The sequence below is a fragment of the Emydura macquarii genome, unplaced genomic scaffold (genome assembly GCF_026122565.2).
Source record: "Emydura macquarii macquarii isolate MOO-44397 ecotype Brisbane River unplaced genomic scaffold, CSIRO-AGI_Emac_v2 contig_2473, whole genome shotgun sequence".
In the NCBI taxonomy this organism is placed as follows: domain Eukaryota; kingdom Metazoa; phylum Chordata; order Testudines; family Chelidae; genus Emydura; species Emydura macquarii.
This window is the reverse complement of record NW_027132610.1, coordinates 35,052,198-35,196,376: the sequence shown is the minus strand read 5'-3', so window position 1 is coordinate 35,196,376 and position 144,179 is coordinate 35,052,198.

Genomic DNA, 144,179 nt, shown 5'->3' with positions numbered 1-144,179 from the left:
GATCTCTTCTGGAGCCTTTTTAAAAAATTGGCATTACATTAGCTATCCTACAGTCATCTGGTACAGAGGCTGATTTAAGTGACAAGTTACATACCACAATTAATATTTCTGCAATGTCACATCTGAATTCCTTCAGAACCTTTGGGTGAATACCATCTGGTCCTGGTGATTTATTACTGTTTAATTAATCAATTTGTTCCAAAACCTCGTCCACTCATACCTCAAACTGGGCCTATTCCTCAGATATGTCACCTAAATAGAAAGGCTCCAGTTTGAGATTTTCCCTCACATCCTCTGCGATGAAGACCGATGCAGAGAATTCAGTTAGCTTCTCCATAGCAATGAATAAGTATTTATTCATACTGATTTTCTTTCTTGTCTTCCTCGAGTGCTTCTTTAGCACTTTGATCTTCCAGTGGCCCTACTGATTGTTTGGCAGGCTTCCTGTTTCTAATTTACTTAAAAAAATTCTGTTAGTTTTTGTCTTTTGCTAGTTGCTCTTCAAATTCTTTTTTGGCCTGCCTAATTATACTTTTATACTTGATTTGCCAGAGTTTGTTCCTTTTTTTTATTTCCTCAATAGTATTTGAGTTCCAATTTTTAAAGGATGCCTTTTTGCTTCCAACTGCCTCTTTTACTCTGTAGTTTAGACATGATGGCACTTTTTTAGTCCTCTTACTGGTTTTTTTTTATGTTTTTATTTATTTGAGGTATACATCTAATGTTAGCCTCTATTATGGTGCTTTGAAATAATTTCCATGCAGCTTGCATGCATTTCAATTGTGTTCCCTTTAACTTCCATTTTAACTAGCTTCCTTACTTTTGTGTACTTCCCCTTTTTGAAGTTAAATACTACAGTATTAGGTTTCTTTGATGTTCCTCTCTCCATCAAGGATGTTAAATTGAATTACATTCAACTATATTCACCTCTTGGATCAGATCCTGTGTGCCATTTAGGACTAAATCAAGAATTGCCTCTCCCCTTCTGGGTTCCAGGACTAGCTACTCCAAGAAGCAGTCAGTTATGGCATCTAGAAAGTTTATTTCTGCATCCTGTCCTGAGATAACATGTATCCAGTCATTATGGAAATAGTTGATATCCCCAATTATTACTAGGTTTTCTATTTTTGTAGTCTCTCTGATCTCCCTTAGGATTTCACTGTCACCATCACTATCTGGTCAGGTGGTTGGTAGTATATTCCTATTTCTATACTCCTATTATTCAAGCATGGAATTTCTATTCTATGGTGCTGTTTGATTCATTTAAGGTTTTTATTGTATTTGACTCCATGCTTTCTTTCACATATAGTGCTCATGATCTTTATAGTCCTTTCTCATTATGGGTGAAACATCTAAGGTCTTCCCTGATACGCCACCATGTCCGTCTGCTCCACTGGTTCAATTCACATTGAATTTGAAATGCAGCGAAGAATACATCCATGTCATCCCCTTCTCTGAAGTGGGGAAATAATTTGGAGCATATACCATCTCTCAGATCCAGGAATATGGGGTCTGGCTCCACCTAACAGAATAGTGTCAGGCTTGTTTCTGTTTGACCTTCTCTTCCTGCTCATTCTGGCACTTCTGTTGCTCATGCTGATGGTTCTTATTTTTGTGCTGGAGCTCCTTTTCTCGATCTTCCAGTCCCTGTCACTTCATCTGTCACAGAGAATGAAATTGTTCCTTCTGAAAATCCAATGTCTCTAACTGCAGCCTCTTCTGCATTGGGTCACTCATCCTCTATTTATCTGCTGGACTGCTTGGGGAACCACTGGGAGCACCATCTTCTTAGTTTCCTGCAGACGCTGTTGGTGGAAAAAGGCCCTTTTGGTCCATGTTTGAAGCAAGAGCCCCACATTGGTCTGAGTTACAGAAGCGCAATATGGCCACCAAACTCGATTTCTTCTGATCAGCAGACAGCCCCTTTCTGCCTCCATGTTCAGAAGCTGAGCTTTCTTCAGCTGTTCATAACTTATTTTCGTCTCTCTATTTTGGCTATTCTTTTCCCAAAAAATCTATGAGTCACTTTTCTTTCTGTGTTTTTTTATTTCTACCATACTTGCTTTCACAGTTCTTGGACTTTATTGGCAATTTCACACTATCATAGATCCTGCACACTGCCATGTGTATGGGAGTGGGTTATGCAGCCTTAAAAACCCTGGTCAGGAGGGAGAGAAACACAGGTCTTCACTCAAGAGAGATGATTTCTGGGAGCCTTAAGGAGGTACCCTTGAGGAACTACACAGTGGGAAATACAAGTGAAACATGAAACTATGGTAGTGTTAACTAACACATTCTAACATACACAGTCTAGACCAGGTCTCCATGGTTAATCACCTCATGTTAACTTACATGTTTTCTAAACACTCCTAATTTTCCCAGTTTAAACCAACAGCACATTCCACACATGATGATGGTATGATGTGGAGCAAGTATCAGAATGGACTCAGAAACCACTATTTAATAATAATAATGGATAATAAAAAACTATTTTAAATGAGAATTCAAGCAATATGTTTGGTGGTTAAAGTCTCCATTAGACTAATATGTTTTAAAGATGTTTTTCTCTCATTGAAGTTACCCCATTTCTAGGGCAAATGATTTGGATTTAATTTTCACATTTTAGCATACAAGACTGATAGATACATTCTTTGTAGAACTGATGCCCTAATAGAGATCCAAATGAGTAGACTTCTTCCATTAGGGGGACAGAATCAGGGCCTATTACACTTTGATTGTAGAAGCTGTTGTCACAAATATAATTTTTCATCCATAATATTTTTGTGTCCTCTAATTTATTCATACGTATTTTCTTTGGCAATTTTCTTAGATCAGCTGTGTACAGGGCATATAAAACACATGTGTTTGTTTATTTTATAGAGTTCTACAACTTGGATAGAGGGTCTACAACTTTTCAAAATTCATGAATCCCTATTTTGAAAGACATAATTGAAGAATTGCCATTTTTTAGCTAAAATGTAGACCTTTAAAAGGGCAGGTGTACTGAACTGACTGGTCTGTTCCTGAAATTCTTATATCCTGTGACTTGTTTGCTTGAAATTAAGCTGGTAAGGAAAAAAGCTCCTTGAGTCAACCTTGGAAATACCTCACAAACAAAAGGCTGTTGAAAGAGGGAGACTTTTCAAGGGAATCAAATCTATTTTTAACCTTATAGAATCTCACCACTTTAGCACTTGGTGAGCACATCGCACCATACTTGCTGTGTCACCTTGTAGCCCCCTTGTTAACTTTCCCTCTTTCAGGTGTTCTAGGAAGACTTTTTAACTGCTTGAACATCAGTAAAGCTGCTTCTAAAAGTACTGACAAGTATAACAAATGCATTTAAGTGCACCTTAGGTCAGCTGTGTACAGGGCATAGAAATGTAATGACAACCTAGCCTTCAAAATCACTTTTCCTCTTGATCGTACAATGTATGCTTGTGGCTTGTTGGGAATGCACTTGGTTGTTATATTAGTGAGCCAGCCTTTAATCTTGGCCACATGGGCTATATGAGACCCATGCAACATGCCTCCCCCACCCCACCAGACATTTCATAGCATTGTTCTGCTTTTATACATGGTTTACTATCATAATATTAATCCTATTTCATCTGGAGATATTTAATGGGCAAAATTTAAAAGCAGAAACAAAGGATTAGAGCTAGATTAAAAAAAAATCCATGTGCCTTGCAGCTGCAGTTATAAAATGTTTTCAGATGATACTGAATCAATGCCTTTGTCTATTTTTCTGAAGATTAATATACAACCATTAAATAGTCTCCACACAGGTAAAACACAGGTAAAACAGCTTGAAGGTTTTGAGCACTCGGTTTTCACAGTGCTCACAGAACAAATCCTACAGCGTGCCTCTTCTAAATTATGATTCACTGTGAAAATCGAGAATATTCAATAACTTTAAATTTACACACCACACAGGTGGAAGTATTTTAAGGCTAAACTTTCAGTCTACATGGAGATTTAACCAGAAGACTCCCATTATGAATAATATGAGTTGCTAGCAATGGGTGGAAAGCTCTAGGGATTGATTAGATAAAACACTGAAAGTAGGAATACTGGAATCTTTTTTTTTTTTTTTAAATTATTATTGTGTCTTCTCTGCAGTTAACCAAATGATCACCGGGTCAGAGCTCTTCCTGCAGCATGAACATCCAACTGGACCTTGGCATTCTGTTGTTGACTTTCTCCCTCGATACTTCTGATACTTCAGTGTACTACTGCTCTCCACAATCTGACCCTAGGTTCTTGTCACCTTTCGTGACTCCCCAGATGCTCCTTTTCCTCCCCTGACTGCTCCACTAATATGCTCTGAGAATTCCTATGCCCTCTTTGTGCCTTCAGCAACCCCTTTATGTGGAGCAGTACCTAATCTTTTAATAGTCCCACTGATCTTAATAGGTCTACTCAAGGAGTCAGGTGTAGCAGTCAGCATATGTAGAAGTGGCAAGATTCAATCATTAAAGACTATGAGTAAAACATTACTTGAAAACGTTTCCATCCCATATAATGAATTACAAAGTTTTCAAAAATAAAGGTTATAAGTAAAATCGTGGAATAATAACCACACTGAAGTAAAATTATGCTAATAAAAGACCAGATCCTGCAAAGTACTTTGCACATACTTAACTTGAGGCTTAAGAGTACATTTTTGCAGACAATGGGACTACATATGTGTGAAGTTATCCTGTGCTTCCAGGATCCAGGGCAAAGACTGTAATTCTGTCTTCCCTTTATTATTTCTCTATTTTAATTAGATTCCAATGGCATCTATAATGTAGGGTAGGTAATTCCCAAACACATAAGAAGATGCACTCTCTGCCCTGGAGATCTTCAAATCTGAAAGGAAAAAATAGATAAAAGATGGGACAAGGGATGCAACATACTAGTAGACTAGCCAGGGTGATGGCTAGTATATATTTTGTTAGATTCATAAACTATCTTCAGGTGCTGGTCAAACCTCATATAAGTGGGTGGTGGCATGTTCTGAGAGCTTGGGAAGAGGATGGTGGGAGTGGCTGTGGGAGAACAGGATGAATGAAGCAAAAAAAGGGGTTAGGGAGTTGGGCATATTGAGACGAGGTCAGATAAATAGGCAGGGGCATGTAGATGCACGACCTTGAAAGTGGTGATAAGAAGCTTAAACTTGGTGCATCAGAGAAAGGCGAGCCAATGGAGGATGCCACTGAAGATATGGTCAGATTGAATTAGGAAGATGATACTGGCAGCTATATTTTGTATGGTTTGTGGTGGTGTGAGTGCATTGTGGATGTCAAGGAAGCCAGAGAAGAGGCAATGACAAGGACAATACTAGGATGTTCCATGAGCACCAGAGGAGGAGATGGCGTTGTAGTGGGAGGAGTCCTTGAGAGAAAAGAAAAGGTGGAAGAAATTAGAGGAATAGCTAACTAGTTTTGGCTGTGTTGCATTTAAATTGATAAAAAAAAAAACATCAGGAGGAGATGTTAAGACAGGTTAGGAATGGAGAGGTCTATCTGAGTCATCAGTGTAATGGTTGGAAGTCAAAGCCATGTGCATAGAGAAGCTTCCCCTTCAGAAAGAGTATAAAGGGAGAAGAGAAGGGACAGAAGGACAGAACTTTTGTCTCCTTTCATCATCTGGTTATTTATTTCAAATGTAAATAATTTAGACTACAACTGTTAACTGAAGTCATATTTTCCTCTATAGTGTAATTAGTTTCATAATTCAGTAAATTTCAACATCCAACAGATAGCTGTCTTATGAAAATGTACACATGATTATTCATGTACTAGCTACAACATATGTAATTACAGATTAAGTTTGTGATCTCCCAATAATACCACTACACAGTATGACATAATTTTCTTTCTAATTACCCGAGTACGTTACTGTGTTCACCTACACTGATTTTCAGTTCAGCTTTGCTTATTGTTTTCCCTTAAACCTGATAAAATCATCATTAGAGAGAGTTGACTAAATGAGGACATTTCATTTTTTTGATGGAAATATATCACATTTTGATGTGGATTTTAAGACAAGCAATATAATAGCAACCCACCATAATGTTCTGTAGGCAGCTGTTTCTTTTTTCAGAGCCTTCCACTACCTTCAGAATTAAATAGAAGATGCATTTCTTCCCTTCTTACCCTTCAATTTATCATTTTAGAATGTCTTTGGTTTATTTCTGGTCCCCTTTTGGCTGTAAGGACTGTATTATTCTTGTTACTACTGCACAGCAACCCATCTCTTCACTGCTACAATAACATTGGATGGTAAGAGATGTAGCACAATATTGCTCTTGATGTATTAATGGTGAAATCCTGTCCTCCTTACTCAGTGAAAACTCCCTTTGACTTCAGGATTTTTGCCATAAACAAAGAAGCAAAATTAACTCCAGCTTCCAGAAATTGCTCAAGAAGGATTTCCACGCCCCATATTAGTTTACTGTTGGTGTAAAAAATGACATGAAATCTCTGAGATTTCTTTAGCCATCACTAAATATAACTTTTTGGCTGACTTTCTGAATAGAAACCACCTACAGAACTTATTGTACATAAAAGGCTTCATTTTCCTCTCACACCTGGTTTATGCCAGTTTAATTGTACTGAGCTCAAAGGATTTACTCCTGTTTTACATCAGTGTGAGAGAAGAATCAGGCTGAGGTGTCAGTTGGTCAAGGAAAGATAAAATGTTTCAAAATCCTGAAGACTGGTGTCGGCCTGAATGTTACAAATAATAACAAGCATACCTGGTGCCTTTCTTTCAAAAGTGCCTTTTGAAAGGAAGGCATCACTCAAGACCTTACAGTATGTATTCGTTCTGCTCAAGTCTCTGTCCTATCAGTGTTACTAAGCTGGTATATGGTCTCTACAGAGAACTGACACACAGTTCATCATAATAACCAAAACATATTTTTGTAGTAGGGATGAAAGAGAAAGATCAAAACCCTTCCCCTGAACTGTATAATTTCTCACAAAACAATATATACTAAATCTCCCATATTAACAGTAGTACCACATGAAAAAAACAGTAAATTGAATAAACAATCTCAGTGTCTTAATAGTCAGTGTAAGTTATTTAGTACTTTGTTTATTGGTTAGTTCTATTAACAATTGACCTATATTTATTCATATGAAGTGGTTTTCATGATACAGCTTGATTCTGATCTCACTTAGTTTGATATATACCAGAAAGATCTTCACTGTAGACCATGTACATATGCTATTCCACAGTTGACATAGAATCAGAATCAGGTCACCTGCTGTAATTTTTTTCCATTGTGTCTTGATACAGCAAGTTATAATGGTCTTCAGATATTTTTCCCTACTTGTACAGGGCTAGATTATGTTTTTGTGGTATGTGGCCATACAACAGAGGTGAAAGGAAGAAAGAAACAATTCCCCTTGGAAGGATCCTACTCACTTGCTCCCACAGGGTTGGATTTAGGGGCAGGTGACCCAGGCAACCACCTGGGGTGCAGGGCTTGTGGGGCATTGGACACAGTCGAGTAAAGAGGCCAACATGAGGCAAAAAGCCTTGCAAACCCGATCACTGACTTCAAATTTCTGGTTTCTGGTGTAGTTTGGCATGATATCCTAATCCAAGTAAATGTTGTAAGCGAGGCATTGCAAACTCAGTCAATGGACATTGCGAACACTACTGCTTTGATGAGAAACTGCCTTGATTTTGTTGTTGTCTACAGAGACAACAGATTTGAGGATGCCATCACTATGACCAAAGAAATGACAGAAAACTTAGGAATTTAGCCTGTCTTCAAGGAAACCCGTATTCATCAGAAGGAGAGACAGTTTGGTTATGAGGGCAGAGATGAGGTGATGGGAAGCTCGGAAGAAAAATTCAAGAGGGAGTTTTTTTGCTTGCTTGTTGACACTGCTAAAGTGTCCATTGAAGAAAGGTTCAGACAAATAAAGCACCACAAAAAGACCTGATGGGTTTTGTATGACCTTAATAAACTGCCAGCGGACAGGAAAACACTCTTGAACAATTGTACAGACCCTCACTGGATGCTGACACAAGGGGAATGTTCGGCCATCAACGATAAAGACCTTTATGTTGAATTGGACAACATCCATCACATTTTTCACATGAATCACTTTCCTCTCCAAGTTCTCCAGTTCATTCATGATGCAGAGCTGAAGGACACTTTTCCTAATGTGTTTATAGGTTTAAGGATTCTGCTCATGCTGCCAGTCACAGTCGTGAATGCTGAGCTCAGCTTTTCAAAGCTCAGGCTCATTAAAACATATCTTCGATCGATGATGGCACATGACATTGCTTGCTATTTTATTCCTTTAAAATGCCATTGGCCAGTCTTTGGATCTCTCTGACACTGTGCTTCAGTCCATGAGGGCAAAGGCAAGAAAAGCGACCTTTTAAACTAAAGGACTAGGGTTAATATTCTAAGGCTGTCACCTACTGCAACACTATTTAATACTGCTCTACCCAATGTTGGTGCACAGTTCAATTTTTGATGTTAGTACATTTCAGTTATTCTTAAAATTAAAAAGTTTCTATAAGCTTAGAGGAAATTATTTTTTTTGTTTGCTTTTATATGGCATGAATAAATACAGATGTACAGTTCCTAACATGCAAATATATCATCTTGTATGACAGGGATAAATCATGCATGCAAATCTTGCATCAAAGTCATGAAATGGGCTACAAATGCAATAAAAATAAGGTATTCAAAATTTTAACAAATGGAGTGGGGCGCTAAAGATGATCCTCGCCTAGGGCATCATTTGATCTACTCTATTATCTATGAGTTCCAGAGGGGTAGCCATGTTAGTCTGTTTTTAGAAAAACTGTGAGAGTCCTGTGGCACCTTAAAGACTAATACATTTATCTGGGCATAAGCTTTCGTGAGCAGAAAGCCACTTCATCAGATGCACATCCGACGAAGTGGGTTTCTGCCCATGAAAGCTTATACCCAAATAAATTTGTTAATTCTTAAGGTGCCACAGGACTCTCACTGTTCTACTATCTATGCACTAGTCAGTACTTAGCCTTTTTTAATTTTCTCATTGCTTCTTACCTTCTTGAATTTCAGGGAGCTAGTCTGAGTAAATAGGTTTAGCTTCCCTGAATTAGTGGGAAACATATAGAAGACAGACAATATTGGTCCCAAAGAGGCCTCCAAAGAGCACCTCGCATCCACATAATGTTCCTGAATTATACTATTTACATTGGGATCATTGTGTGATTAGCATATTGCATTCGGTAAATCATACATAAAAAAGTGTGTGTGAAAGCACGTATTTCCATCCATATCCCTGGTGCCTTTATATATGATGAGACTTCTGCATGTCAGCTATTCTGTTTAATGACTGGAATAACTTTATCACCTGAAAAAGCCAATTGAGTGGTGCTTTCTTTGGATAATTCATTTGGGAGCCTGTTAGCCTAAACGCAGAAGAGGAACAGTTCCATCTTAATTAAAGTGGTATTTGGAGTGCTTGATAACACCTGGATTCCCAGTGAAATAGATCAAAACTCTTTTTTTAAGCTACCTACCTAAAGTCCATGCTGCAGGTCAGACATAGCCTTGGCCTATCGGGGTGCAATAAGTCAGTTCAGGAAGAGAATGCCAAAAAGTAGGTGGACTCAAGTGTAAGCCATAGGTTCTGTAGATGAGAAGCCCTGATCCCACAACTGAAGCAATGAAGACTCCATGACCTCAGGAAACAGAAAGGCCTTGCTCTCTCCCTTCTGCCCATCTGTTTATTTATCTGCCACACTTTGTTTCATATACAGCATGCAGCAGAAGGTAGCATTGTGGCCAATAACACACCAGTATCTGGCTTTATTTAAAAAGTTAAGTTACTGTAACTCAGGTGAACAGCACTTACACAGACAGTTACCCAAGCTGAAACTGACCTTGGTGGCATTAAACAGGGCAATTTTTCCATAAGAATAAACTGTTCTTGAACAATTTCTCCAATCTATTAGACACAAACAGACTTTTTGTCAACATCAGGAATGCATGTTTGTCTTCCTGTTTTTTTCCTTGCAGAAATATTTATTGAGGACAATGCTGATGAAATTCCGCTCTCTATTTTTGTCTGAGTTCTCTCATATCTCTCTCCTACAATATTTAAACTCAGTCAGGCAGTACCAGATCTTGTTCCAAATCCATATCTTTTTCAAATTCCTGTTTAAGCCTCTAGTGCCATAGAGAAACTATTAGCATTTATTGACCTTCAGCACCAGTAATTTAATCTGTTGGGCACCAAAAGTGATTATTCTCAGCTAGGCATAAGACGAACTAGAGTGAATTCTTTCCCCAAGAGTGTGCACTGGGCAACAGCAGCACTTAGGACATCCAAAGCATCTGAATCAGGTGAATAGGATGCATTCAGACAACTTCCCATACTAAACTGTAGCTTCATCTCCCAGGTACTGCGCATGGCTGATATCTGCCGATGATGCTGAATGCTGTGTAAAGTGTTTCTTTATCCTTTAGGCCGAAGACTGTTCTCAAACCACACATGCACAGTTCCCACTGAACCATAGCTGAGAGCAGAATTTGGCCCTCTGTATGATCAAGGAAGACTATCAACCTTTTAAATCTGTTAAAAAGAATATGTACTTGGTTATAAACAGAGGATAAACTGGGAGAAGGTTTGAAGTTTAAGGGTTTTAACTTTTTCTTCCAATGACCTTGTGAGATAACAGGGTTAGGGAGCAGTCAGAGAGTGGTCTTATTTGGGTTCTGGGAAGAAGGCGGGCGCAAGCTCACCCACTGCTAATGCCCCTCCCTCCCAGCCTAAGGGGAGGAGTCACTGGGCCTGGGACTCAACTAATTATGGGGACAACTGATGAGAAAAATGGAACAAATGTGGGGGTAAAAGGGTCAAAGTAGGGAACTGGAAGGGGACACCGGAAAAGGGGTTGCAGTCTGGTACACATGAGGTAAATGTGCGCCAAGGACTCCCTCACACTGCAGAAGGGGCAGGTGTCAGGGCGAGGGGTGAACCATGCCGAGTACACACCCGTTCTCATGGCTGCATGAAGGAGCCACCAACTGATGTCCCTGGCAGGTCGTGGGGTCAAGATGGAATAGAGACTGATCCACTGGGGGTCCTCACCCTCCACAGGTGGTATCAGATCCTGCCACTTGGTGTCTGAGAGGGACATGAGGGCGAGGAAATGGAAGGTGTGGAGCACGAAAGTGTACAGATGGTCCCTCAGCCTGGTTCGGAAATGAACTGGCTGCATGTCTCGCAGCTGGCTCGCTACATGGGGAGTGGATGGCCGGGATGGCTCATGGGGCTAGCACCCAATGGAAAGATCCGGAGGGCTAGGACTGAGGGGCAGGATCAGAGAGTGGTATACTATTTGTAATCTAGGAAGTGGGTGGGCTAAAAGCTGCTAAAGGCTCTGCCACCAGCCTAAGGGAGGAGTCACTGGACCCAGGACACAACTGAGTTCGTGGGACAACTAATGAAAAAATGGGAACAGGCATAGGAGTCACAGGGTCAAACGAAGGGAACCAGAAGAGGACACCAAGCAGAGAACCTCAGACAGGCCCACTGCTCCTGGAAGGTATCTAGGGAGCCAGTGGATGCTGCCCAGAGGAACTCTGCTCAGATGCATGAATGGATGGCTTCTTTGCATTCATCTGACTTGTCTTCCATGTTTTTGATGATTTTCCATTCACATCTTTCCCAGGTGAGTAACAGCTATTCATGTTCACTTATTCCTATGTCCAAAGGCCCCAGTCAGGATCAAGACCCCACTGGGCTATAGGAATCCTGCTCTGAAGAGCTTGCAATCAAAGATTCAGGAAGTATTTCTGTAGAAGTGTCATTTTCACTAATGTCAGCAGTAGGCATATGTATAAATGTCTGCAGAAACAGGACATAAATAATAGGAGGCAATACTGAAATTATATTTCTCAACCTCATAGAGGTGTTATGAGGATAAATACAGTAAAGATTGTGAGGGGTTCAGATATTATGGTAATGGGGGCCATAAAAGTATAGACAGGAGGTAAAAATAAAACGGAACTGTTAAGATAACTATTGCATGGTTCAGTAGTTCAGCTAAGAGCCTATAACTGAGGGCAGGGATGGGACACAGAAATGTGCAAGATGAGACCAGCTCTCTTCTCCCTCCTCACTCAGTTACAAGAGAAAACAACTATTTTTAGCCAAGTAGTACTTAAAAAGAAACTGGGGAAAAAGAATTTCAGCAGAAATCAGCACATTTTTAAGCACTTTCTTTAAATTTCTTTAATGAGACCCAGGTTAACTCTTTACCCAACTGAAGTTTCAGCACAAGGAACATTGCTCAAGGTTTAAGTGAAACATGCATTTCTCTCCCTTTAGCCTCCCCTTTAGCCTTAGCTTCCCTCTTGAATGTGATTTACAGAAATTTTTTTTTTTGCAAAAAGCTGTTTCGGGAAACAAAAATTGCTTTTCACACATGGCAAAATCTGTGACATTACATCAAACAAAATATTTATTTTGCCTTTTCCTAAATATATCTGTAAGCAATTCGGGTTCCGTGGGAGGCCACGGTGGCTTCCTACATGGGGAATAGCTTGCTCTTGGCGAGAGATCAGTCTTGGTAATTCGCCCTCAGGCCGGGCAAGTGAGCAAGAGTCTATCGCTCCAACCCCTAGCAGGGTGAGCAGGCGGATCGCTCAGGCCCTCAGACAGGGCGAGCGAGCAGGAGTCTATTGCTCTGACCCCTAGCAGGGTGAGCAGAGGCAGATCGCTCAGGCCTCAGGCAAGGCGAGCGAACCAGGAGTCTATTGCTCCAACCCCTAGGCAGGGTGAGCAGGTGGATCGCTCAGGCCCTCAGGCAGGGCGAGCGAACCAGGAGTCTATTGCTCCAACCCCTAGGCAGGGTGAGCAGGCGGATCGCTCAGGCCCTCAGGCAGGGCGAGCGAGCAGGAGTCTATTGCTCTAACCCCTAGGCAGGGTGAGCAGAGGCAGATCGCTCAGGCCCTCGGGCAAGGTGAGCGAACCAGGAGTCTAGTGCTCCAACCCCTAGGCAGGGTGAGCAGAGGCAGATAACAGCTTCAGGCGGGGTCAGGAGAGCAATTCTCCTGGGGTGGCTAGGGAACGGGGGAAGGGGAGGGGGACGCAGGCCCACCCGTCTCCACTGCGTCCCAGCCCAGGGCCCTAGCAGTGGCAGAAGCGGCTGCCACTGTGCCGGTGGGGCTCCCGCCGCAACACACCGGCAATAGGGCGGCTTCAGCCACAGGTCGTGGCTGTCCCTGGGCTACTTCCTCCCCACTGACCCTAGTACCTGTTGCCTCCGTGTCCCAAGGATAGTCCACCTTTGTTAGCGCTGCTAGTCCTTCCTCATCAACCGGGGGTAAGGCAGGAAACTCCTCTTCAGGGGGCAGCTCCTCCAGGTCGTTGTAGGTTGGAGCAAGCGGCTCGGCCTCGGGCAGCTCCTCCAAGTCCTGCCCCGCTGTGGGGAGGGGCTCGGCGGCCGGCAGTTCCTCCAAATCCGGTCCGGCCTCCGGGGGTGCCCGCCACTTGGGCGGCTCTGGGATCTCGGCCCAGTCTGGCAATTCCCGAGCACGGCCCCGGGCTCGAGGTCGGGGTAACTCGGCCCAGTCGTCCTGGCCGGGTTGCCTAGTCCAGCTCCTTGAGGGCCCTATCCAATCCCCGGGCCCAGGTGGGGCCGGGGTTTGTCGGCGGCGGTTAGGCTCTGGCCTAGGCCTTTGCTGGCGGGGCAGCACGTCTGCCTCTGGCAGCACTCTGGGCCCTACTGAGCTCAGGGGCCAGGCTTTTATCCTTCCCCTTCCTGTTGGGGCTCCGCCCCGCGGCTGCCAATTGGCCTGGCCGGGTGGCCCTATCACGGCCCGGGTCTCCTGTTGCCGGGCAGACTCTGGGGCCGGGTGTGAGTTGGGCCAATCAGAGCTCTTGGGTCCTTCCCCAGGCTCTGGCTCCGTGGGAGGCCACGGTGGCTTCCTACAATATCAAAAAGGCAAATTTTAAAAGTTATTAATAATATATATATATATATATTTCCTTTCTATGATGAGGTGACTGGCTCTGTGGATGTAGGGAAGGCGGTGGATGTGATATACCTTGACTTTAGCAAAGCTTTTGATACTGTCTCTCACAGTATTCTTATCGGCAAGTTAAAGAAGTATGGGTTGGATGAATGGACTATAAAATGGATAGACAAAGCCCTGGCTGGGATGATATAGCTGAAGTTAGTCCTGCTTTGAGCAGGGGGTTGGACTAGATGACCTCCTGAAGTCCCTTCCAACTCTAATATTCTATGATTCTCTGATTCATGTAGGATTGTTTTATGAGTAAAACATTTTTAAAGGTGAAAGTCAAGTGCTCAAAAGTTAGGAAATGCCAGAATTGAGGATGCCTGTCAACCTTAATTTGCCTTCTTGTGCACATGCATAATGATAGTCTTGTTTTACATGATCACACGCTCTTTCTTCCAGTCCTGCATGAAACTGATGTAAGATTAGATATAAACTCTATTTAACTGTCATGAGACTGATTCTTCTCTCACTTATACCAGGTGTGCACCAGTGTAATTGTATTGGCTTCAGTGGAAGTACTTTTTCTTTACACTGGTGTAAGTAAAAGCAGAATGAGTCTTATGATTGTGTCGTTGAAGCTGGGCCCAATATTTGCATACAGATGTAGTACTCTGAATCTGTATCAGCTGTGCATTAAAATGGCTACTCAAATACTTTGGCATATGAACAGAAAAGCCAGAATTTCTGGACACAATGGGTACAAAAGCAGTTTTGCAAGTGAAGTTTAAAAGAAAAAAAACAGATGTGGTTTCAATGTTTCCCATGGGACAGATACATTGGGTGCTTTTAGCACTAAAAGCAAAAATGCAAGCAGCCTGCTTGGATGTACATAACACATGGCTTGATCTTGTAATCCTACAAGGCCTGTGTAGAAACTGCAGGCTCAGAATACTAGAAAGAGGAATGTGGTTAGAATGGGTTAAATTTAAATGATCAGCAGCTAAGGTATAAAGTATTATCTTTTCTCACCTATTTATGTAGCATAAGTATGTTTTAGTGTCTAATGAAGAGCTCATGTATGTTAGTGGCAAGGAATAATGCCAGTTATATAAAATGCAATACATACACTTAGAGAATAAAACTGTCACCCTGGCAAAATTCCAGTAGAAAGTGAGACAGTCTGGAAGAAACAGAAAACTGAGACTACAGGCTACTATGACAGATAGCAAAATTTGGCCTCCTCTGCATAAAGAGGGTTGAAGATAGCAGCCACGGTAGCATAGACTGACAAACCTATTGTGTTCAGTGGATTTATTGGGATATCGGCAGAGGTTTCTTGTGGGGACTGAAGAGACCAGGTACCTTGCAAAGGCATATATAGCCATTATAAACCCTTTAAAAATGAAGTTCATTAACTAGTTCTCTGGTTTCTCCAAACTATTTTGCTCATCCCCTTTGCTGTAAGTTTTAGACACTGCCCTTTTCCTAGAAAAGGTTTCAGGCTTGATAGATGAATATCTAACAGTGTGATCATTTGCATGTTACTGGTATTAAAAATGAGCTTTTAACACATATCTTTTCAGTCTGTCAGAGAAAGTATTCCTAGGATTTATACAGTAGTCACAACTCGATATGGCTAATAAACATGGAAAGGAGGTGACAATCATCTACCCAATAAACCTACATATATAGAGCCTGATTCTCCTCTCCCTTGCCAATGTAGAGTGTATGTAAAATGATACTATGCTGTTTTACTGCCACTTTGCCTAAGTGTAATTTACTACACCAGGTGCAAGACTAGAGAACCAAACCCCTAAGATGGAGCAAAGCTGCGCATGTCAGAAGCTTATACTGTGTGTGATGATGACATATCGTTAGCCTCAGTACATATCTATATACTTATATTGGGTTCACTGGAGGTACTTTTAGAAGCTGCTGTGCTTGGTAAATTCACTAATTTTGTTTTTCAAGAAGAAAGTCTTGTGAAATTACAAAGGCTTTCCCATGTATTTTTTAACGTTTGTAAAATGACACATGCTCAGGAAATGGATAGATTCCTTTGACATCACATATAAATGTGGAAGAGAAACTTCTGAACTTGTCACTGCTCAGAATAGTTACCAGTGCTAATATTCTTGGTTTTGATTAGTAAGTAATAGACATGTTTTCCCCTGGATGTACAATGCTTTTTAACTTTATTCTTCATGTTGTTGATCCCATCAACTTCTAAGTTTCTGTAGAGAGATGATAACAAAGGTAGTTAGCTTCTCTCTTTCCATTTGACTTGTGTGCACCTACATGCACACAGGGAAACTTGTTTGTAATTAAAATTCTATGGTGCTCATTTCATAGCTGTTCTGTACAATAAAAAAATTGCATAGTAGGAAAAAGCTTCATTGATGGGAAGTGAAATCCCTAAAAAAATAAGCAATGCCTTTTTTTGTTTTAAGATTTAGAAAGTTATCTGCTAAGTTGGGTACTGGTGCTAAGTCAAGTATTACATGTAATTGTCATTCTTGTGAATAAAGGACATTTCAAATAAGGCCACCAGAAAAATTGGATACTCCCAGTATTATTGCCTCTCCAGGCTCAAAGATTCCCACTCTGGAGGTTGGGGGAGGAGTCTGGAGAAAATCAGTCCCACTCCAGAGAGTTTTTATTTCTCATGTGGTTTTTATTTTTCAATATTTACAAGATGGGCCTCAGGGTAAGTCCAAAGAGTACTCTTCAGCCAAACCAAAGAAACCAATCCATAACAGAAAAAGGTTATACCTTTCCCTGTCCCCTTTGTGGGGTGTTGCCTTGTTATGCTGGCTCCCAGGTGCCAGTCCTTTCCCAAAGTCTGCTAATGTGATTGCTTCCCCTATAGGGAGGAGAGCAGCCTTCCACCCAGGAGAAGCCTTTTCTCCCTGTTGCCACTAGGCCTGCTGCAGACTGTCTCTCCTCCGTCTCTCTCACTAGAAGAGAGGCTTTTTTTAAAGGTCTCAGGCATCACTTATTTGGACTTAGATGTCCCTGGTTGACCTGAACTAACTTCTTTTCAGCTCATGGGGAAAAGAGCCTCTACCATTCTGGGGCTGACATTCCTGTCTTCCACCATTCTCTTACAGATGTCCAGTCTGACTTTGTAACACTGTTTAGGCACTAACAATGTGTTTGGTGCTTTACAAGACAGAAAAAGATAGGGTTCCTGCCCTGCTGCTAGTGAAAATAACTCTCAAATTAATAAGCGTGCCCACTGTAAATAATTTACATGATATGTTTTTACTGACTGAATTATTTTTTGTAATTGATAAATTCTAGCAAATCCACAAAAGTGGACATTTATTGGCCTGTTTGTTACCTTTATGGATATAAAGAATACATTTTAACATTAAGATAATATGTTATATCCAAGATCTGTTGCAAAACAAGGAAAAGCTACCTTCCAAATGTCTCTGTATAATTTCAGCTCCTAATAATAATTATGAGCTCTTTTCATTCATAGATCTACAGTACTTTAAAGAGTGTCATAATCCCTTGTTTTCAAATGGGACACAGAAAGGTGAAGTGATTTCGGCTAGTTCACACAACACATCAGTGGGGAATAGAACCTTAGATCTCTTGACCTTGACTCCCAGACCAGTGTGCTAACTTCTGAACCACATTGCCTTGTTAATTATATATAATAGAATGTGTATGTTCAACCGTTCCTACATTCAGAATGCCCACAATTTATATCTGTGATGAGGTAGGAGTCTTACTCTTGAGCCACAAGTAAGTTAGGTGGGTCATCCAAAATAAGTGTTGCTGAAATCTTTGTAACCACATGATCATGTGCTCTGCATACCCCACTGTTTACATTAAAAATGATTTTAGGAATGTTGTATAGGGCTTTTAGAAATAGTATTCTGACTATGTCCTGTATCTTTCTGCATGTCTAGCTGGATCCTTAGTTGTCATTGGTTTAACTATGCAGATTTGGTGGCAGCAAGAAATTAAAATCAATGGTCCAGATCCTTATCTGGTGCAAACTGATGTAGCTCCATTTACTTCTATTTACCTTGCAGAGGAACTGACATAATAAATTGTAAAACATCTATAAAGATGCTATACATAGCTTTCATATTAATATATAATAGTCAATATTATGATTTTTGAATGTAATAGACTATCTTGGTACCTTCCAAAACTAAAACAAGTGTTTTGCCAATGGAATCTCTTCCTTCCAGTGCTATAAATCTGCTATTTGTTGCCTTCAAGAGAATGGATTTCTGTCTATAAATCTATAATTAGTAAAGTACTTAATATTGTCCATCCTGCAGCTTGGGCTAGTGTAAATCAGGAGTGAAATTTCACATCTGAAGAAAGAGGTAAACATTTTTGTAGCAGATGGATTTAAGAAGAAAAAAGTGTGCTTTGGAAGTTGGGATGTTAAAATAAGTCCTGCTGGAGAAGGGTTAGTCAGCAGAGTGCAGGCAAGGTAGTAAAAATGCATGATTAATGGCGTGTATAATATGGCTCTGAAAATTTAAACCTCAACTATCACATCACATATTTCATCTTTCTACTGCCACCCTTTTGGTGCCAGAGCTTTCAGACAAGATTGCAATGTGGTTTTTTTTATGAGGAGGAAAATATATTTTCCCCTCTATTCTCAAAAATGGCTTAAGTTTTGTTCAAACTTCCCAAAACATTTCATATTCAGCCAGAAACTAAGGCCTGAAATATTCAGCTCAGACGTTTTTAGAAAACTGATTTATGGAAAAGAGATTAGAACGGAAGCATCCATAAGTGAGGATCAATACCCCTTCTTCCTCCTCTGCCCCCTCCAAAAGTGTGTATGTATAAGTAATGATTCATGAACAGAATAATACTCCTTAGCAATATATCATGTATGGCCCATCCAGTCAGAAATCAAGTGGGAAAAAGTGGACATTACCTTGAATTTTCAAATAATTCTGAATCTTATTTCTTTTAATAATGCAGGGTTAGTCATAAATTTTGCATTATCCGTGAGCATATATAGGCATGCCATGAAAATCTCATTAGACAATCTCATGATCATGTTACACTGTTTTTGAAAATGGGCCTAACCAGAAGAATTACATAAATATTTTATTAAGACATGACATCGTGCTTCTAAAAGACTAGAAAAAGAATAAAGTAGTAGTAGATGCAAAATTGTAATGGAAGTAAATTGGCCAGAAAGTATTCAAATATCTGTATATTGGTATCAAAATCCCAGGACTGGGTTGGGAGAGTGGGGGATGGAATCGAAAGGTCTGATTCTGAGATGGTGTAAATTGGTATGGTTTTGTTAACTTTCAAGAGAGCATCTTCAATTTACAGCAGCTGAGGATCTGGCCCTAAGCATGGATTTAGATACAGGGCTTACCTAAGAGTTGTTTTTAGGACTGTTCTTCAAAGATAAAAAGCCAAAATGTGGCTAGTGGTTTGAATATGAGTCTCAGAGCCAGAACTCCTAATTAGGTCTGACTTTGCCTGCCTCTGTAGCCTCTGGTAAGTCATTTTAACCTCTTTTCCTTAATTTCCCCACCTGTAAAACGGTTACAGAAATGGATGTTGTGAGAATTAATTAGTTGATGTTTTTTAAAAAACAAACAAAACACCCACCAAAAACTTTTAAATTAAAAATCACTATTTAATTAAAGAAATAGTAAACATCTAATGTATGACAAAATATTAAGAACTAATTATAAAGATCCCCTTTTTGTACACATATAATGGCAAATGATGAAAGATCAATTAAACCCTCTGATGTATTAAATTTACCAGCCAGATGCATTGTTCAGGCACAATATAGCATCTGTAGGAAATTGGCACAGCTGACATAATGCTGTGGATCCAGACCATTCAGTGGAAAGCCAGCAAGAATTCCACAATTCTAAACTTTGCCCATTGAGGGGTAAATCTATAGTGAAGATTCAAATTCTGCATAATTCCTAAGGATGGCAATTTTAAGGTTGGATATAATGGTAATGCCCTGAATGACAGTGGAGAAGTAATTGCTTTCGCTGCTGGGAGCTATGAGGTGGATGCTCAGCCAGGAGGATCAGCCAGAGGGAGAGGAAAGAGAACTTCCCTCCTTCCTAGCATCATGCCTTCTCAAAGCCTGCTTCAGGTGGTGGACAGGAGGAACCAGCTAACACATTTTCCTTCCAACCTCGGGGGAAGAAAGGTATATTGAGGGAAAGAGGATAGAAAAGATGCAGAGAGTGCCTGGTATAGTGGTCAAAATGGGGAAACCTGCTGTGGGGGGAGGGGAAAAAGGTGTATGTGACAGATTTGAGGACCACTGTATTCGATTTATGAATAGTTTATGTATGTGTGCTACTCCACAGGGGAAGGTTGCCACAACTCCTCCAGGAACTAAAAAGTGTGTGTGTGTGTGTGTGTGTATGTGTGAGAGAGAGAGAGAGAGAGAGAGAGGGGGGATGGCTAAGGTAAATCACTGAGATTGTAAACCCCTCCAGATTTGTACACCTACCTGAGGTGGTTTGCATATATTGATTCAAGCTGTGTTTTCCAGAGACTAGGAAACATCGGTCAGAAGACCTTTCTTTGGTAGGAGGGGCAACTCTTGCAGAAGGGTCGGAAAGACTTGGCCTATGAGGGTTCCCCATAAGACTGATGGTAAGTTTTTAGCATGCATATTTAGTTGTTGGTTTTATTTTCTCTCTGTAATGCTTTTGCCTTAAGAATAAATGTAGTTTGTTTTGTCAAGCTGCTTTGCTGATTGGTAACATACATATGGTTGTAACCCCTAGAGAAAAGTTACCCATAGTTGCTGGATCGCTGCCAGATCTTTTGCAGAAATCACAGCAAAGTGCAGAGGGACTGCAAGCCTAAACCCCTGTTCTGGAGGTAGAGAGATACGTCTCTGCCCAAGAGATGTGATGGGCAGGAAGACTGAAACCTTTAATTGAGTGCCCTCCAGGAGAACCAGATGGGGTGTCAAAGGTGCAATTAAGCTTGAAACTGTGACCTATCTGGTGGTAGTGAGCATGATCGATTACAGTGGGCAATTGCTAGTAAAGTGCCAACAGCTGTGAAAGCAAGTATTGTAGAAGAGAAAGCAATGGACAAGCACTGGCCATGAGGCAGACTGGCTTGCTGGGGATATCACAGTATATGGCAGGGACTGTTCAGCCTTAAAAATCCCCCGGTCAGAAAGGAATGGGAAAAGGAACCCTACCCAGAGACATGTGATGGCTGGAGGCCTGAGGCTTGACTGGGCACTTCTGCAGTGTACCATGGAGGGGGGAAAACAGGTGTGGTTCCCTTGAAACTGTGAAAGGGGCACTCAGAGATCATGGAATGAGGGGAAATGTAGAAATGGAGTGCATGGACGGAAGTGGAAAGGAGGGTTCACAGAGAGCTGTTGTCATGGGGGAGAGAATGGAGACCCTTGAAAGGAGGAAGGGGAAATGGGGGCAAAACCCCCCTTCCAGTACCTGTTTTTTCCATTCCTTCTTAACCCTTGAGTCGCTAAGGGTCCATGACCACAAGGTTTAAGAGGAGCTTTCATGGGCTCATGGGAATGAGCCCATGTGGGTTCAAGGGCCTTTTAACTTTTATCCCCTTTTTGTTTTCCTTCATGCCTCACAGTCACGGGCCTGCGATTTTGAAACGTGGTTCTATTAGAGTTCTCTGAAGCATACATGGTGCTGTTACACAATTTTATAGATTCAATAGCAAAAAAATGCTTTTAACAATCTGTTTTCTTTCCTGGAGGTTTAGAGCAAAAGAAAGTGCTAACCCAGATCACCATTTAATCTTCAATACTGCTTGAAGATATTTTTAAAAGAGCGTTTTCCTTTTCTCTTATTCAAAAAAGACTAGTCTATTTTATAAGGCCTGGTGGCAATAGATACCATATTTGCATAATGGGGAGAAAGGAAGTCATGCAGGTGACCAAGAGCAAATAGAAAGCATTTGTATGGTAGGTTACCAGTATGTCTTAAAAGCACTCAGATCTAATGGAAACATAGAGGCATTTAACAATGTGCTAGGGGGATAACTTGTGCTTCTAATGCAATTTAATTTGAATCTGTAATAATCACACAACCAGACTTTAGTGTGCAGAACTCCCATGGAAGAGGAATGTTTAAATTAAAATCCGTGACTAACAGCAGAAAATAAAATATTTTGTCAGGGGTGCAGCCAGCCAGTCTGGCTTTGGTTCAAGTCCTGCTGTTGACTGAAACTCTATATTTCTCAATTATCAGTGTACTTATTGACCTCAATATTTTTTTTTTAACTCAGAAAAGGCCTTTGTGTGCAAAAGGCTACGTGCACCAAACAAAGGCTCCTTATAAACTTCAATGAGTAATTTAGCTGCCTGAAGTAACTTGTCTATGGTTCTAGAGGATATGCTATTGAAGGGGAAGAAGGAGGTTGTTGAGGAAAAATAACTCGGTTTAAAGAAAATAACTTCCCCAAATTATTGTAATTGTCAAGTTCCTTATTATCTTCCTTTTATAGTCAATGGAAAATTGGCTTAGAAATGTCCGTGTTCTAGACTGTAAGTGTAAACCCAGTGGCCTGAAGCTCTAGTCTCTAGAAGGTAAGGAGCTCTCTCCTCCCCTCTGTTGGTGATGAGGCTGAAGAATGGCTGCATAGCTGCTTCATCTGCGTAGGCTATTTATCCAAACTCCAGATGAACTGACGCTCTAAAGGGGAAGGAATTCTCTGTCACCGTGTGTTTATGCATAGGGGAAAGCACAGTTACAGGAAGAGCTGCATATGCATAAGTTTTCTACCCAGAATTCTTCCAGTGCCATAATTGTACACACAGTCAGGATTGGCTGGGAGTGGAACTGAACTGAGAGAAGGGAAAAAAGGATTCTACCTTGTGGCAAGGAGTGCATCCCCAGTGCACGGACTCTGTTCAATGGTGCTATATGCTACTGGTTGCCCATCATTGAGGATCCCGTGCTGTTGGGAGGACTTTTCATATTGAGGACTTCACTGCAAGAGCTGCCATGGAGGACTTTGTGAGGAGAGAAGACATAAAAACAGCTTCTCAGCAGAGGACAGCTCAGAGGGAATACTTTGCTGATGCCACAGAATCCAGGAGTAGAGCTGAGTGAACTCTGTTGGGTCCCCTCCTACGCAGCTGTAACAGTTTACAGCAACTGCACTTGCATTTCCCCTCAGTGGTCCAGCAAGGGCACCCACTTGCAGGCTTCTAGCTCCTCAGTTGATTTCTTTCTGTGTGAATATCTGCATCACTCTCCCTTCTGACCAAGGTATTTCCAGGTTGCACAGTTCCCTGCATTCACTGTGGGATTCCTAGCACAGACCGGTTACCCCAGGACACCTGCTGGCTTTCACTTCAGAGACAATTAACACGTGTAATGGCTACAGTTCTATGGTAGCACACAAGCCTACTTTATTTTCAAGGTAAAAAGCATTACAGAGAAAACACTAAAAACAGTAAATGATCCTACATTCATGCTAATAAGCTTATCAGAATTCACCCCACCCTTAAACATGGCTTCTGGCAGGAGTTTTTTAAATCCCCACTCAAGATTCCTTGTGGTTACAAGTTCATCAGAGTGTCAGTGCAGAACACACACTGAGTCTTGTAGAGTGTCAGTATAGGCCCAGCTTTTCCAAAAGGGAACAGAACAGAAAAACAGAAATAAATAAATAAATCGCACAAGTTCCTTTGAAATGGAGTATCTGTTCTCTCCTCTTCCCCCCTGCTCTAGTGGAAGTTACTATAGTTGGGTTAGGTAATGGAGCCTCAAGAGAGGATCAGCAGAGCTCCCCTTAGGCCTGGACACAGGCCAGTTCAAATGTAGTCCTGGGATTTGGGTCCCAAATTTATCCACTGACATCAAACTGTGACTGGGGTGGGGGAAGTGACTTAGTAAACTGATATTTGCCTATTGGACGTGTACACTGGTAGGAGAGGGACTTCATTACCGGCTTGCCACCTACTGCCAAAGATCCTGTGAGGGTGGGTATTTTATTTATCTTCATTTATGTATATCGTTGCTAGGGTCACCTCCTTTCCCCCAACTATAACGTTTTCCTTGTTTCTTCCACAGACTCAGTGCTTGTGAGTGGAGAAATAGTGCCTTTTGGGGATCCCAGGGACAATATTTAGTGGTTCCAGAAATTATGTATGGAGGGTTGAGCTGGTGGTTTGTGTTAATTTTAAGAGGGACCCCTAAGTATGTGAATCCTGCCCTCGTTGCTATCAATATCGCCTGGAAGAAGGTTATAAACATGTGAGAAGTAGCTTCTGTCCCAGACTGTCAAGTAGCCCCTCATTGCTGAGAAGTGCATAGTGAAACTGGGCTGCTCCCATGGCATAAGTTGTAGCAATCAAAGGGCTACACTAGTTTCTTTGCTGGCAGCCGGAAGGGTGTTTTGTCAGAATTGTTGTGCGGGCTCTATGCCACCAAAAGATGCCCTTACACTAAGATCGTCCTTCCATGGCTGATGAAGGTAGCTTTAGAGCTGCTTTGCACTGGCAGTTTTGGACAAGTACAGCTGTGAATGTGAGCCGTTGTTCCTTGGTGTGCATATCCTGACTGGATGATAGTCCCTTCTACTGTGGTCACTCATGTCATGTTGAAACACAGTAAAGCAAAAGCTGATTTAAAAAACTCATATGTCTAAGGGTCTATTTGGTTCCTTAGAAACACCTAGAGTTTATGAGTCTGTGCACTTCCATTAAACCACTTGGCATATATCTAATATAAAGGAACCTTCTTTAACCATTTCTCTTGTCCCTTCCTAGTCCACATTTAAGCAAACTAAATTGCTTCAGAAAAAGTAACAGCCAGATCTAAAGTAAATGTTAAACTATGAATTACCTTATCTTTCCTAACCCTTCAGCCAAAACTTAAGGTTTGTTGTACTTCTTTTTTTTTTTTTTTTTTTTTGCCTTTCAGCCACATTGCTAATTTGTCTAAGGTATCTTATTGATACAGTGCGAGGGAAAGCATAATTCAATAGCAAACTTGGGGATATGTCTGTCTCATTTTAAGAATCAAAATGGATTTTCCCCAGGGTGTCTGACATCTGGAAATGAATTTTGAGGTTCTGTGGGTGGATTCCTTTTAAATGTACTAACATTTCCATGCTCCCAAGGTCCTGCTCTAAAATAATGTTTGGGGGCACTATGCCTGCAATAAAATCAGTCTTGACTATTTCATTTTCTTACAGATAAAACCATGCTTGATAGCAGAGTGTCACCCAATATACATGTGACATTCTGTATAATGTGCACTAAAGCTGCACTGAAATAAATCTTTTTACATGAGTGACTGTGCCAATCAGAAAAGAAGGAATTCAGAAATGGGCGATGATAATAGTTAGGTCATGGAAAAACTGTCATATGAAAAACGATTGAAAAAACTGGTTTTATTTCCCTTAGAAAAGAGATGAATAATTGGGGATATAAGGAAAATATACAAAATGATGAATAGTACAGAGAAGGTAGATGAGGCATTTTCTCCCTATCTCACAACACAAAAAAAAGGGGACAAGAATGTCTGTAGTTCTTATAGTTAATTCTAAAAAATATTGTGGAAGGAATATACAACATCATATTTCAGGGTTAAGGACAATTCTAACAATTAGAATCTAACATAAGATCAGAATATGATCTTTATGGGGGTTGGTAGGACAGATCTGCTGACTTTGGCAGGATAGAGAGGATACTGGTCATAACCATAGGTTGGATTCAATGTGAAAATTCCTATGGGAAGGGAGACTGGCGATCCAATCCTCTGGTATTTGTTGGAATAGTAGAAGAAACTTACCATATTAGGGAAGCCCCAGGTATTCCTGAAATATACTCTGATTCTTATATCAGTTCTATATGGATCACTTCATTGTACATGGGTTTGTGGCTCTTCTCTGGGTAGGGACCACATACTAACTCAGGTGGCCTCCTTATTACCTTAGGTATCTATGGACTCTTACATCTCATTTTAATTCAGTTCCTTAAATATAGACATTTTTTTTAATTTTCCAGGATGGTTAATTGTTGCTTTTTTCCCCCAAATATTATCAAATCCATATTAGTTACATTTAAACAGAGTATTACGTAAGTAATAGAAGAGACATTAAAATGTTTCTGTGGGAAATGCAAAAAGTGTTTGTAATATCAGTTATAAGTCCTAAAATTTCAAAGGCTATAAATTGGTAAATTGGTACATGTTAAAGGCAGTCCATACCTTTTTTCAGTCCACAGCTTTCTCCAAAGCAGGATATTTTGGGTTCCCTTTGTCCCTCACTTATCCCATAATTTTACAACAATACCCTTTCGTGTCTCACTTCTGTCAATAATATAAAATGTGAGACAAAGATCTAAAGGAAGAATGTGATCCAAGTCTATCAGTTAACATATAATATTTGTCAGATACTCCATATTTTAGCTATCACAGCTATCTGACTACCATTTTTCCCTTTGATTTGAGGAAAACAAATGAAACACATGTTTACTGTATGCTAGAAGAATAGTACAATTTTCATATATGTTTCAAACACAGTGAAAATTAAAGAAGTTATAAGGTTCACTTGACTGTGATCTTTATTTGATTGATTTCCTATCTTTATTTCACATCTTGAATATCAATGTCAAAAGATTTTTTTTAATTGATATTTCATAAACAGCTTGTGAATCAACAGTGCTGACTGAAAACAAAAAGAAACACATACAGCATAATTAACTTAACATAAATGAAATGAAATTGGATTTACCTTATTGAATTTACGTAAAGTAGTTAAATTTACCAAAATCTTGGTAGTTACAACATGGCACATTTTGAAGAGCAGAAATTAAATCTGCTCCCCAGATGCCACTTATTTTTGATTTTGCATATTCCTTTATCTGCTAATCTGCTCTTTTGAACTACTGTGTTTCACAGAGCTGATTACATGCAGTTTGGAACCAGTTTATGAAAAATAAATTCCCATACAATGGAGGTGATTTTCATTCTACTGAATTTTCAGAGGGGAGCCATGTTGTACCTTGTGCACTTGATACTGAAATTAAATAAAATAATCAAATAACTCAATTCAGCGAGGTAGCAAAATGATGATAACATTTGGTATAGGGTCCAGTTTGTACATAAAAGCCAAACCACTTATACTGATAATCAACGTTGCCTTCAGAATATCCAGATTTGGTACAATGCACAGGAAGACAAAGTTAAAGCTCACGTCTTATAAGATATTGTGAACAATACACTGGACTCTGCAAATGTCAGAAATATGAGGCTTGAGAGTAGATGAAAAGTGTTGAATCTGTGATCCATGCAGAAGAAACTTAGCTCATATATTATAGGCATGTCCAAAAATTTATGTTCACTGGGCTAAAGGATTGTATACAATTTAATTTAATTTGGAATTTTGATTTGCCTAGGAATGCACAGTTAATCCTTCTGTATGAATATTTCTTAATGGCACCTACTGCAGTGGGACTTTACAAATAGTTACTGACAAATCTGTCTTGTGCAAGGAGCTCTTTGCTGTGCAAATGGAAACATAATCCCATGCTGTGCCAAAAATTCAGGACTGGTATAGTTCATGGAATTAGCTAATTCTGAATGTTTAGAAAGATGATCTTGTAAAATAAAAAGTGAACTACACCATACAATGTGGTGGGGGAATTTCTTGGCTCATATTAAAAGTGACTTGATTGTGAGACAAAATTCTGAAGACCTTATTTGGGCCCCAATTCTGCTACCTTCTCTAATTTTGAATAGCCCCTTACTATGTAAATTGCCCTATTGACTTCAATGGGCTAGAATCTGGTTGGTCCTTCCATGGGAATAAAGCATTTAGGGAGTAGAGCTGGGGGAAATTTTTTGGACAAATAGTTTTATTCATCAAAAAGTGCAATTTTGGTCAACTCAAAATATTCACAGTTTTGGTCTTTGACTATTTATTGTAGTTCATAATGGGCAAGAGAGTGAAAGTGAGAATAACTCCATGGTTTGGTGGATGGGGCACTCATCTAGAATGTGGGTGAGTCAAATTCAAATCACTGTTCCACTGACTATTTATACAAAATGGTATAGTTTCAGCAGAAGAGACTGAAAAAAACACACCCCAGAATACCTGATAGAGCAGTGGCTAGGTCACTGTCCTGTAACATGGGAGACCCAAATTTAAATCCCTTCCCTACATCAAGTAGAGGGAGGAAACTGAATTGGGGTCTGCTGTGATCATAGGGCCTATAAATTTACCTTACTCATGAGCTCTGTAGTAAAAAGTGAGTGAAAGTTTATGAAGTATCATAATAACTTGTAACAATAAATGTTGATTGGAAAAGGTACAAAAGGGAATAAAAAAATTGAAATAGTGTAAACAAAAAGGCTTACTGATGTAATTCAAGGACTGTATTGAGATCATACCTGGTAAACAACAGAAGTGTGGCACTGGAAACTAATAAAGCAAAATTGGTTTATTGGAAAGTAGGCCTACTTGGTGGACAAAATAAGGGGATGAGCTATTCTGTCCATTACCCTCTTTTGTGGTCCTCAGAAAGAGACTTGATGGAAAAAAGCTGGCTATCGTAATGCTGACTGTCTAAAAGAGAAGAGAAGGAGAAGAAGTGAGCTTAGCCATCAAGGCTGCCACCCCCATTGTCTTTAGGGACTGCAGACATCCTTCCTAATCCTAAGAGATGTCCTGACCAGACCAAGCAAAAGAGAGGGAGACAGATGATATTGCCACCTCCAATGATGAGGCCTAAATCCCAAACACCACTTGTGTGTCCCTTTTCTTCCCCATCTTATTTCTTCTTTCCTATCCCTCTTTTTTCTCCTTTTGTCTAATAAGAGTCTGGTTTAGCCAGCCAAAAGTGTATATTTTGCAACGTTGTTCTAACCCTGGGACCAAAAAGAGGCAACTAAATGCAATGCCCTAAATAGCCTGATGCTGGTACAAGTTGACAGGTCTTGGAGTGAATCATAAGAACATGTCCTGTGTTTCTTCAGCAGTGAAGATGTAAGTGAGCACCAGAGATAGAAGCAGCATTTCCATCCTTGCTATTCTTTTTTCTCCCCTTTTGTGTCTTGTTTTGTCTTCTAGAAAACAGAATCAGAGGGTGTCCACACTACAGAGTACTTACTTAAAGTCAACTTTCACCCCCAGATTTTTAGAAGTTGCTGGAGCGTGTACACACTACGCTCTTTGCGCCGGGCTCATGTGTCCACACTCGCCACGCTTGTGTCAACATTCAAAGAAGTGCACTGTGGGTTGTTATCCCACAGTGCAACTAGCTGCGGTGGCTGTTGGGACGAGTTTCATCGTCCCATGATGCAATGCTTCTTCCTCCTCCCTTCTTCCCCCAAATAAACAGGAAACCGATTTTTTTGCTGTTTGTTCATGCCGCGTGCACACCATTTCTATAGAGACATGGAGCCAGCTCAACTCTGCACTGTTATTGTGAGCGTCACAAATACATTGCGGCTTATCTTTGAGTATTTTCGAAGTAGAGCAAGAAGCCGAAGCACAGGCAACTACGATGCTATTGAGGCTGCCCTGCTACAAGCCATCGAGCAGAACAATTTCCAATTGCTTTAGGCCATAACGCATCATCTGCAATCCGTGAAGCGCTGGTTCTGGTCCTGGGAAACATGCACAGACTGGTGGGACTGCATCGTTATGCAGCTGTGGGATGATGACCAGTGGCTGCAGAACTTTTGTATGCGAAAGGCCACTTCCCTTGAACTTTGCTCAGAGCTGGCCCCGTCCCTGTAGCGCATGAATACTTGCTTGAGACAAGATCTGACAGGGAAGAAGAGAGTCGCCATCGCTCTGTGGAAGCCGGCAACCCCTGACTGTTACCGCTCAGTTGGGAATCAATTCTGAGTCGGTAAATCTACAGTGGGCGCTGCCATGATTTAAGTGTGCAGGGCCATCAATAAACTTCTGCTACGAAGGCTAGTGACTTTGGGAAATGTGCAGGACATAGTGGACGGGTTTGCCGCGATGGGGTTCCCAAACTGCGGGGGGGCCATTGATGTGACGCACATCCCTATCTTAGCGCCTGCCCACTTAGCAACCAAGTACATAAACCAAAAGGGATACTTTTCAATGGTCCTGCAGGGCCTTGTGGATCACAGGGGTCGTTTCACTGACATCTATGTGGGGTGGTCTGGGAAGGTGCATGACGCGCGCATATTTCAGAATTTGGGGCTGTTCTCTAACATGCAGGCAGGCACTTTCTTCCCTGATTGAAAAATTCACATCGGGGATGTGGAAATGCCAATAGTGATCCTGGGGGATCCTGCTTACCCCTTGGTTCATTAGCTAATGAAGCTGTACACCGGGCACCTTGACAGGGACAAGGAGTGTTTAAAAACAGGTTAAGCACTTGCAGAATGGTTGCTGAATGTGTGTTTGGGCGTTTAAAGGCCAGATGGAGGATTCTGCTCACTAGGCTGGACATGAGTGAAAAGAACCTCCCATCAGTGATATCTGCGTGCTGTTCTCTTCATAATGTGTGTGAAGCAAAGGGGGAGAGGTTCCCCCAGGGTTGGCTGTGGAGGCAGAAAGACTGGCCGCCAATTATGAGCAGCCCGATGCCAGCAATATGCTGAGAGCTAATCGTGGAGTGCTTTGCATTTGGGAAGCATTGAAAACCAGGTTCTGCAATGAGATGCAGGACTGATTTCTGTTCCTATCTGTTATTTGCCTTTGCTCAACATCCCCCACACCATCAATATCAGTACCCTCCAAATCCCTCCCAAACAAAATACGATTTAATAAAAAAACGTGTTGAAATGATGGAAACTTTTATTTATGAACGTTCAAGTTGATGGGGGGGGGCAGTGTTCATTCACAATCTCAAAGGTAACGTGATTTCTTGCAGGACAACTGTCAGCGGGGCTGCCGCTGCTTTCTGCTCACCTCCACCGGGATGGAGTGCATCACGTACTGCAGCCTAGCCATTCTTCTCCGAGACCTCTTGGGAGTGGGGGAGAGGCAGGGCAGCAAAAGCCATAGGTGGAGGAGTATTATGGAGGGGCTGCAGCAGGACTCTGTCTGGCCCCTGCTTCTTCTGAAGCTCCATAAGCCACCGGAGCATGTCTGCCTGGTCGCGCATGATTCGCAGCATCTCCTGCGTGGTACTGTGATCATGCTCCTGCATTTCTCTGTGACTCTCCCTGTCCATGTCCATATTCTGAGACAAGTTCAGCCGCCACGCTCTGAGCTCTGTCTCTGCGGCCGCGAAGGCATTCATGAGCTCGCCAAACATGTCGTCTCTTGATTTTTTTCCTCTTTCTAATTTGTGGTAGTCTTTCCGCAGCATTTCTAGAGGGTTGGGCCAAGGCCGAGGTGTCTACAGAACGAAAATAAATGCACAAGGTTGCCATTGTTAGAAAATGAAACAACTGCAACACTGTATAAAATACACCCCTTGCAGTGCACAAGGCAAACCAAGACCCTCATTCTATTCCTAACATCCCAAAAGGGTTGGCTCGCTGTGCCATTTCAGAGATGATAAGCCAGGGGCACTTTACTCTGCTATAAAGGGGCTTAATTATCTCTAAAAAGCTCAGTTCAAAGTCCTGTGTTAGAGGGGTGCCTGGGCAACATGGTTTATTTGGATGAATGTTTTGTCAGGAGGCGGTCACAGGGGATCTGAGAAGAGCGCGGGGGGTTAATAATCTCTTCTGAAACGAAATCAAAATAATTAAAATGACTTGGTAGGACACTACAATGGGGAATACAGAGATACAGGGTATCTGCTGTACAGTTCAGGTATTTTAAACATGCGCCGTCTTCCCTAGGTGACCATGAGCGATATGAGTCGCCTGAGGGTAACGCATGAGGAAAGGAAAGATTTGCTGCATGCAGCGCGGTACCAGCCTGGCCCTTATTCGGCTATGCTGTGTTCCTCCATGGTGCCGGCTTCCTTGATTGCAGCGTGTCACGGCAAAGTATCTTACTGGGAAGGAAGGAACAAGGCTGCCCTCCCCTGAAACCTTGTGCAAAGGATAACAGATGACCTACATGAAAGTTTCCTTGAGATATCAATGGATGATTCTCGGAGGATATCTCTGCACATAAATAATCAGTTCCGGGGGTAACCCCAGTAAAGTCCGCTAAATGCCTAAAATCCCCTTCCTGGCCCCGCCCCCTTTTAAAAGGACAGAACTGCTAAGAAGAAAAAAAACCTCACCAGATGTGCCTTCCCCGGTATCATTATTGCTGTCCTGTGTGCTGCTGGACTGCTCTGGGATAGGAATAGGTCCTGACTGTCTGGGAGAATGGACACCCCACTCTCCTGCACCCTGCTCTCCTCAGCCTCCTCCTCCTCCTCATCCACAGAGTCCTCATCATTGTCCATGGATTGTGATCTAGCAGAGGTATCGATACTGCGGGGCACCACTGTGGTGGGGTCACCGCTGAGAATTGCATGCAGCTCCTCGTAGAAGTGGCATGTTTTTGATGAGGAGCCAGAACGGCTGTTAGCTTCTCTGACTTTCTGGTATGATTGCCGCAGCTCCTTGATCTTCACACAGCACTGCTGCGCATCCCTGTTGTGTCACTTCTCCAGCATGCCCTGGGATATCTTCCTGTAAATGTCCAAATTTCTTTTGCTGGCTCTGAGCTGAGCCATAACGGACTCCTCGCCCCACAGACAGATTAGATCTAAGACCTCTGGTCAACTCCATAATGGAGCGTGTTTGGGCCTTGCAGTAGACATGAGGAATCCAGTGACAAAGCCGGCTGCACAGGAAATGAAAATTCAAATTTTCCCAGGGCATGAGGGGAGGGGCCATTTCCGAGTAGCGTGACCATGTAACAGCAGAGTGCGAATGTCCAGAGTGGTCACAACAGGGCATTGTGGGATACCTCCCAGAGGCCATTAACATCCAATTACATTACACTCTGTCTACACTGACGCAAAATCAACCCAATAAAATCAATTTAGACGCTATGCCACTTGTGGAGGTGGTTTTATTACGTCGACTTTTGCCGCGGTTTAAGTCAACGCAACTGCCATACCAGTGAAGATTCAGGCTTTCGGAGATTGACGTAAGTGACGTTACATCGACCTCCATTTCCAGTGTAGACCAGGCCAGACTTTAACAAGAACTCCAGCCCTTCACAACTAACTGTTTCTCTTTTCCCCAAAAGCACAGCTATCGCTATCTTTAATACCATCTAAAAGACAATCAGATAAAGGGGTTTTCGATAAAAACTCTTGATACCTAAAGGGAAAGGGAACATGGTTGAAATGAAAGCTTTATCTAATACTTCACATTTCAAATGCTTTAACTCTTTTTCCTTTTCTGTATCATTAATAAAAGATTCAAGTACATTTTAATGGTATGTTTGCCATGGTAGTAAGCTGGCTGAGGTTTCTATGTACCAAACCCCAAACCTTGTTTAACACTGTTTGATTTTAGACAGTGACATAGTCAAGGGAACACCTTTCACTCTTTGGGTCCATTTAAATTAATACAACAAGTATTCCACATCATAGGGGAGCGTTCTATCTATGGGGCTATGGTAAAACGGACTTCTCTACCTTTCTTTTGTTTGACCTGAAATGGATTTTTTTTATTTGTTGAAATTTTTCATGATTTTTTGATTGTTTGACCTGAATTCGCTTCTTTTCTCCTCCCCCCCCCCCCAATGGCCAGTGAACCAAATCATTATTTATTTGCCCAATTCTGATGTAAAGCCTCTCTGTCTTGTGCAGTGAACAAAAACGCTAGCAAGAACTGCAATTCTGTGCTTAAGGGAGAGCAATGATGCTACTGAGGTGCTTCCCATGAGGTGTTTGCCAAGGGAGCGGACAATAGGTGGAGCAACCCATTTGCCCCCTATATATTATGTTAGGGTAGAGCAACTACATGGAAAGGGAATATGCTGCACTGATTAAGGAGATGTTCAGACCTTGTTGTGCTGAATACCTATCTCAAGATACTGGTTAACACATAAGCTCTTCGGGGCAAGACTATCTATAAGGAAAGGAGATCTGCATATTTTGGGCACTAATGTAGTATAAAGGATATCTACTCAAATTGTCATAAATCTGGCTAATATATTAACAGGTCTGCCACAATATATTTTACAATCATTTTGTGTTATATTTTATCCTTTAAAAATCATGATAAAATGTATTCAATGTAACTACAGCTTTGTTAAAATAAATATTTAAAAATCATCTGGTCAAATTAATTTCCATACATTTAATCAGAGGAGAATTTGGTACATTTTGTATACAATGTACTTATTGCACCTACATATTGTAAATAACATGAAAAATGGCCTAGTTTGTAATATTTAAAATAAATAATGGAAAGTCATATTTGTATCACACCCATGTAATTTGAGCACATATCTGTAAAAATACATTTTGGTATAGAATTTTAGAGATCTGGCCCATCCTAAATAGTTAGTCAAGGAAACAACATTAAAGTTGGGCACAAATTTACAAAGTTAGGAGCAAGAAAATTGGGAAGCCTCAGAACTGTTTCCTCCCCCCCTCCCCCCCCCCCCCCCCCAGTCATAGATTCCAAGGCCAGAAGGGAAGACTGTTGTCATTGACACTGACTTCCTGTGTAACATAGGTCATAGAACTTCCCCCAAAATACATTGCACTGAGAACCTGTGTTCAGCTGATTATCCACCATGACTCCCAAATTATTTTCAGAATCACTGTTTTGCAGAATACAGTCTCCCATCATATAAATGTAGCCTGGATTCTTTGTTCCTAGATGTATACGTTTACATCTAGCCATACTAAAATGCATGTTGTTTTTGTGTGCCTAGCTTACTAAGTGATCCAATTCCTCCATATCAGTGTCCTGTTCTCTTCACTATTTAGCATTTCCCTAATTTTTGTTCTGGAGGGGTATCCATGTTAGTCTGTATACAGCAAAAACAAGAGTTTTGTAGCACTTTAAAGACTAACAAATTTAATTTCAGCAGGCATAAGCTTTCGTGGGCTTCAGCCCACTACCTCAGATGTAGTTGGTAGAAATAATACAGCAAATATTGGCAACATATATAGGAGGCAACTTACACCTTACAGTAGACTAAGTAAATTACATCAACACTATTATCTTTATTAACCAAATTTGTAATCTCATAAAAAATCAAGTTAGTTTGACAGGACCTATTTTCCACAAATCCATGTTGATTGACATTAATTATTTTACCCTCCTTTAATTATTTATTAATCCAGTTCCATATCAACTGCTACATTATCTTGCCTGGGATTGATGTCAGACTCACAGGCCTATAATTACTTAAGTCATCCCATTTACGCTTTTTGAATATGGGCACAAAATTCTTCCAGTCTATTAAAATTTTCTTTGGTGTTCCAAGACTTATTACAAATCGACATTAACAACCCAGATAGTTCCACAGCCAACTCTTTTAAAATTCTTGGATGCAAGTTATCTGGACCTGCTGGTTTTAAAATGTTTAACTTTAGTAGCTGCTGTTTAACTTCCTCTTGGAATACTAGTGGAATGGAAAGAGTGTAATCACATGATATGACAATATCTATTATTTCCCAAATACAGATCAGAAGTCTCTATTGAACTCTTCTGCCTTTTCTGCATTATTATTATTGATAATTCTACCATTTCATCCAGTAATGGACTAATACCATTGTTAGGATTCTTTTTCTTCTTTATATATTTTGAAAAACTCCTTCTTATTGTCCTTAACGCTGCTGGCCAAAGATTTTTCTTTGTGACCCTTGGCTTCCCTTATCTATTTCCTACAGTTCCTAGCTTCTGAATTATATTCATTACTATAACTTCCCCTTTCTTCCATTTATTTTATTTTATTTTATTTTATTTTAAACTGTCTTCACTTCCCCTCTAAACTACGTCATTTTTAAACCAATAAAGTCATCTTCCTTAACTGTGGCTTTTTGGGGATCCAGTAAAATGTTCCTAAATATTTCCCAATTATTATTTACATGTTTCTGATTACATTAATCTTTCCAGCTGGTTTGGCTCATAATTGTTTTTGGCTTTGTGAAATTGGCCCTTTTAAAGTACCAAGTATCTATATCACTAATCTAGACTTTATTCTATTCATATGTTATAAATGTGATCAAGTCATGTTCACTTGTACCTAAATGACCATTACTTTTTAGCTGTTTGATCAATTCCTCTTTATCTGTCAGGACCAGGTCTATTACAGAATTCCTTGTAGTGGATGCAGCATTTCTTAAATTAGGAAATTATCATCTATAATATTTAGAATTCCAAGGAAGTTTTAGTATTTGCAGCATGAGACTGCTAGCATATTTTTCACAAATTGAAGTCCCACGTGGTCACACAGGTTTTTTTTCCTACATGTTATAGATAGGTACACAAAGACTTGGTCATTCTGTTCCCTAGTCTTTGTCCTTAAATTCAGAACTATAAACTAATGACTGTCATCTTCTGGTTTGTGTAATGAACTCCTGATCGTTACAAATCATCTGGCATGTCTTTGTCTATATGGGGGTATCTGTAGCCACTGTTCTCGGATTTTTTTTTTTTAAAGAATTTGACTGTTAAAGATGTATAATGACTTCAGATAATGTTCAGCTTATTAGAACAACAGGAACCCATTTTATATTCCATTTTAGAAAATGGTAAGTGAAGTGCTTGACATTGAAAGGATGACATTCATTACAGCCAATTATTAAAATCTATATCTGGAATTTTTTTCACAAAAGAATATACTGTAATGTATGTATATACTGCATGTACTGTACATAACTTTAAATGTTAAATATTGATAATGTGGACATATGTAATGATCTTTATCCCTTTCGGTTTACAGTGTTAGAATAACATGAATTTCAAATAATCTTTGACAAAGAAATATGCTGTTAAACGATATAACTGCCATCAGAATGAGAAAAGAGGCAAACATGTGGACATGCTGATAGTGACTTCCCACAGCCTGATCCTTTAGGGATGAACTAGTTCTATTCCAGACTGATTACTCTGTCATTCACTAGAGCCTATCTTGTCTGGTGCTGTCATGCTTGGTCTTTGACATTAACAGTAAGATTAGCACCAGCACTGACTGTCACAATGCCAGCCAGAGCCTAGAAAGATATCAGAAAGCTTGCTTTGATACAATTAAATTTAAGACAGACCTTTAAATCTGTGCCTCTAGGCAATGATTCTCAAGCCAGACCTAGAGAAGAATATTGAATTCCAGCTGGAATGTGGAACATAAATGTCATATAGGAAGCCCCCAGCTTAAATCCTTGAGATGCATAGATAAATTGTATGATCTGTTCATTATATTATGAGATTATATACCATCATTGATATATAAGTAAATATATAAGAATTAAGGCATATTTTGCATAAAATAGACATTGTTATTCTTCAGTTTAGTCAATGCATATTTCTTCCATTTTGTGATAATTTATATGAATGCTCAGATCCCGTTGTACATGATGAAACTGACAGATAATGAATATCTGCCATTTATAGTACATTATCCTGCTTCACGTGTGTCTCTCCTGTAGGAGGTCAATGTGAAGAAAATGCACATGAAACAGAGTTATAAGAAAAACTGGCTGCTTCCCTGGAAGTTTTAGGAGGTTGTGGTGTTGTTGAAGACTTAACAGCTGTGGCAATGGGCTTTTTTTACTGGGGGAGGAATGACAAATGTGGCATTAAAATAATCTCTTCTCCATAATTCCAGGTCTGACAACCCTTTCATTATTAATCCTATTGCAAACATTTTATAATCTGATTTTAAAATGCTATGCGCTTTCCCTTGTCATATGTAGGATTTCAACCTTATCCAATGAGAAGCAATTTGTCCCCTAAACAAACAGAGATTAAGTATATATTTTAAAACAATACACCTCTGTTTCTTTATGGCTAATATTTGGGTGAACATTTGCGTGAACGGTTAGGAGGTTAAGGTTTAATCTAGTACCAGGGGGAAAAAAATTAGCTTGAACCTTTTCTCAGGGTATACCTACACTGCAACAAAAATCCTTGTGGCAGCAAGTCTAAGTCTAGGTCAACTGAGTCAGGCTCACAGGGATAAGCTATGGGGCTTAAAATAGCTGTGTAGATGTTCTTGCTTGGGCTGAAGTCTGGGCTCTGAGGCCATTGTCTGGTTGGGCTCCAATCTGAGAGGGAATGTCTGTGCTGCTATTTTTAGCCTTATAGTGGGAGCTCATGGGCCGGACTCAGTTGACCCAGGCTATGAGACTAACTACTGTGGGTTTTTTTGCAGTGTAGACACACCCCCAGTCTCCAACTGACTTGAATAAACACTCCTACATCTCCAGACTTCCTCATGGTCATTTATATCATTTTCCTCTCCCAAAACTCTGTTTCTTGCTTTACTTAACTTTTTCTTTAAAAAACACTCAAACCAGTTGCTGCTAAGAAGGCTGAAGATCAAAGAAAAAAGAAGAGAGCAGGTTTTAAATGTGCCAAAATACACTGCAGTAAAGGTTACAATTTCCTTTGCTTTCTTAGTAGAGATTGTAACTTCAACCGAGGACCTCATGTAAGTTTTACCAGTTAATAGCAACAATTATTTTTCTCACAGAACTCGCTACCTTGGCCGGCTGTGACAGCAGAACTTCTGCATTCAGTGAACTCTAGCACTTGGTCTTGCAGAATTTGACCTTTCCAGAGAAGGTTAGACTAGATGATCAAATGGTCCCTCCAGGCCTTAAAATATATAAAGCTATTAAATACTTTGTCCCTCTTTTGAAGATCTTTCATAGACATCCTAGTATGAGAGTTTTCTAATTTTGGTTTGAGTGGTCAAAAGCTTCAAAAAAGAACATTTTTTCCAAGCCCTTCAAATCGAAGATAAAGTTAACTCCCACTCTTCCAAAATTTCTGCTTTACTGTAAACACAAGAATGCAGCACAGAGATTTATTTAAAAAGTTAGAGGGTTTGGGAGCAGGTGGAGGTTAAAATGTTAATAGCAGAAACTCTGTCACTTTCTTAACTCTGGAGTCATTATTACTATGGTCTATGGAAATTAAATATTTTACTCCCAAATGTATTGCTGTGACAGATGCGATGCTATGAAAACATATTCAAAGCCTATAATGTTCACCTTATCAATGTTATCTTAGATGTATCTTTATGGGCTGGCTACTGACTGTATTGGGGGAGCTCAGTAGGTGAGCTGAAGGAACTAAAGACACTGAGGGTAATTAATGCAAATCCCCAATGCAGGTAACAAGACTGCTGAAATTTCTACTTTTCCACTCCTCTAGGGAAATGGCACCGAGATTCATGTGACCTTGTTCAAAGGTTTTAACAGACAAAGGACTTGAAACTGTGTAAAATGTCAGCCCTGGCCAGGGGAGGTGGCTATTCACACTTGATCCCAGAGGTGGTGCTAGCCCATTGGGAACCCTAAACAGGAATATTTTTGGGCCTCCCCTACTCTAACACATAATAAAAAATCAATAGGAGGTCCCCTTGAGCTTCTCAGGGCCCTAAGCAATTACTTAGTCTGCTTATGCTGGCTCCGCTTGATCCAAGGATTGATAGGAAACTGTGAACAGAGATGGGCCCTTTGGAGGATCTGAAGTACTTTAAAACCTACCAGTCTCCATGTGGAAGAAGGGTAACCATCTGGTAAGCCAGGCATGCATATAGGCTGGTTGTTATTTCTAAGGTATGTTTTCTGTGAAAAGCTTTTTTTCTGAGTAAATATTTTTTTAGGGAGAGCTGGTTGATTAATTCATTGCCACTGAGAGAACAGAAATGCACTGGGTCAGAGATCCAATTCATTGAGGAACTGTGACAATCATATGTTGGGAGAATGTGAAGAAAATAAGGTGAAAGACTAAATATAATCTTGCTTTTGGCCTTGCTTTTAACCCAAATAGACTAGGATGCCAATGAAAAGGAATGTGAGTCAAAGCACAATGTTAATCTCGCACCAACAGAGAGTGAAAGTTCTGCCTTTCTTTAATGAGAGGAGATAAGGAAACAGATTCAAGCTAATCATGCAGCTGGGAGGGAGAAAGGGAGAAAGACCATGACACTACCAACAGCGACCCTGACTGAATGTAACCCCACTTCTGCCTCCCTGTCCCTCCCATGAGGTGCAAAGGAGGCAGTGTCAAAGACCCCAGATTTACAATCCCCCAAAATGGAACATGACCATATATTGGAGGGGGTGATACCGGAGGGGAGCTTTACAGGTATAATTAAACCTATGAAGAAGAAGGAGGAGGAGGGGGTTTCATCGATGTATGGAACCATGGTCAGGGAAAGAGGGAGTTCTATGAGCATAGAACTATGAAGGGGGGGGGGTGGAGGGAACTCTATCAGCATATACAGAAATAAGCCCAACTGGTGTGAAGGGCTTTGAGGTATGGTTATGGTTTTAAGCTTGTCAGTGTAACCCCCAATAAACCCATCAGGAAGTGCCTGCAGATTGGACTCTGGATTATTGCTTTCTAGCGAACTGTGTCTGGGAAATGAGAGGGAAGGGGTGGGGGAGTCCGAGACTAATCCAAGTCAGGGCACCAAGGTGTTTGGGCTCCCTCCCCCTTCCCTCTCAGCTCCCAGACACAGTATGCCGTAAAGCAACAGTCCAGAGTCCCCTTTGAATATGTATTGCAGACTATATGGTCTTATTCTTCTGTCGTTTTTATTGTCAATAAAATGTGTCTTCCATTATCTCACCTCGTGCCCCTCCCCACAACCACCTGTTTCTAATTGTTGCTCTTTGAGCCATGTCTTAAGTAATAACCTGTTCGAAACATGCTGAGTGCCACCAATTCCCATTGCAGTCTATATGAGTGGAATGTACTGAGCACCTCCGTCTCTGAATCATGACTTTGGTCTGTAAACTCTCAGGGTCAGGGAGCACGTCTTTCATTTGTGCAAAGCCATGCACATTTATGGAACTATATAAATAAAACAGAAATAAGAAGATACAGTACAGTCCATTATTCTATTGTCTCAAAAACCTGCAGTATAATGTGGCGAGGGAGGCCTATTTGGCCCTGTGGGTCTGCGCTCCCTTTGGCTACGTCAGTGGTGTGGCTAGGTGGGAGCAGGGCGGGGTGGGCCCGGTCCCACCCTCTACCCCGGGCCCTGACTCAGGGACCCTGTGAGGAGTAGCCTCAAACGGCTTAGTTCATGAGCTACTACCTTACCTGCGTCGCTTGTCTGTGGTCCCCCTGCTTGCGGTCCACTTAATGGAATCGGGTAAGCGGGTTTCCCCCTTCCTCACTTGAGTCTCTCTGTCCAGTTGTTTGAGTGGCGCTGGTTCTCCTTCAGGCCTTTGGGGCCTGCGTGCCCCTGCCCTGCCTGGATGGGCTTCTCCCTAACTCCTGTGGTTTTGTGCTGTGGCAGCAACAACACTAGCTCCAAGCCTTGTAGCAGCTCTACTCCACTCTGCTCCTCTCTTCACCCAACTCCCTCTCTGTTGCCCCTGTCTGCCTGAAACAGAGGCTTTTACCTGCTCTGGCAAGCTCCATAATTAGCTTCAGGTAACACAATTGACCTGGAGTAACCCTGGCTGTATTACCCAGGGAGTAGGGATTTTTAAAGCCTGGGGCTGATATATATGCCTTCCAGCACCCTCTTATAGCCATCAGGTCTGGCCCTGTCACAATAAATACTATGAAATAAAGTAAGAGCAGAGACTGTGAGTATGTCTACACTGCAGAGTGAAGTTGACTTACTTAAAATCGACTTTCACCCGCCGATTTTTAAAAGTCACAGGAGCGTGTCCACACCACGTGCCTTGTGCCGGGCTCGTGCGTCCAAACTCGCCTTGCTTGGGCAGACATTCAAAGCAGTGCAATGTGGGTGGCTATCCCACAGTGCAACTAGCCACGGGAGCTGTTGGGAAGAGTTTAATTGTCCCATGATGCAACGCTCCTTCCCCCTCCCTTCTTGCCCCTAACAAACAGGAAACCTGTTTTTGCGCTGTTTGTTTATGCCGTGCGCTCGCCATTGCTGCAGAGACATGAAGCCAGCTCAACTCTGCACTATTATTGTGAGCATCACAAATACATTACGCCTTATCCTGGATTATTTTCAAAGGCGAACGAGAACCCGAAGTACAGACAACAGCGATGTCACCAAGGCTGCCCTGCTGCAAGCCATCGAGTGGAACAATTCCCAATTGCTGTAGGCTGTTACCCTTCACCTGCAGTTGGTGGAGCACCAGTTCTGGTCTCAGGAAACAAGCACAGACTGGTGGGACCACATCTTTATGCAGCTGTAGGATGATAACCAGTGGCTGCAGAACTTTTGTATGCGAAAGGCCACTTCCCTTGAACTTTGCATTGAGCTGTCGCCGTCCCTGAAGCGCGTGAATATTTGCTTGAGACAAACTCTGATGGTGGAGAAGCGAGTGGTCATCACTCTGTGGAAGCTGGCAACCCCCGACTGTTACCTCTCGGTTGGGAATCAATTCGGAATCGGTAAATCTACAGTGGGAGTTGCTGTGATTCAAGTGTGCAGGGCCATCAATAGACTGCTTCTACGAAGGGTAGTGACTTTGGTAAACTTGCAGGACATAGTGGAGGGGTTTGCCATGATGAGGTTCCCAAACTTCGGGGGGGGCTATTGATGGCACGGACATCCCTATCTTAGCGCCTGAGCACCTAGCAACAGAGTACATAAACCGCAAGGGGTACTTTTCAATGGAGTTTAAGGACCTTATGGATCACAGGGGTTGTTTCACCGACATCTATGTGGGGTGGTCTGGAAAGGTGCATGAAGCGCGCATATTTAGGAACTCAGGGCTGTTCTTGAACATGCTGGAGGGCAATTTCTTCTGAGACCAAACAATTAACATCAGGGATGTGGAAATGCCAATAGTGATCCTGGGGGATCCAGCATACCCTTTGTTCCCTTTGCTAATGAAGCCATACACTGGGCACCTCAACAGTGACAAGGAGTGTTTTAATAACAGGCTAAGCACTTGCAGAATAGTGTTGGAATGTGCATTTGGGCGTTTAAAGGCCAGATGTAGATGTCTCCTTACTAGGTTGGACATGAGTGAAAAAAACGTCCCACCAGTTATATCTACATGCTGTGTTCTTCATAATGTGTGTGAAGCGAAGGGGGAAAGGTTCCCCCTGGATTGGGCTGTGGAGGCAGAAAGACTGGCCGCTAATTTTGAGCAGCCAGATGGCAGCAATACACTCAGAGCCAACTGCGGAGCGCTTTGCCTTTGGGAAGCATTTAAAAACAGGTTCTGCAATGACACGCGGTAATGTTTTCTGTATGTTTTGTGCCGTTCCTTACCATCCCCCCCACCATCGAAATCAGTACCCTCCAAATCCCTCCCCAAACAAGCTATTAATTAATAAAGAGTCATGTATTGAAATGCTGCAAAGTTTTATTTATGAACATTCTGGTTGACAGGGATGGGGGGCGAGTGAATTCACAGTATCAAGGGGTAGAATGGTTGCTTGCATGAAAATTCTCAGTGGGGCTGCCGCATCTTTCTGCTTGCCTCCACCAGGGTGGGATGCACCACATACTGCAGCCTGGCCAGTCTCTTCTGAGACTGCTTGGGGGTGGGGGAGGGCAGCAAACTGATAGGTGGAGGAGCGTTCTGGAGGGGCTGCAGAGGGACTCTGTCTGGCCACTGTTCCTCCTGTAGCTCCACAAGGATCCTGAGCATGTATGCCTGATCCCTCATGATTCGCAGCATCACCTGATGCGTACTGCGATCCTGCTCCTACATTGATCTTCTATTCTCCATGTCCATGTCCAGTTTCTGGGACAAGGACAACCTCCACACTCAGAGCTCTGTCTCAGCGGCCAGGAAGGCGTTCATGAGCTCGCCAAACATGTCGTCCAATGATTTTTCTCCTCTTTCTGATCTGAAATAGTTTTTCTGCAGCACTTCTAAAGGGGGCGGGGGCAAGGCCGAGGTGTCTACAAAAAGAAAAGAAATGCACAACGTTGCCATTGTTAGCAGACCCAGAAAACTAAAGCAACTGCAACAATGTAAAAAACACTCCCCTTAGTGTGCATAAGGCTAAGCCAGACCCGCATTCCATTCCGAGCATCTCAGAAGGGTCGGCTCACTCTGCCGTTACAGAGATGGTAAGCCAGGGGCACTTTACTCTGCTATAGAGAGGCTTAATTATCTCTAAAAAGCTCAGTTCAAAAGTCCTGTATGAGAGGGGTGACCGGGAGCCACGGTTTAATTAAGATGACCGTTTTGGGACGAGGTGGGCACACTTGATCTGAGGACACCACGGGTTAAAAGTCAGATACCTTTGGACAATTATTAAACTGACTCAGTATGACAATAGAAAGGGGACTAGAGAAGTACAGGATATCATTGTATAGCTTGGGTACTTTAAACATGCGCTGTCTTCCCTAGGTGACCATGAGCGATATCAGTCTCCTGAGAATAACGCAGGAGGAAAGGGAAGATTTGCTGCACTCAGCGGGGTACTGGCTTGGCCCTTATGCTGCTATGCTGTGTTTCGCCATGATTCTGGCTCACTTGATTGTAGCGTGGTGCGGTAAAGTATCCTACCATGGTGGAAGAAACAAGGCTGCTCTCCCCCAAAACCTTGTGCAAAGGGAAACAGATTACCTACATGAAAGTTTCCTTGAGATATCAACGGATGATTCTTGGAGCATACCTCTGCACATAAATAATCTGTTCCAGGAATAACTCTCCAGTAAAGTCTGCTAAGACCCTGAAATCCCCTTCCCCCCCGCCATTAAAAAGGCCTTTCAGACATTGTATCAAGGACATAACTGCTAAGAAGAAAAAAAACCTCACCAGATGTGCCTTCCCTGGGGTCATTATTGCTGTCCTGTGTGTTGCTGGGGTCAGGAATAAGTCCTGGCTGTCTGGGAGAACGGACACCCCGCTCTCCTGCACCCTGCTCTCCTCAGCCTCCTCCTCCTCCTCGTCCACAGAGTCCTCTTCATTTTCCCGGGACTGGGATGGAGTGGAGGTATCGATGCTGTGTGGGGGCACCGTGGTGGGGTCGCCGCCGAGAATGGCATGCAGCTCCTCATAGAAGTGGCATGTTTTGGGCGAGGAGCCAGAATGGCTGTTAGCTTCCCTAGCTTTTTGATATACCTGCTGTTGCTTCTTGATCTTCAATTGACACTGCTGTGCGTCCCTGTTGTGCCCCTTCCCCAATATGCCCTGGAATATCTTTCCGTAAATGTCCAAATTTCTTTTGCTGTCTCTGAGCTGAGCCAAAACATACTTCTCACCCCACAGACCAATGAGATCCAAGACCTCTGGTTGACTCCGTGCTGGAGCGCGTTTGAGCCTTTCAGTCGCCATGACGAGTTCAGCTACAAAGCTCTGTCCACGCTGGTTGCACAGGAAATGAAAATTCAAATTTTCCCAGGACATGAGGGGAGGGGCCATTTCCTGTTTGCGTGGCCACATAACAGCAGAGCGCGAATGTCCAGAGCGGTCACAACAGGGCATGATGGGTTAGCTCCCAAAGGCCATTAACGTTCAATTACGTTAGGCTCTGTCTACACTGACACAAATTCGACCCATGAAATTTGAATTATGCACTATGCCATTTGCGGAGGTGGTTTTATTAAGTCGACTTTTGCTGTGCTTTATGTCAATGGAACTAACATACCAGTGTAGACACAGGCTTTCAGAGATCGATGTAAATCAGGCCTGTAGCTCAAAATTTTTTTCTCTTTGTTGTCTGACTTAGTACATTTCTGAATATTGATATGGAGTCTGTTATGAAGAAACAAAGGGATTCTTGTGAATAGAAACTCCTTCTCTTTTACATCAGACATTAACCTTGGGCCTTGTCTACACTGGGTTTACTGGCCAATGGTGTAACTGCCAGTTCAACTGCACAGATGCAAAGCCCTAAAGTAGACACACTGCAGTGGTCTAACCCATGAATTATTTTATACAAAGCAGAATGGCTTCAACAGAAAAGATTGGAATATTCTAATGTGGGGATCTCTTACAGTCTAGTAGTTAAAACACTCTCCTGAGGAATGGGAAACTCCTATTCAAATCACTTCTCGTTCCAGAAAGGTGAGGAATTAAACCTGCGTCACCCACATCCCAAATGAGTTCCCTAATCATTGGACTAAACGTTATAAGGGAAGCTGCTATCATACCTTCCCCCCACCAGCCATTTGTTGCAGAAGTAGGCATTTTCTCAGAGTAATGCCTATCTTCACCTGGTTTGAGGATTGCACTGGTGTTTAGGTGGCCAGGTACCTGCCTGAGGCAGTGGTGTGTATGCCCAGAGGTAGAAATGTATATGCTTCTGGAACTTTTATAGTGTGAATTTAGTTGCTGAATAAGTTTAAGTTTAAGGCTTAGGCGGCAGCTGAGCAGGCTTTTGTGGATCTCAGTGACTCCTAAAATCTAGTATGTAGGTGCCTAAATCTGGGTTTTGGGCACCTAAATCCCTTTATAGATCCAGGCTTAAGTCAGCCATTTCAAAAGATGGTTTGAAAGTTCAGAAAGATTCAGGCAACATCCTTTAATCTTCAAATAAATTGGTACTAAGATACTTCTGTTTGCAAATCTGATCATCTTTTCCCAAATAACTTCCTAGACCCAGTTCCTGTCCTTAGAACTTTGTGACATTGGATTGCCAATGTTTTGGAAAGATTTCCACCTGCTAATCAAATGTACCTATGTCTTACTCTTACAACCATATTCTCATTTATTGGTTTTAGAGTAGAGTCTGTTTTGACTGAAATGTCTAGATTTAATTGTACAGGTTTAATTTACTTTCTGGAAGCAATCAAATAATATATGAGAACAGGGCAACAAAGGAGAAAAAAAACATAATGAAAGAGTAACAGGACAGCAATTTTCAGTCTCTATTCTTTTTTCAAGTGAAAGTTTAAAGTCTTAAAGGAATATTTCTTATTAAGAGATGTTTTAATTTATTCTCAGTAATAAGAAAAAAATTAAGATTTAGCTATAGATGAACCTTTGAACTTAACACAGTATTATGTGTTGAGAAATGGAATAATTATATTTTAACTGAGATGTTTTTGAAAGCTATATGCTTTCAAATCCCACAGGTGATATCTCATTTACAATCTGGTATCTACTAATTAAAATATCTCTTGTCTTAAGGAACTTAACCTTCTTGAAACAAGGAAATCTGGGCTTCAAAGAAAGGAAAAAAACCCGAAGTCTTTAAACATGAAAAGTCAATAGTAAAGGCTTTTAAAAAACAAATATTTAGGTGAAGGAAGTAAAAATACAGTGAGTCTGCTAGGGGCCCAGAATATTATTGCTCCTTCTTCTTAAGCCAGTGTCTCCCTCTGCCAAATGGTAGCGGATGTGTAGGTGTCCAAGGCCTTGTATTTTAGCTTTCTAGTGATGTGTCACAGTTCTGGGCAACTGTACTTGTATTTTCCTCTTGTGGTCCACCAAGGGCATCCATTCTTAGGCTCCAGCTGTCCCCTCTCTTGGGCAGAGATCCCTGTCTCTGTCCCTCCTGACCGAGGTTTCTCCAGACTTCACTGTTCTGGGCCTATACTGTTTTATTCCCAGCAAGCCAGACAGTCTAAGCAGGCAAGCCTCTGTGCTTTGCTTTCTCTTCAGAGGCTATAAACAGTGTAATTGCTCAGAGTTACAAGTTCCCACACAGCTCTTTTTAAGCAAGCACATTTATTCTTAAAATGCAAGCATTGCAGAGACAGCAAAACTATTTAAAAAAATAAAAGAAGCTTCACACAGGCTAATAAGCTTACCAGACCCCAACTCCAACAAGGGCTCTGATAGGAGTCAGTCCTTCAGACCCCACACAGGGGTTTTCTGTGGTTACAAGTTCATAACAGCTTTTTCTCAGAACAAGCACAGTCACGAATAGGTCATTCTTTCATCCTTTGACTTTGATCTTGTCCTCATGTAACAGTTGATCAGCAGGGCATAGCTTCAAAAGGCTACGTTTTTGCGTAGCTGGAGGTGGTACATTTGTGTTCACCTCCTCCTAGAGATTTTCCGGGAAACTCATTTAACTTTGTTTATCTCCAAAGTTCATTCCTGTCCAGCACATTGTTTCAGAAAGTCTAGTCGCCTGTGCACTGTAATACTTTGGTCTAATTTTGGTTGTTAGGACTAGTGTGCTGGTGCTGGGTGGCGTAGATGGCTTGTGATATACAAAGGGAGGCAGACTAGATGATGTGGTGGTCCCTCCTGGCCTTTAACTTATTCTGTGATACTCATAACACTTCCCAGGGTTGATGTTGGTCCTCTGTCCTCTCCCCACCCACAGAAGTCACATACAATTCCACTACAGTACATAAACTTTTCATTTTTAATACATTGGACTCCTAAACTACTTAAATTTAACTCAATTAGATTTTTCAGGGATATTACAGGAAATTGCCATATGTGTCATGACATGGAATCGAAGGGAAGAGATTTTCAATCTGTGCATGTAGTTGTGACTCCACTGAAGTGAAAGAAACCATCACAATTTACATCATAGCTGAGTCTCTAGCCCTGTGTGTGTTCTAAGTGAAGCTATGTTTCATTTATACACATGCACCAGTTCTGGAACAGAGATGGCAGTCCTTTTTTCCCAAGAATCTTGGCCTAGCACTGATGTCTGGATCTCAGAGAGTTCAATGGGGCTCTGTGTGGGCAGGAGGGTTGATCCACATGCAGTTCACTGTAGAATCAGGGCCTAATTATGCCACCCTTACTCATATTGGTGAGCACTTTGAGTAGTCCCATTGATTTTAGGGGGACTACTTGCATAAGTAGTCACCATGGTTATAAAGGGGTGCTCAGTCTAGCCCAAAATACCTACCGGAGTGGTGAGACAATAAGCAGCTGGGGTTCATAAAGAACAACATTGGGGGGAAAAATGAACATACTTATTGGATGAAGGAAGTTCATCACGTTTCTATATTTATTTATAATGGTGATTTAAAAACATGTAGCTTTTTGTAATCAGCTCTTTGCAGTGTACCTTGAATATCAATGATCCTCAACTAATTTGAACAATGGATGAAAAATTATAATGGCTCATACCCCATACAAAAAAAGGCCTGCTGCCCGGCCCATCTCTTAAAGTGAGGACTTAATTCTTTTTCCATAACTGTTTCTTCTGGTACTGTGAATCATGATGCTAAAGGATGCTGGATGGATGAGGAATATAAGGGATGAACTTACATAATATTCGTTGAATATGATTTGATAAATTTTACAGAATTTCAGTGCATTTTATAAATATAATATTTGCAAATAATTTGTCTTCATTATTTGCCAAGACTAGAAAATTTTAAGAGTTGCATAACAATTGTGTACTCTTTAAGAAGATGTGCATACATTTGTGCACCATTTTTCTAAAGAAGGATGTGAAAAATAAAAGGCTGAAAAAGCGAGAGGAGGTGAGTGAGGTTAGCCTGGATTTAGAAGAAATAGCTTCTTCCTGAGTGATCCCTTTAATTTAGCGTTCTCAAATGTTTTATGATACTACCAAAATGTGTGCAGCAATAGAATAATTAAATAGATCTACAACGCATGAATGAATATAAATCAGATTTCATTCAGTCCAATGGAATTTATACACCATGAGTGTTCACTTAAGCATTACAGAAATTGACCATTTGTAGTGTATACTTTCTGTTTCAGAATATGCAATATATGTGTTAATCTACACATCTAACTTACCATAAATAATACAACAATTTAGTCACTAGATCAGTACAGTCACATAAAAGTGTAAAATGAAGTCATGTTATATCCAATGTAATCATTTAAAAAATGGTTAATATTTTAAAAATATAAGTAGTTACATCAAATTGCTTAAAGTAAGTTTGATCAGTAGCTGGACAAGAAACCTTCAGGGAGAATACAGATACTACAGAAGGTAATATTATAGATTTAGAAGGTAAAACTCTTTCCTCTGCGTTAATAGGAACTGTGTTACCTGCATTCCTGCATGTATATCCAAAAAGCAGAATTTGGTCCTAGCTGTCAAATTTTCAAGACTGGGATGTAGATTGTGCCTGTGCAGTTTGCAAGTGCATCTCTTGAATTTTCAAGTCCTACATTTGTACAGGCAATACTAGAGGCTGAAGCTACACAAATTCAGGTTAGAAATAAGGCACAAATTTTTAACAATGATGGTAATAAGCTATTGGAACAATTTATTTAAGAATGTGATTGAAGCTCCAATTGTGTCACCAGGAGATCAGACTAGATCTGACAGTGGTCTCTTCTGGCCTTAATAGCTATGAAAGATGGATAACTGAATGACCAGAGACACAATTTTCACATTCAGTTATCTGATTTTCACTTACAAATGTCTATGCCTTTATAAACATGGTATATGTCTGTGCAATGGGTACATATGACAACTTGTGGGCACAACTTATGGTCCAGACTCAAAAATGTCTCCCTCAGTATTCATTCTGAATTTATTGTAGGTTTTAACATACTGTGTGTCTATACCACTAGTATATAAATATACTATATATATATATATATATATATATATTATATAGTATATAAATATACTAGTATATAAATTTCCACTAGTAATATAAATAATTCATACATCTTCTATGTCCACACATCCCATAAATCACTTTACATCCACTTTTTCCATAGTGTACAATCTCTATAATTTATCAAAGATGTATTTATCCAGTTGAAACTAGGAAATGGGGCTTCTGGTACACCACCATTTTTTTATATTGCATCAGTTCTATCTATTTATATATCATCCATCATTGACTCCCAATCTCAAGGAGCACTCAATTTCCTTGCCTGACTCTTTAACATGTATTTATGTAGCTGCAAAACACATAAGAAGAGAGAGGATGTGGAGTTTGACAGATGTGAGATCTTGGAAGCATGGAAACTTCAAAAGATTATTATATTGGGATGTAACAGATGCTATAGGCTCAAGAATTAGTCATATATATTTTTATCTATAAATGTTTTATGTATCTTTGTGAGCTAGGGCTTGTAATCCAGCCCCTTGGGTCTAAAATCAATGGGGAATAACTACTGCAGATCCCAGGAAAGTGAGGCCATGTCATGGGCGGTGGTTATAATAGGCTGGGGGAGGCTTAGCCTCCCCAACCAGCCACCAGCACAATCTGCTCTGCCTCTCTGGCCTGCCCATACTCTGCCCCTGATCTCCACATGCTGTTATAGGAGGAGTCGGCCAGCTGCCTCAGGCAGCCACTTCTCTGTGTGGCAGACCCAGCCCGGGATGGGCCCGGTGCCACAGAGAATGCAGCGTGGGGCCCGGTGCAGGCAGGGCCCATGCTTTGGTCTGGAAAACAAAGGGTGCCAGCCCTCCCTGCCTTTTGGTGTGGAGCCCAGCCAGCACAAGGGGTCCATGTGGGCCCTGCTTCCACTTAACAGCCTCCCACAAGGCTCTGATGCTTGCACCTCTTTGCCCCCTTCCCTGAGAGGCCGAGTGGTAGCAGGGCCAGGCTGGACCCCCCCACAACGGCTGGGCTCAACGCCATCAGGCAGGGAGGGCAGGCACCCTATGCATTTCCAGGGGCTCAGGCCAGACCCCACCCACACTAGGCCCAATGCTGAGCTCCCTGCAGTGCTGGAGGGCAGTAGCTGTTGCATCAGATCTGTCCAAGGTTGCATCTGATGACTCTGTTGCATGCAGATTATAAGTGGCCACTGAGGGTGGGGCAAGCTGACTCCTCTCACGGCAGTATATGGAGGCTTTGGGTAGAGCATGGGTGAGATCTCCGGGGAGGGAGTGGGGCCATGGGGGAGGGCTGGTTTCCCCGCCCAGCCTCCTCAAAGGCAGGAATCATGTGCCACCCATAGGTCACATCTACTCTAGAAAGCTTACTGCAACACAGCTGTACTTATGCAGATGTGTCGCCATAAGATCTCTTATGACCTCTTGCATCAACATAATTAAGCCAGCCCCAATGAGTGGTGGTAGCTATGTCAGCAGGAAAAGTTCTCCTGCCAATATAGCGCTGTCCACACCAATGATTCTGTCAGTGTAACTTATGTAGCTCAGGGGTGTGTTTTTTTCACACCCATGACTGACATAGCATCATAGAGTTGTAGGACTGGAAGGAACCTCAAGTGGTCATCTAGTCCAGTCCTCATCACTTATGTAAGGACTAAGTATTATCTAGACCACCCCTGACAGATGTTTGTCTAACCGCCTCTTTAAAATCTCCAATTATGCAGATTCCACAACCTCCCTAGGCAATTTATTCCAGTGTTTAACTACTCTGATGTCCAACCTAAACCACCCTTCCTGCAATTTAAGCCCATTGCTTCTTGTCCTCTCTTCAGATGTTAATGAGAACAATTTTTCTCCCTCCTTCCTGTAACAATCTTTTATATACTTGAAAACAGTTATCATGTCCCCTCTCAGTCGTCTCTTTTCCAAACTAAACAAACCCAATTTTTTCAATCTTCCCTCATAGGTCATGTTTTCTAGTCTTTGAATCATTTTTGTTTTTCTTCTCTGAAGTTTCTCAAATTTTTCCACCTCTTTCCTGAAATGTGGCACCCAGAACTGGACACAATACTCCAGTTGAGGCCTAAATCAGCGTGGAGTAGAGCGGAAGAATTACTTCTTGTGTCTTTCTTACAACATTCCTGCTAATACATCCCAGAATGATGGTTGCTCTTTTTGCAACAGTGTTACAATGTTGACTCCTGTTTAGCTTGTGATCCACTATGACCCTTAGTTTCCTTTCCTCAATACTGTTTCCTAGCGAGTCATTTCCCATTTTGTATGTGTGCAACGGATTGTTCCTTGCTAAGTGGAGTGCTTTGCATTTGTCCATATTGAATTTTATCCTATTTACTTCAGACCATTTCTCCAGTTTGTCCAGATCATTTTAAATTTTAATTGTATCCTCCAAAGCACTTGCAACCCCTCCCAGCTTGGTATAGTCCGGAAACTTTATAAATCTACTCTCTTTGCCATTATCTAAATCATTGATGAAGATATTGAATAAAACCAGACCCAGAACTGATTCCTACAGGACCCTTCTAGATATGTCCTTCCAACTTGACTGTGAACCACTGATGATTACTCTCTGGGAATGCTTTTCCAACCAATTATTCACCCCCTTATAATAGCTCCATCTATGTTGTATTTCCCTAGTTTGTTTATGAGAGGTCATGTGAAACAGTTTCAAAAGCCTTACTAAAGTAAAGATATACCACATCTATCACTTCCCCTATCCACGCGGTATTTTTTTCCTGTCAAAGAAAGCTATCAGGCTGGTTTGACATAATTTGCTGACGGTTACCTATCACCTTATTATCTTCTAGGTATTTGCAAATTGATTGCTTTATTATTTGCTCCATTATTTTTCCCAGTGCTGAAGTTAAAACTGACTGGTCTGTAATTCCATGGATGGTCCTTATTTCCCTTTTTATAAATTGGCACTATATTTGCCCATTTCCAGTACTGTGGAATCTCTCCTGTCTTCCATGACTTCTCTAAGATAATCACTAATGGCTCAGATATCTCCTTAGCCAGTATTCTAGTATGTATTTCATCAGGCCCTGGTGACTTGAAAATATCTAACTTGCCATTACTGGATCATAAATAAAGAGGAGCTGAGCATCAGTGTCTGTAAACAAGGCTTGAATTCCAAACAGTCATAAGGAAATAAGCTTCCTGTTCCTAAGGTTTTTCCATTTGAAAAAAATGATAATTTAATTAATATTTTAAAGGTTACAATGTGTTTTTATTGAGCTTCACAACTAATACTGAACACCAAATGTTTTATTAAACTCCATTAGTGAAATCCTGTCTCCACTGCAGTCAATAGCAAAACTCCCATTGACTTAATAGGATGAGGAGTTCATCCCATGTATTTAAAACATCCATTGTACTCTCTTCATGCTCTAATTTGATCATACTCTCAAAAAGGCAAATATGTATCATGATTTTTTTAAAAAGCCATGCTGCCTATCATTGTTAATTCCCCTATTCTTCTCTGGATTTTTGCTTAACTTCCCTCTTAATGTTTGTTCCATTATTTTACTAAGGATTTGAAGTTGATTTTACTACTTGGTAATGACCAGGATCACTCTTCTGTCTTTTTCTGAAGAAAAAGTCTGTTACCTCCTCTTCACAGTGCCAGGTGGCTATTAGCTTTAATGTGCTAATCAGCTGCTAAATGGAAGAGGGTTTTATCACTTGGCTATTTTTACAAGGACTTAATTCTGCACAGTGTTGCAGTGTTGAATACAAAAATAGAATAGTTATGCAGTGTTGTAGCCATGTTGCTCCCAGCATATTAGTGTGACAAAGTTGGTGAGATAACATCTCCTATTAGACCAACTTCTATTGGTGTGAGAAACTAGCTTTTGAGCTTACACAGAGCTCTTTTTCAAGTCTGGGACAGGTACTCAGATAAATACAAGGTGAATAGACTGTTTAGCATAAGTAGTTAACACACATTTTAAGGAACCCTTCAAATTGTAGTGGCCTGTTAACATATCTTCAGCTCTGTGTAGATCAAAAGCTTGTCTCTCTCACCAACAGAAGTTGGTCCAGTAAAACATATTTTCTTACCCACCTTGTCAAAATTATGAGCATTGCAGGAAATACAGGAGAAACCAATCTCGTGTTAATGAGTGCTGCTGATACACTTATTTGCTATTTGTATAGCACTGGCTTTTATGAGCTCCAGTCATGGATCAGGTCCCAGTTGTGCGAGGCGGTGTGCAAACACAAAACAAAAAATATTGTCCCTGCACCAAAGAGCTTACAACCTAAATGTAAGAGACAACAGATGGATCCATACAGATGGGGAACACAAAGGAACAATATGACAAAATTGGTCAGTGTGATAGGCATAACGGTTTACCAGCTGCCTCACTCTTGTCAAGATTTTTTTAAATTATTGCCTCAAAGGAGAGTTGTAAGGAGAAATTTGAAGGGTAGATAATGATGTGAATGATTGTGAGGGGCAACATTGAAGAAAGCCAAAGGTGCTCGTTTGAAATAAGCACATCATTTGGATGCTGAGGCTATGGGCCAGATTTTCAAAAATGTACATAGGCACCTAGTGTGATTTACAAAAGAGCCTGTGTGAAATAGGTGAATAAATTACATTGACATTTAATGGAAGTTAGGTGCCCAATCTGTTTACATATCTTTGAAAATCCCACTAGGTGACTAACTGCATCTTTAGGCACCTAAATACATTTGTAAATCTGACCCTACATCTAAATCCATGTTTCCGTGCATTTTTTGCCCGAGCTCTGTTTCTCTTTGTACGATGTGTCCATAAAAGTAATGTGGTAAGCATTCAGGACCTGGAAACATTCTTTGACTCGATACAAAGAAGTATGCCTAATGCCTATCCTTACTTATGCCAATCATAATGGTGTCTATGCCCACTTGCACATGACCTTACACTTCCTAGGACTGAGAAGGTTAAATAGTAACTGATTACAGTCTATTAGTATCAACATGGGGAAATAATATTTAATAATGGCTTCTTCAATCTAGCAGAGAAAGGTATAACAGAACAATGGTCAGAATTTTAAACTAGACAACTTCAGACTGGAAATAAAGTGTAAATTTTTAATGGTCAGCGGAATTAACCATTGGAACAATTTACCAAAGACCATTGTGCTTATTCCATCACCCATAATTTTAAAATCAGGATTGGATGAAAAAAGAGGTGCTCTAGGAATTATTTTGGGGAAGTTCTAAGGTCTGTGTTATACATGAGGCCAGACTAGATGATCACAGTAGTTCTTTTTAGTCTTGGAATCTATGATAATCATTTATGATAGAGAGAGCCTAGTGCAACCGCAGTTCTGAGGGCTTTATGTAGTCTTTGTGGATCTCAAGTCCCTCCAGTTCTGGTGGCTGATTTAAATTTTGCCTGGCTGCCTATATGCATAACTGTCCTGTCTAGCAGATTGGAATTGCTGGAGTTCAATGGCAATCCATAGAGGATCAAGGTCTTAAAGGTTTCTTATGAGGGACCATTTCAAGTCTAAGTAAATTATATCTATTGGTTTCTCTTTATCCATTATTCCATAAACTCCCTTAAAGAATTCTAATAAGTATAATTCACCTTTACAAAATCATTACTAGTTTGTCCCTGATGTATTGGGTTAATCTAGATACTTTATGACTCCAACATTAATGGATTTTTTTTTTTTTTATAATTGTTTCTCATAATGCCAGGGTAAAGCTCATCAGACTATAATTCCTTGGATCATCCTTGGCACCTTTTTAAAAGGAAGTACAAATTTGGCCACACTCCAAGTCTCTGGTATAATAGCTTTTTAATGATGAAGGGGCTAATCCTGCTTCTCTTGTCAATGGCAAAATTCCCTTTAAATTCAATGGGAGCAGAATCTGGTCTTAATTGCATAATTTCATTAGTAGCACAGCTCATTGATTTTTTGGCTCCTTCAGAACTTTTGGATGACTGCCATCTGCTCTTGGTGACTTATTGCAACTTAGTTTTTCAAGTTGTGCCATTTCTTTCAACTAGCTTATAATGTATACATTTTTCCCCAACAAAGGATCATATTTTCAAATGTGCCTGGGCACAAAATACGGTGTGGGTGATGCTTCTAGTCTAGACCACATTCAAACGTTCTACAATACTGATGGATTTTATTGTCCTTTTTTTGTTTTGTTTTGTTTTACCTTTGAGAGCACTTTAAAGGCCTTCAAATTAAAATAATGTAAGAAGTATCACAGCACACATACAAATGTTTCTGTGGTATATGTTATGTGAGGAAAAACAGATGAATAGAGGGTCAATCACTAAATACAATCTCAAAAAGGAGGAGCAACTCATACTTCATTAGTTATTGAAATGAGGTTATTTGTTTTTTTAAAAAAAAAGGAGGATTAAAAGCCTGTTAGGTGCAGAGAAACCACTAAGGTCACTAGAGAGCAGCGAATCTATTTCCTAGGGAAGGTGTCCAGTACCTGATATGGAGGAATCAGTTGTTCGAAGAAAGGCTATCAAGGGTTACTCAAAGGCTACTCAAGGGCAGTCATCTTGGAAGGACAGTCACAGGCAAATGCCAATGACTGGTAACAATGAAGTGGTATTAGTCTTGCTTATTAGTGTTTCGAATTGGATCGTGAAACTGAGGAAAGAGTAGCCTGAAGTGGTCAGTGAGATCAGAAAAAATGTCATCCTTGGATTAGGATCAGAATATTCTAGAACCCTTTGAAGTGCACCTATCTCTATTTTACAGGGAATTCTGAATTTAAAGAACAGTTTCATGGTTCTCTACCTTCAGACCACATGGGCAATTATGTATAAACAAATCTGTATACAGGTATAAATTCTTGGCTCACGGAGCAGAGTGTTCTCCACAATGGTTCCTGACTATAGAACAATCTGAGGCGATCAGACTTGGGGAAAGCCTGACCATTTCCAAGGCTTGATGAAAAATGTATCTGTTTACAGAAACCTCCCCACAGTAGTGAAAGAAAAAGGACAGCACTAAGAAGGAGGAGTAAAAATCTGAGTAAAACCAGCTAAGCCTAGGAGAGGTCAAGAGCAGAAAGTTCTTCTGGAAAAACTTAATGCAAGTACATCTTTGTGTATATATCCCTGTGGTGCTCCATCACAAGATGTGCCAGTGTACTTTCTGTCAAAACCAGAGTCCGCAGGTCTGCGGTAGCACAGAGCTGCACTTATTGTTCCCAGACAAGGGACTATAAAGAGGCCTGGATCCACTGCCACTCAGTTAGTTCCTTCTCAACTGCTTGCAGCTTGAGACACAGATTGTTGTTGTTCATTGTTTCAACTTCCTGCCTTGCCTCAGATGATTGTTATACCTCTATGTAATCCTCTGCTCCTGGATTGTGCCAGAGCAAGCAAGTGCTCACCTCTTGCCTGCGTGCCCATTGTTCTTGAGGATAATGGAGATCCTGGCGAGATCCCAGCAGTGCTATTGGACAGGTGGGAATTTTCTATCCACCCATTTGCAAAAGTGCTCTACTCATAGGAAGAATGCCAGCGTGCAGTGCCTCCACCTGGATATGTACTATATACCTCTGTTGGCCTGCCTTGGTAGCTTCCAGCAACAATTCCAGCCTAAACCACGCAATAGGCCTAGCAGATAAGAACAAATAATACTTCTTGCTCTAAGGAAAGCACTGAACACACAAATAGGGGCCAGGAACAGCTTTACTTAAAAGCAATAAAGCAAAATACAATGACGTATACTGCACTGTAATGATTGTGATAAGTCAATAGGTGGCATCACAGCAGTTCAACTGATGTTGACAACTTATGAACATGAAAATAAACTTAACCACTACTCATTGCAACTTAAGAAGCTTATGTTAAAAAAATTACACAAAAATATTCACCCTTACTATTACTATACAAACTATTACTTACTATTACTATACTGTTATTATACAAACTCAACCCCTCTTTGGAATGGGGACTGCCCTGTAGTTTTAGAATCCCAAACACTTTCTTGTGATGGCATGCTTGACAAACAGGAGTTCAAGTACAGCACTACGTATTTCTGAATCAGCAGAGGCAATCCAGGTAATAGAAGTTGAGATACATTTGTATGGAGAAGGTTAAAATTGACACAGGTAGCTTAACAGTGAGTCTCCTAGATCTTTAGTTCTAAGCATAGGGAACTGTCACTAGTTCTTATCCCCCAAATGGACATTTAATCCTGGTAAAGTAGCACAGTTGGCTCCAGGCCTAGCTTCCCCTTCTCATGAAATTCTGGACCCTCCTTTTCCTCAGCCTCCTGTCACCTCCAGCTTTCCCAAGGCTCAGAGATTGAAAGGTAGAGGCTGGCTGTCAATGCAGCCCCTATAGGATCTCCAGATTTTCCATTTCTGTCCAGATATAGGATCACAGAGCTAAGTCCAATGTGTACACCAAGGGAGCCAAAAACTTCACCATGGCATGTGTAGTCCTCAGTGTCTAACCCTACAATCTAATTGTAAGTAATTGTAGTCCTTTGGAATCAGTACACATTAGACAGTACATACAGGCCTAATGAAAACACAACAAGGTTCAGAAATCCCCATTAAGAGATATGTCTACATTAATTTATTCTTTTATTTAGTTAAGTTTTGATTTTATTTACTATTTTCTTTGGATTTAGCAAAACTCTGTGCTTTGAAGGGGAGTCTTCCCCACTTTCAAAATTTTATTTAGCCCCTTGGCACTTCCCTGGGTTATGACTAAGACTTTAGAGTTCATGCCCTAATAAACCTGCCACTGGTTTTTTGCCCTTTGCTACACGCACTCTAGCTATCTCATGTACCTTGGAGACACTCACATGCCATCGAAATGTAAACGTTGCAGGGGGTTCAAAGGCGGGTCTCGAAAAGATCAAGAGGCTCCAGAGGGGTCTACTTCTTCTCCCATGCATTGGACTCCAGGGATGAAGAGCTCTAAAAAGACGAAAACCCCATTCTCTTCCTGGGTCTTTAAGAAAAAGGGTAGGTTATCTCATAAATCTGGCTTTTGGGAGACCTTGCATCCTACAAAGGGTACTCCTGAGGCTCTAGCTCAAGTCAATAATGAGGTGTCAGTGCCATCTAAGAAGCCCCAAACAGAGAGGTATTCAGCTAAGCAGAATAAAGAAGCACATATCTTGGTACCAACCAACACCTCTCAGCACCATCCAACACCTCTCAGCTCCAAGATGCATCTAAATCTCCCTCACATACTCTGGAACCATCATCATGTAGGAGACATAGAGACTTCCTGGATGGTATAAGGCTTTCTCATTGCTACTACCTTCACAACATAAGTGCTCTGAGCTCAGAGACATCACCTCACCAACCTCTCCAGTACTCTCCACCTCAGAAATGATCTCCATTTCAAACTCCAGTACCAACTCAGGCTATGACTACCAGCTACCATAGCCCTTCAGATTTCTTTCCCCAAAGGACCTCATCATGTCAAAGGAACCAGAGTTCCCCCTCCTGAGAAGTGCTCTTTCCCATGGTTCTGCTTTGTTATATGCAGACTGAATCCTCTTAGATTGCACTGGGAGCAGATCCTGTGCCTCCAACACCAGCACCCATGTCTGAGGTCCCTTCATTTAGTTAGGGGGATGAGATATCCTCAGACTCTGGGGTCCCTATCCAGAGCTCAATTTGACACCATACCACCGCACTCCTCTAATCTCCTATCCCTAGGAGAACCTCCTGAAGTCCAGTTGATATCCCGTGAAGCCCCTTGGGTACCCTTCCTTTATCCACCTGCTCAATGGATTTTCTAGAACCTTTGGGCAAATTATGGCAACCACTTTTGTAGGATACCAGCCTAAAAGAAACACCAGCACCCAACAATACCTGAAGGGACCCAAGAGGAGCAGGACCCACAGAATGAAGAAACCTCAGCTTCTTCAACTAATTTCTCCTTCTGCCTGGATGAGGCAGAAATGCCACCACCACCTACCTATTCTGATGACTTAAGGGCCTTCTAGGACTTAGTGAAATGTATGTCAAAGTCCCTCCAGATTCTGTTAGAGGAGGTCCAGGAGTCTCAACATTCCCTACTGGACATTTTAAATATTCCCCACCCCCAGCTTCCCCCTCGGTAAATTTGCCCTTCCGATTAACAAGACACTGTTATTGGCTGATAGCAGCATGGCAAACACCTGCTACTGTCACTTGTAAATGGGTTGATTAAAAAGTATTACATTCCAGTCAAGGGAATCCCACTCTCAGCTCTCTGATGGCAGATGCAGTTTTTAAAAGGAATGATCAAGCACATTTCAGAACTTCTACTTTCACCAAGGAGTCCAAATGTCTAGACCTGATGGGAAGGAAGAGCTATTTGTCATTGGCTCTTCAATTTTGGGTCACAAATTATCAGGCCTTGATGGCAAAATAGAATTTTAACAATTATGCAAAGTTCATACATTTTACTGAACACGTGCCACAAGACCAAAAGGACAAATTTCAGGCCCTCATGTCAGGGTGGTCAGTTCATCACCAGAGCTTCCTTGCAAATCACCCTTGACACGCTGACACAGCAGTGATTATGAGGTGAGTATCCTAATGGAGGTGCAAAATGTTGGCCAAAATCTTGTTTTTGAAATATATGTAAGAACAGAGCCACAAACACCCCCCCCCTTCCTACCAAAAGGCACATCAGTCTGAATCAAAAGCTAAAACCTCAAACTGACTCTTACTGTTCTACCCTTTTAAATGTTAATTCAAGTCTGTCTGCATTTTGTATAATTTTAAGATTGTTTGTAAATGTCTGTGCTATGTCCACTGGCCAGTTTATCTGTTAATTTTACCTGCTTCCAATATATTTGTAAAAATCCTATTCTAAGTACAAAAGCCACACTACAATGTAATGTATCTATCTAATTGTGAAAGACACTGTCAAAAATGAAATAAGGTTTGCTCTAAAAAATAATATGTAAGTTCTTCAGCTAGGAGTTGGCCCTGAGTGACTGAAGTGTGAATGGCTGAGCAATTGAGTTGGGTGTAGACAAAAAGAGTGATTGAACAATTGGTCTGAGTAAGGGATATCGAAACAGACATGAAGAAAACACCAGCCTCACCTAAAACGCTTGAGGGAAGAAGAAAGAAGCAAAGATGATCAAATGGCTGAAGAGGAGCCCACCCTGATAACTTTGGAGCCAGCCCATTTCAAAGGACAAAATCGGATCAGGCTTGCAACAATGTGGGTGATTGAGGATCACACCAAGAATGCAGTTGCAGCATGACAATGCAAAACCCATAGACTTACATGGGGTCCTTTCCCTATAAAATGGGACAAGAAGATGAAGGCTGGAGGTTCGGGTCTACAACATCACACCAGCCAGGAGTACCGATGCTCATCGGCAGAACCTTGCTCCTCATCCTCATGCTCTAGTCACCTGGCCAGTGACTATCATGAGCACCAAGAAGCTGGTAACTATGACATCTGGAAGACCCCTATGTATGTTTGTCTGTCTCTATCTGTGTGTGCCTGTCAGTGTGTGTGAATGTGAATGAAAGCATCAATTGAAACATGTCTCTGTAATTTGTAGTATTGATATAATGTTAATACTGTTTTCCTAGTGTTTACATTATTATTAATGCTATTTCACTAAGTAGAGCACAATATTAATGTTATTACAGTGTTGATACTTTTCTTTTCTTTAATACTATCTACAGAAGTTTCTGTGTTCACAATAAATGCGGCTTGTTGCCTTATCCCCTAATAAGATCCTGTAATATTTGTTATTTGGGTAACAAAAACACCATGAATGACTTCCCTTTTGAAGGGTCAAAGCTCATCAGTGGAGTCACTCCTCCTTTCACTCCTTTTAATAATCAAAGTTAATGTTAAAGTCACTGGGATATATATGTCTGCCACAAAGAGACATTTTAGTAGATCACATACTGCATAATGTTCTAGAGGCTTTTCTTACAACAGAAATTTCCCACATCTTCGGAATCCTTGAGGAGATGATTCAGACCTCACAAAAGAGGAGTATCACACTAAATGACCCCACAATCTTTACCCCTCTATGAGACCATTTTGACAGAATAGTCGAGGGCCTCAGATGACCCCTCCTTCCAGATACTTTGCTGCATGACTCTTCCCACTTCTTACCTGCCTGGGACTACATCACCATAGACAAGTGGATACCAATGTAGGATATTCTATTTATTTACATTCTATCCCCCCCAATCCTCTATTCCTCTCACCGACCATCCCCATCCCTCTTCAGGAGCCCCTCTCACAAAGATTTCTTGGAGCAGGAAGTCCAATCTCTTCTGCACTTGGGGGCAATTCCTGAGTTTGTCGGAAGAGGATTCTATTCCACATATTTCATGGTTCCTAAAAGAGGTGGCAGCTGGAGAATGATTCTAGATCTCAGTAACCTGAATATCTACTGTCACAGCCAGGTCATGGGCAGCCAGACTTTGTAGTCAGAGCAGGAGTCCACAGTCATGAGACAGGAGTCAAGTCAGCTGGGTTACAATACCGGGAGATCAGCAGCAGGAGACAAATGAGATCAGAACCACAAGTCAGACACCAAGAGTCAAGCTGGGTCTGGATGCCAGGAAGTCAAGCCAGGAAAGCAGAAGCAGGAGGCAGAGGAGGAGCAGGGTGGATCCCAGTTGTTCAGACAGCTTTCTGTTCCTGTTGCTGGCTTAAGTAGGGTCAGCAGGCCAATCAGTTACTCTGGGACTGTGCCAGTATGATCTCCAGGGCAGAGCCTCAAGCTGGGAATGGGATTCATGGCTCCTGGGTAAGGAGTTGTCAGCAGGCTGCCAAGTGGAGGATCTAGGGTCATAAGCATCTCTATGCTGGCCAGTTCATCCTTGATTTCTTCCTGCAAACCCTACTGGAACTGGTACAAATGCACTACTTCCACACTGTATCCACAGTGAGGAGGCAAAAGTGTGCCACATAGGAGGCCACTGTAACTTGCTTCTACAGGAGTCGCCTTAGAGTGGCCTCAACCATTTGAGCTGGAGGTCATCAAAGATGGTTGTTATTGACTGGAGAAAGGCATCCCAATTCAACAGCACTGAGGTATGGCCTTCAAATGGGGGAAGACCCAGTCTAACACATTTTATGTCAGCAGGCTGATTGCCAAAGCTATCTTGGACTGGTCAGATGCATAGATTCTGGGATGCAGCGGGAACAGAAGGTGACATTGGTTCATGAAGCCACCAGCAGTTCCCATCAAACTGTGTGTGCAAGGGTATCGCAGTCCCCTGTCTGGGACAAGGCACTACAGGTGGTACTTGCAGCACAGCATTCTCAGCACTGACCTGCCTCACTCACTGATGCAACTGCTGGTTTTCCCTGATCAGTTGCACAAATTGGGCCCGCAATGCTTGATAATCTGTGTGGAGCATAGAGCCCATCTGGGCAAGTCCAATGCTTTTGGTGCCTATGGTAGTGCACCTGGATCCATCCTGTTGCACTGTGCTCAGTCCTGTAGGATTATTGTGGTCTGAACAAGCTGTCATGATGGGTCGTGGGCAACCAGATTTAGTGATCAGAGCTGGAGTCCATGGTTACGAGACAGGTCAAGTGTCAGAATATCAGGTCAGAATACCAGGAGATTAGAACCATGAGTCAGATGCCAGGAATCAAGCCAGGTCGGGATGCCTGGAAGTCGAGCAAGGAGAGCAGAAGCAGGAAACACAAGGCACACATCCCAGAGCAGGATGGATCTCAGTTGTTCAGGCAGCTTTCTGTTCCTGCTGCTTGCTTAAGTAGGGCCAGTGAGCCAATCAGCTGCTCTGAGACTACACCAGTAGGACCTCAGGGGTGAAGATTCGGGCTGGGCTTCATGGGTCATGAGTACACAGTTGTCAGCAGGCTGCCAAATGGAGGGTTGGAGGAAGGCTGTTTCTGTGGACCTGGGTTCGAGGCCTGTGGGTCATGACACCTACATCCTTTTGCAGCACTTCAGGATGGTGACCTTAGCTCCAAAATTCCACCCCTAGATCCAGGGAGATGATTTGTCGCACTTGACCTCCAGGATGCCTACTTTCATATGACTATTCACCCCTCCCACAAGTGCTTCCTGTGTTTTGTAATAGGCTCAGATCTTTTCTAGTACTCGTTTTACTTTTTTACTTTTTACTGTAAACCAATCCAGTGCTTTGATTAAAATAGAGTCTTGCTTAAGTCCAGTAAAATGGTAATCTGCTAACATACTACAGCTGTTCTTAGTCATTTTGTTTAGGCCGCTGTCTGACTATCCTCCGTATTGGGCTTCCTTCTTTATGCCCTGGTAGGCGCCCTTTTGAGTGCCAGTGTTTAACTGGTTCATAGATTTTCCAAGATGCTTAGTGATAGTTATAATCTGCTTGTAACCCAAGAGACAGGAAACATCATGTGATCTAAATGTGTAATCTGCCTACTAACAGAAAATGCATATAAGGACTGAGTGCATGGTTCTCCCTGCTGTCGGTCATAGTGGCAGCCAGTACGCATCACCATCTCAGCCCATCGGCTAAAGACACAAAAGAAGACTTACCTTTTCCACAAGATCTCCAGTTGGCTTGTCGTCAGCTCCTGACCAGTGGTTCCTATCATCATTCCTGTGTTCCTGGTTCCAGTTCCAATAGAAGAGTTCCAGTCCTGGTTCCTGGTGTGGCCACTGTTTCTGTTATCCTGTGCAGGTATAAGGTGGAAGAAATCATTATTCTTAAATTGTAGTGGCTCTTGTGTTTATAATTTGGAACTAGGATTTAAACCTTGTGCGGTTAACCTGAGCATACTGTGTGCTATAAGAGTCCTGGTGTTATGACAGACGTGTGTTAATAAATGTTTTCTTGTTTATACCTTACTGCTGTGATAAGATTATTACCTATAGTAAAGCATTTTAAGGTTCTGTTAAAGGTGGCGGTTATTGGGTAATTTACCTGCAGATGATAGATGCTGAATTAACGGTATGAAATAAAGAGAAAAGATATCTAACTTGTCTTGCTCACCTGTTATTTCAGTAACAGTATCTTTTCTTTAAAGGGAATAGCAAACTTAATAACTTCCGTAAGTGTACCAAGAGAAGGCTGGACACTTCAGGACAGACAATGTTGGGGAAATTTGGGACTGGGAAAGTATTTGGTATCATTGCAGCATAAGGTAACGAGGTGATAGACACTAGAGTGAGGCTGTTGTGTTGTAGGCAGTTGCTGGGGTCAAACAAATCAGAGCTGAAAAGCATGTAGACACTCAGTGCATTCTTGTCTGCTGGTTGTCAGTATTCAGGCTATGAACCACAACAACATAGACTTTAAGGCACCCAGTGCTACAGGACCTGCAGAGATGCAACCCATCACTGGTCTGGATTGCACCCCAGAACTTCACAGAACTTAAGAGTTGGCATAGGAGAAAGTATAAAGTTCTGCTTGGAAAATTTGGCACATTTAGCGTTGCTGGTGGGCCAATAATTCAATACAGTATATGAGTTAAGATGATAGACAGAGCAGAGATAGGACATGAAAGACCTTAGAGGTGAAGACAAGTAACTTTGACTTAATATGGCAAAAAGGGGATTCAATGAAAGAATGCAAAGAGAGATAATGTTGTTGAAAGCAATGAATCAGAAAGATGATTTCTGCATCAACATTTTGAATGGATTCCTGGAAGCCAAGATGACATTTACGCAGACCAGAAAGGAGGAGGATGCAGTAGTCATCATGTCCAGTAATCAAGGATGTGGAGAATGATTTAGTACTTGGACTGAGATGTATAGGAAAAAACTATAAGATTTAGACATAGCCTGGATGTTGGATTTAGATAGAGAGGGGATGAGTCAAAGAAGAAGCTGAGATCACAGGCTTTAGTACATGGGAAGATGCAGGGTGGTGTTGTCTATTAAAAGCTAACATAGGCAGAAAGGCTTGGAGTGGGAGAGATCAAAATCTGAGTTTTGTCCATGTTGATGTCTGACCATCAGAAAAAAGTATGGGACTGGTTTAGGATGCTGGTAGTGGTCTGGTTTTTTTTCCTTGCAAATGCTTGTGTCTGCTGGTGAAGCAAAGATGTCTTTCAAACTGTCAGAAAGAGAGACAAGAGTTTAGTTTAGATGGATTAATGCTTTTGAGAATTGCTAAAATTCTAATCTGCAGTCTAGTAAGCAAATATAATTAACACATTACAGGAAATGGATAGTCTTCTTTATTTCAAAACAAGACCTCTTAACTTCTACCAACTGTTAACTCATTGATAAATGAATACTTCTACATACAAATTTGGCATTTTATTTATTTCTGTGTACAGGTATTTATAAGAGAAAGCACGTGCAGAACTCACTGCAGTTTTAAAGCAGCAGGATAATCAGCACTGGATTAAATTTGTATATTTTTTCCCTTTTTGAAACAGTGTCAGTACAGCGGATTATAATCTTATCCATGATAAATAATGTAGCAAATAATTGTATTGAAAATACTATTAGGTAAATTCTCTCCTACTCCCTTCACTAAAGGAACACAAATTACAAATGACACATACCACCCATTTCAAAGCCCCTGTATGCTATTAGAGTGATGCCATGGGGCCTGCTTCAAATGAGAATTGTGCCCAAAGTCATTATTTGCTTCATTCTCTGCAATTGTCTTTTGGAAACGTTCCAGCTACACCCAATATAAACCAATCCTCCCCAAACTGAAAGTTGAAACAAATGGTTGCTCTTGTGTGTTAATCAGACCAAAGTCAGAATAAAATACCCACTCTGGAATGATACTTAGATTGCCTGGTTTCTGCTTTCCCAATAACATCTGACTTGGTATGACAAACAAATAAAAAACTCAAAGTGACTTACTAAGATGTTTTTGGTGTTTGATGCCTTCTGAAGAATTATTTATCCCGTTACAAACAATAAAACAAAATTGGCTTCTTTAACCCATCTCAGCTAGACTTCTTTAATTTCAGCGTCACCTAATTTGCATATATTATTTTTATCTTTTATAAACAGCCAAGTTGCAGCACTATGCCAGTCAATCCAGAAGCCTTTTATTATATTACAATTTAATTTCTCATTTACTATGCTTGCTAAATTATATTTTTGAACAAAACTGTCAACTAGTCTCTCAGATGACCTGAGTCATGCATTTTGAATGATCCAAGATGAAAGCAGCTGGAAGCCATTGTTTTTAACATCACCTTAACTTTGTTTGTATGAAACATAAATGCTTATGAAGACTGCTAACTGAGCAAGACTGACGACTGTAGGCTATAACAAGATAGTCACATTCACACCCTGAAATCATAAGGCGGAGGAAGCCAAGTAAGATTCCTTTATCTAGAGATTTTGCTTCAGGAAGGAGAAGCTTTACTGTATATTTAGAGTGTTCTGTTTTGTGCAGTGTACTGACAGTCTGACTCCAGTTTTGGAGAATTGAAAAAATGGCATTATCAGGAGGAAGAATTTCACTTTGAAATTCATTTTCCCTATTCCTAAGACAAAGTCCAAGTGTTTTCACTTTGGCGGCACATTATGCAAAGCCCTGCTCATCATTTAGGCTTTTACCTGGGAGGTGGATTGATGGGGCTTGTAGAATACAATTCAGGAATTTGAACTTAAATTCTAGAATGATGATAACATAATAAGTTAGTAATAACTCTGAATCTCCAGTACACGCAGGTTGATGATGATCTCAACATTTTTAAAGAAATATATAGAAATGAATGCTGCGAGAAATATCCTCTTTGGTCGGCATTCTGTGCTACCACCAGGTACCCCACATGTTCAGGGGGATTTATCTGCTTTCCCTACCTTTTCAGCATGCAACAAGATTTCTGTTCCTAAGCCTCACTTTCTTTTCTGCTACCACTGTATATTTTCAAATATACATTTGTATCGAAAAATGAATCGACTGCTGTGCTCCTTAGATAGCTTAGTCTCTTTTAATTTGCCAAATCCAGGGTCTTGCTGGTGGCTCGACTGCTGAGGTAGCTGCTATTGTTATAGCAATTTCTGGAACCATGCAATCTCCTCCATCCAAGTTTGCAAAACAAACATGAAAAGAAGGCCAAAAAGCAAAGAAAAAAAAAAGAGCAAGCTTTTAGTGTACACTTAAATTCCTCACTTTAAAATGCATTTTCACTAATTAAATATTGCGTATGTACTGTGGGGGATGATGCACCTTGTTTCTAATATAGAAAAAGATGAGAGAGACAACACATAGAAAAAATGCTTTGATGGTGACTTTTTTTTAACTAGGAGATGGATTATCATGAGAGAAAATGCAGACATCCCGCATGTCATTTAGTTTTCATTAATTTCTAATCTTTAGGGTAAACTAAATCTAGTGAGATTCCCTCAAAAGTCAAAGTATTTCCCCTTTGGCATCTTTTATCTATGAGCAAATTCCTCTTCCTCTAGTTTGAAATTACTTTGATTTCTTTTTGACATCTGTTTATCTGATTCTGAATGGCTCTTTATTGTTAAGCACCTGTGTTTTTTAGTGTACATAATATATACAAGCAATATCCAGTGTTAATTAACCTATCCCAATTTTCTTTCAATCTTCCCCTTTGCTCCACACTTACAGAATAAGACACTGACAAATGTACTCATGAGGGAAAAGCTGATAATACACAAATTAACAGAAAGTCACACCCTTGAAGACATCCCTAAGTACAGTATTTCTTGTATAGTTAGTACTTTCATTTCAATTGGCCATCAGTCATTGTTTTCTTCTACAGAAAATAAAATATTAAAAATGTGTCCACATTATAAACAGTGAAGTACTGTAATTTAAACTAGTGAAATTCAATTTGCAGCTCTTTATAGAGGTGTAGTGAAGAGCACAGCATCACAAAGGAAGTAGATAGCAGTGCATACAAACTTGCAAAATGGCCACAATTACACTGCAATCACCTCTATTTAAGGTATTTCTAATGTGTTTATCTCAGTTTTAGGTGCCAAATAGATGCAAATTGTTTCATGTTTAAAAGTGTCCTGGGAAGCGGGACCCCACAGCAAGAAAGTTTTACATTTATCACTCTACATTCACAGTTTATGCACAGAGAAATAAGGTAAAACCATAAATATCCTTGATGGAAGTTGCAATGTAACACTACTTTATTTCTTAAAATTCAGACACACAAGAACCCAAAAACAGTTATAGGGAGAAAACAAGATGCTCCCTAAGGCAGCGAGGAAAAACTCATCCCATCTGCCTTAAACTGATGGTTGTCAAAACAAACCCAAAACTCTAAAACCAAGTCACGCTTTTAACAACTAACCATAAGAACCAAGAATATATTTCCTCCCTTCCCCCCGCCCCGGCATATACACCCTTTGCCAAACCAAATCATCCATGGTAATGCACAGGCCCCAAGGGGTTGACTGGACAAGAACCACGCCACACACACCCACAAGAACATAAATGGACTGTATGGATCAAACTGTCTACCAGTCCCAGGCGCAGCAGAGAACTGCCAGTGACACCGATCAAGAATAGCCTAACCCCCAGTTGCTGGAGGACAACAACTTTGGGCATGGATGGGTGACTCCAAGAGCCAGCAAGACAGGCATGATATCTGTGGTGGCTGGCTGCTTAGATCCCTTAGTGTTAGCTGGGATACAAAGGCTTGGGAATGTGGGGTGTGTGTGCTACAAATCCACTCTGTCTTCTGTCTTACAATCCTTCCCAACTTTCCTCTGCAGCCAAAATCTTCTTGCTGCCACTGGTGCAACCAGGGTGCCACATTTTGGGCAGCATGGTGTTTAGCATAGTGGTGGCATGGTCCCTGGATCACACATTTTACTCCAGAGCTCCCTAGCCAGCACACAGGACCAGGACTCAAACCCCTCACCTCACAACACATTCTTAAAGTAATAGTTTGCCCTTCCAACATAGTCCTCAATGCACCAGAATCACAGTCAGTGCTGAAACTGGAAAAAATATTAATTCACCTGGGCTGGTAGGGAGCTGGGTTTTTTTCTGTTTGTATAGACTCTTACAAACCTTATTCATTTCTGACTTAGGTGGTTTCACACACCTTGAGTTTTTCGTAAAGTTTTGGATTCATGAGAACTATAAATGGGTCAGTCAGAACTCAAGGTGAAACTGGCAAATAATGTATTAAGCTTTATGCAATGCAAATGAGTTTGTTAGAATTGTCGGATGACTTTGGTTCATTAGGGGTTTGCATGTAGGATTAAAAGAAGATGCTTATAGTGAGAGCAGAGAAGAGAGGGAAAGAGATTTTTTTTCTCCTCCGTTCAGATTTAACTTTTACACAAATACATGGAGCAGAATTAGATGTTTCCTCTCTTGGGTTTTCTTTCTTCATGGTTTGTAGATTTGCAAGTTCTCTTGGTTTTAATTAATTGTTGAATGGCATTTCGGTAGGCATGAGGAAGAGGAGAAAGATGAAAAGAGGAGAAGAAAGAGAAAGGAGGAAATGTTAATAAACAGGAGACTGTAACAGGTGGAGTACCTACCCTTGATGCACTCCAGAGCAGAGAAAGATATTGGTATGAGTGAACTATATGTGGTTATGATGACAGTCAATTTGACACATGCATCCATGAAAAAGGCTAGATGGATACTCAGTAAATGGCTATAATAAATTGCCTTTTGTGTTTATTTAATCCAAAAATATGTTGAGCCTTTATTTCCTCTAGGAACTTTAACACATCTCTAGGGATCACAGTTCTTGAGAGTTACAAAAGAAAGTGGATGTTAATGTCTTAACAGTGATTGTCTAGCTAATTATTTAGAAGAGTTAAAATAGAGATGATCTCTCTCCCATGCTAGGGATAATTGATTTAATGGTTGAGTGACTTTACTACGAAGGTTCGGCAAGTGCAGTGGCCCTCAGGCTGGAATTCTTGCAGACTGAAGTGGCCCAAATAAGATTTATGTGCTGGTAGCTCAGGGTGACTACAAAGAGATCCTGTTAAATGCTATTTGGGACAAGAAAGGAAATTAAGGGAAACAACCTTCCAGTCTGGTTTCTGTGAATATATATGTCTACTGGAAGTTTAACAAATCTGATTTAGTCACAGTTTGACTAGCTCATTATATTTGCTTCACTACCAACTTTTGATTTACATAATTGTTCACTACAATTTTAATTGCATTTTCCTTCATGTTACATTTTATTGCTGCAATCTATGACTGTAATTGAAAGGGACTTAATTTTTAAACAGAGAGATTTTATGTGTAAAAATATGTATCATTTTAATGTGACAAAAATTTACTGTATTGAATAGAGTTACTGATATGAAAATGCAGAGATGGTAATGGCAATATATTAGCCTGGTGAATATATATATATATATATATATATATATATATATATATATATATATATATATAATTTTCTTGGCTTTATAAAGTAAATGTTTGTTAAAAAATCTTTAATCCTAAATTTTTAAACTGAAAATAACGTAAGTGCTCTGGTATTCAAGCAATTACAGCAATATTTAAATTTGTGTGTTACATAGCTTGATTATTTAAAGGATCAGTCCTGCACGTTATTGAGCTCCCTGAAGTCAGAAGGGACAGAGCAAATGCTGTGATATAATACAACACAAATGCAGCTGTTGAGCTAAATTGCTAATGAAATAGCATGGCTGGAATAGCCACATAGTACCATTTGTTCTTACACTGTTGGTATCCCAGTAGTTCATTTATCAGTACTCTTTCATTGTAGCCACAGCACCACTTACTACATGACACTGGAAGCTTCATAACTTTTAACAAGAAACTTGACTCTCTACCCCAGTGATTCCCCAAACTGTGGGACACAGAAGAATGTTTGGGGGCATAGCAGGACCCGGGCCAGCCCCCGCGTGGAACAGGGAGAAAGCACCACTCAGCCCCACTCTGCCCCTGGCTCCAGCTTTGGCCTCCAGCTCCCAGTTGTGGCTCCAGGCTCCACTCCCAGCTCTGTCCACAGTTCCACAGCATTGCTCCCTGCTCCCGGGAGTGTGTGGGGGCGCAGGCCAAAAAAGTTTGGGGACTACTGCTTTACCCATTTCTATGTAACGTATCCAAGAATGTTCAGCATTTGGCAGCTCCTGTATAATATATTATAATTTATTGTCTGTATTATCACAGCACTTAGCTGTCCCAGTCATGGACCCATTACGCTAGGTGCCGTACAAACGCAGAACAACAAAAAGGCAGTCCTTTCCCCCAAAAGCTTAAAATCTAAGTAAATACATGATCCTTTACATACAAGGGTATTTGCTCTACACCATCTTTGCTTCTCTGTTGTAGATGTACAATATTTTCTCAATGTATTTATATTCATTGCATTAGCCTGATGAAGAATGTATGACTCTTGAACGTTTGCCTATTTAATTGTATTTCTCATAAGTTCAATAGAATGAATCAACTACAGTGCTTCAATGTTGTTTTTTATATATATTCATAGCATATTTGCAAGAGAGATATTTGCTATTTCATCGAAGACTGAGGAAAACATTTTTAAAAAAGATCCTTATGAAGTAATAAAGAAGCTGGGAGTAACTTTAAGCAGAGATGTTTTAATAGAAAAATGTTTTCTTGCTAGCTGGTAATGGTACATACATTTTAGTTAGTGACATCAGAATGCCGTCACAAACATCTCATCCTTATTTCTAATGGTCATATAAGATATGTCTCTATTGCAATTAAAAACCCACAGCGGGCCCATGCCAGCTGGCTTGGGCTCATGAGATTCAGACTATGGGGAGGTGTAATTGTGGTGTAGACATTTGGGCTCAGGCTAGAGCCTGGACTCTAGGACGCTGTGAGGTGGGAGGGTCCCAGATCTTGGGCTGCAGCTCATGCCCAAACATCACAATTAAACAGCCCCTTAGCCTGAGTCAGCTAGCATGGACCAGCTGCAGGTGTCTAGACATACCTATGCAGTTTATTTAGCAGGCTGTAGAGGAGCAGCAATGAAGACTTTTGCAGTAGAGATGCACAGACAGAGTGGATTTTGAAGTCTTTTGATCTACTCTTTGGTTTCAGAAGAGTAGTTTTAGTTTATGATCCTTGTTTCCTGTGAAGTCGTTGCACAGTAGGGCTTCTGGACTCCTTGGATGCTGTGGAGGGATGCTCTGCACTGGTCCAATGTGGGTATGTACCAGGAGAAGTAATTACTGGATACATGCTTACCCAGAGCAAATAGTTAAAAAACCCTCCATAGATGACCCAACTAGCATATAGGTTGGAATAAAAGTCATAGAGGAACCTGCCTGTATTTATTGGGATCAGCTCCTTCCCCTGTCTTTCTCAGCTTTTATGTGGGGAGAGGTGAGTTTCACCCTAAAGGTTATGAGGCATGCTCTTATCTAATAAGACATGAGTTATATTCATCATATAGAAATATAAAATGAGGGGAAGCAAGATTCACCAATTTCTGCTCCTAGCAAACTGAGAAAATTGACTGTGTATCATACTCCTGCCTAGCACAGTGGTCTAGAGGAAGATCAAAAATAACTTTTATAAATGGGCCAACTTTATTTTCAGATACTGAGCACCCAACCTTCAGACTTTCAGGTGTCCGATCATATAAGTTGCTCATGAAGGCAGCAGGACTATAGACTATAGTCCATCTTTTCCAGGCTATTCTGTAACAAAGAAGCATCAAAGTTTTTACAGACAAAAAGAGTTGATTATAATATGGAGATACAGTTTTTTTGGTGTCTGTTAGTGGTGTCCAACCTTTTCAGCCTAACCATATTATTTCAAAAATATAAAGTGACCATCATCAATACTCTCAGACAGATTCTTTGGCCTGCCCTGATCCATCTGCACCACTCTGGCAGAGCAAAGGCAGCAGACACTGCCCCCGGGTCACCACCTCATGTGAGTCAGTCTCCATTGGGTGTACTGCCAACGTACTTAGCTCCTACCATTCCATCACCACAGCCCCTGGTCTACAGAGCATATCAGACTGAAAAGTAATGTACTAAGGGTGGATAGAAGGGGAAAGGCTGGTACAAACTGCACTCTAGCTATGTCCAGTTGGCGTAGTCTTTTGGGAATGCTATGGTCTAAATGCTTGCACTAGACACGAGAAAATAGACACCGAAGAATGATTCTGTGACTGAGGAGATCTGGGTCCAATTTCCACATCTGCCACAATCTTGCTGGGTAACCTTGGGAAAATCACTTTATCACTTTCTGAAAATCAGTTTCTGATCTGTAAAATGGATATAAGTACTTTTTCTATCCTACCAGGGTGTTTCAAGGCTTAATTATTTGTTTCTGAGGTGCTCAGATACCATGGTGATGGTGGCTTTATAAGAATCTGGAGAGATACTTTTCACTCTTCAGCTTTTATTCTGAGACAGCCAATTATGGAAAAAGTTTGTGAATTGTGCTTCTGTTTACTAGGAACTAAATGGAGACTATGAACTTACATTATGCTACTGAACAATGATAATCTTTGGTTTTTTTTGAGATGGCATACTCATGAGAAAATATGGTCTATATGAATATGCTCCTGTATTTATTCATTATAGTTGTGCATGCACGTTTGTTACTCTTTTTGCTGTTGAGATTTTGTCAGATTCATCACAGACTATACAAATCTTTGTCTTCCTTTCTGCTTCTTGTCTTAAAGGGATTTTAATGAGAGGAGAAAGAGTCCATTAATTTATTAAATCTTAGTTTAAAAGGTTCTTTCCTAATTTAAAGGTAATGTTCCTTTGTCATGTATTGATTTAAAGAGTTACTTTTTAAAATCACATCAGGTCATATGCATAATAGTCTAATTTATTGCCTCAGTACCAATCCCTACTTCTTAGTGCACCTTCCTTTTGCCTTTGCAAGATCTGAAGTGTAATTTGTTTCTAATAATTGAATATGCCATTAAAGTATTATTTTAGCTTCATCCCCTTCAATTTCTTTAAGGATGGACATTGTTCGGTTAGTCACCAAAGGCACTGGAAGGTTTCTGTAAATCTCTTCAATTTATAGTCATCTTTTGACTTTATAAAGAAAGAAATATCAGCTGTCAGAAAATCAAGGATGTTTTACTCATAGGGACAATTAATATGCAGCCAAGTAAAAGGAAGTTTTAGCTGCAATTCATTAGTATATTGTTAAGTAATTATTTTTTAAAAAAACAATGACCTATGTACAGGCGTGACAGCATCAGTTTCTGACAGCTGGTCCCTATATGCTTTCTGTAAACAGAGATGGAAGCAGCATCCCACACATTCTCCCTGAAAGAGTATTTTTTCAGAGATTTATGCAAATAGCCTGACCCTCTATCTGCTGCACATTCTTCAAACAGACACCTACCTTCAAAAGTGACAGCAAGCAATAATGTGACAAATGAGCATGTGATCTGCACATGTGCAACATACTTTACCTAGAATATTCGGATGTGATCGAATTAAAATGACCTCTGCAACAAGGACGCTGTAATCAAAGGAGCCAGAAAGGGGAGAAAACAACTTTGGCAGGTGCTATGTTCTAATTTAATGGCCTTTTAGGTTGGGCCACCTCTTAATCATTCTGTCCACTGTGTTTGTTATATCTCTTGTCTTGTACAGCTCCATTGTCTTGACTGAATGGACACTAAATTTATTTTATGTTGCTCAACATGGGGGGGAAAAGGTGAAAAAAATTTCAGATTGTAGCATGATTAGTCTGTGGATAGACTGTATAAAACTTTAATGAATATTGATATTGGAATTAAAGATGCTTTTGCTTAGTGTTTGCCTTAGCATACCATAAAGTTTAGCCTTGCTTAGTAATTGATTTTTTTCTTTTTAAAGTAAGAAGATAAATTGTGCACCTCTGATGTTTTTTATTGATGAGAGAATTATGCAGGGAAAGTATAATCAAATCTTTCCAACTGTCTTAGCGTAACAGGTAGCGTATAAATGAGTTGTTTCCTGTATGCTCCACATATGAATGCAACAAACACCCTGTGAGAACTTTTATGGTTTCTTAATTGCAGCAATCAAATTTAAGAAAGCACCAAAGGGTACTTTTTCAATCTGTCCTGGCAGGCTTTTGGCAAAATATCTTTGAACACACACAAAAAAAATCAATATGAGCGCAAGCTGAGATCAAAACCACCAACTGTTATGGACATTAGAACTTAACAAATATACATTTAGTAGTTAGCCTTTATAAATAAAAAAAAAGAATAGAAAAAAGAACAAAAAAGAAGATAGTGAATAACATTAGTTTCCCATGTACCCACCCAGTCTTAAAAATGATAGAATAATTCAGTTATTGCACACTTAGGGCTGGTTCACACTGACGCGATTCGGTGGCAGTTGATGGGAGTTACGCAAACTACACAGAGTAGTTTGCATAACTGACGTCGACTACTCAGCTTCCCTTCTGCACACTGTTCACACTGCGCTGAGCCGTTCCCATCGACTCAGCGCTACGCTACTCAAGGGGGTGGACTTACTCAGTCGACTTCCTGATCGATTGAGCGGGTCTCAGTGACCGCTCAATCAATCCTGAAAGATCCATCTGGCAGCGGCAATTTTGCCGCTGTCAGTGTAAACATAGCCTAAGATAGTTCTTTGTGCCAAAAATGTTCAAAATAAATGTTGGCAATAAGAATAAGAGATGATATGTAACATAGGTAAATGGTTAATATGTAGCTCAGCTAGACTTGTCATGATGGTCAAGATACAAGAATGGAAGTCAGACTACTCAAGTTGTATTTCAGGTTCTAACACCTTCCTGTGTGACTTCGGAAAATCTCTGTGGGCCTTATTCAATTGTGAGAGGCCATGCACAATTTCATACCTAATTTGCTTACACAGTTGCAGCAGTTAAGTGTATAAATAAGGTGTTTGTACTTGTGCATAGATAAGCAAGTAAACAATCGGCCATTTATATGGTAAAATAAAGACTTGTTGGTGCATTTGTAGTACAAATAGGAGAAGAAACTAATGGATATTTACCAAATCTTCAGTATGTGAAATATTCTAGACATTTAAAATAGGAAACACCAGTAATACTGTGGTAAATGTAATTTTAGCAAGTCGAATAGTTCCATTTTCAATTGCATCCAGTGAATGATCCTTAGACGCAGTATAAGTGAAATTATAATTATTAGGGGCCTGATTCCCAGTTATTCATTCCAAACTGACATGCTTTTCATTTGGTTTACATACATGAAAACTATAAAACAATGGGACAACCCTTAAAAAAATAGGACATAATATGTTCTATGAACTCGGATATGCTGGTGTTCTAAACCCGTGAAAGTGCAATACTTACCCATTTTGTCCATCTCAAATATCTGATACCTCTATCTGACACAGCTCATTAGAGCCTGTTTACATGGATTCTTATTCAGTCCTGATTCCATCTACCTCTTCATTCACTCACTCTCCTCCCTCACATCATCATTTTATATCACTTTGAGGGTATGTGTGAGAGAGAAAAATGCAAAATTGAGGGAGTGAGAACAAGTGAGTGAGGAAAGGGAAAAAGTGGGTGTGGGGAGCTGTGCTTGTACAGTATGTATCCTTCACCCTCCCCTGCCCTCAGTAAGAACAGCAGCTGTGGGAGGAGGCGAAGCTCCTGAAAATTCTTCTGAATGGCATGTGCTGCTTAGATTTCCAGTATTGACACTCTCCAACATTTCAGCAGCATGAGTCAGCCCCCCAAAATCAAGAAATTGGCTTAAAAATTGTGAGATTAAAAAACAAGCCAAAACAAAAAATGGGATTCCTTTTCTTTTCCTTCTGGTTTCTAAGTTTTAGGGTGCCCTGGACTCTTATTGTCACCAAGCTATTTTTGTAACCATGGGAGCTAGGCATTTAGGGGTTATTTTTAATAAAAGATGATGTTTTCAGATAATCACTTGACTCCAGGCCCTGGGACTTGAAGAAAAACACCAAATATAACAAGAATCTCAGTAAAGTTATGAGAGTTGGTAATATTGAAACAAACTACTCATGAATGAGCTACAGGCTAAGAATTAGCAATGACATTTCAAAGTATGAAAATTTGACAATTCATGAGCTATTCATGGTCCACAATAAATTGATTCGTTCACATCTATAATTATTAATAGCATGGGAAAATAAATATTTGTAACAGAACTAACTAAAATGATGTTTTGTTATAAACTCATTTAGGTTTCATGATTCAATTTACTCTAGAATAGACATGCTGCAAACTGACTAGTAGATGGATCGGTGTGTTTTTTTGTTTTTTTAATTTGCAGATAAGAATTGTCAGAAAATCATTTTGCTGATAGTGGGCCCAATCCTGCTCCAACTGACATGTCCCAATAACAAAAGTTAATGCTACCTAACTTAAATGTGACACTTTTTTTGGAGGGAAGCAGATAAAACAGCTGCAGAAATATTTAGAAGACAATTTCATTCTAGGTGGGCTTCTGAAACTCTTGTTTCTATTCAGTTCATTACATTTAGCGTTTCACATTAGCAACCATTACATGCCTACCATGTGTTAGAGAATTTGGATTTAATTTAATCCAAATGTTAGCCATTCTGTAGTAGTTAAATAAACATACAAGTCTACTTTAAGCAACATTGTGTGGTGGACATAAATCACAGAAGTATGATTGCATTAAATACATTGTAATATAGATCAACATAGCAAGGTATTGAGCGAGGCATTGCATTCTATGACTCAGCTGTGACAAAATGTACACCCTTATGGTGTGATTGTGTTTCATGCATGTTCACTTGAATAGCGTAACTGTATTGTTTAATGCAAAGTGTATCATGTAAGGTGTTCTTGGAATGACATGCTGAACATTGTTGTTATAGTAGTATGTTTCTTGCAATGTCATATGTGTGGTTATGAAGCTTTGCTATGTAATATTCCTAAATATATGTCTCACATGTTTAAGACTGATCTAGGCAAACACTAAAAGCAGCAGAGAGGTAGTTCATGCCTCACTAAGACATGCATAAAACAATGCAGCTCTTCCACGAACAATGGACTAACCTAAGCATCTGATAAGGTGATGATCCTTGACTCTGGATGTGGAGAAGACCAGGCAGGAATACTGTTGGTCACCTGACCTGAAGAGGGTGGCGGGGGGTTGAGGCACCAGAGAGGGGCATGGAGACATTTAAAATAGGGAGGACATTTTGCTCCCAGCAGCTCTCTCTTGCAATATGTCCACAAGACAACAACAAGACCGTCCACGGGGGACAGCCTGGTTAGAAGCTGACCAACTAGCCTATGGTGAGAACCATCTAAAGACTGTAAAGCTACTGAAGTGTTATGTTTAGTTTAGAATGTGATTTGCTTTTATTTCCTCCTGATCAAATCTGACCTATATTCCTCTGGCTTATAATCACTTAAAATCTTTCTGTACTTAATAAATGTATTTATTTGTTTTATCTAAAGCAGTGCATGTGGTTTGGGTGTATGTAGATACTTAATTTAGAGTGACAGAGCTGGTGCATATCAATTTCTTTGATAAATTGATGGAGATATATGAGTTTGCAGACTACAGTGGACAGCACTGAACTCTGTAAGATGGCAGTTCCTAGGGTTGCATCTGGTACTGGAGACATTGGCTGGGGGTCAAAACATTGCATAACTCCAGGAGTGGCTATCTAGAGGCACTCACTCACTGAGTCAGGGGGGCAACCTGCTTGCTGGTGGCTGTGCGTGAGCTGCCCAGGGATGAGTGTTCACACAGCAAAACAGAGTGAGACACGTTCCAGGAGTGAGGGATTGGGGTGAGACTGCGATATACCAGTCCAGATTGCAGATGGGAACGTTACATCATCTGTTAGATATTTTTATTAAATTAAATAAATTACAGGAGATTAAGGGAGTTAAATTTTGCTGCAGATATACGCAGTAGTTTAGCACTTAAAACAACAAGTCTCCTTCTTGTTTCTTTTGGTGTAATAAAATCTACCACAGCACATTTCACTCCCAGCTGTTGGAGTCCATGTTGCCAAGGAGAATAGCCCCACCCAGGAAATGATTTGGGGGGGAAGTACCAGCTCCTAGGTACTTCAAGAGTTGAGGCAGGGAATCTATCATTTTCAGTTTTATTGGCTTTGTTGTCAATTTATAGGAATAGTTATTCTGATGTCAGGGCTGTTTGAAGGATGAAAACATTTAGTGTAAGATTGTTGCTTCTCCTTGATGGAGTCTTTCCTTTTTATTTGAGTATGGAGCAAATTTTTCCTGCAACTTAACTTACTGAATATAGATAGTATGCATTTGTACCTGTGGCAGGACCTGTCTGTTAATTATATTGATATTGGTTTTGAATGTTTACTGTTGCCATCACAATTGTCTCACAAGTCTCATGATATTTGGTGTGCGTTTTTTTTTAAAGGCCCAGCTTCTGGAGTAATTTGATTATATAAGAGTCTCACATTTATTTTTTAAATGAAAATTAAGTTTCTAGCCTTCATCATTGCAGAGAAGGCTTGAAAACACAAACCCTAAAGGCTCAAATGCATAGGATATAACTAGAATCCAACATTGATTGTTAAACCTCCTGATGTTTTTTAATTCTTTGATTTGGCTGTAAAATAGTAGCTATTTCATAAGATATGATGGTATAACCTGTAGGTAGAGGCCCTGAACACATGGGGATTTAAGTGCCTAAATCCCAGATTTAGACCCTATTGTAATCCACAAAAGACTGTTGCTGTTTAGGACTAACTTTGCAAGCACCTAAATTTCCACTATAAAAGTCCTCTAGGTCCCAAAGTTTCTTCCTCTGGGCATGCATACTGCTGCCTCAGGCAGGCATCTGGGCAACTATCTCATGCCTAAAACCAGGTGTCATCCTTAAACCAAGTTAAGATAGGTGTTCCCCTTAGGGTGATCACCCGATCTGAATTGGGCAGGACAGTTCCAACATGCAGAGTTCAAATCCTGATCCTGAATGACTCCAGGACAGCACTTGCCCTGGATTCCCTGTGGCACTGCTCCGCTCCTGCCTGAGGCTCAGGGATGGTGCCAACCTCTTCCCAGTGGTGGGGGCTGAGGTGGGGCTTAGCCCCCTATTGCCATAAGGCCCCACCCCCTGCCACTCCTCTCCCCACTGAGGCCCTGCCTCCTGGCCAGGCTAGGAGCAGGAGCCAGGCCATGATAAAAGCTGCCTAAAGAGCCTGTGCTTCTGTGGGGAGCTCCAGTCCCTCCATCTGCCCTGGGCGATGGACCCTGGGGATACAGAGTGAAGGCTGCTTTCAGGCACCCCATTCCCCTGTTCAGGGCAGATGGAGGATCTAGGGTTCCACACAGTGGCCTGGGCTCCCTGGAGGCTTTTACCATGGCCTGTCTCCAGCTTCTGGCCTGGCTAAAGGCCCGGGCCTTGGGGTGGGGGAAGAGAAGGGGTTGGGGGTAGTGTCTTGGAATGAGAACGAGCAGGGGGTAGGGTCTTAGATGAAGAGGAAGGGCAGAAGGTGGATCTTCAGAGTAAGAGGAGGGGAAGGGGTGGGGCCACAGAGGGGGAAGGGCTTGTGCATGATCCCGCTTTTGCCTTTTGAAAAGTTGTTTTCCCTAGTTCCCGTGCCTATCTCATCTCTAGGGGTTGATTCAGTAGGCATGCTGTAAGCATGATTAACTCCACACAAAATAGCCAGGAAGGGATTCTTATGTGAAATGTGAAAGATTGAGGTTCAGTTTCCCCACTAGTGCCACTTGAATAGCTTGGATGTGCTTCTGCTGCTGGAGAATGAATGGTTCCCTATAATCTGATCCTCATCTGAGGACCTGAACTCAAATTCCCATATAGAAGTGAAGTGTTTTCAATACAAAAGTATCTTCACTCCAGAAGTAGGTACATTATAGTTTAGAAATAAACAGGTCTCTCTACTCTCTTGTTCAAAGTGGATACATATGTGGGGAGAGGGGAATGGCTAGTTTTGTTTGAAATTTTTTTGTATATTAATGGAATTTAGAGTAAAAGATCTTTTTTATATCTGTAATAAAATGTGCACATCTACATCTCTTCAACATTTATTATGTTTTGCATTTTGCATCTGCAAAAGGAACCTCTCATTCATTGTAGGAAATGATACAAGGTTCATGTGAATGAGAAGGATCACTCTAAACTTATTTTTGTAGGGAGGAATGAGAAGTGAACAAAATATAGATAAAATATTTGGATTACTCTGACGCTACTTCAGGTCCCAGATTCAACCTTTAATGGCCAGATTTTGAAAACAACGAAGACATCAGTCCATATGCAATTGCATATTTATATTTGTGCATGTAAATTGAGTAATTGCATGTTCACATTAGACAATTGAGCAGACACTGGATATTTAGGTATTATATACTCATCTGTGACTTAAATTATAGCAGTTGTGTGCAAATTCAGGCACACAACTTCACATATGTTTGTACATACTGGCCCTTGTCTCAGAATTTCAAAAGGTCAGGTTCAGTGGATTGCTTGAACTTGTTTGAAACTTTTACAGAATTCTGTATATAACATATAAATTCTGTTGTACGAATAAACATCCATCCTAGAGAATCAAGTCAACTGATACCATCTATAAAGTCCTTATATACTTTTTCAAATTTCTAGGTAACATAAAAAATCAAGTAAAGACTACACGTTACACCATTCCTGTAGGAGAGAAATTTGTGTGTATCACTATTATATCTTCCAGCTCCTGTTCTATTAATCTATTGATGTTTCTCTGATAGCACCCATCATCTGCTGAGTATCTGAAGCCTACGCCATCCACATGTAACACTAGTTACAATCCTTTATAATTTCACAGCAAAATATTCCCTTTTGGCAATCCTGTAAATTGCAAACTTAGATTTCACAATTTAAAAAGCTTTTTACACATCCTTCGCAACACTGGCCAGCTTAAGTGCAGAACTGTGACTCATAACATGATAAATATATTTATACCATTAAAGTGTTGAGAAATACAGTACATTAATTAGAAATAAATCATTTTAAACTATGTATCTTCCTACACTTTAGAGCTTGATTACTTTTTAATTTGTAGATGTACTCTTCAACAAGTCTTGATTCCTTATTAGTATGTTCACATTCTGTTTTTTTCTTTATAGGGCATCTATGCAATTTATTTAGAACTAGATCATAAATTTGAGCAAATTAGATTCTATGTTCATTAAATGTGAACTCTATATATCCAGCAAATACATGCTAAACTTTTTGACTTTAAATGGGGCATAAACTAAAATCCAACAAACGAGGGGTTTATGAATGTGCTTTTGACATTATGAATCTGTTAGTGTATCAGAAACAGATTTTTTTTAATGTTTATTAATTAATACTGGTATTAAGTGAAGTGCTGATCTTTACATGCTTGCCAGGACACATGCAAAAGCTAATTCACTCTGTTCAAATGACGGTACTAGGAGAGTAAATTCCCAGTTTGATGCACGTTGCTTCTGTCATGCAGTTCCCATTAATATGAAAAGAGATGAGCATAGGAACACAACATTTCAATTCCTCATGTACATCTACTCTGTGTGTAAAGTGGCCAAAAGAAAGTAAATCAGAAGAGCATGACTGAGAGAGGTTCATGCATCACGTGGAGGCTGCTGAATATGCAGTGAAAGTTATATTGTTCTATTAAAAGTACAATTTAGTTCTCCCTCCCACCAATAAAGGGAATAGAAAATAAAACTTACATTTCATATTTGAAAAATCTTAGCAAATGTGTCAATAAACATTTTGATTTTGTATTTTGTACATCATGTCTGTACACACAAGGTGAAATTTACCCTACAGCACAGACACACAAGGACCTATACATCACTTAATCTATTAGCATGAAATTTAAGAGGTGCATACATTCCTCAGAACACTATACACTGAGTGAGTTTCACCTGCAGTGCATCATCTAAGTGGCAATGTTTTTGCCAGAATGAAAGGAGATTTTTTGGTTAGATTATGGCATGTTTTTTTTAAGGGAGGCAATATCAGGTTTGTATTCCTTCTATCAGGAGATGGCAATTGTCCCACAATTCCTCTCAAGTACATTAGTAATGAATTAATAGCAATTATACATGCATTAATCAGCCTGCACACGTGTGTAGTGTCCTTTGATAACCCCTTTTTGTCTGATTTACTTATAGTCACTTTTGATTTTTTAAGTGATTTATTCAGTGTAATAAGTCATGTTAATTCAAAGTTTCAAAGAAACTATTTTTCTAAAGGATTTTGCTGAGCATTTGGAATTAAGGATCTATAACTGTATATATGCTGAATGCATATTAAGTATATTACATAAAACACAGCTAAACCATTAAGATGATCAGAGCAATGTTATGAATCCTTAGTAGCTCAGCTTTGGTTTTTGACACCAGGCATGATTTTCTTGCATAATGCACTGATGGTGTGGGTGATGGATTGCTACAAGAGAAGGGAATTTCTTTAGATCTTGGAACACAGCTGGATCTGTTTGCTTCAATTTCTGCAATAGGACCAACAGCTAGGTAAGAAGGCACGATCAAGCCAGTTCTGCCACCGAATCACTGTGTTACCTTGGGTAAATCATTTAACTTCTGTCTCTTTATTCCTCATCTGTAAAATGAGGTTAATAATACTTACTCACCTTCTGTAAAGTGCTCCTAAATCTATGAATAAAAATTGGTTGCTGTTGTTACCCAATAGAACAGAGGATAAAAAGAATGATCAAGGCTTCAGAAGGAAGTCAATCTCTTTGTAGATCCAGGGTACTTTCTAATCCAGGAATTGAGGGAAAGCAAGCTGAAGGAATTTTATTCAACATTAAAGATTCTGGCATGGATACTCAGCTGTGTTTCAAATGTGTACCAGAATTCTCCCCCAGTTTAAAGCAGAGCAACCGGAGAGCTGCTCTACATTTTATCAGCTGCTAATCCCTCAAAAGGGTTGATACAACAGCGCAGGATCAGCAAGGCAGAGAGAAAGTTCACAGATCCTTTCCCTTGACCATGTCCCCTTTGTTGGCTGTAGAGAGAGAAAGGTTTCCTAAAACCCTAGATGGGGGTAGTCCTTCCATGGCTTGTGAGATGCTTTTAACTGACTAACTGGTGCAAAGTGACTATGTGAAGTCCAGGTTCTAAACTTGTCTGCAAATCCTTTAATTAATATTTTTTATTACTGTGATGCTGGCAGATCCGGTGCCAGCTTATGCCAAGGTGCCCATGCCTCAACTGAACACTGAAAAATCCATAGTTAGAATCAGTCTGGCTCACCTGTGTGTTAATATTGTTAAAATTGGTATTAGGATTACAAAAATGCATTTAGTGTTTAGACTTAGTTGAATGGTTGTAAGTTGTTGCATGCATTAATCTCATTTATAGCATCATATCTCATATTGTAAGGTAATGTATAAGCATTTGTATTGTGAGTCTCTGGGACAGTGTAAATCACCAGACAGGAGAAAGACATTAACTAGTGTAAAGTGTTGGTCTCCAGCAGAAGGTGTTATGACTTAGTCAACAAAAAAGGTCCATTGACACCTGCTGGATTATTGTGGAACATTGAAGAGAACAAAAGACTTTGTTGTTCTGCTCTTACTCCCCCAAAAGATGAGTTATGCAAGGAAATTCCTCCCATCAGCTGAATTTGCAGCTCAGAGAGCAAGGAGGGAATGTAATAAAAATTTAAGAAGGAACTGGATCTTTGTGCTGCTTGGACTCTGGGAGAGAAGGTTTCCTAGACATAAGCAAGGGATCCACAGCTGCTTAGCCTGAGTTAGCCCTAAGCTACATATAGAGCTTGCTTGTTATAGAAACTTCTGTTCCCTTTTGAAACTTAAGATTGTAACTCATTTGTGTATATATATGTTTACCTGCTTTAATCTTGTAAGTAACTCTTTTGTTTCCTTTTCCTACATAATAAATCTTTGGATAGTTTATTATAGGCTTGGGTACAAGTGTTTTCTTTGGGGTGAGAGCTAAGGTCCAACTGACCTGGGTAAGAGCCTGGTCTATTGGGGCTGGAAGTAACCTGAATATAGCTATGATTCTTGATGTAAGGGACCATTTAACACAAAGGTAGGTGCACCCAGGTGGCAAGATAGATCAGAGTGCCCTAGGGGACTGTTTTTGATTCCATGTTAAGGCTGTTATATTGCCTGAGGAGATTACACATGATAATTGGCCGGTGAAATCTAACCGTAGAATTTACAGCCAATTTGGGTTTTGTGCTCTGGTTCTTATCATTCTGCCCTGAGACTGGTACTCACACTCTTGAGCCACTGCAGGACAGATTGACAATTGTTATTTCTATATGTTTTTTGCTTGTTTTTAAATAAAAGCTTGTACACATAGCTCTAGGAAGCATCCTGACAATTAATCATTTCTTTTACAGATCTCACTCGAGAAAACAAATTCCTTTTCTATCTGTTTTGTTTCAATTGTGGTTATTAGAAACCATTTACTTTTGTATTTGACTTTGGCCAAATAGGGCCCAGTTTAATATGGAAGATTGTTCGAATGTAGGTCAGTCACTTCCTGCAACAAATTGCTCTTACTATTGCAATCACCTCGGATTTATACCACAAAGGATATTTTTTTCTGAAAAAGTGACAGGAGCCTAGAATTACTGTTGGCTTATTTGTAGGGAGGCAGATAGGGTATCAGTGTCAATAATATCCACTTCAGTTGCAGTAGCTAAAAATGATGGGCCATTGTATCTGGGAAGGCCAAGAATCCTTGTGTATCCCTTCTGAATACAAACATTAGCAACCAACTTATATGGGTGAATCACAGAGAAATTAAACTAGCTATTGTATTATTCTGCTGAGCAAACTTTGCAAAAGTCCCAAGAGCAATGGCTATATGTCTGGATTGTACTGTGCAGTACAAAAGAGAACTGGTGAAAGGAAAAGCTTCTTGTACATACAACCCCCTCACCCACTATTGACAGGAGAGATTTAATATAAGTTAAATTAATATACTTTGCACTGCTCTTTTGTAGACCTCTATGTGCTTTATCATAGAATAGAATAATAGAATATTAGGGTTGGAAGGGACCTCAGGAAGTCATCTAGTCCAACCCCCTGCTCAAAGCAGGACCAACCCCAATTAAAGCAAAGGGGGATGAGCATTTATCTTCATTTTATAGAAGGCATCCTTCAGAAATAGGGACTATTGTTTTACCTAATAGTAATAGTTTAGGAAATACAGCAGGTTGGAGGATATCTAAGATGAAAATAGTACATTTGATCATAGATACCATATATAGACCATCACTAACTACAAGTTCAACCATACTAATCATTCCAGTATGCTTAAAGAAATCACAGACCTTACAGTGCAGCAGTGAATACACAGCAGAAGCTGCATGACATGACTGCAGAGTGATAGAACAGCTTGTGTTTCCTCCCCTGGGTTTACAGCATCTGATGAATGGTTAGAAGAGGATACTGAGAGAGATCCACTTATGAGATATGCAATTCTGAAACAGGACAGGCATTTGGAAAAGATGCTAAGGAGAAATGGGTCAGTGCTGTGTTCACCATGTTTCAAAAGGGAAAGTATAGTTTTAGTAAAACTACCACAGAACACCTGCGTAACTCAGCAAAAATAATGGACGTTATTTAAAAAAACCTCAGTTATGCACTGCAGATCTGAACTGCAATCTTTAGAATGCTGCTGTACAATCTGTAGAGTGAAGTCAATTGAGGCAGACCCCCAGGCATTAAAGAAGGAAAGTATTCACGTGCTCAAGTACTGGAGAAGTGTTGAAAAGGAGTAGTGGTTCCTACACAATATATGCACTCACTAACCCTTTTTTTTTTCCTCTTCCCCTTTTAGATAGATTTTATGCTCATTAAATGTGCAGGATTGACTGCATGGGAAAGTAAAGTCTATCTAAAGAAGAGGTAGGAATGAAAGCCCTGCTACCCAGCTTTACACATGTTTTAACCATGAGGTGCGGGGATCACTTCTGTGGATGAAAGCATAGTTAAGTCTCCAAGCCCATTCAAGTCGCTGAAGCTTCAGAGAGGAAAAGGCAACCAAACTTATGTCAATTGTGATTCTTTCTGTAACATGGGAATTTGTCCTCTAGGAGTCTGTCAAGGCAGGCTGAATTTAAACTAGTATCAGAGGTAAAATGTTCTCTAATCCCATTACAAATCCCCTCTTTTACCCACTCCTTTAAATGTTGGCTGACCCCTTTCAGGTCAGGAATATTAATAGAAGGTGTTTTCTAATATGCAGTATTGATTTTCTTTATAATTCCTTAAGATTGTGCGTTGCTTTGTGTTATGTCACATATATTCTGTCACACAATACAATGGAAATTAGTCTAATTCAAAAGCAATATATAAATACTGTACCTGTTTGGTATTTTACTATTGAGACTGCATGGAACTGTTTTGTTAAAAGTAGACAATTCATTAATTAAAATAGAGCACAGCAGTGTGAGTCTTATGGACAGCTGGTAATTCATAACAGAGTGTGTATCTCTGCTCTGAACTAGAGCTGGAATTTTATCCTAAGGGCATCAAGGTACTGCTGTTATTGAATTTTAATCATCTGCGGGGAGGGTATCCTTCTACAGTACAGCTGTCTCTAAAATAATCTTTCTTTATCTTTCTGCTGGTTTTGTGAATGGGTAAAAAATATCAATTTTCACTTGAAATAATCATGTGAAATTTGACCTAAAAATTACAGAAATGCTTCATTTTACTCTTGCTCACTTTGCACAAATATTTACATCAAGGTATTCCCAGAGGATAAATGAATGCTCTATTTCTGAACACCCCTCTCCTTTCTTAAAATCACCAGTCTCAAACCCAGCTCACACACTTTGGGGAGTAAAAGTTATTGTTATTTAAGAAAACTGATGGCTTTGGGAGTAGCTTTACATCTCTTACCATCTTTCTACTTGATCAATATACTTTTAGCGTCCCACTGCAGGTCTAGAAATCTAAAGAAATCTGATAGTCCTCCAGTAGCTGTAGAGAGGCAAATGCAAGACCTATCTACTCACTTAATTGCCACTAATAGCTCTAGTTTGGAAGTCTCCCAAATAAAGAGTAACTGGGCATCTGTGAGAAATGGAAACAAACAAACAATAAACTTCACCCATTTGCAGGTCAAGTTTGCAAAGTATCCCATTAAAATTGTTATAACACCAGAGAGATCCACGAGAGAACTGCTGACTTTACACTTAAAACACTTATTACTTGTTGAGATAGAGAGCAAATTACATTACTCTGGGCAGATCTACACTGAAAATTTATATCGGCATAGCTGTGTTTCTTAGGGTGTGAAAAATCCACACCCCTGAGACACATAGCTATGCCAACATAAGACTTGGTGTTGATAGTACTAGATCAACAAAATAATTCATCTTTCAACCTACTGCCTCTTGAGGAGGTGGATTATCTATGCTAATAATACCTCCTGTCAGCATAGGCAGTGTCTACACTGAAGTGCTACAGCGGCACAGCAGACAAGCCCTCAAGCTTGGGCTACACTTAAAACATATACCAGCTTAGGTATTTTGTGCCTTGTCTATACCTAAAACTTAGGTTGTCCTACATTTCTCAGGGGTGTGAAAAATGACCTAAGCCACAGAGTAGACACAGATAGGTCGGCAGAAGAATTCTTCTGTTGATATAGCTACCGCCGATCAGAAGGATAGAGTAACTACAGCAATGGAAAACCCTTTCCATTGTTGTAGCAAGTGTCTACACTGTGGTGCTACAGTGGCACAGCTGCAGAACAAAAGTTGTGCCTCTTCAACATCTGTAGTGTACATTTAGCCTTAGTCAGGACTGTGAAAAACCACACCCCCTTTGTGATATAGCTAAGCTGACAAAAACCTTGATGTAGATGCAGTTATGCCAACAGAAGAGTGCTTTTGTCAACATGAGCCTGGCCAACATTACAAACTTAGGTAGATGTAAGTTGACTTGAGTCAACCTAGATGCACATATGTCTATTCTAAAATTTGTCTCCCTCTGACGTACACACCCCATTACAGAAACACAGTAACACAATCTCCCTGTATGTTGCAGAGCCACATTTGACCTACTTCGGTCAACTCAGTGCAAGTCTAGGCATTACATTAGTTGTGTTGATCCCAACAGTCTTCCTGCAGCTGTCTCACTGCCACAATGACTGCTCTGGTCACATTGTTGAACTTTACTGCACAGGGTTCACAGAACCTGGAAGCCACCTGCACTGTCCTTTAAAGCACCCATATGTTTTTGAAACACCTTTTTGTTATGTTTGGATACTTGGAAGTTACTTGCACTCAGAGAGAAACCAGCAGACAGGAATACAGGGAGATGTAAACACACACAGACTGAGTTTATTCTCTTACTCTAAGACCAGACAGAGCTATCCCACTATAGTCTAGCTCTGTTAGCTACAGAAAGCTAGGCAGGACACAAAATACACAACATCTTCCTCCCCCATTAATGAAACATCCATTTAACAGAACAATAACAAAACAAGGGAGTGAGGGTAGACTGCCTCATTTCCTTGCTAAGCCCTGGGGATTATTCTGACCCATAAACTTACGTTTGCCCTAGCTAAAGATTCAACCGTTGAGGAGGCCTTCTCTCTCTAGGTGGATTACAGCGGACTTCTGGTGTTCTTGCACTGGAAGGTGTTATTGGTGTGGGTGCTATATCTGCTGCAGAGGTGGATGGAGGAGGGGAGTCAGGCACGGGTGACTTTTGACTTGAGGGTGATTCTTGTCTCGAGGATATCTCACCTACAATGGTGAAGTCAGGCAGTTCAATGGGAGATGTGTCCTTGGAACTTGTGTGACCTGGCTACAACTGATATACATGTCGCCGCCAGATGAGATCATTTGCAGTCTGGATAGTGTAGGAAACAGGTCCTATCTGGGCGATGTCTATAGCAGGGAGCCATTTAGCTCCAGAAGCATTGTTTCCAACTAGATTCTCTCCAGGCTGTCCAAGACTAAAGGTTTGGTCTTTGTGCAATTTGTACAATTTCTTTTATGTGCACTTTCATGTGCACTATTGTACAGTGATCTGAATGTAGCTGTTCTAATATCTGCTATCTCAGTAATGGTGGAACAATGACACACATCCCCCATAACAACCAGAATGAACTGATAACTCCATCCTCCTGGACATGTAGGGACGAAGGTCGGGTGAGACCTGAGAGTCCTGTAGAGATGTTCCATGCATCACAAGGTCTGTAACTTTGGACAGTATTGGGTCAACACGAGTTGCCTTCTTTACTTGAGTAGCAGTGATGGGTGTGCACTTGTCCTTGTTGAACCTCATCAGATTTCTTTTGGCCCAAGCCTCCAGTTTGTTTAGGTCCTTCTGTATCCTATCCCTACCTTCCAGGGTATCTACCACTTCCCCTAGCTTAGTGTCATCTGCAAACTTGCTGAGGGTGCAATCTACCACATCCTCCAGATCATTAATGAAGATGTTGAACAAAACTGGCCCCAGGACCAACCCCTGGGGCACTCCACTTGTGACCGGCTGCCAGCTAGACATGGAGCCATTTATCACTACTTGTTGAGCTCTATGCTCTAGCCAGTTCTCTATCCGTTTTATAGTCCATTCATCCAACCCATAATTCTTTAACTTGCTGATAAGAATACTGTGAGAGACTGTATCAAAAGCTTTGTTAAAGTCAAGGTATATCACGTCCACCGCTTTCCCCACATCCACAGAGCCAGTCACCTCTTCATAGAAAGCAATCAGGTTGGTCAGGCATGACTTTCCCTTGGTGAGTCCATGTTGACTGTTCCTGATCACCTTCCTCTCTTCCAAGTGCCTTAAAATGGATTCCTTGTGGACCTGCTCCATGATTTTTCCAGGGATTGAGGTGAGGCTGACCGGTCTGTAGTTCCCTGGATCCTCTTTCCTCCATTTTTTGAAGATGGGCACTATATTTGCTTTTTTTCAGTCATCAGGGACCTCCCCCAATTGCCATGATCATTCAAAGATAATAGACAATGGCTCTGAAATCACATCAGCCAACTCCCTCAGCACCCTCGGGTGCACTGCATCTGGCCCCATGGACTTGTGTTTGCCCAATCTTTCTAAATAGTCTTGGACCTGATCCTTCAGCGCTGCGGGGTGTTCACCTCCTTCCCATTCTGTGCCGTCCAGTGCAGTAGTCTGGGAGCTGACCTTGTGTGTGAAGACAGAGGCAAAAAAGGCATTGAGTACCTCAGCTTTCTCCACATCCTCTGTCACTAGGTTACCTTCTGTAAGGGGCCCACACTTTCCCTAATCTTCCTCTTGTTGGTAACATACCTGTAGAAACCCTTCTTGTTCCCCTTCACGTCCCTTGCTAGCTGCAACTCCAATTGTGCTTTGGCCTTCCTGATTTCATTCCTGCATGTTCAAGCAGCATTTTTATAATCCTCCCTAGTCATATGACCAAGTTCCACTTCTTGTAAGCTTCTTTTTTGTGTTTAAATTCACCAAAGACTTCTTTGTTAAGCCAAGCTGGACGCCTACCATATTTGATATTCTTTCTGCACATCGGGATGGTTTGTTCCTGTGCCCTCAATAAGGTTTCTTTAAAATACAGCCAGCTCTCTTGGATTCCTTTCCCCCTCATATTAGCCTCCCCGGGGATCCTGCCCATCAGCTCCCCGAGGGAGTCAAAGTCTGCTTTTCTGAAGTCCATGGTCCATATCCTGCTGTTCTCCTTTCTTCCTTTTGTCAGCATCCTGAACTCGACCATCTGTGGGTAACAGGTACTAGGACTCCATTCTTGACCAGGTGCTCCAGGTCCACCTAAACTTTTGGCCTGGTGGCATATGGCACAGTACTGGCTTTCAGAGATTTTGGTTGGCTGTCAGGCTTAATGTTCAGTTTCACAGTGATTCCCTTCATACTTCCCAGGTCCTCTTCAAAAACAGCAGCATGTTTCTTTTGTACAGCTGTCAGACCTGTTTCTTCCTTAGCCATCATGTGCACTTCTGCTCAATTCAGCTGAATCTTCTTGAGCCATGACCTTCCAATTAAGGCAGGGTAATTGCCTTCCACCACAAACAGTGGCAATTTAGCAGTCTGTCCATTGAGCACCGCTTTAACATCAGTAGTACCCAACATGGGTACAGCTTCTCCAGTGTACGTCTTCAGAACAATTTTTGTCAGATTTAGCAGGAGATGCTTTAGCTTCTTCTTATCCACAGTGTCTGAGATCAGCGAAACTGCTGCTCCTGTGTCCAGTTCCTTGCGTACAGGTTTACCTTCCAACAGTAGGGTTACCAGTATTCATGAGCCAACTGTCATGGACAAGATGTGGAGTGGCACTTCTTCTTCTGACTGGGTGTTACTTTGATCATCCTGATCCTGCTCTACCACATGCAGATTTTCCTTTTTGGTCTGCCAGACAGCTGTCTTGTTTTTCTCCTGCTTGCCTGTTCTGTTTGACTCTTCTTTCTTATGTTTGCAGGCATGCTCATTGTGTCCCTTTTTGCCACATTGTCAACACATTACATCTTTACACCAGCATTCCGATGCATGGTGACGAGGCTTTCCACAGCGGTAACATTCCCGGTTCCCCACTGTTTTATTGTTAGGTTCTTGTGCCACCTTCTGCACCCTGGTTGATGCACTTGGTTGTCGTGCTTCCTTTGCTGCCAGTTCCATGGAAACTGCAATTTCAATGGCTTTCTGCAAGAACTTGGCCTCTGTCAATAGATGCTTCAGTATTGCTTCACTGCGCAGACTATCACGCAGAGTGTCATTTAACACATCATTAAATTCACACTGCTCAGCAAGCTTCTTAAGAGATGCTACAAATTGGGCTATTGTTTCACCTTCTTCTTGATTCCTTTTGTGGAACCTAACTCTCTCTGCAGTTACCATTGGTTTTGGGGAAACGTACCTCCAGGATTTTCACAGTGTCACTTTAAGATTTTGTGCCTGGCTTATCAGGTTGCACTAAGCTGCACAGCAAACTAAAAGTTTTAGTTCCCATAACAGATAAGAAAGTTGCCACCGTCTTATCACCTCCAATTCCATTTGCAACGACAAAAAACACAAAACGCTCAGTGTATGAACTCCATTGCTCTACAGTTTCATCAAAATGTCCCAGGGGCCCAGTAAGTATAGCCATTGCTGCCTTTTCCCCCTTTTCTTTAGTGTCTTTTATTCATGTGTTGGGGGTCGTTCACACAGGTTTACTAGTAATTTCCTGTCACTAGCACGACACTTCCTCCCCTCTTCCAGTCTGTCTGCTTTACTTCTGGTTTCTACCATCAGCAGGAACTGTGGAGCTACCAGAATGGCAAAAGGTTTTCCCTACGTTTTAGTTTTGCTTGTAGCCAGTAGCAGAATAGGCAGAGGTCTGTCGTCCTCATCGCCACTTTATGTTTGGATACTTGGAGTTACTTGGAGACAGGAACACAGGGAGATGTAAACACACACAGACTGAGTTTATTCTCCTACTCTAAGACCAGACAGAACTGGCTGAGCTATCCCATAATAGTCTAGCTCTGTTAGCTACGGCAAAGTAGGCAGGACAGAAAATACACAACAGTTTTTCTATACACCTACCAGCTCACCTTTGCTGCGTGCAACTGACCGTGCCAGCTTCACAAACACAGAGAGCGACTAGATTTGCTTCTGCCTGTAACAGGCAGGAAGTGTTGGAGCTCCTGGGCTGGTGGGGAGAAGAGACTGTGCAAGCACACCTATGGAACAGCTAAAGAAATATTGACTTGTATGAGCAGATTGCATGGGGAATGTTGGCAAAGAGTCACAACAGAGAGGAGCAGCATTGCCATGTGAAAGCAAAGAGCCTTCGTGGCATACCACAAGGTGAGGAAGGCAACAGGAAATCTGGCACTGGTATGCAGAGCTCCTGCTTTTACAATGCCACACTTGTCAGTTGCTCCACCAGCAGCCAACAGACAACTGTGAATTCCTGGGAGGAGTCCAAGACAGAAGTCCCTGCAATGAACAGTGTGGAGTATGAGGATGAGGGAGATGGAGCAAAGGACTCAAACCATGCTGCAAGCCAGGAAGAGTTGGAAATTCCACAGAAGACTAGACATTCCTTCCAAGTAAATGACACTGAGTGCAGATGAGTCTGCTGATGAAGGGAAAGGGAGCTGGGGTAAGTGGATATAGACATCATTCCTTGAAATATTTTTATGTTTTTGTTGTCTTCTCCTTTCCCTGAAACCTCTTCTCCCTCCCTCCCCTACTCCCCTTGACCTGCCTTTGTTTCCCATTTAAAAATACCACCCACACCATCTGCAAGTTCAGTCTTTTAATTGCTTTACTGGTAAAATATTAGAAAATAACACATTAGGGAATACATTCTAAAAAGGGTTGTATGGCTCTCTGGTTACATAATCCTGTGCTCAGGTAGAGATGAAACAAACAGAAGTAATGTCAGCTGTGCCAAATTGGGGGTTCTGTCTGGACCACTTCTCAGTTGTGGAAGATTTTACGAAATGGTATCATGACAGTACTGTGCCATAGAAAGCCTACAGGGAGGTGACTCCACTGTGAACTAAAGGGGCTGTGTCATGTCTCTGCCAGGCCAGACACAATGGTTAGTAATCTGCCCTCAGTGATCATCTATTCAAAGTAAAATGACTTGGGACAAAGGGTTTGCTCTAGCTGGGAGAAGACACTGCCTTCTTTGTCTGACGGAAAGAGAAGATGAGAACAGAGGAAAATTATTGAAAGATAGAACAAAAGGAGCAGGTGATCCCAGCTGCATAAGGTTACAGTATGTCTGGGTTATCCTGGACATAGCCTCTTTTTTGAGTCTCGGTCCTTGTCCGGGTGGATTTTGCAAATACCAGGCAATGTCCAGGGTTTTTGCAGAGCAGACAAGCTGCAGCTCAGAAAGAGCCCTGATTGATCCGCTTCCCAATTGGTTCCTGACCTCATCCGCAGCTGATTGGTCCATTCCTCTGCAAGCCCCAGTTGCTGGATCCCACCCACCCAGGCCCTTGTTCCCAGCCCTGGGGAAGGGGTCCCTCAGAGAGGAGCTGACTGATGGCTATTGCTGCATCCTGGGCTTGCGCCAGCCGCCCTACCACCATGACAGGGAGTGACATTCCCTCCCACCTCCTGTACCCCCAACTCTACCCCCTTCATATCCCCTTTCCCTTCTCCCTTCCTCCCAGTTCCCTCCCCCCCTGCCCCCCCACCAGCAGTGTCCTCTTTTTGGGAATCTGAATATGGTAACTCTATCCCAGCAGGAGTCTATAAAGGGACTCACAGGTGTTAACTGGGAGGGAAGAGCCATCTTGCAGTACAGTAAGTTGAGGTAGGCAGTTGCAGGGGGAGGGTAGGAAGACTTAAACTGTAAACCAGAAATTTCACACCTCTTGGGTGGAGTTCTGGGAGAAAGGTGTGTTCTGCAGGAGGGGTGTGGGAAAGGGGTTTAAGTACTGGGGAATCTGAAGGATCAGCGCTGCATCCAGAAGGGCTAAGTGGCTGGACAGCAGGTTCCAATACTCATAAGAGGGGTACAAGATATAAGGTCTGTACACTGAGAGTGAGCCTAGGCATCCCAAGATTGGGGTGGTGGCTGAACTCTGTTCACACTCCAGAAGCTTAAGCCCCCCATGAATCCAGAGCACAGATGCTTGGATTCCCCTCGCAGTAGTCTTAGTGGATGACCAGGAATGGGCATTCACTACGATCTGTGACATTGGCATCTGCTTTTCATTTCTTTGGTTTTTCAGACTAAGCAGGGTTGGGAGCATGAAAAGTACTTTGTTTATCTGAATAGCTTTGTTTCTTCCACTGAACATCTGATCCTCATCAGGAGGAGAAGGAAGAAGACTAGGGAAAATATGTTTTACAAGTTCTTTCAAGCCACTATTGCCTTGAACCATGAGCAAAGGACTTGGAGGGCCCATCAGCACGTGACCATGGAGAAAGACCAAGAATGATTGTGCAAGAGGCAAAAGGATCAAGAGGCACATTGGGAAATGGGCCAGGCCATAATAGGGTTGGTCAGGCAACAAAATCAAATGTTGCAGAGCATGATTCACCTACATGCTCTAAGGTCTCATACACAAGCAGCCTTTGCACCCCTTGGAGAACTCCACAAGAGCTGCTCTCTAAACCCCCCAACATACTATGCACACCCTGGTGTACATCTTTTACCCCTACCACTCCATGCTGGGGGAAAATAAGGAGAACTTTACCTACACATATACCAACCTCTGAAAACCACAGGTCAGAATATAAGTACCACAATGGACTACACTGAATTACTATTAGATACATGGACATAAAGTTGCCGTTTACTTCTGTTTTCTCTTCAGATTTTAAATTATAGTTCATCTTGTTAACATTGTTGGTTGAAATTTTTTTAATTTGTATTTGTGTGTTTGCTGTGTACTTTTGTTATCTGCTGTTTTGCACCCAATTAAGTTCTATATTTTGGAAAAAACAGGTATCTTTATTAGTTCACACCAAGCATTACAGAATACATAGTGGGAGGCAAAGACCAAGCCATATTTATAAATGCAAACCAAGCAGTACAAAAACCTATAGCACCAGTCAAAGATCCAACCAATCTGTAATCTAAAGTATACAAGCCAGATACTGTGTTTCATGAATACAACAGAGAATACTAATGTGGCTGACTGTTAAAATGTCCTTATAAAGACTCCCTCAGCCGCATAACTCCACATTGGCCCTTCTAATAGCTCTGGTGTCTGGCTGTTCAAATTCAGCAGACAGCCAGTCTGCCTCACTCCTCCACCGTGGCGGCAGCTTTTCCTCCTGCACCTCACAGATATTATGCAATGCACAACGTGCAGCTATAACCACTAGGATTTTTTTTCTTAGTGAGATCCAATCTAGTGAGGAATAATGCCAACATCCCTCCAAGCTACTGAAAGCACATTCAATAGTTGTTCTGCACCCACTGAGGCAGAACTTGTATCTTTCCTTGGTCCTGTTGAGGTGGCCAGTATATGACTTTATGAGCCAGAGGAGCAAGGGGTAGGGTGAGTCCCCCAGAATCACTACTGGCATTTCAGCATCACCAATGGTAATCTTCTGGATGGGGAAGAATGTCCCTGCTTGCTGCTTTTTGAAAACTTCTGTTTATTTAAAGATGTGAGTATTGTGCACCATCCTTGACCAGCCCATGTGGATGTTAGTGAAGCATCCCCTGTGATCCACTAGCTCTTGCATACCCATGTAAAAATATCCCTTTCTGGTGAAGAACTCTGTGGCAAGATGGGGTGGTGTATATCATCTATCACCCCGCCCCCCTCCAAAGGTTCAGGAACCCCATTGCTGGAAATCCCATCCTGTGTAGCAGAAGATGTGTAATGGCCTACTTCTGGATCACAATGCTTCCAGTTTTCCAGCTCCAAACTGATTGCCCACTGACTTGTAGAAATTCAATGTTGCAGCTTTCCAGAGTGTGATTTCCACTCGCTTCTCCACTGTCAGTGCAGTTCTCATTCTGGTGTCCCTGCATGGACTGTCTGGGAGAAGCTTAGCACACAGCTCTAGAAACATGGTGTTTCACATCCAAAAATGCTGATGCCACTGCTCATCATCCTAAACCTGCATTACGATGCAATCCCATCGATCAGTGTTCATTTCTCAGGCCCAGAAGCGGTACTCCACTGTGTTGCTCTGTGAACACAAGTAGCGACTTAGTATTTTTTTCGCTATGTCCATCAGCATTATGTTATTGTGTTGGCACAACTCTACATCTCATTGCAATCCTGATTGTAACAATACTCTCTCAATCTCTGCAAATAAAGGAGAATCGTGTGTCCTGGATCAGCAACACACATAAGAATTGTTCTGCGATCTAAAGAGACCGTGTTTCTATTAGAGACATGGCAGAGTGCAAAAAGCGCCACACAGGACTGTGGGAAATTTACACGAGGCATGAAAAATATGGGATATGGAAAGTACTATGGAATGAAGAAAGTGGCATGGTGGCAACTTGATCCCGAGCTCCCAGAAATCACAGGGCAAATTACTACTGTCCGACAAAGCATGGCATAGATGTCCCAAAAGCCATTGCACTGGATGGTGGGATGGGGCACACTGAGATACCTATCCATGGTGCATTGCATTGCAGTGCTGACCCATTTCATCAAGTATGCATCCATCCGAGCTACAATACACGTTTTGGTGGCTGTATGCTCACCTAACTTGCATCAACTGAACTTACAGTGTAGACACAGCCTCAGTAATGAACCGCTCCCTCCTTTAACTGCCTGATCCACAGCCCATTGAAGTAAATGTTAAGACTCCTACTAACATGGGTTATGAATCAGGCCCCAAGTCATCCAATCAGTGGATGTGATTGGTTCCATAATGAGGGAAGTCCAAACTTTCTCAGACATAAGCAAGGAGTTGGGGGAAAGAAGAGAGGAATAAAAATGGAAAAATAGGGAAAATGAGAAGATTTTTGTTTTTAGCTCTTTTCCACCAAGTACAACGGGTCCTAACGAAGTTGTTTGAGTAGCAAATAAGAAATGTCAGCTTCTTTAGGCACTCGTTGCCACTAGGCATTTTAATGACTCCATTTAGCACTGCAGCTTTTTTTTCCTTAGCACTGACTAATAACATGCTGAGATAGTTACACTCTTTGCCACTGGAGTTTTTATTGAAAAAAGGGAGTATGAATGCCTGGGGATTTTGTTCTTAAAACAGTTAAAGGACACATTTTGGACACAGTTTTTAAGGGGGAACAGGAAATTAAAAAAGAAAGGTTAGTGATGCAGGCTGAGGGTGAAGGAGAGAAACAAGAGGAAAAGCTAATGAAGGAAATTAAATGGATTGAGAATTACTTTGTGGAAAACAGTTGGTGGATAATAAATCTTGGAGCTGTGATGCGCAAAGGCTGAACAATAAAAGCACTAAGGTGATAGAAATGTCACGATGCATTTCTGGTAAACATAAAATTTAATCTACAGTATGTGGAATACTGGAAAGATTGTATTATTTTCAAGTTAAGAGCCCAAAGTATAACTTTGCTTTCACTACTCTCTATTGCAGCATTTTAAAGGTGATTCAGCTACATTAGTGTATCTATCTTGCTGGTTTTAGTTCCCTCAACCTCATTATCTCAACAGCTATATTCGGTAGGCACCACTGTAGATTTTTTCCTAATCTTTGTTTCTGACCATGCCTTGCACTAACTAAATATACACTCATCTTCCTCTGCTAATGTAGCAGTGACATTTCATCAATCCAAAATATACGTTACCAATGTTTATATAGAGATTTTTCAACACCATCTATGTTTGATTTATCCATCTTTTATGTCATTAATGCATTAAAGAGTCCCACATTCCCGAAAAATATTTTGGTATTGCCATCAATAAATGCTACTATCTGATTTTCAAGGGTGCAAAAATATGTTAACCCTTGGATTACTCACTCCTGAATTGTTTTTTCCCCTCAAAGATCTGCTATTTTTTTAGGAGAACGTGAGCATTTAACAGGGCTGTGAAAATATCTGTTCCTCAAAAAAAAAAAAAAGTCAATAGAATAATGTTCTATTATATTCCATTTCCTCTCAGCAAAAAGACTTCAGTTTTCTTGCTGGGGTGTGTGTGAGTGAGAGAGTTTGACTCACTGTTGTACTTGAAGGGTTGTCTGTGCAGCAGCAGCAGCATCTGATTCCCTCTTTATTCTGACACCTGCTAATGGCCTTGCCAACAGATTTGCAAATATGCTGGACATTGTTAATTACTACATAGCTCGCTGGGATATTCTTCTGGGTTTTCTACTATGTGAACTGATTTTTTTAAAACTCTTTTAAAGTTAATTGTGATGGGAAGTTACTGAAGTGCTCAGTTTGTCTAGGCACACGTAGGTATTACTAAAATATCCATAGGTAATTAAAGACTAGTGTTCTGGCATAATAATGCTAGTGCCTGGCATCCCTCTGGTATTTTAAAGTGTTGCAGCCCAGTTTGTTAAGCTCTTTGATATGCTGAAATAGCTCCTTTGCTATTAGGCTGTTGTTTTAGTCATCTTCTAAAATAATCTTAGCTATCAGGAGAAGTCCTCCGGGGAGACTTTCATTTTATTGGGGAGACTACTGGATGATACAATAGCAATCTTGTGATTGGAGGAAACCAAACCCTCATTCCAAGGTATTAAAAAAGTAAAAAGTATCTTGTCCCAAGCATTCCAATCACCCTGTCTCCAACGGCTGTACTGACTCCTGCAGATGGAGAAAGCAATGCTCTTGAGGACTGAGAATAGTCAGAATTAGGCATATTGCTCCCATAATGAAGTTTTTTGGGGCATCAAATGAAGATTGGGTGTTCCTCAGCCTGTAATTGAGATTGTATAGCTCAGAAAACTCCATATTGTGAAGGATTTAGCCCATAGATTGTAAGGAAGAAAATTGACAGTTCTTTTTTGTAAGAAGAGTTTTGAATACATTCAAGCCCACTTAATGTCCCCTTAAATTTACATCATCATTTCTATACATAATCTGGAACCTTCACAAGTAAGCTGACTTTGCCTTCTGATTAAAATGAAATCTCCAAAGAGGAGGCACCTTTTTTTTTTTTTCTTATGCTCAAAAATTAAATCAGTATTCCAGTCTGTCCATGTTATTGTTTCACATAGTTGTATATATAAACCATGCAGCTAGACTGAAAACATAAAGTTAATTGAAAATTATATAATGAAGTTAATTGAAAAGTGGAAAAATTGCCTATAACATATCAATAATTGATAGTAACTTGATATTTGTAAAGACCTTATTTTCAAAAGACTCTTACCCTGATTTCATTTATGAGTACACTTTGCATGTATGAGTGCCTTTAAGAATTCACAACTTTGTGAATATAATTTTTTGTACACTGCAATTTGTATGAGCAAAGATAAAAAGAAACTGCATTTGCCCTCCAGATACATGGACAAGTGTGGTTTTTGTGTGCACATTCTCTGCTTTGTTAGTTCAAATCATAGTGCACAAATTCCTGTGTGAGGTCAAGCAAAGGTCATATTTGGAAACTTGGCCACAAACAAGAAATAGGTTAGTGTTCATTAGTATAATTTGAGCTTAATGCACTGAATTAGTGCCAAATGGTTTGCTGCATGGAGAAAAAAAAATTCCTGTTAAGAAGGATTATCTATTAGCTTGCCTGTAATTGTAATGATTGTATTACCAACATATTAAAGCAAGACTAAGAAAACAAACTTTCTCAACTCTGAGAAGTCAATATCTGTAACTGACTCTCAGACAACATATCTCTACCTTTGCCTGCCCTGCCCACAATTGTGCTAAACCTGTTTCTGGGAAGAATCGCTTTTAAAACACCTGCTTGTACAAAGAGACAATTAGCTATTACTCAGCATTACTGGTGAAAATTCTTTTGCAAAAATGTGATTTTGTTGGGTGGGGGAGGGGGTCTTTGATTCCTATGCCACAATTTAGAGTCTCATTTACTTTTGAGAGCTGAAAATTATTTCCAGTGACTCATGTGAAAAATCTTTTTTTTTTCACACAAACATACGTATTTTACAGATTTTGAAAAAGCCGCAGGAGGAAGAGTTCCCTCAAAAGCAGTAAGTTCTAACAGAATAGGCATCAGGCTGGGAGCCAAGTTGTCCTAAATTCTCACTCCTTTCTGCCACTGATTGGCCTTTATAATACTTTGTGTTTGTACAGCCCTCCACATTGCTTAATATTATTAACCCAAGGAATGCTCATTTAAAAACAAAATACCTAAAATTGTGAAGAAGTTTATGTGAAGTTGAAAAAAGGCACATTTTTTCATAGTTTTTATTACAAATATTTTGCCAAATTTGGCAATAACAAGCAGAAATGACTTCCAAGCTATGTCATTGAAAGTTAATAATCTGGTCAAGGAGACTCACAGAAAAATGAAGGTAGCATGATGATAAAAAAAAGACCATCTCAAAACTCAAATCAGACCTGATTTTATCTTAATAGATCTTGGCTTTGCCTTTACCTCTGTTTTGTAACAGGTTAATTTTGTAATGTGTAATTCTGGTTGAGCATTAAGAGGCTAATATATCAATTGGTGCTTGGTCATATTTTTGATAATTTCGTACCATCAACTGTATATTGTCAACACTTCCCTAATGAATCCATTTCCACTCCTTAAGTCATACCTACATTGACAAAGAAAGACAGAAAAGTCAATTCCTCACTTTTAGTAGCAAATATCCATGAACAGACTATTTGAGTCACATTCAGTTCTCAGAAGGGATGTTGCTTGGTGACTAGGAGGAGGCTATGCCCTCAACCTACAGCTAAAATAGATGAGTTTTTGAAGAGACAAGCAACTATTTAAATAGTGCTTTTCAAAACAGAAACATTTTTCTTTCTGTTTATCTCACTCACTTGAATAAGGCTTCCGGGTGAAACATCACTACAGGGAACTTAATGGGACCTGTGTCACCTGTTCGTGGACAAATATTGCTATTGGTAGTAGTAGCAATATCTATAATTTTTTTTATTAATCATGTGTATTACATCACAAATGGGGTAGACATTTGACAAACAAATACAAGGAACAGGTTCCTGCTCTGTCTACGTCTCCATCATCTGTATAGAAGTTAAGCAATTCAGAGTGAAGATGGAATGCAACAAGAAGCAGGTAAGTGAGCAGTAAAGCACATTATGCATCTTGTTAGAACTACATTTTTTCCTAGTTCATGAACATTTCTGTGACAGGGAAGAATAGGATTTACAGCTGGTGCAGGCCTTTGACAAATATCTAAATGAATGGCTCCTGTAGTCATATTAGACAGCCTAGACATAATAAGATTTGAAATTTGATAAACTATACTTTAAATATATCGTGTAGCTAATCTTTATAATTATAGGACATAATTATTACATTGGAGGTGATCAGATAATTAATCAAAAACATGATTCTGGTTTTCTTCAAATATAGTTTTTTCAACCAGTTAAGTCAACATTTATCAAGGGTTGGATACTTATGACTTATGGTAGAGGAGCCAGTCAAGACCCTGATCTGCAGGAATGTCTACACCGCAACTGGTCGGTGAGATTGCAGCATGTATAGATCAAAGCTAGCTTGAGTAAGAATATCAGTGAAGCTGCAGCTTCAATGGGTTAGTCCTGCCCACCCAGGCCCCTGAGTACATACTTGAGCAGCCTTTGCCTGTGCTGCCAGAACTTCACTGGTACCGTTACTCAGACTAGCTTTGATCTAATTACACATGCTTCAGTCCTGATTGCACCATACGCATATCCTAGGATTCTTTCACACTGAATTGTGGGAGAATTTTCTGATCTTCTGGGCACACAGGAGGAACTGTGGAAGGGTACTGGGAGACATCTGTCAAGAGGTCTTCTAGTTCAGTCCCTTGCATTCATGGCAGGAATAAGTATTATCTAGACCATCTCTGGCAGGGGTTTGTCTAACCTGCTCTTAAAAATCTTCAGCGATGGAGATTTCTAAACCACCCTGGACAATTTATTCCATTGCTTAACTACCCTGATAATTAAGAAGTTTTTTCTAATGTTCAACTTAAACCACCCTTGCAGCAATTTAAACCCATTGCTTCTTGTCCTATCTTCAGATGTTAATGAGAACAATTTTTCTCCCTCCTCCTCGTGAGAACGTTTTATGTACTTGAAAACTGTTATGTTCCCCATCAGTTTTCTCTTCTTCAGACTAAATAAACCCAATGTTTTCAATCTTCCCTCATAGACCATGTTTTCTAGACCTTTTTTTGGTTGCTTGTCTCTGGATTTTCTCCAATTTGACTACATCTTTCCTGAAATATGGCACCCAGAAGTGTACACAGTAGTCCAGCTGAGGCCTAATCAGTGCAGAGTAGAGCAGAAGAATTACTTCCTGTGTCTTGCTTACCATGCATCTGCTAATACATCCCAGAATGACATTTGCTTTTTTTTTCCCAACAGGGTTACACTGTTGACTCCTATTTAGCTTGTGATCCACTATAACCCCCAGATCCCTTTCTGTAGTACTCCTTCCTAAGGAGTCATTTCCCATTTTGTATTTGTGCAACTAATAGTTTCTTGCTACATGGAGTAATTTGCACTTGTCCTTATTGAATTATATCCTATTTACTTCAGACCATTTCCCTAGTTTTTACCAAACATTTTGAATTTTAATCCTATCCTTTGAAACACTTGTAACTCCTGTGAGCTTGGTATCATCCACAAATTTCTTAATGTACTCTAAAAACAACGCGAGTCCTGTAGCACCTTAAAGGCTAACAAATTTCTGCGGGCATAAGCTTTTGTGGGCTGCAACCCACTTCATCAGATGCATGAAGTGGAAACCACAGAAAGGAGGTATATATATACATCCAAGGGTGAGAAACATAACGATGGGAAGGGCAAGTGCTAACAAAGTCAGTTCAGTTAGGGTAGATGAGGCCTATTCACAAACGTTGGTTAGAAGGTGAGAATGTGTGAACAGTGACAATTACTTCTTGTAATGAGATAACCATTCCAAGTCCCTATTCAGACCCAGTGTGATTGTGTCAAGTTTGCATATGAGTTCAGGCTCTGCAGTTTCTTGCTGAAGTCTGGTTTTGAAGTTTTTTTGTTGAAGTATGGCAACTTTCAAGTCAGCTACAGCGTGTCCTGGGAGACTGAAGTGCTCTCCTACTGGCTTATGGATGTTACCATTTTTTATGTCTGATTTGTGTCCATTTATTCTTTTGTGTAATGACAGTCCGGTTTGGTCAATGTACATGGCAAGGGGCATTGCTGGAATATGATGGCATATATTACATTAGTAGATGTGCAGGTGAATGAGCTCCTGATGGTGTGGCTGATGTGGTTAGGACCTGTGATGGTGTCACTAGAGTTGATGTGCGGGCAGAGTTGGCAACGGGGTTTGTTGCAGGGATAGGTTCCTGGGTGTGTGTTCTTGTTGTATGGTGTACAGTTGCTGATGAGTATTTGCTTCAGGTTGGGGGGCTATCTGTAAGCAAGGATAGGCCTGCCACCCCCGGCTTGAGTGAATGAAGGATCATCTTCTAGGATAGGCTGTAAATTCTTAATGATGTGTTGGAGAGATTTTAGCTGGGGGCTGTAGGTGATGACCAGTGGTGTTCTATTATTTTCTTTGTTAGGTCTGTCCTGTAGTAGGTGACTTCTGGGTACCCGTCTGGCTCTCTCAATTTGTTACTTCACGTCCCCAGGCGGGTACTCTAGTTTTAAGAATGCTTTATGGAGATCCTGTAGGTGTTTGTCTCTGTCTGAGGGATCAGAGTAAATCCGGTTGTATCTTAGGGCTTGGCTGTAAACAATGGATCGTGTAATGTGCCCAGGGTGGAAGCTGGAGGCATGAAGGTATGTATTGTGGTCAGCTGGTCTTCTGTATAGGGTGGTATTAATGTGACCATCCCTTATTTATATTGTAGTGTCCAGGAATTGGATTTCTTGTGTGGACTGGTCCAGGCTGAGGTCGATGGTGGAGTGGAAATTATTGAAATCCCAGTGAAATTCTTCGAGGGATTCTTTCCCCCCCTACCATTCCTTAGAATGATGAACTCTATCATTTCATGATCACTTTCATCCAAGCTGCCTTCCAGTTTCTCAAGCAGTTCCTCCCTATTTGTCAAAATCAAATCTACAACAGACTCTCCACAAGTAGCTTTCTCCACCTTCTGAAATAAAAAATTGTCTCCAATATATTCCAACAACGTGTTGGATAATTTGTTCCCTGCTGTGTTATTTTCCCAACTGTTGTCAGGGTAGTTTAAGTACCCCATCACCACCAAGTCCTGGGCCTTGGATGATTTTGTTAGTTGTTTTAAAGAAGCCTCATCCACCTTTTATTCCTGTTTAGGTGTTCAGTATTAGACCCCTACCATAACATCACCTTTATGTTTTACCACTTTTATCCTTACCCAGAGACTTGCAACAAGTCCATCTCCAATTTCCATCTCAATCTCATTCCAGGTGTATACATTTCTGATATATAAAATGACACCTCCTCACTTTTTTTCCTGCCTGTCCTTCATGAGCAAGCTGTATCCTTCTATACCAATATCATAGTTTTGTTTATTAACTAGCATTTCCAGTTCTTTCTGTTTATTCTCTTTTCTTCTCACTTAGAATACAAATATATAGATAATATACCTGTGCTTCAGTTCATCTTACTTGTGTGGTTAAAACACAGGATAGTTGTTAGGAAACATGGTTTATTCTCAACTCTGCTACAGACATGCTCTGTGTCCTTGGGTAAGTCACTTAATCTTTCTTTGTCTCATGTGATGATCTGTAAAACTGTAAAAAAATAATAATTCTTACCTGCCTCTGCATGAGTGATATAAGGCTTAATTTATTAATGTCTGTAATGTGCTTTGCAATCCTCAGATGGAAAGTGCTGAAAAAATTCAAAATATGTGCAAGAGACAGTAATTCAAGAAATGACATGTCACCATCAAGATGTGGTATAACTACTTTGGGAGCTAATAATGCGAATAGTAAGGTTTATGGGCTAGCTTACATTGATGAGCTGTGAGGAGTTCCCTCTGAGTGCGTAGGCATCCATATACACAGGCATCTGAATTTCTGCATCATCTCTGCTTTTAAATGTTTTAAATTTCATTTTAGTAAATAACAGAAATAATTTGTTGTGTAGATGGATCTGAAATTAGATAGCAAAGAAAGAAAACTCTCTGGCATGATGGGAAAACTGTTTATTTCTTAAGGAAAATAACTTGCACAAATAAGTTTGACCTTTTTAAATTTCAGGTTTTAGGAAAAATCACCACTTTAAATTATATGTTTGCACATCAAATTGTTCCACATTTCTCAGTCTCAGGTTCTCTGTCTTTTTCACTTCCCTACAGGGATGCTTAGGTTAATACTGCAGTCTTCAATGCTTTATCTTACTGTTGGGGAAAAGAGAAACAGACAACAAAAGGCTTTCTATAGCAGCACTTTAAAACACTTTTGTGGCTTCAGCTCCAAGAGCTTCTTTGTGTTCTGTTACTTTAAAAAATAAAGTGCACACAAACACTTCTTTCTATAACTTTTATTTACAACTATTCAGAGAAATGATTGACAACTAATAGCCTTAATTCATCCATAATTTTCTACTATAGTAAATGTCAGTCCAGTCCAGCCGATCACAGTATAGTTCCTACTCTTTTCTTTAATCAGTTTGTTAATGCTAGGCTTGGAACATTATATCAGCACTAGAATGTTTGATGCTGCTGCTCATGGTTGTCGTTATTTTAATTCATTCATCTATGTTCCTGCCCCTTTTGTGCTCTATGAACATTCATGTGATTAAGTTTCAGTTGCAAACACAAGTTTTGTAGAAAACTAATTTTAAATTTGTTCATGAAAGTACTAGCTTCAGTACAGAACTCTTCCATTCAGGAAACCATGTGATTTATACGTAATCACAATGAGGAAAGACAGCTTGAGGAGAAATATGGAACACTTGCAGAGAACTGTTTGCTAGCACGCCATGATTTTAAATAAAAATTGGAAAAAAAAAGAAGAAAAATCAAGGAATTTTGAATAACAACTTTGTGAGATTTCACAATCTGTCAGTGGATGTTCTTCTCACAGAAAAAGAGGCTAAATTCATTGGATAAATTATTTGTTGCAAATTAAGACCTACCTGCTTTGATGTGGCTGCCTGTCCCGAGTGCAGAGAAAGTGGGGAAGGTTGAGCTCAAGACTAACCACCTTGCCTCTTAAACCCGGCAACCATTCCAATAAAAACAACTGTTCAGCAGAAAATATTGCCAACCCCTCATGCTGCATGAAGATTCCTGGCGAAAGTCAATCTCTGAAAGCCAGGACCCCGAAAAGTTTGATGCTGGTAGCAAGAAAACACTTGAAAGTTGGTTACTGGTATGTGAGAACAATTTTTCACATATCAAAGATCTCACAGTTTATGTGTAGTAACCCTGGCCTGGCACTAGCACCTGCTGCAGCAATGATGCTATGGGCAGCTATGACTTCCCACAGGGGATAGTTGGATAAAGCTGTGAGAAGAAAGAAAGAAAGAAAGAAAGAAAGAAAGCAAGCAAGCTCTGTAAATTGAACTAGCAGAGCTGGGGTAGGAGGTGAGGTGACAGAATAAAAGAAGAATAAGCAAATAAAAGTAGGGGACTGGGAAGTGAGGAAAATAGGAAAGGTTCCAATTCAGAAGAAGCATAAAAAAACCTGACCTGGGTATGTGAGCAAACACTATTAGAGAAGAGAAGTAGAGGGAAATAACATTTACAGAGGTATAAGAAAGAGAGTATCAAGGGAAAAAACTGAAGTCCATATAATTGGTGAAGACGGGAACTGATAAAAAAGCTGTGTTAGGTGAAAACAGATCCTGAAAAAAGTAAACAAGAAGCCCAGGACCTAAAGTAAATGAACAGAGAGAATGACTGTTTGAACATCTTTTGATAGAATACAGTTGGAATACAGTTGAAAGATGCCTAATGGACAAGTGAGGACCACTGGGTGAAGAATCCTCACTTGTGGGGAACATTGAATGTAAGGAATGCCGAAACCAAAGAGAAACAAAGAACAGAACAGCAAGAGTGGAGCTGGACTTATCGCCAAGGAAAGGAAAAGTTGAGTCTTCTCTGAAGTGACACAGTATATTGTGTAGTCATCTCTTTTGTTCCTGTTAATGACAATGCGTTTGGTATTAACTGTACAGAGTAAGGACAAGTAGTGTGTATGACATAGCAAAGGTCAATGTGTTGGTAACTGATAATTTATTATTATAAGTACTAAGTACTTTGTAATGTTCTATATTTATGCTCCTCAGACAAAATTAAAATGATCTCTTTTCTCTTGGTTTACCTCTGCCCCTCCTCACAGTTAGCCTAGTTTTCCTAGATCACTGCAAATAGGCATCACAAATAGGATTTGAAACTGTGCAAGGAAATCAAATTGGACTGCAGTGTCAATCACACAGCGCTATATTCCAACAGAGACACATAGTGATAAGGACAAATATAAGTTCTATAGTTGCCTCCGAAGTGTGATTTATAGAATACCAAAACATGATTTACTCCTTGTGATAGGTGACGTTAACATTAAAACAGGATGAGATAAGCAAGAAATGGAAAGAGTCTTGGGAAGCACGGGTTGGGAATCATTAACTAAAATAGTGAGAGACTCATTAAATTATGCTTTTGTCTGACATAGTTCTTGCATCACTCTGTTCCCTCACAAAGATATACATAACAAAACAGAATTCACCAGAGGGCAAAACAAAAAAATCTAGATTGATCACATCTGTATCAAAGACAGCTATCCAAGTCACTGGGGCATAACGAGTAGCAAATGTCAGCAGCCACCACAATTTTTGAGTTGCCAAACTGAAATAAAAAGTAGAGAAAGATTAACTTTAAACAGAAAGCTGCCAAGAAAATCAACTATACAGAACTGAAAACAAGAGTACTGTGAGAAATTCCAACTGGAACTAAGATTAGATTTGATTTGAGGTACTGCCAGAGGCAGATGAAGGTAACATCGACTGGACCTGAAGAAAAATGGGCAGAGACAATATAATTCAAGCTGCAGAAGTCACAGCTGGATATCAGCATAGACAGAGCAAGAACTGTATAAGCCAAAAGACATGGCATATTATTTAAGACAAAAAAAAACAATGAAGGGAGAAACTCCTGAATGCTAAGACTAATAACATATTGGAAAAAAGCAAAAGAAGTATACAAAAAAGCAGACAAAGCACTGAAAAGCAACACAAGGAAAGATAAACAGAGATATGTTGAAGACCTAGCAGTTGAAGCTGAAGCTGCTGCTATGATAGAAAACCACAGAGTCATTAACCAAATGACTAAAACCCAGTGTGGAAACTTCAAAACTTGAAATGGACCAATAAAAAGTAAAGATAGAAAAAAGCTTACAACTGAGGTAGAACAGAAAAACAGATGGGCAGATCATTTCAAAGAAATCAGCAGATCAATCCTTCCTCAGCGCCAGAGTTCAATGAAACATGCAAATCTGATCAACCTGATATCAATATGATTCCAGTAGAGATGTCGGACATAGAGGCTGCAATCAAGAAGCTGAAAAACAACAAAGTAGCGAGAGATTATCAAATCACAGTAGAAATGCTAAAGGCACTTAACACTAGGAAGGAAACTGGCAGAACTGTTCAATGAAGTCTGGGGGGGGGGGGGGGGGAAAGGCCTCTTCTAACCAGTGGAAACATGGAATAGTTGTTTCAGAGACTCAGAGACTCTAAGGAAAGAAGGGACCATCATGATCATCTAGTCTGACCTCCTGAACATTGCAGGCTATGGAACTTCATCCACTCACTCATGTAGTAGGCCCATAATGTCTGGCCGAGTTACTGAAGTCCTCAAGTCTTGATGTAAAACTTCAAGTTAAAGTCTGTTTTCTCTAGTTCAAACCAGCAACTGACCTGTGCCCACACTGCAGAGAAAGGCAAAAAATTCCCAGGGTGTCTGACAACTGGACCTGGAGAAAAATTCCTTTCTGACACCAAATATGGCAATCAGTTAGGTCTTGACAATGTGGGCAAGACCCACCAGCCAGACACCTGGGAAAAAAATTCTCTATAGTAAGTCAGAGCCTTCCCCCTCTAGTGTCCCATATCCATCCATTGGAGATATTAGTTAATAGCAGTCACAGATGGGTCATATGTAATTATAGGCAATCTCATCATACCACCCCCTTCCATAAACTTTTCAAGATCAGTCTTAAAACAAGTTAGGTTTTTTGCCCCCAACATTCCCCTTAGAAGGCTGTTCCAGAACATCACTCCTCTGATGGTTAGAAACCTTCGTCTAAATTCAAGCCTAAACTTATTGATGGTCATTATCCATTAGTTCTTGTGTCCACATTGATGTTGAACATAAATAATTCCTCTCCCTTCCTGGTATTTATCCTTCTGATGTATTTATAGAAAGCAATCATATCTCCCATCAGCCTTCTTTTGGTTAGGCTAAACAAGCCAAGCTCTTTGAGACTCCTCTTATAAGGTAGGTTTTCCATTCCTCAAATCATCCTTCTCTGCATCTGTTCCATTTTGAATTCATCTTTCTTAAACATGGCAGACCAGAACTGCACACAGTATTCCAAATGAGGTCTCATCAGTGTCCTGTATAATGGTACTAATACGTCCCTATCTCTACTGGAAATACCTTTTCTGATGCAGTGTATCTTTCCTGATGCATTAGCCTTTTTCATGGCTGCCTCATATAGATGGCTCAGAGTCATCCTGTGATTGACTTATACAGCCAGGTCTTTCTCCTCCTCTGTCGCTTCCAACTGATGCGCTCCCAGTTTATAACAAAATATCTTGTTGTTAGTCCCTAAGTGCATGACCTTGCATTTTGCACTATTAAATTTCTATTACTCCAGTTTTCAAGGTCATCCAAATCTTGTATGATATACCAGTCCTCCTCTGTATCGGCAATACCTTCCAACTTTGTGTCATCCACAAATTTTATTAGCACACTCCCACTTTTTGTGCCAAGGTCATTAATGAAAAAGTTAAATAAGATTGGTCCCAAGGTGTATCCTTGAGGAACTCCACTAGTAAATTCCCTCCAGCCTGACAGTTACCTTTTAGTATGACCCTTTGTAGTCTCTCATTTAACCAGTTCCTTTTCCACCTTTCAATTCTCATATTAAACCCCATCTTCTCTAATTTAGCTAATTATTTCCCATGTGGAAATGCTTTAGTGAACTCCAGGTAGATTAGATCTACTGCATTTCCTTTGTCTAGGCAACCAATTATCTTCTCAAAGAAAAAGATCAGGCTGTTTTGGCAGGACCTACGTTTTGTTAAATCCATGTTGTATTTTATCTCAATTACCATTTACCTCTTCGTCCTTAACTACCCTTTCTTTCAAAATTTCTTCTAAGACTTTACATATAATTTAGGTCAAACTAACAGACCTGTAGTTTCCTGGGTCACTCCCATCCCCCTTTTCATAAATATAGGTATTATTTTTGACATTCTGCAATCATAGGGTATAGCCCCTGAGTTCATTAAAAATCCTTGCTTGAAATTTCATTTTCTTTTAATATTCTTGGATAGAGATTATCTGGGCCCCCTGATTTGGTCCCATTAAATTGCTTGAATTCGGCTTTCACATGTGTGGCAATTTCTACCTTCATGTCCTTGTTCCCATCAGCCACCCTGCCACTGTCCCCAAGTGCCTCATTACCCTTATTAAAAACTGAGGCAAAGTATTTATTGAGGTGTTGGACCATATCTAGATTATTCTTAATCTCCACCCTATTTTCAGTGCTTAATGGTCCCACTTTTTCTTTCCTTGTTTTATTTCCATTTATATGGCTAAAGGACCTTTTGCTATTTAATTCCTTTGCAAGGTCCAACTCTGCTTGGCTTTGGCAGTTCTCATTTTTTCCCTGTGTTGTCTGACCTCCAAGAAGTAGCTCTCCTTGCTGATCCTTCCATTTTTCCATTATTTGTAGGCCTTCTGCTTTCTCTTCATAACTTGTTTGAGATGCTTGTTCATCCAATTTGGTCTTCAACCCTTCCATGCAATTTTTTCCTTCTTGCTTGGAATGCAAGTTTCAGATCGTTTCTGCAACTTAGACTTAATGTTATTTTCAGCCTCCTCTGCATTCAGATCCTTGACTTCTTCAATCCAGTCCACTTCCCTGACTAATTTCCTTAATTTTTTAAAGTTTGGCCATTTGAAATTAAGGACCCTACTTACAAACTCCACTCCAACTCCCCTGTTTTCAGCTCCTGTGCTACTGGCTGGCCAGTTGGCTGCCTTTATAGCATTGCTGATCATGGAAGTCCCGCCTCCTAATCAAAGTTCAGCTGTGATCATAGGGGCTGCTTCTCTCACAGTACATTGCTTCCTATCAGACTTTGCAACGTGAATTACAACCCAGAAAACCAACACTCAGAAACTCACTCGCTGCCCCTAAGGTTTGTTTCTCTTCTCTTCCAACAGATCTCCGCTCCAAAAAGGGTGATCTTACTGACTTTAACCACTGTTTTGCTCTCTGTTGTAGGGGAAGTCTTCTGTAGTGTGATTCTACACAGGATGAAAGTGGCATTGGATGCAAAGCTTAGGGAAGAACAGGCTTGAATGAGATCTAAGAGATCCTGTGCAGATCAGATATTCACACTAAGAAAAATAATAAAAGAATGTATAGAATGGCAGGTTCTCCTTTTCAATTTCACTGATTTTCAAAAGGCATTTGACAGGCTGTGTAGACGTACATTGTGGAATATTCACTAGTTTTATGGAAATCCAGCTAAAGTAATCAACATCACAGGGGCTATGTATGTGAATTGATGTAAAATTTCCTACAACAGAGTGGTTCAACGTGGACAGTGGTGTGAAACAGGACTACATTCTATCACTTCTGTTGTTTGGCATTGCCATATACTGGATAATGAAGCAGTGTATACACAACAAAAACACTGGCATAGCATGGGTAAGTGGTAAATGCCTGGACTTTGTTGATGATATTGCACTATCGAGCACCACTCCTGAAAACAACAAACAAAGGCAGAGCAAACGAATCAGGGGTCAAAGTCAGTTAAGTGAAAACAAACATTCTTGAAACCCTGACATCAAGTACTAACCTCATATTAGAAGGCAAAATCATCAAGAAAGTAGAACAGTTAATTTATCTGCGCACCACCATACTAGTTAATGGAGACCTCAAGCGTAGGGTGAGGCATCCACCACATTCACTAAACTCATCAACAAATGGAAATGAAAGATACAGTGTATCAAAACAAAACAGAATTTTCAACTCAAACGTAATCTTGCTTTTAAAATAAGGCTGCAAAAGCTGGAGATCTATTAAAATGTTAGATAGAAAATTAGCTGCCTTTCAAAACAAATGATTACTGGGCTTTGGATGGAGATGCTTTATCATCAATGAAGAGATCTGAGAAATTACCAAACAGCAAGTCATCTCCATTAGAAAGAGATGGGAGTGATAGACATATTTGGGACATATACTCCAGGTGCCAACACACAGTCTCCAACAGGACGCTGTCAAGTGGAAATCAACTGGTGTGAGGAGATGAAGGTGCCCAAGAGAAACCTTAAAAGAATCCTTAGTAAGGATGGCAGAACAGTCCGTCTCAACACCACCGAGTATACAGAAGCAGCAGTTAATGACAGAAGGGGATGGAAGTAGTTTCCACCCTATGTGACAACTTTGGCATGAGAAGTATGTAATAATAATAATAATAATCATTCACTTGATTTTAATTGATACTATTATGCCTGTACTACACTCAAGTACACTCTGACAATTTTATGTATAGATTACATAAGAGGGTTTTTTTTATAGTTTCTTTATGTAGTTTGGCATTTTTTAACATGCTGTGCACTAAAATATATTCCAAATGTCACTCAAGTCTCTTTACGCCTGACCAATACCAGTCTTTCAACTGCTGACCTCAGACACACAATAATGAGAGAGAGTTGCCCATACTGTCTTTTAAAGAGTATGAGAGAATAGAGACCACTAATGAGAGACCTGAGTCCAGCATTTCTTTCATGCTCATTATATTTATATAGGCGAGACACCACAGTATAGTATAAGCACCTTTCATTTCATTTTGATTTTCAAGAATAAGGTTATATATGTATAAAGAAATTATTTAATGCTGGAAGACAGATTAAGACTTTTTGAACTATTTTCCAAAGCCTGTTTGTCACTTGAAAGAAGCATAGTAGTTGGAATATAGAAATCACGTGTGTCCTATTAACTAGAAATGAATGATCATTATTATCTTTTGAGAAGCAGTTGTGCCATGAAGATGGCATATATCCCAAAAAGCTCTCTGTCAGTGGTAGCTGTGCATTGACAGATAATGCTTATCAAAATATCACATAAATACATGAACAAGATGCAGGACAAGATTTACAATCTAATACGCACTTTGCTTTAAAAATCCTATCACCACACTTCACTATTTCATGATGCCAACAAAATGGCCCTTTCAGAAGCAAATAAAGGGGGTAGCCTATCAACAAGCCAACAATGCTCCTCTCCCATCTCTAAGTACTCTAAATCTCTGTTTGCAATGCCAGCAGGGTGAAGGACAAGATGCACCAGTGGGATTTACTTTTGTAAACAAAACAATGGGCTACTGTGAAGGGAGACAAAATCATGGGGAATAAAAGACAAATGAGAATGCTGGTGTTTACATATTATCATAGACATTACAAAAATAACTAAAATAGATAGAAAGGTGTTTCAGTTTCTTTATTCACATACAAAAAAGATTTAACATGTCATATTTCAGGGAACAGAGTTCTTCTTTGCCTCCTATTTTATGTTCACAATACTAGTTTATCTTGTGATTTTATAGAAATCGATGGATTTTAATCTTACTAAAGCAAGTGTTCAAATTGGATGGTGGTCACTGACATACCTGCCCTGTGAGTCACCAACATGATTGACTAGTCCCATTGCAATTAAAGATGATGGAAAAGATGACCTCAGCTAATTAATCTTTTTCATCACTTATTTTTTTATTATAATTGTATGTCTCTAGTTAGTGGTGAAATGGTATACTTGGCCAACAGGAGCTGCTTTCACTTAGTGTGGGTCCTATATGTTTCTCCTTGCCTTAAATGAGACAGGGCAGTGTACATGAGTCTTCATGTGATATGGACAGAGTGAGTTATATTCTATCTGTTGTCATATATATATATATATGACTCATATCTGATGTCAAGCTAAGGTAACATATTTCCCAACAAATAGTTTCAAGATGATTGATCTTTTGCAAGAGTTCTAGCTAATTAAAAAGACAAGTACCTGTTTCACAGCTGCTAGTATTTATACTGACAATGGTTATAGCATCAGAAAAGACCCGGCATTAAACACCCTTTCATCATCTTGTAGTCTTCCAATACTGAAAATGTTAATCACTGCAAATGCCTAATCTATTAAAACATTTGAGTCAGGCCACTAAATCTCCAGCCACATCTGACCCGGGATCCTAAAGAAGAGGGGACTATCTGTTTTACATAGTTAATATTATTAGTAATACAACTATTAGTAATACAACTATATAATACAAATATAACTATATATACAACTGGCTCTCTATCCCTCTGGATGATCATCAGTCTGTTGTAAATGTACCAATTGCCAGTTGGATCTGGTCTGAGTCTGACATTCTTCCTTGCTCTGGGTCTCTAGGGTGCACTTCCAGGCTCATAACTCCTTTCAGAGCCCTTCTTTGGGACATAGGACTCCCAAGTCCTCCCAGTCCTCCCAAGTCGCCTAGTTGTTTGCACATTTTGCATTAGAGTTCCACCTAAATGTGGCCCCTCTGACTTCTAGTATAACTCTTCCAAGGATAACATGACAGGAAAGTCAGGAACACAGTTTTCTTCATTGAATTTCTTAACCACAATCACCTTACTCTTAAAAAGTGCTCAAGGGTTACAGATCTTTACAAATTAACAAAAGTCCTAAATTGCACCATCTCCTTGTTTGATCTTACCCCTTCAGTGAGTCCAAGGTCTTGTTAACATTTCAGGCTAGGAAAACTTCTTCCTGCCTTCTCTCTTTCCAGCCTGTTCTTTTTGTGTGTGATTGTGGAGAGCTCCTGTTACAGAGAAACACCTCTTCTGAAATACAGTTACTGTCACTTTCTGTCATGTGCTCTACTGTCTTCCCCCTCACACTGTCCCATACAGGGCTCCTGTGTGGACAGTCCATTGTTCCATGAGGGTGAGCCAGTAGTTTGGACACAGTCAATAGCTTTTTGGTTATTGTCTTGATGACTTCTCAGAGATCATCCTTCAATTGATATGTCAAGCACTTTTTATGGGCAGGGTAGCTAATTGGAAAACATCATAATGATTTTGTCCTGGACAAGATTAGGCATGTGCTCAGCATGTAACTCCAAATGGATGGCCTAATCCAAAATGGAGGTTACAATACAAAATGGAGTTCACAACTTTATCAGATATACCATCCCCATCCCCACAGGCTCCAGAGTAACTTACAAAAGCTCTGTAATGATGCCCTGGGTTTCAAATTAATTAGAATTACTTCATAGCATGTATGCCCTTTGATTACAGGAATTACCTTGCAATCATCTCTATTTAATAGATTACATGGGGCCCTTTCTCTGCAAATGTTTGTATGCAAATACATATGTGCAGTGATTTCATGTTTAACATTGCAGCTGGAGTCCCATTGTAAGCCTTATTCTGAAACTGCCCCTGGACCAACTTTCAAACTAACTACATGAGTTCTATGAAAATTTATGAGGAATGTCAATAGAAGATCTTTGTCTGATAACTCTAAGATTCAGTTTTTACATCTATTAGGTAACAAAAAAAGAATTAGCTGTCTGGAAATATTGCTGCAATGTCACTTTTTTGGCCTTTATTTTCTCAGCACAGGACATTATTTTAAATTCACAAATTATCATACGTTTAGTTTTATCTACGTATATGAAAATAGGATACTTTGAAAGACATACAGTTTATAAAAATGTAAGAGAGTGAGAGAAAGAAAGAGAGAGAGAGAGAGAGAGAGAGAGAGAGAGAGAGAGAGAAATAATAAAATTTTTCTTCATTACTAAATAAATCCTTATCAAAAGAGGAAAAGGCTTTAAAATATACCCGAGCCAGCTGGCACTGAAAAACTTATCTGTGAAATACTCTGCATGCAAAGACGTACATTGTGATTATCTGGCATGCAAAGAGTTTCACTTATATTAATTAAATAATTCTCAATGTCAGGCACTCAAACTATTTTAACTCTGTCTCTGTATGTGCATCACTGTTTTAGGGTCCATTTCAATTTCCACTTAAATGAAGGGTAATCTTTCCTATGAATTTAATGGGAGTTGAACCAGACACTTACATAGATTTTAAATATTATATATTTGACTAATTGACTATTTGTCAATTCTGTTGTACAAATTGTTTGTATTTGTTCTATAGTATCAGGTTTGATTCATTATAACATGAACAGTTACTATTTTACTATAATAACATAGCTGATTTAAGAGCTATCTAGTCTGTTCATGTCATATTTTTGTTTCTTTGTTTTTTTGTTTCCAATATTTGTTTAAATAAAAGAATCATAGAAGATTAGGGTTTGAAGGAACCTCAGGAGGTCATGTAGTCCAATCCCCTGCTCAAAGCAGGACCTACCCCGACTAAATCATCCCAGACAGGGCTTTGTCAAACCAGACCTTAAAAACCTCTAGGATGGAGATTCTACCAACTCCCTAGTTAACCCATTCCAGTGCTTCACCAGCCCCCTAATGAAACAATTATTCCTAATATCCCACCTAGACCTCCCCCACTGCAATTTGAGAATATTGCTCCTTGTTCTGTCATCTACTACCATTCAGAACAGCCTAGCTCCATCCTCCCTGGTACCGCCTTCAGGCAATTAAAGGCTGCTATCAAATCCCCCCTCATTCTTCTCTTCTGCAGACCGAACAAGACTAGTTTCCTCAGCTTCACCTCATAAGTCATGTGCTCCAGCCCCCTAATCATTTTTGTTGCCCTCCTCTCCAATTTTTCCACATCCTTTCTGTAGTGGGGGGCCCAATAATGGACACAGTACTTCAAATGTGGCCTCACCAATGCTGAATAGAGGGGAATAATCACTTCCCTCAACCTGCAGGCAATGCTCCTCCTAATGCAGCCCAACATGCCATCAGCCTTCCTGGGAATAAGGGCACACTGTTGAATCATATCCAGCTTCTTATACACTGTAACCCCCACATCCTTTTCTGCAGAACTGCTGCCTCACCACTTGGTCGTCAGTCTGTAGTAGTGCATGGGATTTTTCACTCCTAAATGCAGGTCTCTGTCCTTATCCTTTTTGAATCTCATCAGATTTTTTTGGCCTAATCCTCTAATTTGTCTAGGTCACTCTGTATCCTATCCCTATGCTCCAGTGTATCTACCACTCCACCCAGCTCTGAGTCATCTGCAAACTTGCTGAGGGTACAATTCACCCCATCCTCCAGATCATTAATGAAGATGTTGAACAAAACTGGCCCCAGCACCAACCCCTGGGGCACTCTGCTTATTCCTGGCTGCCAAATAGACATCAGGCCATTGATCACTACCTATTGAACCCAATGATCTAGACAGATTTCTATCTATTTTATGGTCCATTCATCCCATCCATATTTCTTTAAATTACTGATAAGAATACTGTGGGAGACCATATCAAAGCTTTGCTAAAATTAAGGTATATAATGTTCATTGCTTTCCCTTCATCGACAGAGCCAGCCACCTCATCATAGAAGGCAATCAGATTGGTCAGGCATGACTTGCCGTTGGTGAATCCATGCTGACTGTTCCTTATCATCTTCCTCTCTTCCAAGTACCTCAAAATGGATTCCTTGAAAACCTGCTCCATTATTTTTCCGGGGACTGAGGTAAGGCTAATCACTCTGTAATTCCCCAGTTCCTCCTTCTTCCTTTTTTTGAACACGGGCACTATATTTGCCTTTTTCCCATCATCTGGGACCTCCTCCAATTGGCACAAGTTTTCAAAGATAATGGCCAAAGGCTCTGCAATCACATCAGCCAACTACATCAGCACTCTTGGATGCATTGCAGGCGGCCCCATGAACTTGTGCATATCCAGCCTTTCTAAATAGTCCTGAACCTATTCTTCAGCACTGATGGCTGCTCACCTCCTCCCTATTCTTTGCTGCCCAGTGAAGTAATCTGGCACCTGAGCTTGTCTGTGAAGACAGAGGTTAAAAAAGCATTGAGTTCTTCAGCTTTTTTCCACATCATAAAGCTACATGGTGTGGTATTAGCAGGAAATACTTCTTCACACAAAACACATTCAAATTGTGGAACTCATTGCCCTGGGAAGTTGTGCAGGCCAAAAGTATATTCAAAAAAGAATTAGATAGATTAATGTAGGTTAGATCTATCAAGGGCTATTAGTCAAGATGGTCAGGGACGCAACCACATGCTGCGGGTGTTCCTAAAACTCCAAATGCACAATCTGGGACTGGCTGACAGGGGATGGATTACTCCAATTTGCCCTTTTATTTTCATTCTTCTGAAGCATCTGATATTGGCCACAGGCAGAGACAGGATCCTGGGCTACATGGACCATTGGTATGACCCAGTATGGCTTTTCCTATGTTCTCATGCCCTTTGCTTATCAAGAAAAATTGCAATTTGGATGTACTCATATGCATGGTGAAATAAGAATCTTTTGGCAGACCAAAATATGTGGTCACACATAAAAGTCTTCTTCTGGATTATATAACATCATCACATTTGTTTTGGCAATAGCCAGTGGTAAATTGTAGAACTATGTGGTATACTGAATTCATCATGCACTTTTGACCACTACTGATGAAAGAGAAAGAATATATGTTAGTGTAGTATTAAGGCTTTATCTGCATGAGTTTGGCCTAATCACATGCTTTACTCACATTGATGAAGCCACAAATGTACTACCCACGTCCTCTTAAAAAAGTCCAAGAAATCCCTCACACCACAGCTCCATGTGTTTTGTAAATGCCACATATTTTATAGAAGAAAAGCTCTTTTAGAAAAGTTTTGTGGTTCAATTCTCCAAACACACTATCTAGTACAGTCCTTACTGCCATGACTCATTTCTCTGGAGAATATGGAATTAGTCATGATATTAAGTACTATGTTTGGTAGTATGTTTGTAGAATCAGACCTTTATAGTGTTTGAACATTTTCTGGGGGGAAATATTATGTGCACTGGTAAAGACAGATTTCGCCATGATTTAAAAAAATGACTCAGTATTTTGCATATTTCAATGTTTTGTTGCCTGATTTAAAACCCCCATTAAAGGGACCCGATTGTGAGCACTTTCTAAACATCAGATCCCTTTAAGATGTCTCAAGTGTGTATAAGTTGGTATTGCCACTCATAGGGGATAGCAAGTAGGTGCTGAGCAGGTTGTGCGACATGACCAGCAGCCAGTGCTCCAAAAGCCCTGCTTATTTACACTACTGGAATGGCTGAACCAATGAGTCACTTCAGGAGGTAGCTCTCAACCCCAGAGTAGGCTAAGATAACATATTTCTTACCATGCTGAATAGTACCATCATTTCTGCAGGCATGTTGTTAATTCCCATTTGACATTCAATCCTGCCACATGTCCTTGTTGTCCATCAACAGTAGATTTTCCCATTATTCATGTTTGCTGCATCTTTCAGTTTAGCTAATGTGTCCACTTCATCATTCAGTAATTTTAAGGAACATTGCACATTAAAATATTGTGAAAATTACCAAAATGCTTTACAGTAACTGTAGTTTCCAATAAATATGCTCTGGCTGAATCTCTTAAAATGGGTCACCAGGCTTGCCTAATAAAACCCTCTTCGTATTACTATCTCCCTCAAACATGCTCTTTTTATTTGAAATGAAAGAGAGAGATATGGAAAAAGTAGACATGAAAAAATGTCAATTTCCATCATGTCAAGCATGTTATCAAGTTTAATGATAGTATTTTTAATGCAATAGTGCTTTTTGTTAATCTGTTTCCAAAATTGCATTAGTAATACAGATGCTTCAAGAGATTATGGAAATCCCTTTTGTATGATTAATGCTTGCTGACATTTAAACTCTTAAGCCATATTACCAAAAATATCATGTTATCAAGGTGTGTGAATGACATCCCAGATTTGTTTAACTCAAGGGTCATTGACTTTCTTTTCTCTTAACTAAACCAAATTACTTAGCTACAGTCTGATTCATTTTTAGGGTTTCTCTTGAGGAAGGCAGACTTCAGGATTCCAGTGGAGGAAGGTTTGTCCAAAGAGAGAAATGCTGCTTGCAAGCTCCTCTTCTTTGATAGACTAAAAGCTTGCCAGTACAGAATTCAAAATGGCTAGCCAAAGACAGGATAAGGCCAGTCTACCCACAATGCACACTGCTTCAGCGTAATTATCAGTCTACTTTGTGGCTGCTTCTATGGAGTCTGGCCAGTTGTAAGACTTTATGCATGTTTTATCACTGGGGCATGACTTGCAGAGGTATCTCAGTCTTCTGTCCCCTACAAGTGAATGCCTTTACTGGGATTGCTGCCCCTCAAAGAGGCAAATCAAGCCCATGTGCAGTACTTCACATAGCTAATGTCTCTATGCTATTGAGGAATGTTCTTATTCTACTATTTTTAATCTGTCTAAATTACACATGATACAATGACAATATGTAATGAGAGGAGTGATATGCAAGTTCAGAGAGATCTCACACTTTAATCTGTTGATGCATTATTCAGTTCTAATTAATATAACAGCTCTTAATGTAGTATTAGCAATGTTGGGAGCAAACATATATTAATGACAGAAAGCAGGAGAGAATAGTGGCAAATAGATGCAGATGGATATAGTAGGAAAGGATACAAGAAGACACAGAGGACACAGGTGACACGAGAACACAGGTGGGCAGTAATTTGAACAGCTGGATAGTGACCTTTAGAAATAATTCCTCATCAAAAGAAAAACAGAGAAGTGTACTTATTGCCTTTGACACCATATGAATACTGAGACTCAGCTCTAGAGGACTTTATAAATACCAGGGCAAAGTACTCTTTTAGAAGATCTACTTTCAAGAATGACAACAAAGTACCAAAATATGTTGATAGTCTTTCAGTATCATTGTCTGGTATCCCACTAAAGACTGACCTTCTATGGATTCCATTTTGATGTGTCAGAATAAAAATATAATTTATTACTGTCTCTAAATAAGTACATGTAAACCTTTGTGAAATCTGGAAGGCTAAGGTTTGTAATGATCCGTGTGACAGGGTATGTACAGAGACATTGTGGTCTTTGGTGAAAGCTCATATACACAGCTGGTAGAACACGCACAATCTCCTACTTAGAGGAAAAAATGGTTCCTTCCAGTGAGTTAAAGGAACAGCTCACCTAGTTCAGCCAGCGAGCGCTTATGAACAATAAGCATCTCTGACATTTTTCATCCAGTAGCTGACAGTGGTACACAAATAAAGAGTCACTGCAATACATCTTATATCTAAGGTAAAGTTAATTGTTGATCTTTGTAGGATCTCATTTCACAGGAGTTTAGTCCATCAGTTGAACACTAATCTGAAATTATCTGTAGTTGTATGGTGTCTGTGTCAGTGTATGGGTACCACAGTTGTCAGCTAAAGAAGAAACACATACAATAGAAGTATCTAAAATAATGAGTGGTTTAGAGAAGTTAACCCAAGTGCTCCTATTTACCTTTCTCATAGTATTAGAACACTGGAGAATTCAGTCAAATCGAAGGGGAACAAGGCTAAACAAAGAAAATAACTTCTTTTTGCTATTGTCCACAATGCAAAAATAACCTGTTAAACTCACCACCAAAAGGTATCATTGAGCCCAAGAATGTAGCACGATTCTAAAAAGGATTAGATGTACATGGATAATGAGAGCCACTACAGTTGCATTAGATTACATGTTTCATAAAGGAATATAAACCAGCAAGGAGGGCATAACCCAAACACTGAGGGATAGACAGAGATTTCCTGTAGTTACATTATTCCATAATTGTTCAATATGAGGTTTTGTGGCCATTCCTCTTCTGTAGCTGGTGATGGTTACTGTAAGAGACAGTATATTTGATTAGATGTGTTACTGATCTGATCCAGTAAGGTGATTTCTATGTTTCTATCCTCCTATTCTGTAAGCATTTGGGATCTAAGGTGTGGGTTTGCACCCTCAGGCTTCTGATGCACCTACAAAACAGGCAGGGGTTTCAAACCTCAATAAGTCACAGATCCCCTGAGATCTGTGAGGAACCAGGACCTGTGCATGGAGGACTTATATTTCCAAGAATTTCTGCTTGCCCTTCTATTTCACTGGCCAAGTGGCTATAATGAAACCCATGCTGCCAGGTAGTCTCAAGTTAGGGTGACCAGATGTCCCGATTTTATAGGGACAGTCCCGATATTCGGGGCTTTGTCTTAATAGGTGCCTATTACCCCTCGCCCTCTGTCCTGATTTTTCACACGTCCTATTTCGCCATCCTGTCTCAAGCTCACACTCCTCCCACCCCCATTATGTGAAGGGGAATGTGCAAATTAATATTAATTTTTTTGCAGAATCCCCATTCTGGATGTCAAAGCTAGAAGGCGCCACTGTGATTGTCTAGTTTGACCTCTTGTGCAACACAGGCCATAGAACTTCCCAAAATAATTCCCAAGGCTTATGTTTTAGAAAAAAACATGCAATAGTGATTTTAAAAAAATTGTTAATGATGGAGAATCCACCATGACCCTTGGTATGTTGTTGCGATGGTTAATTACTTTTACTGTTAAAAAATTATGCCTTATATCTAGTCTGAATTTGTCTTGCTTCAACTTCCAGAGAATGGATTGTGTTATACCTTTCTCTGCTTGATTGAAAAGCCCATTATTAAATGTTTTTTCCCTGTTTAGGTACTTATAGACTGTAATCAGGTCACCCTTTAACTTTCCTATGCAGCTGTAGAGGATGATGTGTGCACCTATTCTAACCCTCCCACTCTGCCCACTTATACAGGGGACACCATGAGCCCTAGGATAAGTTAATAGTTCAGAGGTGCACTTCTCCCTCTGTGCCCCTTTGGGTAACACAAAGAAGAATTTCACCTCTTATATATGTAACGTAGAGAATCAAACTTCAGAAATTTCAAAAAAGAAGAGAAGTTCTAGTCCTAAAATAAGGGCTGGAGTTAAATCAATAGACAGTTATTTACAGACTTAATCAGGATCTTCCAATCTGATTTTTATCTTTCTGTTAATACCTCTAATGAAATGAATGGTGTTTAAAGTTAATCTTGTTTGCTTTAAATGACATTGCAACAACCTGCAAATCAGTAATGTCTTTTCTGATTCAAAGTTTTCCGGCTTTGTAAGAATAGAGTTTACATCTCTCTCACAGCCATAGCTCTCTTTGTCTCTCTCTGCCCTCTTTCCTTCCACATTAAAGAAAAAAGGAAGCTCACTTTTCATGTCCCCTTGAATGAGTTAACTACATTTTTGGCTGTTTCACTTTGAGCATTTAGCTGTCATAGGGCAGAGCCTGGGCCATTTCATACATTTTGCAATAATAGGAGATAGCAGTGTCATTTGTTTTCATTTTGCCAAGATGTTGCTCTTCAAATTGAAATATATGTTAAAGGGAAAAGTCCAACTTTCTGGGAAATATAAACCAATGGATGAGCTTTCTTAAACCACATTTTATTTTAATCTCAATCTCTTACTAGGATAGATTATCAAATATATTTTGAGTTATAATACTATATGTTGATTAAATTATTATAGCCCTAGAGAAGACCAGAGTGACAGTAAGAACTCTTGTTAATATTTGGCTTTATTATACAGGACTTTCTTTTTAGATTTTATGTTTTTTCTCGGGTAGGGTCATGCAAAATATTTCATATGAATATATAAAAAAATCCGTTTTGTCATTTTTATATGAAATGGAAAATGCACAATATAATTTCTTGGGAAAAGTGTTGCCAAGTAGATGGCCAAACCTGCTTTTTGGTGTGCAAAATTTAATGGCCAAATTCATGGAAATCACTGGAGTTTACACAAGGGATGAACATGACCTCGTCTGTGCCTATGAGGAGAGATGCTGAAGACCATGACTGAAGAACAGCTCACTATGCTTGTTGATCTCACTCTGTGTATGTCCCTTGTGCCAATGAGTTCTCATTGTCATGATACAGAGACCATGGCAAGAGAGAATTAGAGTCCAAAAATTGTATCCCTTACCATGACTAGAATGAGGAAAAGCACCTCAGATAGGTAAGTCACCCATCTTCTGTGCCTCTGTTTTTCCAGTTCTAAAATAGTGAACATTTTAGAATAAAATAAATCTCCAATTTATTTCACTTGGAGTTGCATGCATGTGGCTAAGGGCAGTCTTTTGTCCCAAGGGTCAGTTACACTTAACCTATGTAAGAATTTAGATCCCCTGATGAATCTCTGGATTTGGGCATTTGAGTGCACATACATTACATAGGTATGCACACAAACTTTACCCACACATACAAAATGTGAACATAGCAATTGTCATACTCGATCAGAGTTCTATCTTGTTCAGTATCCTATCTCTGATAATGCCCCTGTACCGAGATGCTTCAGAAGAAGGTTTAAGAATCCCTCAGGAGGTAGATGTGGGATCATATGTCTCATGCTGATTTTTAAAAGTCAGATATTGGTTTAAAATCTGAAGTTTATGGTGTAATATCCCTTGCAGGTTTTGTTATTAAATATAAGAACTCTAGATGTTCTTGATATCCATATGAATGTCTTATACCTGTTTAAAACTTCTTAGGTTCTTGGCCTCAACGACCTCATGTGGCAGTGAGTTCCACAGTCTAGTTATACATTGTGTAAAAAAAAATTCCTTTTATCAGATTTGAATTTGCTACCTTTTAATTTCTTTTAATGCCCTCTTGTTCTTATGTTATGTGATAGGGATGGAGTGTGCATATTTTTTCACTTGCACTTTTGATAATGTGGGCCTATATAAACCTATCTACTGTAATTAGGACTCCTTGCCTGTATTTTCCAAGATTTTCCTTTGCTTTGCGAGAGTTACAATACCTGGTCTGCTTCCTGGTACAGCAGAAGTCAATAGCAAAGCTCCCATTGACTCCAGTAGGAGCAAGATGGTATCCCGATATTACTTATCTTTTTCATATATGTCTATAAATGTAAATAAAATGTAATATCATCATGACTAATTTTAGACTGTATACCTGTGAAAGATGTAGATCATTTCAATCCTGGAGGAGGATGCAGTACACCTTGGGTAAATCATATATTTAAGAATACTATAAAATTAATCCCATTGCCTTGATTTTTTACTGGGGATGTGTTGGAGCATTGTAATAATATAAGGGAAAATTACTCATTTCGGCTAAGTAATTTCCTACTCATATTCATTTGAAAATAGTAATCCTCCATATTTCTGAATCAACACCTTTCTAGAATTTCTTAACATCACTTATTCGCAGAGAAAATAAATGATGCTAGGGTGACATTGGCAAACTAGGTTCCAGTTTATGCGAAGATCCCCATGTCTCACTTGAATTCTGAACAAACACATAGCTGGAATCAGTCTAGTTCACCTGTGTGTTAGTGTTGTTATAACAGATATTAGAATTATAAAATGTGTTTCGTGAAGAATATCCTGGTGGACCTGATGAGCTGATTTAAAAACAATTCTCCACCATGGGGTATTTTATTTTTTTAACTTTATCACAGGATAATTTTTCCTTATTTTTCATGTGTGTTTCTTTGTTCCAAATCATGGGCCCAGTTCTGCAAAGATCTGCACACCCTTTGCACCCCCTTGAGAGCTTAGGGCTCAGGATCAACCATTGTGCACAGGCTACAAGAAAGGAATTTTTAAAATTAGAATTCACTAAGGCCTGATTTCAGTAAATTACTTAAGCATATACTTCACTTGATGTGAGTGGTTCTTTTTTTGATCAATGGAACTACTCAGGTGCTTAAAGTTAAGCACATGCTGAAGTACTTTGAGACTCAATCCTTTTAATTCAATTTAATCGAATAGTAAAACTCCTGTTGAGTTCATTGGTGCAGGAGCAAGCCTTTTCTATATAGGGATGAGGACTACTTACAGGATTTGCTGAATCTGGACTAAAAGCCATATTCTGAAGTGAGGTAGGTCTAAATCACACCCCTAAGAGCCAGAATATTCTAATCCTGGGACAGGTTGGAACCACATCTGGATCTAGACTTTACTGCTTGGACCCAGTGTTTATATTTTATTGAATGCTTGTGAGTTGCCACAAGTATTAAGCTCACTTAGAACACCTGTATCTCATGTTATAAAATAACACTTAAGTACTGCATTGTAAGCCTGTGTAACTGTAAATTACCAGACAGGAGAGAAGCATTGAAGAACATGAAATACTAGTCTCCAACAGGAGGTGTTATCTGCTAACCATCAACATCAGATAACTATTGTGGAATATCAGAGAGTAAAAGACTTTGTTGATTGTTCTCTCCTCCTACATGAAGAGGATATATATATATGAATTGCTCCCATCAACTGAACTGGCAGCTCAGCACATGTGGGGAAGGGAATAAAAATCCCTGACAGGAGAAACTGTATCTCTCTGTTGCTTAGGCTCTTGAAGGCAAGGTTTACTAAGCATAAGCAAGAGATCCCCAGTGTTTAGCATGGGGTAGCTCTAAGGGACCTATTGAATTTGCTTATTATAGAAGTTTCTCTTACCTTTTCAAACTTAAGACGGTACCCCATTTGTGTATGTATGTTTACCTGCTTTAACCTTGTAAATAACTCTCTTGTTACCTTTATATAGTTTGTTATAGGATTGGCTACAAGTTTTGTCTTTGGTGTGAGATCTAAAGTACAATTGATGTGGGGTGAGTTGGGACTGGGAATAACCTGAATATTGTTGTGGTTTTTTGCCTTAAGGAACTATCTATCACAAAGGCAAGGTTGCGTAGGTGACAAGATAGATTGGAGTATCCCAGGGGACTATCTATGACTTCCTATTTAGACTGTTATAGTGCCTGAGGAGTTTAGACTTAATATTTGTTTGGTGAAATCTAAGGCTAGAATTCACAGCCAATTTGGGGTTTGTGGGGCCTCTTAACAGTCTGTCCTGAAGTTGGTACTCACACATCTTGCCACTGCAGGCCAGCTTGACAGTTAGGTACTCTAAGTAGTCTATTCAGCAATCTATTGGTGGATGTCCCAGTCAGTTTGATTGTATAATATGTTGATATTTGATGGACATAGACTTTAGACCAGCAAAAACGCTAAATGTTTTGAAGTTGACATTTATTATGCTGGGATGGAGGATGGGTAAAAGATCATTGGAAGATAAGGACTAATCTGTATTTTCTAACTGAACCCAGGTAGTATTTTTTTTTCAGTTCATCTAAATGGAGATGATGTCCTCAAAAGTATCTTTCAACCACCTCCTGCTTTTTGGGGTTATCTTCCTTACCCCTTGTGAATAGGAGCTTCCTGAAACATCAGAAAAACTCCCCCTAACTTAAGTTATGTAAGGTGAGGCCAACTGCCACTTTGCTGATCCCTGGATGCTTCCATTTTGAAATTTCTTGAAGTCTTCCCTGCAGTGCTCCCTGGGATGCACCAAGCAGTAGAATGTGTAAGATTAGGCAAAAATGAAAATTGAAGGCTGAGGCCAGTAGAGAAGCAAATTTGCCCCACTGAGCAACTCAAAAGTTTAGTGCTGGTTACTGAAAGGGTTAATTTCAGGATAGGGAGGCAAATAGGAGCATGGAAGTATAGTTGTGGGACGTCTGTGTTCAGAGGCCCTGTTCTCTTGCAGACTGAAGGAATACAATGAGGGGAACTTTAGCATAGTTTCTAAAATCAAACCTCCAAAGGGGTTTGGAATGATATACCCACAAATTCACTGATTTGCACAAATTTTGCATCATCATCTACAAATGATGCCCACTCTTCCATTTGTAGGATAAATATGATATAACTGTTCAAACTTTGCGGTCAGAAAGAAAAAGGGATAAAGTGTAGTCAAATACTTTCTTCAGAATGGTTTGAATATGTTACACTGCAAAGACTTAACTCATGAAGAACAGGTAGGCGTTTCAAACCACAATAGCTTGCAGATCACCTGAGATCTCCCATTGTATTGGCCTAATAGTATTTGGGGTATATCTGAGTATATATGCTCTTCACTGGGATAACAGGAAAAGTTCAGGTAGTCCAACCTGATTACTGGAATTAAAAAATAGTTTTAATCTTTATTTTAATTTTGACGAACAGCTGCTATATCTTGGCAATATAGTCATTCAAGTCAGTGATATAGACTTGCATATGTTTAGGAAGGGTTTTACCAGAGAAGCTTAATTTGTACATCTGTTTCACCAGTGCAACTGTTTCCACTGAGGTAAATGGAATTACAATGGTGTAACTGAGAAGGAAATTTGATCTTCAGGATTTATGATAAAACCTATTACATAAATATGAAAATACCTATTATGAAAAAAAATGCAGTCTTAATCAGTGAGTCACAGCTAGCTTCCCAATTTAAAACTAATAAATCTTTATTATAAATAGCTATATATATAGCAAGATGAAAAAAGGAAAGTATGATTTCCAAAAAAAGGAGGAAAAAGTAACTTTTTTCATTTTGTTCAATATCTTTTGTGAAATATTTTTTTCAGTGAAAAATTGTTTCAAAGATTTTCAAAAAAATGTTTGATGTTTTGATGTTTTGTTTTGATGTTTTGTTTTGATGATGAAAAAACTCTCACTTTTTGCAGTAGAAAAGGTTTTTTTAAAAATAAGGAGAATTATTTTCCCCTACTTTCACTTTTTAAAAAAAACGCTCCTCGCCTTTTCCAGTGAGAAGCAAAGTGGAAAAAAATAAAGTTTCCTCTTCTTCCACATGAAACTAAGCTTTCATTTCAAATTCTTCTCATCAGAAAATAAGAACTTTTCACCAAAATTATTTTTTGTGAAAACTTAGTTTTCATTGAAAAGGCAATTTCTGCTGGAAAAAACAGTTAATGGAAAATTTTCCATCAACTCTAGTCATATATGTTGTACATTATTATTTTAATTGTACCCATAACCAGTAAGATCTATTCCCTATTGGCATTTATTTACTTGTGAATTTATAAAAGCTTGCAGTTTATTTAGGGGCACATTCTGCCACACTTACTGTGCAAGGATTCCACTGATTTTAGTGGGTGCTTTTTAAAGAACAAAGTACTACTCAATGCAGGAGAAGGAACCAAAAGCTGGTTTATGTGTAATCCTAAAGAGCTAGCCATTTGGGGCTGGATTCTGATTAGCCCTTATGTGGCCACAGAGGTGGGGAGGAAGTGAAGATTCATATATTCTTCATTGTGTAGCCTTCTTAATCACCGTCCAGAATTGCAACCACTATGCTTCAGACTGCATCGGCTATGCTTTGGGATTCTCACCCACACAGCAAGGGTGGAAAGGTAGCAGGCAGGGGCAGGGAATAGGCAGAGATGTGACTCTGCCTTCCTAAAAGCCAGCAGAGCAGAATTATTCTGCATAGTTTAAAGGGCTGCAGCAAATTACCCATCCATCCCTCCCACTACAAATGAGGAGAGTTCAGGGAAGCATTGTGCTTTCTGGAAGTAGAATGACCTTTGATGAAAAAAAAGTATGGCTGGCCTGGGTCAGCTGATTTGGGCTCGGAGGGCTCTGGGCTGCAGAGCTAAATATTGCTGTGTAGATGCTTGGGTTTGGACTGGATTCCAAGGTCTGGGACCCAACAAGGGTTGAGGGCTCCAGCCTAAGCCTGAATGTCTACACAGTGATTGTCAGTGACCCAGGCCAGCCACGGCTTTGCCACAGGTCTTTTATCCCTGTGTTCATGTACCCTAAATGTCACAATTTAGCCCTTACTTCCAGGAGTCAAACTCACTATGCATCTCAATGCTCCAGCTGTATTAGTCTGTACTTAAATGACAATTTTGTCAAATCTAAACTTACTAATCAAGTCAAAGTCATTAATATATGAATGTATTCAACTGATTAGAGGGAATACATAATGGACCTATATATTCAGCAAATAATTTGAATTCCTTTGACAGTGGTATTATCTGTTTATAATTGCTTTTAAGTGTTTCTGGGTACGTATAACCCAACTAAAATATGAATACAACATTAGAAGATTTGCTTTGTTTGTGCTCATTTACAATAAATAGATTAGGGCAATTAATTTTAGACATTATACAAATTAAATCTAAACTAGCTTAAAGTACTAAACACTCCCTAGGCTGTTTGGACATTATTCCCATATACATTGAAATATGAAGCTCTGCAAACATTCATCTTATTCTGTACAAAGTGAAAGTGTGAGGCAATTGTTTACAGTGTTTGGAATGTATGTGACATGCAATAGTGGATGTGTATCTTTTCAAGAGCTGAGTGGCAACCATGAAAAATGGTTCTCAATACTGATTACACTCCTAACCCAGATGACAATTCTGTGGGTATTTCCCTGGAGGGCAGTTTGAAATTGAGAATCATGGTAGTGACTTGAGCTAAGTTAGAAAAAGAGTATTGCCATTACCTACTATATAGGACCAAACTTCTGGTGGAATTCTGAAAATAACAAGCACTAAAACTTTTTAGTGTTTTTATTTTCCCACAGTTTGTCATCCTAATCATGGCATATACAAAAGTAAATTATTGTACAGTGACAATCAATGCAACTATGAGTGACATGCTCTCTCTCATCCTTCCTTTATATACTGTATCGGTCTGTCTAAGCATTTAAACCGTGCTGCAACTCTATCCTTTGGTAAAGGTGCACCAAGCTTGTGATAATTATGACAGATCAAGTATAAGTAATAGAGCTGACTAAGGTGCTGATCACAGGGTCCTCTGTAAATCCTGGCAGCAGAGTGAGTGAGTAGTTCTAAGAAGGCTAATGTTTATTTTTTTCTAATAAAGTTCCCTGTCTGGATTTAAAAGAAAGCAACTCTGTACTTTATTGCTTCCTGTCAAGAGTTCGTTCTGTTCAGGCCAGCAATATTGCTACTCTTAAATATGCAAAATCATGAATGAGAACACTCCAGATCATCAGATAAAATAATAAAATAAAAGAATAAATCACATATTTTTGCCTGCCTTTTGACTTTTCTCACTTTTAGGGAGAATCCATCTAGTCCCAAATTGTATCTGATCATCTCAGGCTATATGTCTACACTGACGGCGGCAAAGTTGCCGCCGTCAGATCGACTTATCTGGATCGACTGAGCAGTCAGTGAAGACCCACTCAGTCGATCCAGAAGTAGGCGTTATTAATCCACCCCTGCAAGTGGCGTAGTGCTGCGTCGATGGGAACACAGTTCCCATCGGTGCAGTGCAGTGAAGATGGCGCGCAGAAGAGAAGCACAGCAGTCGACGGGAGTTACGCAAGTTCTTTGCATACTTTGCGTAACTCCCGTCGACTGCCACCGAATTGCGGAGGTAAGTGTAGACCAAGCCTAATATTCAAAATACAATCTTAAATACACACACAAAAATCTGAGGGAACTCCATTTATTCTCTGCTATCTGCTAGGGTGTAGGATCTGCCATTCAATCCTCCCCTAGCACTTTCCCTCCATGGACTGGATAGGCAGCTGCTATATCCTCCCTTCATGCTCTTTCTCTTTATCCTGTCCTGTACCTGTGCCCTACATTCATGTGACCCCCATTGTTCCCTTTCTTCCCTCTCTCAGCCCTGGTCCACACTTACCTAGAGATTTGGCGGCAGTCTACACTTACCTGGAGATTTGATGGGAGTTAAGCAAACTACGTAGAGTAGCTTGTGTAACTCCCGTCGACTGCTGTACTTCCCTTCTGCGCTCTGTCTTCACTGCACTGCGCCGATAGGAATGGGTTATGCTACTTGAGGGGGTGGTTTTACTCAGTCGACTTCCTGATCGATTTTGCAGATCTACATTGACTGCTCAATCGATCCAGAAAGATTGATCTGGTGGTGGCAACTGCCACCCTCAGTATAGACATACCCACAGTCTCCTATTGATCACATCTTTCTTCTCTGCCATTCCATGTTCTACTGCACCCCTTCAATTTGCCACCTACACACCCTCTAGTCAGTCTCTTATCCCTCACTAGCCTATTTCCTTCACTCCACGTTCTCCTCTGCTTCCAGATCCCCACATTCCTTTAATTCTTCATAGCTTCCCGTCCAATTTCCTAATATACGTCTCCTCCCTGACATTCCCACAGTCCCATTCCTGGTGCTTCCACATTCTCTTGTTACCTGTCATGGCTTCACAGGATGACTAAAAGGCCATTTGGCTTCAACTTCATTGGAAACAAAGGAACATGATACCCATCTTTGGAGGAAGTATCACTTCTGTCTACAGAGTTTAAAGGAACAAGGCCACCTACTGAAGACAGCCTGTGGCTTCAGTCCCATTGACAGCAGTGGGAGGTGGCACCATCTTTCCTGTGGGCAGCCTCATTATCACCGACAAAGATCAAACAGACTTGGTGGCCAATCTGTTGAGAGCACCCTGTGGTTTCAGTTCCATTGATAGTGATGGGAGACTATAACCATTTTGAATATGGGCCAGACTGAGTGAGAATGAGAAATTAATGAGAACCCTTAAAGCACCACAAATATTGTGAGACTCACAATCAAATGGCAACATTAGGCCAGTCCATGGGGTTAACCATCTGAAAGCTTCGTGGAGGGTTGAAATCGGGCATTTTCCTTTCCTCTTATTTATGTTATTTAAAGCTAAGTCAGTATCTGACAGCCTAATAGAATGTTTTAAAACTTATAAACCTCTGAAAATGTCCTTTAGACTGGAAATGCTTCAGCATCTTTCTCTATAGCTACATAACACTATTTAGGTAAAATCAGCTGGATAGGGTTTAGGATGTAGGAAGGGCAGATTATGTCCTTGATTCTTAAGGAGAATTTCCATTTGGTTAAGAGCTTTGCTTAAAAATGGAGGGTATGATATGGCCAGAACTTTCCTTATGTGTTTGTTTCTTTTTCTTTCTACTATATTTTTCAGACTTCTCCCCTTCTCCCACCTCAGTTCAGTGTAATACACTTTTGCAATTTGCAAGCAGTTTAGACTTATTTTTGTATGTGTGTATAATTCAGAAACATCTGTGACTGGGAAAATAAACCTATATATTGGAGAATATGAACTATGCTCATGTCTAACATATCATTTAAAAGCACACAAGAATATCTATTTGTAGTAAAATGTACCAACATTCTTCTTCAGATTGTGGTGCATGGAGCATGAGAACTGTGCTTACAGCATCTTTAAGATGGAACAGTGTGGCATAGTTCAAAAATCTCATCTGTTTGCAGTGATTTATAATTGCACTTGGAGCTGGTATCTGGTAAAGTATCTTATAAATAAGGACCTTGTGGAAACTATAATTGTTTTTGTTATTTTCCATGTTGTTGCTATAGCCATTGTCATAGTAGTTGATTAAAAACTTATATTTGGATTATTGGACTTTCAGAATAGAGAACACAAATAAATATAATTTAAAATCAAAGAGAATCTTGCTTTTGTATTCTCCTTGCTTATGCTATTTATGATGTCAGCAAATCAAGAGAAGGAAACAGCAAATTAGCAGTTCAAGTCTCCCAGGATTTCAGGGAAAGTGATTTTGTTATATTAAAGCAACTATTAATTTTAAAATAACAATGCATGTTTTCCTCTAAAGAAAAGCAAATTTTTAACTTTTCATACAAAATATTTTTAATTCAACTTGAAGGTAAGTTGGCAAATAATGACCTTGAGAATATTAATTAAATTATTTGTTTTTTGTTTTTTTAAAATAATGACACTTTCTAATTTCACATCCAAAACTGATAGTTACACTGATAGTTGTCCTTGGAATAGAGATAATTTAGTGATGAGCCAAAACCAGAACCTTGGATCTCAACCACCCAGACATTGGAAGTGGTGCCAGTTTAGAACTTTATTATCTCTACTATAAGCCAGGATTTGAACCCTGACCATCCACACCTCTCCAAACTTTGGGATAGCTCATATCTAGATAAAAACTTCAAGATAAAAACCCTAAACCTAACCCCAAACCCCAACCCTAAACCCTCATCCTACCCCTAAACCCTACCCCAACCCTTGACCCCTCAGCCTAACCCTAACCCAACCTAACTGTGACCCTACCCCTAACCCAACCCTCACCCTGACCATCCACACCTCTCCAAACTTTGGGATAGCTCATATCTAGATAAAAACTTCAAGACTCAGGTGCTTCTCTGGTAAGAATATTCATAGGGAAAGGAAGAGTCTTAGAGGAAAGGTTTTGTACTCTAAGTACAAAGTACTACACTGGCATTGTATGAGTGTTAAAATTGACCTGTAGTGACTGGATGTCAGAGACCACAAGGACCACAAGGAATATTACAACAGCACTTATGGGAAATCTCTTTTAGTTTGAGGGGTAAAGACCTGTAGTTTTAGAAAAGGAGTAAATGAGGTCTTTCCCCTGGGGTAGGGGTGGGGAGGTGAGAAAGAGAGAGAGAGAGATAGCGAGCGGAACCCTCTTGTTGTAGCAGCTGGATTCATTATAGCAAGAATATTTAGAGGTTAGGGGACTGGGTGCAGAAAAAGCTTCAATCAGTGAGGTAAAATAGAACCTGAAATTGAGACTGTATTCTTCAGGGAAAATCTTACTATACAAAGTATACGTATTTATACCAAGAAGGGAAACTAAGTTTCCTAGCATTATAGAATATTTCTGCAGAGTCTCAAAAAGGCTCTCAAGTGCAGGTTAATACTGTCTACTTTCAGTATGTGGTACAAAAACTCTAGTGCAGCCCTGGCACTCTGGATTGTTGTGTTAACTTAAAGATAATATTCTATCCATCACCCTAACACTAAAGGAGTGAAATCAAAGAATATACTAACATGCCAGCAGTATCTGCTTTCTTCAGAAAGACCCCCACTGTGCACCATCATCTGGTTCAGCAGCCTATGACATCAGCAAGAGAATTTTCTGACTGAGACTATTCCGATTGCAGTAAGCTCTATGTGTTCAGAATATATATATATATTTCCTTTTCGGAGAAGAGAAAAATGTTTGTAGAAGTGAAAGAGAGAGAGAGAAAGAGACAGCATATTTTAATTCTGATATCAAACAATTACATAAAGATTATACCATAGTTTAACTAACCTCATTTCTTGGAGAAGGCCTGTATCATGTTTCTCAAACACTGTTGTTGCCTGTGTGACAGTTACAGCAATTTCCTGCCTATCCTTGGGAGACCTTATTGAATTAAGTTTAAGTATCTTCGGGGTCCATTGTTTTAAAGAAATGGTTTATGTATGATTGTATTCTACTCCATGGGGGGAAGGCTACCACAGGCCTTGCAGGAACTATAAACAGTGGGCTGTGAGTTAAACAATTCAGCCAGGTTGGAATGTCCCCAGAGAGGCACCACTTCTTGGAGAAGCTCATATATACTAGTTCAAACTGAATTCTCCAAAGATAAACAGACAATGAAAGTCTGAGTTTAAACTTAACTATGGCCTTCTTTCTGATCCAGTAAACAGACAGAAATTTCGACCCCCTCTTCCCTTCTCCCAGGTGGGGGGCTTTCTTGATGGAAGGGCTGACATTACAGAGCCAGAGGCTGGAGTTGGGGTGATCTCTGCTTTTTTTTAGCACACATGTAGGTTCTTTTATTGTTTTTAATGTTCTCTGTAATGCTTTCACCTTAAGAAGAAATGCACTTGCTTGGAAATAACTGTTGCATAACTTACAACTACGGGTAATTACAATGTTCATAGCCTCTGGAGCGAAAGCAAAATGTTTAGGTAGTCTGACTGGCTGGGATAATCACAGTGTTGTCAGGCAACTGTGAAGCCTAGAAAAAACTGTGGACAGGAGGGAAAGAGACAAAGGTCTCTGCCCAACAAAGGTGATGGCTCAGGAGCCAAGACCCTAGTGTGGGTGCCTGACAACTTGTAGCAACCACATCATTTCATTTTGTTAGATATGGCTTGTTAGGAAGACAAGTTATAGTGAATGAAATTCTTGTGGGTACTCCAGCTCTTTTACAACAGGTTCAAGGGCTGAAATTGTGTAAGGGGGTCTTAAAAGCTGCAACTCCGACTTGGGAAGAATTGCTCAAGTGCAGGAACTGAGGAAAGGCAGTCACAGGCTGTCATCTGAGAACTTCCTCACAAGCTCCTATGCAGGTGGTGTCCTTGGAATAGAAAGGCCATGTCTTGGGCAGGACCATGGTATGTAGTGCTAAAAAGGACTCTCTGCAGCCTGAGGGGCTGCTATAATTTAAAGAGCCCTTTCCCTTGCCCCAGTGCTCTCTAAATTATATCAGAGGCTACTCTGGCCCTGAGAGGAACCCAGAATCAGAATGACTAAAAGGTGGCATAAAGCCACATTAACTTCCATTCCCTCTGGGCTGCGAGTTATTTACTGCACCTTTTAGAGGTGCATTATAGAATCTCAACCCCTTATGTTCAGAAATATACCTATAAATGCAGAAGTTCTCCTTTGAATAGAAACCACTCTTAATTGTACACACATACATGTACAATACAACTTTATAAAATGTCATAAACAAGGCTTTTATTCAGTTCTCATTCACACTGGTTTCCAATGATGAAAGGTCTATGCAGAATAGGATAGGATTGCAAGAAACAAGGATCTAATGATTTCTGCTGTGAGATAGAAAAACACAAACTTAATTAGTAAATTGTCTGTGTTTCTGTCAAGGAGACGTCATGTCACTGATAAGATACAAAAGTATCAGGAGAACTGCAGAACTGTAATCATAACACATTTGTATCCCTCTGTGAGCCTCAACATTTTAGTCAGCCATTTCTTGAACCATATTGCTTTGTAGACTCAATCATTACTTACTGTGTTAGAAGTGCATTAAAGTATCTAGAATGTCATATTTTTATTAAAATATCAGAGACATTAAAAGTTATAAATGCTTCTTAAATTCATCTTTAAATATTTTCCGTACAGATAATCAAAATGGATAACGCTGTGAAAATTCTGGAGGATCATCCACAATCTAATTAAAGTTGCTTGCTAGTTAACTATTAATTGATGCATGTAGAAATATTAGATAAGAAATATCTATTCTTAAATATTTCTAGAAAAGAAATATCTTTCTTTTTTCTTATCAATATTTATAGAAAAGAAATATTAATAAGAAATATTAACTTTCTTTTTTCTCTAAACAGTTAGTCATCTGCCTCCTCTATGAGAGGAAGAAAGGTCCAGTGGTTAGAGCACTAGTCTGTGCTGTGCGAAACCCAGGTTTGATTGTCTGCTCTACCAGTAACATCCTAACTGAGACTGGGTAAGTCACGTAGAGTATGTCTACACTGAAATGGGAAGGTGTAATTTCCAGCTCAGGTAGACATACCTGTGCTAGCTCTGATTAAGCTAGTGTGCTAAAAATAGAAGCGAAGGGGCTTAGCTGCCTCACCTACATGTGTAGGGTCTTGGATGGGATCATCTTCAGGCAGCTAGGCACTGCAGCTACACTTCTGTTTTTAGTTCCCTGGCTCGATTAGAGCTAGCACAGCTAGGATGAACCATCCTGGAAAACACACCTCCCATCTCCATAGCATGCACAATCTTAGTCTCTCTGAGCTTAATTTTCCTACCACTGTAAAATGAGGATAAATAGCTCTCCCCAACATTACATAGTGTTGTGAGGATAGATACAATAAAGATTGTGAGGTGCTCAGATACTACTATGGTGGAGGGGTGGGTATACATTTACTTAAGAGTGATAGTACATTTCAGAATGATCAAGACCTGTTTTTCTTTTTATTAAAATTTATATAATTATTCTCATATACTCATAGACTCTAAGGTCAGAAGGGACCAATATGGTGATCTAGTCTAACCTCCTGCACAACACAAGCCACAGAACCTCATCCACCCACTCCTGTAATAAATCTCTAACCTATGATTGAGTTATTAAAGTCATCAAATCATGGTTTAAAGACTTTAAAGTACAGAGAATCCACCAGCAAATGAGCCATGACTCATGCTACAGAGGAAGGCGAAAAAAACCCAGAGCCTTTGCCAATCTGCCCTGGGGGAAAATTCCTTCCCGATGCCAAATATGGTGATCAGTTAAATCCTGAATATGTGGGCAAGACTCATCAGCCAGACACCCAAGGAAGGATTCTCTGTAATAACTCAGAATTAACCCCATCAAATGCCCTATCATAGGCCATTGGCATATCTACCACCAGTATTCAAAGATCAGTCAATTGCCAAACTAGGCTGTCCCATCATAACCATCCCCTCCGTAAATTTATCAAGCTCAGTTTTGAAGCCAGCTAGGTTTTTTGCCCCCACTGCTCCCCTTGGAAGGCTATTCCAGAACTTCACTCCTATGATCGTTAGAAACCTATGTCTAATTTCAAGTCTAAAGTTCCTGATGGCCCATTTATATCCATTAATTCTTGTGTCCACATTGGCGCTGAATTTAAATAATTTCTCTCCCTCCCTGATATTTATCTCTCTGATGTATTTATAGAGAGCAATCATATCTCCCTTCAACCTTTTTTTGGTTAGGCTAAACAAGCCAAGCTCTTTGAGTCTCCTCTCATAAGGCAGATTTTCCATTCCGTGAATCATTGTAGTAGCCCTTCTCTGCACCTGATCCAGTTTGAATTCATCTTTCTTAAGCATGGGGGACCAGAACTGCACACAGTATTCCAGATGAGGTATCACCAGTGCCTTGTATAGAGGTTCTAACATCTCCCTATCTCTACTGAAAATACCTCGTCTGATGCATCGAAGGACCACATTAGCTTTTTTCATGGACACATCACATTGATGGCTCATAGTCATCCTGTGATCAACCAACATGCCCAGGTCCTTCTCCTCCTCTGTCACTTCCAACTGATGCATCCACAACTTATAGCAGAAATTCTTGTTATTAGTCCCTAAATGCATGACCTTGCATTTTCCACTGTTAAATTTCATCCTATTTCTATTACTCCAGTTTATAAGGTCATCCAGATCTTCCTGTACGATATCCCAATTCTTCTCCCTATTGGCAAAAGCTCCCAACTGTGTGTCTTATGCAAACTTTATTAGCACACTTTTTGTGCCACAGTCAGTAATAAAAAGATTATATAAGATTGGTCCCAAGACCGATCCCTGAGAAACTCCGCTAGTAACCTCTCTTCAGCGTGACAGTTCATCTTTCAGCATGACCCATTGTAGTCTCCCCTTTAACCAGTTCCTTATCCACCTCTCAATTTTCATATTAATCCCCATCTTTTCCAATTTAACTAATAATTCCCCATGTTGAATCGTATCAAATGCCTTACTGAAATTTAGGTAAATTAGATCCACTGCATTCCCTTTTTCTACAAAATCTGTTATCTACTCAGAAAAGGAGATCAGGTTGATGTAGCACAATCTACCTTTTGTAAAGCCATGTTATATTTTATCCCAATTATCGTTAACCTTAATGTTCTTAACTACTTTCTCTTTCAAAAATTTTTCCAAGACCTTGCATACAACTGAGGTCAAACTAACAGGTCTGTAGTTACCCGGATGACTTTTTTTCCCTTTCTTGAAAATAGGACCTATGTTAGCAATTCTCCAGTCATATGGTACAGCCCCTGAGTTTACATATTCATTAAGAAATCCTTGCTAATGGGCTTGCAATTTCATATGGTAGTTCCTATATGCAAGTAATCAAGACAGAGCAGATTAGCACGTTACTGTCTTTAAAGGGATATACTGTAAAGAAGCCATAACTTAGCTTTATTATGAAGGCTGTTTTGAAAATATAAGTAAAGCAACCTCATTTAGAATTAATGGATAAATAAGACTCTGAAAATATTAACCTAGCTGTGAAAAGTATAGTTCATTATTACTATTTACAAAATTACTAAAGACAAAAATTTTACTATACTGCACTTGCAGACAATTTCTTTTGACTAAGTGTAGGCTGAATTGTCCAACAGACAATAAGAGTATCAATTTGTTAAAATCTCTTATTGAATTCCAATGTTAGGCCTCATCTTGAAGTCCTTACTCAGTCAAAACTCTCAGTGACAATAACATACAGTTTGCCTGCATAGGGACTGCAGGATAAGACTTTTACTGACCAAAGCCCTGACTGAAAGCCCACTGAAGACAATTAAAAGACTCAAGTACCAATTGTTGCTTCTGGGTTTGGACTATTGGTTTAGCTGTTATTGGGCCAGTCAATGCATTTGGCAACAACTGCTACATATGTTATGTAATGGTGGGGGGACACTTTGAGCTCCGCTGTTTCCTAGGTAGAAAAAAGAAAATACTTCTACTCCATAGCATTTGTATCCCTAATCTTATATTATTGTATGTGTTTTTCCAATGATCAGAATGACCAGAAGTAAAATAATTGGACACCTCCAAACTACCAGAAATGTCAGTAGAGGGTAAGTTATATATGAGTTAATTAATATTTTAATCATGATCTACCTTGTATAAGATAGACTATTCTAAAAATTGTAGTGTTGCCAATGTATATACAGAAAGAACTCTCTCTGGATTTTTAGATGTTGTATTCTTAAATACTTCTCATGCACCCAAAGAGTGCTAAAAGATATTTTATTTGCATAATACTGGAGATGAACATTTAATTTCTTTAATCATTTTCCTGCAGTCTATTCAGCTTTTCCTTTGAACTGATATTCCACATCCTGCTAATACCAGCTTTTGTTGCAAACGTTTAATGTAAATGCCACTCCTAAAGTAGAAACTTACAATTTGTAGGGATTTCCACACTATAGTCCCAGTTCTGCTCCCACTGATGTCATTGCATAACTCTCATCAACATAAACATGCTCAGGATCATGCCCCAAATAAGTGGTGTACAGTAATATCGTGGTCCAAAGTTGCCAGATAACCTCTAGTGCCTCATCTTCTACCCTCTCTTGCTTGGATTCAGCTAGTTCAGCTAGGGACCTTCTTATCTACAACTGAGAACCTGGCAGAAATTCAATAATTGCTACGAGCTGCTTGCTATTCTCACTCTGATTGTCATGGAAAACAATTGAACATTATTTTCTAGAGTACTGTACCAGTAAATGGTACAAACTAGCCTGTTAGCCTGAGATAATATGCAGTTCCAAATCAACAACTTTTTTCAATTATTATTTCCTCCCCCGCCACCCCCCAGTTTTTAATTCTTATTTGCTTGGGAAACCCATTGCTGGTGTCTCAATCAGTGCTTGCAGAAAAAGACAAGATGTAGGTGTCCTGATTTTATAATTAGAAGTCTTAGAAAAACCTTTTGTTGACTTTGTCATTGTATCATTACACTTCTGATAACAATCTATAGATTGTTCCCTTTTAAAAGAGGCCTAAACCTGCATTTTTCTTCCCCTTCTTAGAGAAGATATTTTTATCTGTTGGTAACTAATCCTAATGCTTTCCTGGCCAAAAGATTTGTAACTGTACTGCCGGACTCTATGACTTAGATTTTACTTAGTGA